Here is a 142,972-nt window from a genome sequence, read left to right on the forward strand (position 1 = left end):
GTCAAGGACTGTGAAGGAAAGGAAAGCTTTATATTTTGGAGCATTGAAGTGCACTGTTTTCCCGCTTTTTGAGGAAGGTCCCACATTTAACTTTTGCCATGGGTCCTGCAAATGAGGTAAGCTGGTCTTGTTTCAAAGGTCCAGCAGATTCAAAGCAGAATGTATGTTAAACTTACTGATTTTGGAACTTCAGAGGTAAAGGAGAATGTTCGAGGTTTCCAGAGAGAGAAAGAAGAGTTCATTTACAAGAAATGAGTGGCCACGACAGGTGGTGGCTGAGCTGGGTTAGGACTCTGTGGCTGATCAAGGTCGCACCACGTGGGACGTGGGCCTGGGGACCCCCACTCCAGGACTCCCCGCTCCTGTGTGGGCCAGGCCCACAGCCTCTGAACAGCCGGGAGGCCCAGCCTGCAACTTGCCGTCCTCTGGTCCAGAAAGCAGAGGAGGTGGGGAAACCAGCGTCCTGGGGCTGTGAGCGGGCTGGCTGTGAAGTCCCCGGGGCCGTCTCCTCACAGAGCCGGCAGGGCTGGCTCTAGATCCAGGCCGGGTCCTGGGATGTGCCGAGACGCAGCTTGGCTGGGCTGTCCCTGCGGGGCTGCAGGCGGCGGGCTGCAGATCGAGGACGTGCTGGAACAAAGCATCCTGCTGCTCGGGCACCCGGACACCACGGCCCAGCAGAAAGCCAGGGGGGACGGGGTGGTGGGGCAAGGCTGCGACACATGCGGCCAGGACTGGAGGGCACTCGGCCGCCTGGGAGACTCCCGTCTCCCGTGCCAGAGGCTGGACAGGACTAACTCTGAGTGCACACCCTGGGTTCACGTGCCATAGACCTCACACACACACACACGCACGCACACACAACTACAGATACACATATAGACACACACACACATCTACAGACAGACACCTAGAGACACACACAGCACAGACATAAAAACACATATGACACAGACACAAATATACACAGACACACATGGACACACGCAGACACACACACACACAGATGCGCACATATGCAGGCACACACATAGACACACACAGCGGCAGATACACAAACACACAGACACACGGACACACACAGCAATGGAGGTTCTCCTTTGGCTCCTCAAATACAGAAGCGAGCAGACAATTCACTTTGGCCAAGCAAACGGGGAGACGCGGTCCTGCGTTTTGCGCCTTCCCCTTCATCCCCTGGTGGAGGCTCCAATGAGCAAAGCCGGCCAAGCCATCGGGGCAAGGACGCGCAGTCACAAAGCCCTGGGGATGAGTCCCGCTGGGCGGGGGCTGGCCGTCCTCGCTAGCTCCTCACTCAGCTCCGTCTGCTGAGCTGGCCCAGGCTCAGGGAAGGGACGGAGCGCGACTCCAGCTTCCAAGGACTCACAGCCCAACGTCCGTAAAACACATGCCTCAGACTGGACGGCGCATCGTGTTCCAGGGACCGTGAGCGCTGAGGGAGTGTGAGGGAGTGGGCGGTCGGCAGGAAGGAGGGGAAGTTTTATGGGGAAGGAGGCGGGAGCCAATTTCTCCAGTTGGAAGAGCTCAGGCCAGAGAGCGAGGCCAGGCCGGGCAGCCGGGCGCCCTCGTGGAGCAGGCACGAAGGATGCTAAAGGCCCCGAGGACATACGGGATGCTGTGAGCAGGTTTCTGTGCTGCAGGAGTTCTGTGCATTTTACATGTCTTTCTGGATCTCCGACAGGGGACTGCAGTTGACACAGGTCTCCATAAAAATTCAACCACAGACGCTTCTCTGCTGAGCAGAACACAATCTGTAAACACTGACGGGAGCATATGGTAGAGGCTGTAAGGGTTACTGGAAGGTGACAGGTTGCAGCTGGGAGACGGGCCAAGAGGGTCCTGATTCTAAAGCACGGCAGAGTGGATCCGCCCTGCATGGCGCTGGAAAGCTGCTGTTGGCATAAAAGGACCGGCCCCATGGCAGGAGTGACCCCTCACCCGTTTGCTCACATATCTTGGTTGAATTTGCAGCCCACCTGCAGAGAAATGCAAAGTGTGGGATGTGTCCGCTCAGCCCACCTTCAGGATGAAATACAAAATGACCTCAGTAGGGGGTCCAGTACAGCTGGACTTCCAGGAGGGTCATTATCGACATGAAAAGGGAGAGACTGCATGTGGGGGACAGTGGCAGCCATCCACTTTGACTTAAAATGGACTTTGAACAATCCACGTGCTGAAGGTGGTAGCAGAAAATGACTTCTCCTGGTGATGCTTCTGTTTGGATGGTTAGGGGCTTGCCTTAGGGGATAAAGGGCTCTGAGGATTAAGGATGGAGTCAAGGGTTAAGGGGATGAGGGCGGGAGAGGGAGGGAGTCTCATTTAGCCGTCCTCTCTGTTTGGAAAGAGAATGTATGCAGTACAATCTCCAAGTCCAGTCATTCAAAAACAGAAATGAGTGTGTATTGACTGGCCGCTCTGGGAAGGCTGTTCTTTTCCTGCGGGAGACGGGGAAGCCGGTCAGGCAGCATCGAAGGGGCAGTGCGGGGCTCCGTGCTTGGCCTGAGGTCTGGGGACTCGTCCTGGACCATCTGAGAGTGCCAGACCCCTGCTTGGCTCGGGAATATAGCAGTGCCCACCCCCAGGCACATGGCAACCCCCCCAGCCTTGAGGTCCACACGGATGGAGAGCCCTTTGAACTTCCACCCTGGGAAATCTGGGCAAATGAGGATCACGTGGCAGATGCCCTCGCTCTTCCTCTCTTTGGAACCTGATCCCAGAGCGGCCGCCGGGGCCTGAGGACCACTTGGACTCCTGCACAGCCCGGCTCCGTCGGGGCCGGGGAGGCAAAGTTCGAAGAGGCTCCTCCCTCTGCCGTTAGAGCCCGCCCTTCCTTCTCCAGCACATCCTCAGCCCGAGTGTAAGTTCTGAGTCTAACCTTGCCCTCTCATGCTGCAGAAACATGGGATAAGGGGGGACCCGCTGCCCATAATATAGAAGCTTGCTTCCTGAGCCAGACGTCCCCGCGCGTGGACCAGAACGTCGCCTGGAGAAGCTGTCGTGAGAGGGCTGGCACTTGGCTCTCGAGCGGGCTGCTTGAAACGCTTCACAGCGACGTGCCGGAGAGCAGGGGACACCGGAGGGCAAAACACATTCGTTTAAGGCCTGAACTCCTGACCTCCGTGTGGTGTTATCCGCAGGCATAACCAGCGGGAAGTCAGAGAACGCGTGCAAAAAACATCTCTTTTGGCCAACCTAGAAATGTCACCTGCCACCCTTCTTGACAGTCCTCAGATCTCGGGGGGGGGGGCGTGTCAAGGAGGCGGCTCATCCTTGTCGTTGCTTTATGTCTGGGGATCAGGAGATGACAGCTCAGCCCTGCCGGGGGCTTCCTCCCCGCGCTAAGGCCCCGGGCCCCGGACGCAGGCACAGTGGGGTGGAGAGCGCTCCGAGCAAGTGGGTACGAGGCCACCGTTCCATCCACACCCCCTGGGGGCCTTACTGGCTTCCCCCGTACAACAGGGTGGGCTAGACCCGGGACCCGTTGTTACCTCCTTAGAACCCACATGCAAACCTTGCTGGCCAAGTAGTGAATCCGCTGTTCAGACTTTCTCTTATCAGAGGCCCGGACTATCTGAACCCCAGTGAACAAACCCACGTGCTTCTGCTGTCCGGGTGCCCTTCGTCGGGAATTCGTGATGCGTCCTTCGGTCCCCGAGGTCTGCGGGCTGGAGATAAACAGGCCTGGCGGGGGGGGCCCTTCCAGCACAAACGTTTGGCGTCCCACCTCGCAGTGAGCTCCCCCGGGGCGGGCTGGCAGGACCGAACACGCGCCAGGCAGAGCTTCAGTAAGGGGACGTCAAGGAACCTTTCGAACCCCCTCTACTGGCCAGTGCCCAACAGCAAAGATTAGAAATTGCTTCCCGGAATAGAGCAGCCAGCTGCCAGCCACTTACTTCGAAAGTAAACCACTTCCTACGTCTTTTCACACCTGCTGAGATGTGATCTCTAATGCTGCGTCCGGTCGGCGACCTTCAGGCTCGGGTGGAAGCGGGCAGAACTGAAATCACGCTCTCCAGGGCCGGTGAGCACGCGCCCCGGAGTCAGGCCACCACCTAGTGGGCACTCGGGGAATGGCCGCGCGCTGCCGGTCCGGGAGCCAGGGGCTCGGCTAAGGGTCCGATGTGTCCCTGGGAGGGGCACGGCCCGCCTGCTCCTCCTGCCGTGGTCAGGCCAGGCCGCCTGTGTTAGAGACGTGACGTGACAGTCACCGCTCCCATCTTTCCTTTCTTTTCCTCCCCTCGCATCTCCTAAAGGAGGCTCATCCCAGTGCAATGAACCCCCCTCGGAGGAAGGTCCTGCTGCACTTTGTCCCGAGCCCACGCTGGGCTGGGCACGGGGTCACAGAGGTGGGTGTGGGGCTCCCCTCCCACCCGTGACCTTGACTCTGACCCCTACAGGCTTGTGGGTTCTGTGGGGACAGTCATCTCGTCTCCTCGCTCTGGCCCCGGGAAGCCACCGAGGGCCAGAGGGAGCAGGAGGGGACAGGCCAGGCACCCTCACTGACCAGGGGTGTGGTCTTGGGGACAGTGGGGCAACCGCTCCCAGATCCCCCAACAGTGCCCACTCCTGCAACACGGGACACACAGGAGTGGAGTCCCGAGTGCACCGGGGTCTTTGGAAAGAACCCCGCAGAACCAGAGATGCTTCTGACCCCCACCTGCCCCGAATACCCAGGGAGCGTCCTCCTCCCGAAGGCTGCTCACCTGACTCCTCCAGGGCCTGAAACACCGTCCACGCCCAGGCCCCTGCCCAGGCCCTCAGCGGGCAAGCATGAAGGGCAGCGAATCGAGCATCCGAGCTGGGAACACTAGCTCCTCAGACCTGCGTTCGCCTCGCCCGGGGGCTGGGAGGAAAGAAGGCCCCGCCCCAGGCCCGCTGAGCCAGAATCCACTTTCCAACCAGATCCACGTAACCCTCGGGCACAGGAAGGCCGCGTGAGCCTCTCGGCCTCCCCTCCCATGGGTCCCTGCCACTAAGGGACAGAGGCGCCCTGGCAGAGGTGGCGGGGCTGCTGGGCCCCGGGTTTCCCTGCTGACACTTGCTTCCTGGACTTTCTGTATCAAAGGACCCCAGACGGGGTGGCTTGACAACAGAACTTTATCGCCTCCCAGTCCTGGAGGCTGGAAGTCTGAGATCGGATGGTCGGCGGGGCTGGCTCCTTCTGAAACTGTGAGGTAGGATCTGTCCCGGGATGCTCTCCTTGGCCTGTAAATGACTGTCTCCAGGGTCACATGGCATCTCCCCATGTGCGTGTCTCCGTGCCCAAGCTGAGCCTTTTTATAAGGACAAAGTCGTGCTGGATCAGGGCCCACCCTCAGGACCTCATCTCTCTGAAGTCCTGCGCGAAGACCCTGTTCTCTGAGTGAGGTCGTGCTTGAAGGACCTGTGCTAGGACCGCGACGTCTCGTTGGGGACACGACTCCGCAGCACTGTCCAGAGTGTCTGGAGGGGAGGCTGGTGTTCAGCACATCCCCTCCCCGACCCCGCCCCATCAATGTGCCAGAACCATCCGCGGCCAAGGGACATGCAGGAAGTTCTGACGGCTGCAGCCTGACTCCGCTGCCCCTGCCATCCTCAGAAGGCATCCTCGCCCACTCACAGCCCGGCCTGAGCGTCCAGCCCTGAAGGAACTGTTGGGTCCGTCAGCCAGAATCTCTCTGAGCTGGGAGCCAGGCCTCGGTTGGACCCTAGTGGGGACTCAGCCATTTCCAGGCTCTTGGGATGAACCAGTGAACAGAATGACAAACGGTCCATTTGCACAGTGTTTCAGGCTGAGTCACGTCCCCCAGATTCGCACTTTTCGTACCTCCCAGCACACTGGACTGAGTCTTAGCTCTGGGCATGCCTGCACCAGAGCCGGACGTGGTGCTTCCGAAGAAGTCTCTTTCTTAAAGTCGGCTCCACCACCCTGTGGGCGAGCTTCAAGCCCTCAGGCCTGACTCTGCCCTGGCCTCCGGGAGAGCCGTGAGGGAGACTCAGTCCCCCTGCCTGAGGGAGTCATTCCTCCGAGCCTCCAGGGTGTCTGCACCAGATGATGTGGCTCTCCACCGGGGCATTTGTAAGGGAATGGCTTCGGGCTGAAATTACCTTGGGTTTTGCTCATTGCTGGTCGTCCTGCAAGCCATGTGGGGACACAGGTGCTGGGTGTGGCCGCCAAGGCTGAGATTGCCCAGATTCTTCTCCTGAGCAAGGCTTGGAACCCACAGGGGCCTCTGAGTCATCCTGGGCTGACAACAGCTCCCGACACCTTCTCAGCCCCCCACTCCCCTGTGGGACACCCCATCCCCGTCTGTCAGACTCTGCAGACAGAGAGGGATGGGGGAGGTGGCTCAGTTCCCAGGCTGCTCCCCAGCTGGCTGAGCCAGCACGGACAGGCTGGCCACGACAGGGCTTCTCCAGCCTACAGGTTGCCCGCTTCTTCCATGAACAGTGGGAACACAAATCGCAGACAAGGGATGAGGTTTAACAGTGAGAACCGCGGGTCAGCTTTCTGTCAGCCAAGAGAATTCAAGGTCGTCCCTCATCACAAAGCCATTTTGGGGTGGCTGGCACCCCCTAGAGAACTTTACTGGCAGGCATTCAAGGACCCAGCATAGGAGACATCGCTCGAGGCCACTTGGCCTCCACTGGAGAAACGCAACCTGCTGGAACCCCAGGGGGGGCTCTTACCCTTGAATTCCTGCCCCAGGACCCCATAGGTTCCAGGTCCCCCAAGTCAGAGCCCTGACAGAGGGGGTACCAGTGAGCGGCCAGCATGGGGGATGGGTTATATGTCTCAAGATGCAATCAACGCCTGGCCCCCGGGGCCCCCCAGGTCGATGCAGCCGGGCTCTGGGGACAGAGTCTGGGCACCGGGCTTTCTGAGGCTCCAGCCGACCCCACTGTGCAGGGAGGCCTGAGAGCCAGAGCTGCCACACAGTCACCCGGGCTGGCCTGCGTGTCGGTGCCCTTTGCTGAGTCGCGGCCTCTTCACTTGTAAACTGAGTCAGTGATGACTGAGGCCTCAGAAGCTGGCTGCGTTTTGACTTCAGACAGAAAACATGCCTGAGATGGCTCTGCGAGCTGGGAAGCGTCAGCAGACGCGGCTGCCGCCACAGAGCGCTCCTGAGCAGCCTGCCCGCGGCCGGCCTGCAGGGGCAGGCGAGCCCGGCTGTGCGTGCGGGCCGCGCTCCAGGCGCTCGTGTGCTGCTCAAGTTTGGTTTTTCCCCTAACCCTAAGCCCTCTGCAGGCTGGTCTGCCCAGCGGCCAGGGGAGCCGCCCCTGGGCTGCTGGGGGCCTCCCAAAGGTGGCGTCTGCTCAACTGGGTGCCCTCCAAATGCTGAGGATGGGGAGAGAGAGACTCTGACACCTGCGATCCTCTCTCTCTCTCTCTTTTTTTTTTTTTTTGAGAAGGGAGGTAATCAGATTTTTCTTTATTTATTTAGTGGAGGGACTGAGGATTGAACCCAGGACCCTGTGCACGCTAAGCACGCGCTCTAACACTGAGCTATGCCCTCCCTGCAGATTCTAACGTCACCCTCAAGTGATGTGAATGCGTTATCTAACTTTGTTTTCGCTCCTGGGGAAGCCTCCAAGGATCACCAGTGGCCTGAGGTGTCCACTGAGGCCAAGGAAGTGTCCCCTCCCTGTCAGCCTTGCAGGGAGTTGGCTATGGGACAACCTGGGCCGTGGCTGGCCTCCCAGGGCGTGCACATGTGCGGCTCTGCTGGTTAGGCTGGTTCATCAGGGGCAGGAGGACAGGGAGCCACAGCAGATGTCCAAGTGCCACTGAGGACGTGCCTGCAGGTCTGGGAAGCATGCCCTCCCTGTTCTTGGTGGCTCTGCCTCTTGCCTGACTGGGGGCTTCCCTGCACCCACCCCACCTTCTCGCTCCAGCAGGGCCACAGCAGGAAGCCAGTCTCTGCACAGCATCAGAAAAGCAGATCTTTCCTTGTGCAATGCTTGGCTCTTATGAAGACGTCAGTGACAGGGCATCATCTCCCCAGGTCCACGTGGGTGAGTGGGGAAACCGGTTCTGCACACTGAGAACCGACATGGGCAGAGCAGTGATCAAGTTGGTTAATAACAGAGAATTACTTTCATGTTGAGAGGAGTATTAAAAATAGAGGAAGACCTGGGAAAAAGAAAAGACACAGATACCTTTGTGACTCAGAGTCTCTCACACACACACACACACACACACACACACACACACACACACACACACACACACACACACACAGAATCCCTGGGGAACATTACCATCCAGTGCAGGCCCCATGCGGCAACTTTGGACCCTGTGTTTTCAAATGACGACCTAAGACGTTGGGACTCGGCGAGAGCAGACTTACTGGCACTTCAGGGCAACCCCTCGCCCTCAGTCAGACAGCAGCCTTAGGGAGACTCTGACTCGGTGCCCGAGAATAAAGTGCTGGAATGAAACTGAGAGGAAAAAAATCTCATAGCAGAACATCCAGGAACGGACAACGCACTGACTTAAGAGAAGGGCGCCTCAGAATGAACAAATGGCTGCAGGCTTCGACTGCAGAGAGAAGACGACTGACACGGCCTCCGTGTCGGGCTAAGCTGTCAGTGGGTCAGGCTCTTCTCCGAAGCCACCTCCTCGGCTTAATTCTGTGCATAGAAGGCCGGCCTCTCTCTGAGTCGAGCGGAGTCTGCACGCGTCCGGACTGCTGACACCCCCTTGGGTGTCCAGAGCCCCTGTTTTCTGCCTGATTTTCCCACCGCGTACAGAGCTGCATGAGTCACAGCGCCGAGGGAGGCGGGGCTGGCTTCATCAAGCATCTTGTTTTCTTTCTTGAGCGTTGACAGAAGCAACAAGAGGTGAGGAGGGAAAGGGTGGGCTGGGGGCTTACCTGGCGGCTCGTGCCCCTCAGTTCTGACAGGTGCCAAGGATGAAAGCACACTGCTGTGGGGTTTTTTTAGGGGGGGGTAATTGGTTTGGTTTTAGATTTCAAAGCATTTAATGGCATAGCATATGTGTAACAGAGAGGGCAAACATTGAGAGATCCAGGCCATACGACTGAGCCCCGGGCCTGAGTGAGCGGCTCCCTGCTCAGGCCCGGCCCCCGGAGTCCGTTCCTGACTGCAGCAGGATGAGAACGTGTGGTGACAATCGTTACAGTGATGGAGAAATGCACACGATGTATCAAACAGCAAGGTAAGGAGGCAAATGAGAGCACAGTGCGGCAACCCGCGAGGGGGTAACCAGGAGGGTTGACGTCACTCTGTCCAGGAAATGCTTCAGTTCCACCTGGACACTTACCTCTGATCGAAAGAGTTGATTAGACATTCAGTTTTGTTATACTTGGTATTAGAATGATCTCAACCATGTTTCAGCAAAAAAAAAAAAAAAAGAAAGAAATTACAGATGCTTTAAAACAGTATCAGTTCTCTGTTCCTTCCTGTAGACCGACATTCTTTACCATTGTCACAGCTGATGCAGAAAAGTCACATGTCGTGTGTTAAGTAAGTGAAGCCGGAAGCAAACGGTTTGGTCTGTCGAGTTAACAACGGAGCCGCACGGGGGCTGTGGTGGGATTATAATGTACAGTCTGTGTGAGGCAGCTTAGACCCATCGTGGGTGCGTCTAATAGTCAAGACTCAAGGTGACCCCTGGAAGAAAATGGAAGAGGCTGGTGTCAGGAAACTGGTGCATTTGATCTGTGGTGAGCGCAGGAAATACGGTTTAAGCCTCACTGCCTTGCGTACCAACAGCACTGGAGGCGGGTCATTTCCAACACGGCTCACCCGGGCGCCGCCGGCAGCCAGGGCTCCCTGCCACCCCTGGGTCACATCCAGTGTCCGGAGGCCGTGCGTCACCAGCCCCTTCAGTGTAAGAGGGGACACCGCTCCCGATGGTCTCCAGGAACCTCCAGGTACATCGCGCACTTGAAGACTCACTTCCCGCACCGTGGGTGCCGGTGACTTGCCTACTTCTGCGGAAGTCACTTTCTTTCCGGCACAACCCACCTGATGGGGACGTGAACTTAGCAAAATGGTGTTCTTGATCAGCGATCGTGCCTGCCTTTCCTGACCCGTTCGCTCCCTGTGAGGCTGAAGCCGCTCTCCTGCCCCCATGTCAGGGAAGGCAGGCCTCGGAGCAGGTGTTCACAAGCCTTGAGGACACCCAGCACCGTCTTCGGAAGCGCTGCGACATCCTCAGCGGTTTACAGAAACACATGATGCCGTTTCACACGCGCCGTGGAGAATAAACAGCCCCAGACGCCGGCTCTTTACTTTTATGAATGAGAAAGCGTCGTCTGTGAACCACAGACATTTTCCACTCATTGTTCCACAGCCGAACGGCAGTCATGGAAAACTGAGTCATTCGAAGACTGCAAAGATTGCAAAGGCGTGAAGTCTTATGACTCACGGCTTTGGTAAAATAACGCCTGGCTGAAAAAATAGCTCCTGGAAACATCCTCAGCTGAGTGGCATGTGGGCTGAGAGCATCACTTGGTCAGCTAATGTCCCGTAAGAGGGCAGTGACCGGCAGTGACCGGCAGCGCCCAGCCAGGGAGACGACGGGCTCAAACAAGCACAGGGCGGGTGGAATCACAGCTCAGGCGGTGCCAGGCGTCCCGAGGTGGGTGCCCACCGGACTTGGTGGCGGTGGCGGTGGCTCTGCAAATGTGTTCTTTCCTCCTCTAGGGTACTTTTGTAAAACTGCAAAATAAGGAGCGACTTTAACAGACTCACAGACATAGAATACAGACTCGTGGTTGCCGGGGGTGGGAAGGGATAAACTGGCAGTTTGACATTTGCAAATACTGACTGGTATATACAAAATAGATAAACAAAGTCACACTGTACAGCACAGGGAAATATATTCAATGACTTGTAGTAGCTTATGGTGAAAAAGAATATGAAAATGAATATATGTATGTTCACATATGACTGAAGCATTGTGCTGTGCACCAGGAACTGACAACACTGTAAACTGACTACACCTCAATAAAAAAAAATACAAATCCTTACCGTTCAATAAGTATAATAAAAAAAGAAGCAACCTTAAGAAGAGTTCTCAATGTAATGAAGCATCACGTCATGTGCCCTGGGCCGTCCTTCTGTATCAAAATGTTGTCAAAGTGTTTCTTCTTCTTTGAAGGAAAGGTTGGTTATATGTGTCCTGATGTGTGTGTGCACGTGTGTGTGTGTGTTTGGGAGAGAGAGAGAGAGGATGAGGGAATACGATGTATTAATAACCCACATTTGAGAACAGGACAGGGCTGGATTTTCAGCGAATGAGAACACGTGTAGCTGCCTCCCTGGGTGATTTCAGGGATGGAATTGCCTTCCCACGAGCACACTGCAGAGGCCCCTCCCTCCTGCGTGGTGAGTGCGGTGTTCCCCGAAGTGTGTGAGGGACACAAGTTTCATCCTGCGAATAGGCACTGAGCACAAAAGTGGTTCTGTGGTCGAAGGAGTCGGGAAAACGATGAACTAGGAAAAAAATCTGTGAATAGGTCTTTGTTGCAATAGTCCTCGAGCTCCGAATGGCTAAGGGGCACGGGCCCTGACGTGGGAGTGCGCTCGGCAGTGTTTCCCAGCGTCATGTGACCAGGGAGCTGCGGGGCCACAGCACGGCTCTGTCTTCCAGACTCACACTCGTGGGAAGACATTTGTGAGATGCTCTCCGGGGGCCTCTCTGGGGGTGGACGGCAGGGAGAAGGGGTCGGGCGGGGGGACTTGACCACACTCTGCCTCTGCTGGGCTCACCTCGCCTGAGAAACGCCGTGATCCAGGAGGAGGTGTGGTCCCTGAAGCAGGGACGGACGCTGTCTCGAGTCCAAGAGACGGAAGCAGCGCTGCCTGGGGTGGGGAAAGCCAGCATCACTTGTCCCGAACTAAAACCTCATTCTGCTCACCCAGCTCTTTCAAAACGCTCCCTTTCTTCCCTGAAATAAGCTCGAGTTTATGGACAGAATCTGAAGTCCTCTTCTAACCTGGGAGAGGCAAGCACGGGCTTAGAATCTCTGGCCATGCTCACGTCAAGGCTTCCAGAGACCACGCACGTGTGAGCACGTGGGTTCTGCGCCCTCGCAGGGGCTGAGGGTTGAAGTCACCTCCTGAGCCATCACACAGCACCACCTGCCGGCCCGCACCATCCCCACGGGCCAGGCTGAGGGTTTTAGAGCGCAGCCCCCGCCTCTGTGCCCGGCACGCACGTGTGGCCACAGGGTTGGCAGGCAGCCCTCACCTGCGGCGGTGCTGCAGTGTGGATGGCTCGCTCAGGGTCAGTGATGGAGACCACCTGTTGATGCTGCTTCCAGGGCAGCGGGCCACGGGGCTGCTTGACAGTCTGTGTCATTCCCATCCTGGGGCTGTCCCAGTCTCAGGACCCACCTAGGGAGCATGAGGCCGGCCAGCCCAGGTCTCCTCCAACTGCCTGCCGGGAGCAGGAGGCCCTCTAGTGGGGCTGGGAGGGAGGCTGGGGGCTGGGCAAGTCTCTAGTACTGGACCCAGAACCAGAGAGGGTGGAGGAGAAGTGAATGGAGCCACCAGCTTATGTCCTGGGGCAGGATGTATGCCTCATCCTGGCAGTGAGCTGGCCATTTGGAATAAGGTTGAGTGTGTGTGTGTGTTTGTGTGGTGTGTGTGTATGGGGTGTTTGTACGTATATGCCCATGTATACGTGTGTCATCTCCTTTAAAAAGGGATGGGGGCTCCAGGCTTCTTTCCTTGACACCCCTATGTTTCCTAAGCTATCTGTATGGAGAACACTCGCAGCCCCCAAGCCTGCTCCGGCCCCTTTGCGGGTTCCCGTCTTCTCAGCCCACCTCCCGCTGGTGTTCCATGTGGGCTGTCAGGCCTTGGCTGGGCAGACCCCCTGCCCACGCACAGAGGATCCCAGCGGAGCAGGACCCGCAGCCACCGGCCTTCTCCCTCTGCGTGCAGCACAAGCCTCCAGACCCACTCCAACAGGCCTGCACACGTCCATCTTTCCAGGAGATGGCTGGAAACTTAATCTGTTTTTTTGTTTAAACATGCTGCACAGTTGACAATGCTGTTTGACGCAGCATGTTGGACAGTGTAACCTAGCCTCTGAACACCCATGAAAAATCATCCATGAAGATCATCACAAAGCTCATTTTAAATTTGTATTAAAAATCACAGTTGGAAAAAAAAAAAGTCCAGTGACCAAAGATTGCTCTTCTGAAACGGATGGAGAATATGATGCTCAGATTAACTGGTAAGTGTGCTCCTTGGGAGGCTGGGGTTGGGGGGGTGTGCCTGAAAATCTGGCGGTCACCCCAGGACGTGAAAACCCAGGTGGGGTGGCAGTCACTGGGCTGGCGTACGTGTGACACCACCACCCAACAGAATGGCAAGGCTGGTGCCAGCGAGCACAGGAAAGGACACGCTCAAAAAAAAACTTGTCATTTATTATCATCATCATCATCATCATCATCATCATCATCATCATCATTATTGTAATTATTTTAACTATGGAGTGGATTATGTTTCTCTCATGGAAACCTTTGGTCCCACTGAGGGGACAAGTGACTGTGGCATCAGCAGACAACTGGTGTTGCCAGGGCAGTGTGATGGGATGGTGGCGTCCTTTAGTTGTCGCTAAACAAGGATGGGAAGGTTGGAGGCACGTGGAGGGAACCCAGACCCAGGCAAAGACAGGGTGAAGACAGGGTGAGAGCCAGGAAGAGCGCGGCGTGCGGGGGAGCCCAGCCTGATGCCCGGCAAGAAGCCCTAACCCTCCGAATTTTGCTCATTTACGTCTTCCGTGAAGTCACCTTTTCTCGTGTGCCCTCCGCTGTGACCCCAGGGGAAAGGAGACTTACTCCTAACACAGGGGACATTTTGTTTTTACTAGGCAGGATATGCACACGGCCGCAGGCACTCCCTCTGCCGGGAGTGGGGAGGAGGCGGAGGACAGCGTGGAGGAGGTGGAGGACAGCGAGGAGGGGGCGCTGGCCGCCTCCCGGGCTGGGCTTCTCCTGTCCTCTCACATTCTAGGGCGGGGCAGGGGCTGCTGGACGGTGCGGGAAATCCCACCAGAAAGAAGGAAAGCGCTCTGCACGTGCCCCCTCGTTGCCGTGAGCGGGTGGCCTTTGTGACAGACACGCTCTGGGGGGACAGCGGGAGCTCAGCGGCATGCAGGGACGGCTTCCCTCTCAGGCCACGTTCTCCAGGCCTTCCTCTGAGGACTCTAAAGCTACGCCCAGCCTGACCACAGACGTTACGTTGCTCATCTTTTTAATTCCAGGGACACCAAGCGTGCGTGGCCACTGGTTTGAGCATCTGCTGAGCACACGGGGACCCTCTCTTTAACACGAGGTGGCACCATTCTACAAAGCACGGGCGGTTCCTAAACGTTCCTTAACGCAAGCTCTGAGAGTGGGCTCCCGTCCGGCGGAGCTGGGTGCTGAGTGCTGCCTGGCCCCCTGTTAGGAGTGCGGCTCCTCTCCCAGCCGGGGGCAGGACGCTACGACGTCCTGGGCGCCGCTGAAGACGAGACGGTCTGAGTCTGTGTCTCAGCTGACCTAAGAATGCGGGCTCATTAGCTCCGACCTCAAAGGCCACAGCAAAACTGGTACCAATGGGCTGATGACTTGTAGAAGGTCAAACATTAGCCAGGAGCAAGGGCCGAGGGGGCTGCAGAAGATTTCCTGGGTCCCCTATCCTTCCGTGGGTCTCACATCCTCAGCCCAAAGTCACACTCAGCGAGGCCTGCGTGAGGCAAGGTCACGATCTGCGGCTTTATGATGAATTCACACTTAGAAACCCATCTGCAGACGGCCCTGGCTACCAGGTTGCCCCCACTACGAATACAGGAAAAGGAAGGGAATTCCGGCCCGGCCGCCGTCCCCAGGGGAGAGGGAACGTGGACCACGGCAGGCGGGGACAGCCCGCAGCACCCGGGGTCTGCCCTGCGTCAGGTCTGACATGGCCACAGCCTCTCCCCGACTGCGTCTCCACAAAGAACTTTATTAATGCATCTCCAGCCAAGCACCGTCCTCAGGAGCCCGCAGGAGAGGGGCTCTGGGGCGACAAGCAAGCCAGTTCATCGCAGCAGGCCCCCAACCTCACGCAGACCGGAGCCCTCCGCCTCAGAACTCACAGAGCAGAAGCCGTACCGAGTTTTTTTCCCCTTAACTGGCTACCGGCTTGGACTCTGTAAAGATTCAGCTTGATTTTTTTTTTTTTTTTAAAGCCTCAAAGCACTTCTATGGGGAAAGCTTTCCGGTGGCAGGACTCGGTCTTGGGACCTGAGGGAGCCTCGTTCCGGTGGCCGCCACACCCCTTCTCCGCTTCCTTCCTCCCCCAGGGCAGGTGTCACCGGCCAGCGGCTGCCCCCGGCCGCGGCCGCTTAGAACGCAGAGCTGGGGGTGGGGGGACATTCAGCACCCCGGGTGGTGGTGATGCTGCGCGATTCAAACGCAGCCCAGGAGCCAGGGGGCTGCAGACGGAAAGGAGTTTGGAAACACACCCTGCAAATTAACCTGCCATGAAAACCCGCAGTCAAGAAACACGAACCCACGGGCCCTCTGATCCTGGGGTCTGTCCATCCCCCCACGGCTCTTCCGGGACGGGTTTGTCTGGCGGAGGGCGGGTTCCGTCCGGCACAGGCTTTGGGGAACAACAGTCAGCACGGCTCTCCCGACGGGCGGAGGGGGATGGAGACTCAAAATCAAGGCGCTTGGCACAGTCTTCCCGCGGCGGCGCATCTGCTCCAGGGCAGCCACCGGCGGGTGGGCCCGCCGTCATCAGTTAGTAATTGCGCAGGCGCAGTTCCACCGCCACGAAGGCTGGCCGGCTCTCCACGCTGCAAGGGAGGAGGGGCGGCATCGTTAGCGCGCTGCGGGGAGAGCGCCCCCTGCCGGCGTCCCCGCGGCCACGCGGCTCTCAGAGCGTCCCCGCCGCAGCCCCCGGCGACCAGAAGCCTGTGGGGAACGCGGCGTCAGGCCCACCCCAGACCCCCGGGGCCCAGTCTGCGCTCAGCGAGGTCGCCGGGTGGCTCGCGTGCACCTTAAAGATGGGGAGTCTTGCTTATCCCCATATGTCCCTTCAAGATGATACTGTGTAGCACAGGGAAGCGTATACAGGATCTGGTGGTGGCTCACAGCGAAAAAAACGTGACAATGAATATATGTATGTTCACGTGTAACTGAAAAATTGTGCTCTACACTGGAATTTGACACAACACTGTAAAATGACTATCACTCAATAAAAAAAGTTAAAAAAAAGATTTTTTTTGTGTGCATATATGTGTATATTGAAGTCAATTTGCAATGCTGTGTCAATTTCACAGTCACAATCTTTTAATCCCACGTTCAGAGACTGTCTCTTTATGATCTAGCAAAACAGAGTGTGTCTGAAAATGCTCAGCTGGTGAACGTGCTGCAGACATAAATGGAACATCTGACCAACAATCTTGTGAAAATTAAAATGTAGACACGATTCAAAGGTTCCCTCCTCACACCCTAGTCGGACAGCTCTGAATTTTCTGAAGACGTGCTGCTGTTATAAACCTTAACATAGCAAGGCCTTGCTTCTGTCACTGTTGGCCAGTGAGGTGATGATGTACGTAAACCACAGGTAAACGTTTTTAACAATGTGCAGCATCTAAACAAAACTGTTTTGGGCCTCTCTGCTTTCGCTAACACGGGCACACTGAAAGGATATAAGTTGGGAGCAAATATTTCTCAAAACTCTGAGACTCTATCTTCGCTTGGAAATTAATTTTATTTTGCAAGACTTGGGGCCACATGGCAAGTGGGTAAAACTGCCCAGTAAGTGAAACAGACGTTGAGGTTCGGTTGCAGGAAGTGTCCACACTCAACCTTTCCGACCTGCAACAGCTGCAGTTTCACGTGGCTCAGTCCAGCTACGAAAGAAGAGCCAGGGATCAAGAACCGCTCGCCACTATGAGAGCAGAGTGATGTCTGCAGGACCAAAATGGGTAGTTCCGTCAAATGGCATCAAAATAGATGGTTGGACCGAGAGCTTCCAAGAGCAAGCGAAAAGCGTGATAAAACTGTTTGCAAAAATCAGCCACCTGTGGTCCTGTCTGGAGACCAAAGCTTCCTCTGGCTTACTGCAGGAAGATGTGTCTCTGGCCACCAAATTTTGTGACAGGAGGGGAAGCGATGACCAAGCCTGGGATGCAGGATCATGTGCGGAAACCTGTATCCACACAGCGAGGAAGCCTCCCCCCTGTTACTAAACTTCTATAGCCAAACAGTGCAGCCTTATCATATTTGCAGGGCAGGGCGCTCTGCTCCAGCCACAGGGATGCCAATGCACAGCGTCCCTTTGAGTCTGGCCACGAGGGCTTCATCCACCCAGGAGCCTAGCACCAAGCAAACAAGCTAGTGTAGGTAAACAGGAATACGGACTGGCTCTCGGCAAAGACACCTGGTCAGTTTTCCAGGGAACCTCTCCTTTCCACCATGGGTTAGGCTGCCTCTAGGAAGCCAGGCCAATGCCGAGCTCCTGCAGAGGAGGGTGGCCAAGCGTCCTGCCTGTGTGCCATCTTGCCATCCACCCCTTGCCCGCCCACTTCTGTCCACCTGGAGCTGGGGTGCTTTTTCCTGCCTAGTGGCCCCCTTCCTCGTGTCTCATTTCTTGCATTCAAGCACCTCATCCTGCAGCTCTCAGCTGGAATGCCCCTTCCTTTAGGCTGATACGGACGCCCCAATGGAAAGATGCACACCCACCGGAATCCTTTACTGTCGTTCACAGCACCCATCAGAATACGTAATCACGTGTTTATATGAGGGTTAATTTGTTTCCCGTCTGCCTAGCAACGCCCAGCCCCCAGCCCAGCCCAGAACTGTAACCTCCATGAGGACAGTGTCAGCTAGTGCTTGTTCGCGGGGCTCAGTAGGTGCCGGGCCATCAACAGAGTGTGTCGGTGACAAATCTAAAACTGTTTATGTGTATGTTTGTCAAAATACCCGTCCACCCATCCATCCATCATGAATTGATCAATCTGTCTGCCTAATCCGTCTATCATCAGTCTAACCATTTATTCATCTACACATCCATGGGACGATCCATCACTTTGGCAAAAGGTGGCTGACTGTTTACAATGGAGGAAACCATGAAAAAAAAATGCTTTAAAACGGTTGGCTGGAAACTATATGGGGATCTTTTGTATTTACTTCTTTGAATCCACCAGGTTCTGGTAGCTCCATGTGCTTCTGTGCCCCAAGCAGCTGTTTCCTTTCCTTCTGCAGAGTAACAGCCACCACCCAGGAGGTCCTCACGCACACGTGCTGCTCCCTCCCAGGCCCGGGGTCCTCCTGGGCTCCGAGCTGCCCGTGGACTCGGCACCTTCTGAGAACACATCACAGATGCACTGGTTCTTGAGCTTCTCGGTCCCTGCCTGCCTGCCTGCCTGCCCCTCCCCTGGACTGCGGGCTCCTACAGGGGTGGGACCTGTGCCTTCTGTGAGGTTTGCCGACCACACGCCCGCTGGGGACAGCAGCATGGCCTGCATGCAGCTGGCTCGGGTGGTGAGTGTGGCCCCAGTGAATGCCCGCGGCTCTCAGACGATGAGGCGCACAGAGGCCAAGGACCTGGCGCCGGGGAAGAGCAGGGACACTGTGCCTTGGGCTTGCCAATCTCTAAACAACACCTTGGGCTCCACCTCGATCACTGCCAGCTCTCAGAGACTCCCGAACATCCCCAGCTTTTCTCCGTTAGGCAGAGGCCCTGTGTTTTCAGGATCAGGATCTCCATATTCTCGCAATCTGCAAGGGCTTTTCCCACAAGCATGTGGGAACAGACAGGATGTGAACTGACCCTGGGACACACTTATGAGTGACGCCCCCGCCCCCAGCGTGGGTTCTTGTTTTTCTTGGAGGTGGGGTGGGGGACTGTTTCCTTCCTGGCTTTGGCAACGCCACCCCCGCCACGGGCACTGCCAGGAGTGCCTTGTTCCCCTTTGTTCCTAGTTGGTCAAACTCTGTTATACCTTATTTGCATATGATGTTGCAAAGTGTAAACAGGCAGCCTATAAAGGCCTGTGTAGAGCTACAGACGGGGTCCAGAGCTTGGAGTGTTAGCTCCTGTGGGCCTGCTGGTGTAATAAACCCGAGTTCCCCAACTCTGAGTGCTGCTTGGTCTCTCGCCTGGATCCAGGTTGTTGTCACAACTGAGATATAACAGAGCTGTAACACATTTTTCCACAACAAGAGGGTGGGGGAGATGCCATGAGCTTGCCTCCCACCCTGGGGGGGGTCTCTGCTGCTCCCAGTGACTCCTCACAGACCACCGGGTCTCCAAATCCTGGGGGGAGGGTGTGCACGGTGCCTACTAAAAGCCAGGAAAAGCCTTCCCCGTTCCCAGTGGCTTTATAGGTCCTTCGGAATTGTGTGTCGAGGAAAAGCTTAACGGCCTGTCCTCGTTTATGGGATTCCTGGAACGTCTTGCAGATGCTTCCCGCCCCTGCCTGTCAGAGGCACCAAGAGGTGGGGCAGCAGGGACTGGACTCAGCACTGGCACACGGTGGCCCGACTGCAAGGTTTGTAACATCACCTTGGGGTAATTTATCTGTTTCCTGTATCTCTCCCCCACCTTGATTTCTAGCCCAGAACTTCCATGTCAATGTCATGCCCTGCCTGTCAGTGGTTCTCTGATTCCCGTTCGGGCGTGGGGAGGTGAGGTCAAGACTGCACGTGATGGACACCTAAGATCCATCAGCTGGATTTCGCTCTTGCTGACACCCTGACATCTCTTTGGCAACCTGGGCTAGAGAAGCTCCCTGGGGGCCTAGACGGGCACCTTGGGTACCGAAAGGCCCTTTCCCTGAACCGTGTCAGCAGCAGACAGGGAAATCTCCGCCCTCCCCCTTTGGGGCTCGTGCCAGGGTCACTTCTAGATAATAATGAGATTCTTCACTTCCACTCCCAGCTGTGGTGGCGGAAGACGCTCCCTGGGATGCGGAGAAACCCCAGGTGGCATCTGCAGGCACTTGGAACATCCCTCATCCTTAAACGCTCCTGCAGCCTGAGCTGCGGTGTCTGAGAACAAACCTCCTGGTTATATGAGCCGCATCACTTCCAACCTGCATGTTTCAGTGCCAGAGGGACAGAGACCATGGCTTAGGGTTTCCCCACGATGCATTTCCAGGTTGCCACACCCAGGCAAGGTCAAAGGCCACGTTCCTGATTCTCAGGTGCAGCGCATTTCCCTGGCCAGCTGAACTGCCCTGACATCACCTGCCCACAACATCACATGTGCTCCACCAGGCAGGCCACGTGAGGGCCCTCAGGGCAGAATCTGAGGGCCACTGTGCCAAGATCTGAGCCGCTTCTCGGGATGTGCTACCTTAGCCAATCCATCTGTGAGCTGGCCCACATCCGTGGTCATGCCTCACTAAGGAAGGTGATCGGGAATCAGAAATTAGCCAAGTATGGCACCCCCCTAAGTACCGCCACCATCCTCTCTCGCCAGAAATGGCACACACCCCCAGACCAGACGCTAAAGAATATTTTTTTCACTTTGACCACCCCTCCGACCCCTGGGCCAACATTACCGACATTTAAATTCCGGTGCCCTGAATTAGAGCAATTGTCTACACTCTTTAGACTGAAGAACACGAGCACCTGGTCCAGGAAGCAAGCCCCCTCCCCCATTGCTTGTTTAGAAGGGAGCCCACCCCGATTCATAAAGGACAGCATTTATGCTTTTGAGTGCCTGGCGATGCCACCTGCCTGCAGCGTGCTGGGCTGAGCGGCAGGGAGGGCTGGGTACTCACTCGTAGGTCCAGCACAGGGTCATCAGCTCGTACATCTCTCTTGGACACCCTGGCGGGCACCCCATCCTCTCTCCTTTCTCCAGCATGGCAGAAACTTTGCTGCCTTTCATTCCCTGAAACATGCAAAACACATCTGAGCTTTTAAAACACAGCATTCAGCGAAACACAACAGACACAACCCAGCCCCGAAAAGAAACAAGAGTGCACGCTGTGCGACTTCCATGACATCAAGTGCAAAACAGAAGCACCTAATCTGTGATGCTGGAAGTCAGACGGGGCTGCCCTCGGGGTAAGCCTTGTGCATGGAGCGGGTGTGGGGGGCTTCTGGGGTTCTGTTCTGTTTCTTCATCTGGGGCCAGTTCCATGGGCATGTCCCATTTGTCAAAATTCCTCAGTCTGTGTTCTAGAATTTGTGCACTTTTCAGTACGTATATTTTGATTTAAAAAAATCCAAAAAACGGTAACGGAGCTGCCAATTTGATAATGGGAGTAGTCACTATTTCTATTTCAATCCTATTAAATGTTGATTTGGGCATATATTTATGCATATTTAAATGTGTAAGACATAATAGAAAAGAAAAACACACACTGTCCAGGTAGCTTCAAATATTTCTTTCAGTTTTAGAAGAAACTGAGATCATACTAACTGCCCACTCTCAAAAGATAAAGACTCAGAATGGGGGCCCAGATTTGATGACCTTCAGGGTCTGGTGAAGCTAATCTGGTGCTTATCTGTTCTGATGGCCATGTAATCAGGAAGTGAAGCAGAGGTCGCTCACCCGATACGGCTTCTGCCCGTAGGAGAAGGCTCCCCACATCAGCACGCCGAAGCTCCACACGTCGCTCTTGCTGGAGAACTTGTAGTCGTTGATGCACTCGGGGGCGTACCACTTCACGGGCCACTTGCCGTGCGTCTGCGCCTGAAACGCACGGAGACGCTCCGTTAAGAAGATATGGACGCCGCGTCTGTTCACCACGCCAGGGGAGACGTTCCGTTAAGAATAACATTATGGTCACCGTGTTGGTTCACAGCAGCCGAAGGTGGAAGTCACCCATGTGACCGTGGACAGACGCATGGATACATGAGATGGGTATACTGATGCAGTGGACCACCATCCAGCCTTAGGAAGGGAGGGAATTCTGACGCATGCGAAGGCGTGGATGAGTCATGCAGTTACCTGTTACTACACTCAGTGAAATGAGCCAGTCAGGTCACTGAGGGACAAATACTGTGTGACTCCACTCACTGAGGCCCCTGGAGGAGTCCGATTCATAGAGACAGGAAGCAGAACACGGGGAGAGAGGGACGGGTGGGGCGTCGTTTAAGGCGTACAGAGTTTCAGTTTGGAAGATGAAAAGAGCTCTGCAGATGGGCTGCAGACAAGGCGCATGTACTTCACATCGCTGAACTCTACCCTTAAAATGGGTGAGGCGGTCAAATTTAGGTTGTGTGTATTTTACCACAATGAAAACAAATGAAATCATGACTCGCAAAATGCCTGTGTACGTATATTTGATTTGAGACTCAAAAATGCCATCACATTGTAAAATCTTAAGTTTTTAAGATTTAAATATGTATTTTTGAGATTCAGACCGAATTTTTTTTGTAGCTTTTAGCCTCTTTCCCTCACCTCTCGCAGCTCCTTGGAGTTTGGCGTGTTGAGCTTGAATATGGCTTCGTGGTTATGCTCCACGAAATACTGGACTGTTCACAAGCATGTTTCACTATTACTGTATATTAATAGATATTAACTATACTTAATTATATTAATTAATTATAATATAATTATATATTAATACTAATTATTTTGGGGTAGACTGCTAGTTGTCATTTAAAACAAAGTTTTAAACTTTCTAATTAAAAAAAAATAGTGAATGGCCATAAAGAGATGAAAATCTTGCTTGCCCAGCAAAACCCTTCCTTCGGGGCCGGGGGCTCAGCCTGGCATGAGCTACTCCTGCTCCCTTGGGTGGATTCACTTCACTTCTACACTATCTTCTACGTTTTCTTCTTCTTTTTTGGTTTCCAGAGATTAACTGGCTTACTTTTCAATGGTGTGCCATTTAATACCAGTGGCAGTGGGAAAAGCTGGCCCCCTGTTCGCTGTCATTCTTCCCCGCTCTCCTTAATAGGGTGGTCCTGGCTCTGCAATGGAAGCCCGGCAGCCCCCCCTTCCTGCCTCCTGAATAACCTGCTCTCAGGGCCCAGCCGCCAGGATGTGAGTGAGGAAGCCCAGGGCACACGGGGAGGCCGCGTGCAGATGCGTCGTTGTTTGTGAGCACAGCCCAGTGGAGGTCCCCGACCACGGTCCACGTCAAGTCAGTCATGAGCTGTGTGAGTGCACAGAGTGGGAGTAACCCTCGCGCCCCCTCAGGACCACTCCCCACTGGGACGCTGCGTGGAGCAGGGGGCGCGCCCCCACCAGGCCCTGCCCGCGCGGCAGGGGTGCGAGGGAACCCACGCCTGGCGTCGCCCTAAGGCACTAAGTTTTGGGGTGACTTGTTCTCTCACTTCTCCATCTCCTGTTTGGGTCTATGTTTTGGATGGTCTATGTTTTCTTCTCTCTCATTGTCGTGATGAGGTGCATGACCCAAAGCACGTCCAACCTTAAAATCTCCTTTTTTTTTTTTACTGCTGTGTATGTCTGGCTGTCATTCAAGGTGAGCTGTTCCCTTTGCTCCGTTTCCCAGCAGTCCCTGGATGGGGCTCACTGGATGCTTTTCTAGTGAAGGCTCATGTCTAAAGTGGCTTTGCTCGGGGGCCAGCTCCTCTATGAAGAATGCAGGGAGGAGCTCTGCTCCTATCGGTCGTCCTTTGTGCTGACTCTTAGCTGGACGAGATCTGCTATCTGTTGCCACCTGCCATTCCCCTGGCTGGCCTCTTGGAGAATCGTTGCAGTGGGGGGCAGTGTGGTCACTTAACCGTGCTTCCCCAGCCACTCAGGGCAACCCCACAGCGCCCCGTCCTGCCATTCTCTGGTTAGACCCTCAGGGTCTGTCCTCTGTTTCTGGACCACCGGACACTCCCAGGGAAGAGTTGGGAATCTGTCCTTGGCACCCTCTTCCACTGCCTGGGCTCAACCCCACAGCATTTTCCAATTGACCAACTTAGACTCTACATACGCCCTGTGTTTGAGTTCATATGAGGATGGGGCTTTCGTATTTTTTCCCCCTTGTTTTAGTTCTGATTAGTTCATTTGAGGGCTCAGAGAGGGGCTTCGAAAAACCCTGCAAGAGTCAACCTGTTCAACCTGTATATTCCAAAGTAATTCAATACAATAATTCTATTCTTGTTTTTTTTTTAAACAAATTATCATTAATACCCTGATTCCCTGTTGTTCTAAGGAATAGTTTGGAAGACATTATTCCGAGTAAGTCGCAAGTTGTGATATATTACAGTGTTCCCATTTTTTAAAACAAGAGAATCAAAGCTTATGAACATTTCTTACATAGTTATATTTACACAAGGAAATTGCCTCTTGAAACCCTACTGTAATAAAATAAAGAAGACACACATTTGCATTTCAGATTTTTGCTACCCGCTGCTCTGAACGTCAGCTGAGCTGTCCCTACCTTGTAGTAGCTTTCATCAGCACGAAGTGCTTTGGAAAGTCCAAAGTCACTGATCTTGGCGTAATGTTGAGTAACCAGCAATACATTCCTTGCAGCCAGATCTCTGTGCACAAAATTGCACTCCTCCAAATACTTCATCCCCATGGACACCTGATGCCTGATGCACCAGCTCTATGATGTTCTTGTCCCTGACGTGCCTGGAAGTCACAGAGGTGTCGTCAGTAAAAGTGAACGGTAGTTCATTTCAGAACAACCAACCACGCCCCTTGCACAGACGGAATGTGAATCCACTCATTTCCTTTTCTTCTCAAGCAAGAGTCACAAATGGTGACAAATAACCATGTTAACCTACAGGTGTTCAAGTGTGAACACCATTCTCCTGGTGTTTAACTGGTAGAATTTTCAAGGTGTGCTTTGAATTGCATGGAAAGCCGTGTAAGGGGGTGGTCAGACCTGTCTCACGGAGACCCAGGCGTCAGTGGGAATCCCAGTTCCAACATTGAACAGGTAACAAAACCAACCCTGAGTTTAGTAGGAACATAATGTAGCAAATGGGATGAAGTAATTAGTGGCTGTTAATATAACTTACTCCACGTGAGTCCCTACATCCCCACCGTGGCTGCAGGTGAGCACAGCATGGCTACTCCATTGACGGCTGTCCTCAATAAAGACCAACAGATATTTTCAGAAGTGATTTCTGAAAATATCACTGGTTTCCCTTGTGAAATGTTTATTTAAATGTTTATTTTACTCTAATTCAAAAAAGATACCTGCACCCCAATGTTCATAGCAGCACTATTTACAATAGCTAAGACATGGAAACAGCCTAAATGTCTACTGACAGATGACAGAATAAAGAAGCTGTGGTATATTTAAACAATGGAATACTACTCAGCCATAACAAAGAATAAAACAATGCCATTTGCAGCAACATGAATCGGACCTGGAGATTGTCATTCTAAGTGAAGTAAGCCAGAAAGGGAAAGAAAAATAAAGTGATATCACTTATATGTGGAATCTAAAAAAAAGTCACAAATGAACTTATTTTCAAAACAGAAACAGACTCACATAGAAAACAAACATGGTTACTGGGGGAAAGGAGGTGGGAAGGGATAAATTGGGAGTTCAGGAGTTGCAGATACTAACTACTATATATAAAATAATGAACAACAAGTTTCTACTGTATAACACAGGGAACTATATTCAATATCTTGTACTAACCTATAATGAAAAAGAATCTGAAAAGGAATATATGTATATATATGTATGACTGAAATGTTATACTGTACACTAGAAATTGACACAGCATTGTAAACTGACTATATGTGAATTAAAAATAATAAATCAATACAAAAACAAACAGGTAAATAAATATTTCTTTCAAAAGAGCACGCTCGTTCTGCCTGCTTGAACGAGGGGAGACTGCTTGCCAAGATAGTCTAAGAATGATTCTCTCCACAGGGCCATACAGAGTGAGCAAAGGAAAAGATAAAAAATTTGCACAACTAAGAGCACTTGATCCTAAGACCGCACCTCTCTTGCCTCCCCGTGCAAGAGCCCTGAGTGTGGACCATCACCGGGTAGGCATGGGAGGAGAGACGGCTTCTTGTAGACATCAGGCTACTGTGTGTGTTGGGCAGGTGGACTCTGCCCTTCAGAGAATAACCAGTGGGGGTGCCTAAAGGTACCTGTTCTGCTGTAAATATTTGTTGAGTGGACCGAGCTCCGCCATCTCCATGACCAGCATCCAGGACTCGGCCTCGCACATCCCGATCAAGCACACGATGTACGGGTTGTCGAGCTGCTGCATGACGTTGGCTTCTGCTAATAATTCATCTTTAAGGGCGGGGTCATTGGCCTCGTTTTTCAAGATTTTCACAGCCACTGTTTTCACGACTCTGCAAAAGAAGTCATAACACATAAGAAATTTTTCAAAGTGGCTACTCGTACATAATTATTTTCCATGAAGCATAACTCCTATGCTAGAAATGGTACCTGTCACGGAACAGAAAGTCATCTTGAGAAGCCATGCTGTAAACGACTAGTTTTCCAATCATGTTCTCTCATTTTATAGACAAAGAAAGTAACATCTAATTAGTTAAACATAATGGGAGAGCACTGAAGATTGCCCCAAGCAATTGGAAAGCCTACGTATTATGGAATATTCAAATAACTTTCAAATAAACTTTGCAACCTATGACATTCATGAATTCCAATAACACCTTGAGATTTACCATCTCAAGAGTATGTCTAATGTATGTAAATACAACATTCCTTTAATATATCTTACAATGAATTTCTAGATGCAGAATTAAAAAGCATACACTATTACAGTTCATAATTTACAAAACACTTAAAAAAATAAAGTTTGTTCATTTTAAGCTAGCTTTAACAAATTTGCAAAAAACAAATTATTTCTGTTTTCTAGTAAAAACATCATCCAGGTCATGTTTGAGCTCTTGAAACCATTCTGATATAGCAGGGCTTAAATAAAGGAATGGAACTCAACTAGGCATGATTTGAAAAACTGCATCTCTCTGGGATACAGTTCCCAGAAATGCTGGAAGTATTCCTCTTCTGTTGAACTCCGAAACGGGAGAATAAAAACAGAACTATCCAATGAAATAGGTAAAACAACAGAATAACAGAGTAAGTCGGACATAACATTCAGAAAAGCACATACAGCTTCAGCTTAGGACTCAAAGAGTATTTATATGCTTTGTGTCACTGGACAGAAGCTGTAGCTGCTACACAGATGGAGGTTTAGAACATCATCAGCATCCTGGGTCCGCCCCCTCCCCGTTCATTCTCCTCCTGAGACCAAGGAAACAGCCTCCTCTGCGACCTCTGGACAGTTTACTGTTTTACCTTTTACGTTTCTGTCTACCATCCACCTGGATGTGGTTTTGTGTATGGTGTGAGGTAAGGGTCTAAGTTAACAAGCAGACACCTCTTGATTCTCCCCAATGTTTAAGGAAGAAAGAACACCCACAGACTCTTCCAGAAAACAAAAGAGAAAGGGAACTCCCCAACCCATTTTATGAGGCCAGCATTAGCCTGATGCCAGGAACAGGCAGAGAAATTACAAGAAACTAATGTACTGACAACCACTCATGAACATAGATGTAAACATTCTAAGGGAAATGTTAATAAATTAAATGCAGTAATCTATGAAAAAGAAAGAATGATACATAATTCACAGACAAGGTGGGTTCATTCTGGGAATGCAAGGCAGGTTTAACATCTGGAAAGTCCATCAGTGTAATTCACCACATAAACACAACAAAAGAGAAAGAAAACCTGTGGTCATATCAGTAGAGGAAATAAAAGTCCACAGAAAATGTAAGACCATTTATGATTAAAAACAAATCTCTCAGAAAAGTAGAAACAGAAGGAAACTTTCATAATCTGATAAAGAGCAGCTATAAACCTGATGGTGAAATATTAAATGTTTTCCCTCTGAAATAAGGAATGAGGCTCCTGCCACTTAAATTTAACATCAAAACCACAGTTCCTAGTTAATGCAATAAGACAAGGAGGACATATAAGAAGAATAAGGATTGGACAGGATGAATATAATCAAATTGGCATCATTTACAGAGAATTTCTGGGTTAAAGAATACATAGATAAACTACTGGAAATAATAAGTGGAAAATAATAGGGGGCTTCAGCAAGACTGCTGGGCTTCAGGCTGACAGGCAAAACCAGTCCTAGAAGAAATAGCAAATAGCAATTTAAAAATTATACCGTACATGTTGACATCAAAAGTACTAACTCCCTGTGAATGAATCCAACAGGAAAGTTGTGCGAGACCTCTGTGCAGAAAACTAAACAACCATGCCAAGAGAAACCCGAGAGAAGTTAAAGATGACCCCAGGAAATGGAAGGGTGGGTCGTGTTTATTAATTGGAAAACTCAGTGTTGCAAAGACGTCATTTTGCCCCAAATTGACCTACACGGCCTCTCCTCTCCCTAAACCTCTAGCCAAAATAATGCATCCATGGTCACGCCTGCTAATTTACGTATTTAATTAAGCAAAGAATTTCAGCATCGCAAACTAGTTGAGAAAATTTATGCCTTAATACAGGGTAATTTATATTCATTTTTCAAAATAAGTGTAAGATTATATATGTGTATATATATACATATACATTTAAAAACAGGCATAGCTGTCATATGCACACACACATATACATTACACACACACATTACACACACACATATACACTACACACATACATATTACACACACATACACATTACACACACATATACATTACACACACACACATATACATTACACACACACACACACACACACACATATGGTGGAAGGGGCAGGATTAAAAGCCAAAGTTTCCGTCTATACTTTTGTCTATATTTTTGACCCTTGATTCATGTAGACCTCCTACTCAAGAAAAAAAAAATTATACAAATTCCTTAAATTCAGAATGGCATCAAAAAACCCAAACCCAGTTATATTTATCTCAGAAACATACTAACTCAAACATACACATGCAAAGAGAGAATTTGTTTCAAAGGACTTCAGAAACCAGTATTTTCCTGAACATTCCTTGTGGGGTGTCTTCTAAAGACCAAATGAAGTACGAAGAGATTTTTAGCAATGTCACAATTCCAATTGTTGTATCACATGTATTGCCATCTGAAATGATAGGATAAAGCAAATAAATAATCAGACGAATGATATTTGTCAACAGGAATTTTCTGGTTAAGAGGAATGAAACAATTTAAACAATCAAAAAAAACAGTGAAAGCACTGTGTTATCATTGAATGATTGCATTTTAATTCAACATAAAGATCCAAAAAAATTATATAGACATTCAGGCTCGTTAACAGGAGAAGTGTTTGGGTCACAAAATACGACGTTTTTATCTTCTTATGTTTTGTCTGTTTCAGTTTCCTAATTCTCTGTAAGGCACGCAACTAATATAATAACACAACCAATATAATAATATAAATAATACCACTGATATATATAATTATTATATACATAGCTAATATGCATAGTGGATGCATTGCTTGTAATTGTACCAGAAGTGAACAAAAATTACACTGCTGATGAAAAAGGATTCAGCAGTGCCGGGTTATAGTTCGTGTCTGGGATTAAATGAACACGATACGTGAAAACACTCAGGAGCTTCTGGAATGTGAGCGTGCACGAGCATGAGCTGTGATGTGAGGGCGCACAGCCGTGACTTACTTCTTCATCTGGTAGTAGCCCTTCTTCATGGTCCCGAAGTTGCCGGAGCCCAGCTCCTTGTCCTCCAGGGTCAGCAGCTTCCGGTCCAGGTAGACCTCCTTGGGCCTGATCTCCTCGGGGTCCGCATACGGGCTCTCGTAGACCTCGGTGTCCATGGGCAAGGCCTCGCGCTGGGCTTCTGCAACGCAGGCCAGAAACACAGCACCCTGGGGCTGGGTCCCACGAGACAGTGCCACCCTCCTGCATCCTGTGGGCACGCCTCCCCTTTCGAGCCCTGGGTCACCCGGGGCAGTTACGGGGCCTGTGGGCACTCAAGACGCGTTCTCCCACAGCTGGTAACGGTGGGGAAGGGAAAGCCTTCGTCCCTGTGGTACCTGACCCCTCTTCTTGCATCGGGAAGGGGCCTTTGTGCCAGAGGCAAAGTCAGACGGGGTCCTCCTAACGGGCCATGGTGGCTTTAAACCATGTCTGAAAGTTCTGACCCTCTTTCATCGAGAGGTGGAGTCTGTGTCATCTCCCCTTGGTGGCTTCTGTAACTGTGTCACCCCCGAGAGCACCGCAGGAGCGAGGCTGGTGGCACACTCAGGTGAGCTGCCAGAAGGCCGTGCACCTTCTGCCTGGCCTGCGGGAAACTGGCTATTGACGCTTCAGTGCCTTGCAGGTTGTCCGGCTGCCCCGAGCCCTGCTAGGCTGGGAGAGTGCCCAGCCGGGCCGGGCACAGGGACCCGGCTGGGAGGCCCCCGGGGCTCAGCGGAGGCAGGGAGACGCCTCGGTCGGCCTCAGCGCCCCTCCACCCGTGCTGGCCCGGCCCCGCCCGCCGTCTGACAGGGAGAGGCCCCGCCGGGCCCCGCCCGGGTTCCTGACCCGCGTGAGGGTTTGCACGACTACGGTGGTTTTAAGCTACTAAGCTGTGGGGCGGTTTGGGGGAGTAATAAACAGACCAAGTTCACCAATTAAAAAACCTCCTGGAAAACCTAAGAAGGTCACCCAGCGGCGATCATCCGGTAAGTCTAGCGGAGGCCTGCGGAGTCCGAGGGGCTGTCTTCCTGAACCCTACCCTCTCCAGGCCTCACAGAATCCGGATTCCCACAACTCGGACATTGCTCCAGTGTCCACCAGTCGCCCACTACCGCACCGCCTGCTGAGACCTCCTCGTGGACACAGACGCCCTGCCACGCACGCAATCTTAGAAAAGGAAGCTGTGAGGAATACTGGTGATCACTGCGAGAGAGGAGAGATTCCGAAGCAGCAGGACTGAAGACCATCGTCAGGGCAGCCGGTTTATTGGGAGGGAGGCTGTGCAGGCCATTTCCTCCGAAAGTCTCCCCTGTTCACAGGCACGTGGCACCTGCCACCGGCCGCCAGCCCACAGGGCCGCTCACTGCCAACCGCCGCCACGTCACAGCTGCCGGCAGCGGGGTGAATTACAGGCCGGCCTGCGGTCTGCAGTGAGCGCGGGGCGTGTCCCCGCGCTGCGAACGCCCAGGGGCTGCAGGAGCGGTTCTCACCTCTGTCGTTGGCCGGCCCTCGGTCTGGCTCATACGGGTTGAACGACACCGAACTCTCTGGCCGGTTCTCTTGGGATGAGGAGGTCTGAGGCACACAAAGGATAAGAGCTCAGTTTTCTTCGTTGGTAACACTGTTGAGTTGATGTGGGTAATTATTTTTGTTTTTAAATCATCACACTTCAACTTAAGCAGGGAAGACAAAGGAACGAGGAAAAGAGACAGGAAAACAGCAGACAACAACATGGCTTGTCTCATCCTTCGGGCAACTGCTGGGGTGCTCGGAGATTTAAATAGGACCCCTGCTCCTGCAGTGGGAGGGCCGGCAAGGTCACGGGGGTGCTGTGAGGGAACAAACCACGCCGTGGGGGTGAAGGTCCCTCCTACCAACACACCCTTTCAAAGCCTGTTTCCACCTGCTAGAAGGTGCTGGGGGGTCTTCATTACCCCTTGGATAATTTCCCTCCATTAACTCTTTCTCTTTAACTTTACTTTATAGGGAAATTACTTAAAAAGAGACATTAACTCTCCACCAGCTGCTTCCCAACTGCAAAGCATCCGTGCATTCTGAGTATCCTCCTGTATCTTTATCTTCCATGGCATTCAGGCAACATTTGGGGAGATGCCAGAGGGCAGCGCGGGCCGCTAAGCTAGGGGTCCCGAGAGGAAGCAGCTGCCCCCAGCCCAGGGCCCAGCGATGCTGCTAGCTGTCATCCTCGTCACCATCCTTGTCACCATCATCACGGATCCTGTAAGGCAGGGAAGACTCGTTTTGCTAACCCGGAGGAAGGTAATTCTTCCCTGTACCCAGAGCAGGTTAACTGAAGCATTAGCAGAACAAATATTTGCTGGCCATTCTTAATGGCAACCTGCTCTATTATTCACTTGATTTGCACCAATGTGCATACTGAAATAATGGGGTAAAAATCCACTGTTACATGTTATGTTCCTACAACCTTTCCCTTCTGCAACTCTCTGTCTCAAGTGTTCCTAATCCACCCTCACCCCCAACTTAAAACAAAGGCCTTGCTACTAAATTTGACTTTGCAGGGAAAGCACAGTTGAAACCATTTTGGGGGTGTGCACTGAGCGGACACTTCATATATCCGCTTTTGTCAGCAGTGCCCCAACGCTGGCCACGAAGAAATGAGATAATGCCAGATTTTGGAGAAATTTAAAGAAACAGAGGCATTAAGCTCAATTTGACACAGCCACTGAGTTTCCGCACACACTGAATCTTCGTCTGCCTTCCTGCCGGCCCAAGACAGGGGACCAAAAACACAGGGACAAAAGCCACAGTGCGTCACGGCTGCCACTTGACCGCTGGTCTCCTAAACCTTGACCTGTTTCTTCCTGCTGCCCACCGAGCTCTGCGGAACCACTGCTGGCTGTGGCAGAGGCCCTCCTGACGGGATAAAGGACATCACACACTGATGTGCTCTCAACGGGATGTCACCGGATCCGTTTTCGGACGGTTGTCTCAGCATTCTTCTCGAGCTGTTTCATAGAAGCAGCTACGACGTATCACGGGTGAAAACAGAATCTAAGTTCTGTGGGGTGAAGTCGTTTACTCCCCGCCTCAGAGCTCTGCCGCGCCCACCACTGGTGCTAGGTAGCGATGGGTTGAACAAACATATGGAGAATGAACGAATGAATGAATGAATGGAAACAACCTTAAAACTGGGAGATGTGAAGTGTAAGCTAATGTGATTGAAAAATGAGTTCTGGCTCCAGTTTTTATATTAACAGAAAGGATAGGTGAGAATAATTCCTAAAGACAATATATCTCTTTTAAAAACTGGCGTATAACTACGAGGCTATGGGATGTGCTGGGCCATCACTTCGCACGTATAGTCTAATTACCCCGTCTCGACAGAACTGTCCCGGGAGAGACTAGGTGATTCCCAAGGCTGGCTGTCTTCCCGCTCTGCTCAGGTCCCTCCGGCCATCAGACTCCAAGGTGGAGAGACTTTGCACATGAAGACCTTCAAGTTCACATTTTACTACCATTGCAGCTTCTCTGATTTTCCCTCTGGGCAGGAAAGTTTTGATGCAAAGACAAAACTTCAAGACATCAGGCCCAGCCGCCACAGACGAGGAGAGGGCACCAGCACCCCTGCTCTTGCCCGTAAGACCCACGGCCCTTTGCCCGCTTAGGCACGTTTCCCGGGGTGCAGCCTCTCCGCCCGGATGGAACGGTCTCCAGAGCAGGAAGGTTGCATAAAGGCTGTTGCAGTTAAGCCAGAATGCAATTACCTGACGTAGGAATCCTGTGGGGAAGGTTTTAAAAGCAGAGACGGAGGTGTAGAAAGTACTGCACAGGATACCTGGGGTACGAAGAATAAGAGTTAGCAGAGATGGACAGTCGGCCTGAAGCCCTGGACGAGTAATGTGTGCTCTGACTGGCTGCGTGGGGTTCGCCCCTAGTCTGTCTTCACTATGGATAAGCAAACGGGTTGGGGGTCTCCTTTAGAAGATCAGTTCCCATCTGTTAAGCCAAGGCGACTCAGGGATTCATTTCAAGCGCTGCCCACAGAGACCACCATGTGCTTACAAGCCTCCCCAGGCCCGGAGAGCCCCGAATTCCCCTCAGGAACCACGCCAGCTCCCCGCTCAGACCCCTTGGCCCTCCTCGCCCCCCGACTGGGGCGGAGGATGCAACTGCACTCGAGAGACTGTTCTTTGGGAGAAATGGGAGGTTTTCTCCCGTGTCTGTTAAAAGGGGTGGCTTTATATAAAGATGAAGCTACAAAATGCAAGGTTCATCCTTCCCAAAGAACTCGGTGAACGTGCCATCTAGCAAAAAGAACAACAAACAGCCTCGGGAATCGAATGCTCAGCTGAAAAGAAGAAATTGAGGACTTTGTAAAAAAGAGCTCTGAGGCAAAAATGGTCAACTATAAAAGTACGTTAGTACTTTGAACTTAAAAAAAATTTTTAATTTAAAGAAAAACAGGCTGCCAGTCCACTATGTAAGTCATCACTCTTCTTCCTGCTTTGTGTTGATCGTTTTTTTCTGTCCTAACCAATAGTATCACCTTTTCTGCATAGAACAAGGTATAAATGAAAGGCTGGCTTGTCTTTTTCCTGGTTTTTGGTGATATTCGGAACAGAAGTCACACCTGCAGGACACCACAAGATGGCACTAGCCACCTTCCCGTCCCATCTTCCAAAGAGCGATTTGTGATTGTTAAGTTTTACAAATTCAGGTAAAAACTGTTCACCCCACAATAATGAAAAGAAACTTTAGGTGATAAATCGTGATCTCTTATTTACCAGGCTTAACTGCAATGAGAAAATTTATTTGACAATTACTCTTTGAGTGCCTGTGTTTAAGAAGTATGAATTCAGAAGTGAACAAAAGAGAAAAAATATGTTAAGGTAGGGAGCCGGCAGGGTTGCTCACAGTTTCCTGATCTGGGAGCATCGCCACGTGCCCTGCTGTCCGTTTCTGGATCTTAATCTCTAGACTTCTTGAAAGACGTTTTCTAATCAGGCAACAGCAGTAATAAAGACGCCAACATACTTTTGCAGTAGTTAACGACAAGTATGTTTTGATCTGCAGGACATTAATTAATCAGAATATTAATTGTGGAGAATATTATTAAACAGGTAATTTGAAATTTCACGAAAACTTCACGAAAAAAATGGGCAAAAAGAGCCTGTAGGCTCAGCCACGGTTCTGTTCCCTGGTGGGATGATCGTGGTCCCAGCGGGGACCAAGGCTTCACTCAGAGCCGAAGGCAGACTCTCCTTGGCCAGGGCATGAGATAACACTAGGTTTGCTTCAGATCCATGAGAATAAACACTCGACCTTCATCATTCATCTTCCCTCACCTTTGAAGCAAAGATCTAAAATCCAGTGCTTTATACAGTGATGCGGAAACACCGTCCCAGAGGTCTGGGCCACTGCTTCCACATGACCAGGCAAACGGGTAGGACTTAAGAACTTTTTCTTTCTCTCTCTCAGCTGAACCCTCGTGAATCATGAAATATGTCTTAAAAAAAAGTCCCATCATCAATGCAAATGTTGGAAGAAAACACGAAACACGTTTTAATTTGAAATTCTGGGACCCTTTCCCACAACTGCTATGTTTCACCTTAGAGAATGTGCCTTTGAACTGTGGAACAGAAGCACGGCCTTTAAGAATGCTGTTGTTTAAACTCTGCCAACTGTCCTTAATAAAAGGATGGGTTTGCATCCTTAAAGTAGTGAAGAAATAGATTCCAATGCTAATAATAGGAGCAATTTTATTCACGTAAGGACTACCAGTCCTTAGAGCAAGCGATGGCAGGGGGCGAGGACAGCGTGGGTCAAATGCTCGTATTCTTCAGTCAAATTCATTTACATTTTTAAGCGTTAAAATGTACTAAAGAAGAGAAAAAATACACCTGCCGTTAAGTTTTCGTGAAATTTCAAATTACCGGTTTAATAATAGTCTGCACAATTAATATTCTGAATAATTAATGTCCTGCAGATCAAAACGTACTTGTTATTAACTACGTACTTGAGTTACTTCAAGTTCTAACATGCACTTGTTGTGCGTGAAGCATTAAAAAACAGCTATTTATGTTGAGCAAATTAACAAATTCACGCAAGTTATTTGCACCTTAGCTTAACAGATGAGCTATTTGACATAAATGCCCACAAGTTTTTTTCTCTGGTTAAATAATGGAAATTTCTCCTTCTATTTGTGAAAACATAAGGATTAGTTCTCCTAAAATATTTCTGATGAGCAATTAAGATATTTTTAATCCACTGCTTAAATCACACAATCCCTTTTTTCATCAATTAACTACTGATATTTCTGGCATCTATGAAAATTCAATGCATACTTCAAAGTTGTTATAAATTTAAATAGGCAACAGCCTTTTTTTTTGTTTGCCAGAGAAGTATTTTCACAGTATTAATCAGATTAATTAGTTTCTAATATTTAATTGTCTTTTAAAATTGGTTAAATAATTTTAGCAAGGGCAAATTTAAACAGGCACGGCAGGGTTTACGACATGGTTCTCCCTGACACCCCGTTTCCTACGCCCAAGGCAACTAGGGTTATCGGCATTTTCTGTATTCTTCTAGAACATTCTGTACTATATCAGCACATATCTGTGCATGAATTTGGGGTCTTCAGTTAACACTGTGTTTCGGAAACAATTCTAGATCCCAGCTACCCATCATAGTACGGATGTCATTGTGACTGACTGCATTATTTCCCATCGGCTGACTTTTAAATGATTTCCAGACTTTGTCCATTACACAATGTCAGAACAAACACTTCCGTATGAACGCGATTGCACATAATGTATGAAAAATACCCAGATAATAGAACTGCAGTGAAGAGGTTACGTGAGCTCTTAATTTTGATGGATGTGAAATTGCCTTTCTTAGAGATTGCACCATTTCACACTTCTCCAGTAAAGTGTGGCCAGGCTCACTCACCACATGGTTGCTGTACATTGTGACACCGAGCTTGTTTATCTGGGTCCATTTCACAGATGGACGTAAGAGAGCACCATAGTTTTAACTTGCATTTCTCTTACAATGAAACAGAACAGCTTTTCCTACGTTTAAGGGCTATTTATGTTTGCTTTACTATAAACTATCCTCTGCCCAGTAACCTGTTAGGTGGCTGAAACTTTGCTTATTGATTTATAAAGTCTCTTTATATATTAAAGAGATTAACCTTCCATCTGTATCATCATTACTAATACCTATTCCAAGTTTACTACATTCCTTTTGATGATATTGTGGTTATTATTCATGCACATGTTTTATTTTTAGCTAGTCTTACACTTCTTCAGACACATTCTTCTTTCACTTAAAGATCTACTAAAACGTATTTTCTGGCTACTTCCTAGAGTCACCATGGGTGGCCTGAGCTGGCTTCAGCCTGCCTGGAAAAAGGACATGGGTGGGAGTGGGCTTTGTCCCCTAAAACAGTGCTGGGTTACTGTTTCCTGGGGTGATGGCTTTCTGCTTTGTCGGCCTGGCTCGCCTGAACTATATTCCTGTGTTCGTGATACAAGTGATCCTGGCACTGCTGCGGAGAGATTTTGCAAGTACTTAAAATTCCTAATTAGTTGATTTAATTTAGGGAGATTTCCCTGGGTGGGCCTGCCTTAATCAGTTGAGAGTCCTCAGAAGAGAGTTGCAGCTTTCTTAAGAGGGAGAAAGGTGGGGGGTTTGGGGGAGAGGCTGTGAATGACAGCTTCAGCCTTGCCTGAGATAATTAAAAATAAAATACCCTGGTGTCCTCCCTTCCTGATGATCTGCCCTGTGGACAGTGAACTTGCCCCTACAGTTGTGTAAGGCAAGTCCTGGTAATATATCTGTATGTGTGTGTGTGTGTGTATGTGTACATGTAGGTAGATGTATGTATGTACAAATATGTAGGGGTGTGTGTCATCTATGTACTTACATGTGTGTACATGTATGTAGATGTGTGTGTATAAATATGTAGGTGTGTGTGTTATCTATGTACTTGTGTGTGTGTGCATGCACGTTTTATACATAAATCTCCAAATGGTCATGCCCCCCTGGCTGAACCCTGAACGACGCCCTTGGAAACCACAGACTTGCGATACCTGTGGAATGCGGCATCTACCCTGCAGGGAAACCGCTCATCTCTGGGACTGCACGTGGGCGGAGGGCTGTGCGGTGGCACACGTCCTAAAGGGAATGCTGGACAAACAAACTGTGGGATCCAGGGGTGTGTCCCGCACCTGCCAGGGCTCCTGGCCAAGGGAGCCAGGCGACAGAGGTGGTCCGGGTCTGCTGAAGGGGCACTGTGCCTGCCCGGGGTCCTGCCCTGGGGTGCTCCATGGAGCTGTGTCAGTGCAGCAGGTGACTAAGGACTCTTGAAAGGATGATTCACGACTGGAAAGCACCCTGAACCAGAACACATTTTGAATCCCCTTGGCTGATGGGGCACCAATTGGCCTACGTCTCCCTGGCCTATGGTCCCGTGAGATGGCACCCTGGCCACGGAGTGAGCCCTCTCCAAGGAGAAGGGGCGAATGCTCACCGGGGTCGAGGGCCATGTGGGCCAGAGGCGGCAGCTGTGGAGAGTTTCACCTTGGATCGTGGGCAGTGTTACTTGCTCAAGGCCAAAGCCTCTTGAAACAAGCACCAGGTCATGGGGCAGAAGGGACATGGACATAGAGCATGCTTTGCCTTGACAACCTGGCCCCCAGCCTCTAACATGCCACCCGTGCGTGGGCAGCCCTACTGTCACCTCCCAAAAGCGATGCCCTGTCATAGGTGATCCATGCTGCCTGGCAGCCATCAAAATAGACAGTCACTCCATCCGGGTTCATCACAGAACTTCCCATCAAACACCACGTTCAACTCACTTCTCTGTTCTATCGTCAGCAAGGCTGGGAACACTGAAACTAAGACTGCCCACCTGGAAATTAAATCTTAGGACTTACACGTCTTTTATTTCTGTTGTTTCTAACAAGTACTTTAGGCAATCTGCTTCATGAGCTGATGCTCAGTTATATGCTGAAATGTTTGGAAAACTACTAACTGATATGAACACGGGAAGAATGATTAATAAAGTAATTAATTCTATACCATAGTGAAAAACAAAAAGCAATCCATGCATGCTATATATATATATTTTCTTTTTGAGGGAGGTGATTCATTATAAGTAAAAGTCTTTAAAAAACAACATCTTTTTATTTCCCTCATAATCCTGTAGTACAGCCAAATGTCCACCTTACTGTCCCATAAATAAAAACGGTGTTTCTCATTCTCAAATTCCATCTCGTCTTCCTACACGTTATGCTGAAAGTTCTGTGTGGGAACTCTACAGCCACCATGAAGTTACCACGGCATGTGGCATTTATAAAAGGGATGGGTCCTGTGTTGTCACTGGGTGGGACCCACACAACCTCGGCGTTCCTTCCACCAACATGTAAGTTATCTAGTCAATGACCCTCACGCCGCAGCACATGCTTCCGGTGACTCAAAAGTGACTCAGCTCCCTCTGAAAAGACTTTCCCAGGTGAGAACTCCCTCCCACCCATCACCCTGAGCGAAGTGACTTTCCAGCGCACATGTTAGCAGACAGCTGCGCTCACCGTGATGGACACGGCAGCGAAGTGACTCGGACCCACACGGAAAGCACAGTGAGGGCCGGGGCGTGGGCCGCCCGGCAGGGCTACATGCGGCGGGGACAGGAGACCGCGGCAGCGGGAGCATCAGCAGCAGGGCACACGGAGGGGCAGCCAGAGAGCAGAGCGCGGGGCCGAGCGCGTGTCGGTCCTACCACTCGGGGACAGCGGGCGGGGACGTGTTAGCACCTTTCTGTGGCCAGGCTTTGGGAAGGAGTACGATTTGATTCTTGAGATTATTCCGCCCGCTGACCAAGTCTAGAAACCACAACGGCAAAGAGGAACAGTAAATGTTTCAGAAAACACAGGCTGCGTTCGTTACACGACAAGCTGTTTTAACCTGCTCTGTGATCACCCTGCCAGACTCTGCTGATGAGACGCACGGTGGGCGACACCTGATCATGGGGAGACTCCAGGAAAACCTGCCACTTGAGCAGCAGGAGCTGGAAACACATTTTGGCAATATTTTCCATGGGAGGCTATAAAACACGAGCTTTTGCATTAATTAGCCCACGTTTCATATAGAATTATTAAGTCCCAAACTCAAGACAAATTGTCCTAGGGAAACTAAAAGTAAACCTGAGTGCCCAATTTTGTTACTTCTTCCGTGTGCTGCTTCTATGACATTTGTGGAAATTCACCGAGTTGGACCCTTAAGGAACATGCATTTTTTTTTTCCTGGATGTATCTCACTGGTCAGTGAAAATTTTTTTCCAAAATGTCTAACTTCCTGAAGCCGTTAGGTGATGAATGACTGAGCAGAGGGCTTCCTGTTCTTTTAAGAGTTCTCAGCCCGAAGCCCTCATGCCGCTCAGAGGAAAACGGATCTGTCTCGTGGAGGGTACAGCCTTCAAGTTGGCTGGCCGGGCCCATGGGCCACGTAAAAGGTGAAATAAAACGATGACTCCATAAAGGTGCTATATTTTAGAGGCTGACCCCAAAGATCATGGGTATTTTAGCAAATTCTGGTTCCCCCAGTCTGGGGACAGGTGCCGTCCCTGGGAGGGCCTTCCTGTTTCAGTGCAGACACAGCTTCTGAGCAGTCAGCAGTCCCCACCATGGACAGGGTAGGCAGGATGCCATTCCTGCTTTAAATATAAATCTGTGTGTCAGCTCATAACAGTCTGGAGGGAGGAGAGAGCCAGGATCCTCTCAATTTCGGGGCATCAGGCACGTAGGAGGCAAACCCACGGGGAGAAGTGTGGCCAGGCCATAGTCTCCCCGCCCACTGACTAGGAGGGGAGGGGGGTTCTGGCCAAGCCCCCAGCTCCATCCTTCTCTAGGGCTGTCCCTCATGTCATGGCCCCGAGCGCCCCCCCATCCTGTGCCCTCCTCCACTGAGTTATTGCCGAAGCAGCTCTCCTGGAAAGGGTGAGCTCTCTGACAACAGTGTGTTGGGTGATTTAACCAAAAGAGTTGGGCAGTCAACCTCAGGGAGACATCTTTCTAAAAAAATTTTTTTTGGTCCACTATTTTATTATTATTATTTGTACTTTTAATTGATTTATTTTCATTTTTGGGGGGAGGAGGTAATTAGGTTTGTCTATGTTTGTTTTCATGGAGGTACTGGGGATTGACCCCAGGACCTCAGACATACCAAGCGCACCCTCTACCGCCATGCGATAACCTTACATCTTGTATACCAGGCTCACTGCTCCATCGCGCACGTGGCCATGTGGCTTGTGCACGCGGCTCCACATCGCTGGGTCAGGGCTGACCCTGAAGAGCATGTGGCCATTTCCCAAATCTGCCAGGAGGCGTACGTCTGACTTAACACTGGGGCGCATGGTCACTGTGTACACTTTTAGAAAGCGGAGGGAACTTAACCTTCTAGCCGACACTCATCAGCAATCCCAGTTTATCGAGGGTGATAAAAACCATCACTGCTTCCCCGCTATCTAAAACGCGCTTTCCACTGTGCTAGTTTACAACTGCCCCACCTTTGACGGCGCCGCTGAATGACACTTACAGCAGGATGGGAGCCTGGCAGCTGTGGACGGAAATTTACGTTGCCTGGTCAGAAAGAACGCGGACAATTAGCGCTGCGTCAGTGAGAACCCCCTATGTCCACCCCACCTCCACTGCAGATCCAGCACTGCGACTGTGCGCTGTGACCGCTGGAGAAGTAGGGACATTCTCTGCACACATTCCTTTTTATCCTCTTTCACTCACCTTTCTCACATAAGCAGTGAAAATGAATTAGTTTTTTTAAAGTTATTGGCTGTTTTTGATGAATGACACATATATATAAGATTGGAGCAATCCAGCATCATTTTAATCCAGCAGGACACAACCGCCTCATCCCACCTGGATTTGCAACAGACCAGACTGAAAACGAGGCCGGTTGTCAGCAGCATCTGAGAGAGTGAGACTCCCGTGTCTCGGCTACTCACCCGTTTGCCCAATTTTCTGACGTGGAACTGTAAGAACTCTCAACAAACCATCGGACTTATAAGAATAATGCTCCACTAGCTGGAAAAGAAAACAGTAAGGAAATACAATTAATGACCGAGGCAGGAAATGGAGCAACCCTGACCTGGACTCCTCTTTCAGACTTTAAAAATGGCTCGAGGACAGCCCTGAACAACAAAGGTACAAGGTCTTACTGTACAGCACAGGGAACTGTATTTAATATCTTGTAGCAACCGATGATGAAAAAGAATATGAAAACGAATATATGTATGTGTGTGTGTATAACTGAATCACCATGCTGTACACTGGAGATTAACACAATATTATAAAATCAACCAGACTTCAATTAAAAAAATGGTACTTCCTAGGTGGTCTTCCTGATCCCTCCCTGTGCCTCTCCCCTGCCGCCCTCAGACTTCTGGACAGAAGGCCACATGCCACCTTCCCACACAGACCCTACTGGTCTCAACTCACCCTCTTTCTCTTTCTTTCTTTGTTTACTTTCTTTTTTTTTTTTTTTTTTTGGTAAGTTGCATTGCATTTCTTTGTTTATATTCTCCTATATCCGTGTGATATTATGACAATGAATTCAGCAAGCTAACACTCCCTCATTTATTCAGTCATTCAACAAACACTTCTGCTGTGTGCTTAGGCCCGGAGATAGGACAAAAAATAAACTACGGTGAATGAGATGCATCTTTCCCGGTGGAGAGACAGACAAATGAGTCACAACGGAGAGTGATTAATGCTGAAAGAGTGCTGTGGGCAAAGGCTTTGGAGGGACCCGACAATTCAGCCGAAAAGTTTCAGAGAGAAGACATCCCAGCACAGGGGACACAGGAGCTGGGACCTGGGGAATGGTGACCTTGGAGAATGGCCTGATGTTGACAAAACACAGACTAACGGCTCCCAGAAAACTGGGCCACAGTGTCTGACTTCTACGTCGAAATATAAATTAATAGCAAGAAGATTTATTCATATCTAATCAAAATTATGCACTAGGAACACAGTCTCAGCGTTCACATTTTCTTTTCTCGTACTGATACTTCGTCTTCAGACAAGCTAAAATCTTCAGATCTGAATTCTCGTCCTTATCTGTTTATCGCTACCTTTTCCAGTTAAGGACTCCTTGCTCCTGACTCCTCTTTCCTCCCAAAACTTACCTATTCGGGTGAATGTTTGCTGAATGTGATACATGTTATCCTTCCAGGTGGCATCCTTTTTATAAAATGTTAGTTCATTGTGGTCAAGAACACAACATGAGATCCACCCTCTTAGCAAATGCTTCCACCTGGCCAGCTCCAACACGCTACTGAAGTGGACACGAAAGCTCCCCCTCTGCTCTGTTAAATGCGATAGTGTGTTCTCAGGCTAATAGTGCGGAGGTCCCTGAAACAGCTCCAACAGCCTGTCCATCTCTCCAGCGCCATTTAAGTATCTCTTCACACGCCAGTGTTTCCTACCACCTACTCTCCAAGGGTGGCTGGGAGGCGGGCATACCTGTGAGAGCGGGTTCCCCTCGTGGGCAGGGACCTGCAAACATTTTCTGTAAAGGGCCAGACAGTGATATTTTGGGCTTTTTCAGTCCACAGACCATCTCTGTCACGTAGTCCTGTATTTATTTTTTAAGAAAAGATACAAATTGCATTTACAAACCAGAAGTAGACTCATGGACACAAAAACCAAACTGTGGTTACCAGGGGAGAAAGGGCTGGGGGGAGGGACAGACTAGGAGTTTAGATACAGATTAGATACACATTATTGTACGTAAAATAGATAAACAACAACGACCCACTGTGTAGCACAGGGCACTATATTCAGCTTCTTCTAATGAGCTGTAATGCTGAAGAATCCAAAAATACATGGATGTATGTATATGGACGAGTGAATCCATATTTTTGCTGTACACATGAAACTCACATTGTAAATCGGCTACGCTTCAAAAAAAAAAAGAATTGAAAAAATTAAGTATAAAACCCATTTTCTTCGAGGACAACACAAAAACAAAAACAAAAAGGGCCAGATTTGGTCCACTGGTGTGTGGACGCTTGCTCTAAAGAAGGGAAGACCAGGGTGGTGTGGCAATTACCGACCGTCAGAAAAATGGCACCAGACTCCCGGGTGGAGGCAGGACACAGAGGTATCTGATGCCGCTGTCAAGGAAAACCAGTGAAACCCCTTTTGTAAAAGTGGGAGGCACTGCGGCATTTTCTGATGCTCTTTCTTCAATATATATACAATGGGGAAGATTTAATTAAGGCTGAATACTACGATTCGCTGGATGGATCAGAAAATACAGGAAAAAGTCTTAGGAAGGGACTTTCTGTCAATTAGAGACGTTTTACACACTGTGGTGAGCGTGCGGGCTTGGAGGCCGTGAGTGGACTCACGCAGGGAAGGCGGTCAACAGAAGCCAAGTGGCCGCATGCCAGCGACGGCGCCCCAGGCCTTCAAGCATCGGGCTGGCAGATGGACTCCAGCCGGTGCCTTTAAATGCACACCGTCAGCAATTCTTGTGGGAGGTGAGAGGCTCCACTGGGAAGTTAATCCCAGAAGGTGACATTCCCTGCTCACTGCTCTGACTCCTACTGGACACTAGCACCCAGAAGGCTAAATACTCTTACAAAGTGACACCATTGAAATAAAGCTAAGTCTGTGGTCCCTCATAAGCTATATACGAATGAGCCACAAACCAAAAGACAGTGTCGGTGTGATGGCTAATATGAATCAACGTTCTAATACCCAGCACTCCAAAAAGAAGTGTTTCTTTACAACTACAGCATTAGGAACCAAGATACACCATGCGGTGGCTGCGCTACGTGCTTTAAAGGTAATGCGGATCCTTGATTTTAATTTTTAAAAACATCAGGTTTTGAGTTGGGTCCTTTCCACACACGAGGTTCCTCGTGGGGCCTGGGTGTGGACATCTGAACACACCCCCTGCTGACGTCCCTCACCTACAAAAGCTCACTGCAGCTTTTGCTCTTGGGGTGGCAGGGTCCCTTGGTTGGCTCCATCTAGGCTGCTTTGCTAAAAGCGATGCATTCAGTACGGTGACTGCTGTTCCCTCGTGGAGCTGTGATTTCGAATGAAGCCAAGGTGTTCGTGCCCACGCTGGCCCGATGGAAGGAGGGACGGACCTCGGATCAGGGCCCATTAGTGCCTAAGGAGCTCCCCAGTGATGAGCTGTTTCTGGGTTTATTACAAGGTGGGTTAAGAATAACCCCGTTTCAGACCAGGGCTGAAAAAGACCAGGGCAGCCTGAAGCACAGGAAATGCTGGGTGCTTTCTACATTCCCTTAATTTTGCAACAAGATTCGTTCTGCAGTGAGAATGTGACCTTATATATTCCACTGGGCCTCTCACAACTCAAAGAGCAGTCCGATCAACTGCCCCTGGGCCTCCCTTCCCAGCCATCCACACCTGTTTTGTGGGTGTATTTGGTTCCAGGAGAACATCTCAGAAAGGAATGCCTCTAGCCCCCAGGGCGGGGTGTCCTGTTAAACAGAGCGCAGACCCGAGCGGGTTCCACCTCGTGGAGCCGAGACCCGAGGGGCCCCGGACAAGCTCTGTGAGCCTCCGTCACCTAAGGGACCTGGAGGTCGAAAAGCAGACCCTGATTGGGCCAGGTGTCCTCGGGGGCCCAGGTGAACGTTTCTAACAAGGTCCAGGGGCCGGGGCCCCTCGCTTCCGAGGAGGACGCCTACCTGCCAGAGCGTGTCAAAATTCTTCCCGCCAGGGATGGAGAGCTTCCCGGTTTTGTCCTTATCGATGCGGTAGTGCAGCACCTTCCCCTCGTGCAGCAGGCACAGGGCGTAAGAGCCGTTGTCCCTGGCCCTGATCCTGCAAGACAGGGACCGCGCATCAGCACCGCTCCCACCGCCCGGCAGGGAGAAGCACCCTGCCCTCGGGGTCAAGGGAGGCCCAGCCCACAGCTCAGTGACACCGTGACTCCAGACAAGGCAGTGCTACGGTTGCCCAGGGGGCCTGGGAGGCCCGGGTGGGCGTCAGGAGAGCCCGGCTCTGTGGGTGAGTCCTCTGTTCACCTGGAGCAGTAACACCGCTCCAGATCCCAGTGCAGGGACCCCAGCATCCTGGAGCCACAGGCCTCTGTGGAGCCTGCCTCTCTTCAGCGAGGTCTGCATCTGGGTCGGATTCCAGACGATGAAGCTCCACCACCCAGTCGAGGCTGCGGCATGGGCGGTGTTTGGTGGGCTTGTAAAGTAGGAACCTTCTGGAACCTTCTGGACCCCAGATGGAGGAGGGTGAAAGCTCCCACTTCCCAGGGCCCTCTTCCTTTTGCAGGCAGGAGAGGGCAGGACCAGAATTTAAACCGTTGTTTCATGTGATACAGGGCAGATGAAGTCACCAAGAGAAGAAAATGTCACCCACGGCAGGGTGGGGACCAGCGAGCAGAACCAGGGCTGCGCTGGTGGTGCCGGCCACCCCCGCTCAGCCTCCTTGTCCCAGCAGGTGCGCCTTGGTGCCACCCTTCCCTTACTCAGGGAATGAGACCTGTGAGTCCCAAGCAGAGAGACACCCACTGTGCTGCCCAAGGGAGGCTGCTGCCTCCAGGGAGGACAGAGACCTCCGGGGAAGGCCTGTGGGATGTGGGGAGGGTGCAGTCCAGGCCGAGGCGTACAGGCTGGGGATGGAGGTGAACCCCCTCCCTCAGAAGAACTCCTTAGTCATCACCATCCTCAGGCCATCCTCCCCCTCAGCCACTCAAGCCCTTCGGATCATGAAATCTGAGAGACGGTGAGTCACAGAGGTCTCAGAAGGTCCCAGAAGGTCCCAGAAAGCCTCTCTAGCCATGGCATTTTCTACAATGAGGACCCTGAGTTCCCCCAGATGTTAAGCAGTGTGGCCAATGTACTGTATTTTGGGAAGAGTTCAAATGTGCCAAGCTGGTGGGATTTCCACGTTTGGCGTACATTTCCAATGCCTCCTCTTGGTTGCACGAGGCCACACCTATGAGACAGGCTTTGGAAGCTGATGTGGTCACACTTTCCTTGACTTAGTAGACTGATAGCCAAAAGCTAACCCAGGACTTGAGAGCTAAGCTGTGTCACGTGGGGTTGGAACTTTGTTTCAAAAATACATTTCTGTTAAGTCGTGCTTGGCTGTGCACGAGGAATGGGTTCCCGCCATGCCCCAGTGCTCAGGGCAGCTGGTGTGGGTGACGGGGCACGCCCAGACCCTGCACTGTGAAAACAGCCTTTTCTCTCAACTCAACCAGATCACCCGCACCTCAAAGTGTAAGCTCTCTTTCACGGTCACACGGCGCAGGAAGGCCAGGCGGCTGCTGTCAAACTGAAAAACAGCCACACATAAAAGGTAAAACAGATTCTCATACGGGGGAGAAGTGAGTCAATCTAGCAGGGAAGCTATTTCATAACGTGGGACTATTCATGCCTGCTTTGCTTGTTTCTTAAGCGTTGGTGGCAAACAAATAAGATAGTTTGGAAGTATAAAGAATTATATACATTCTTAACAGGAAGCATTTATAAGCATATAAGCAGGTGGCCTTGGAATAACAATGTCCACAAGCCATTGTAAAATATCACCCTCCTTGACTTCGAGTCCTCTAAGTCTTGGACTTCGGGGTCCTGGAAACAATGAACTGGATCTGAGCTCTGGTTTTCTGGATTCACGACCAGTCGCTACCTCTCCATCTTGCTTTATGCCTTGATTGACCTTTTGTTGTTAAAACTCAGACGGAGGACTGCAGAACGCCCAGCGAGGTGGTGCCGTCACCTCACCAGAAATCGGGAAACACAAATGAACACTGCAATGGAAATACTGCTACATACCTTTCAGACTGGAAGAAATTTAATAAAAGACTGATGCCAGATACTGAACACTGCTGAGCAGGGGGGCACCAGGCACTCCCCTATGCGGCCAGCAGGAGCGTGAGTCGGTTCAACCAATCTGGGAAACAATTTTGAGTTCTCTGCTAAAGCTGAACCTGTCTGTCCCCTGTGAGTCAGCAACCTACTCGAAGATACGCCACCTGTGTGCGTCCTGCACCTGGATTGAGTGCAAGGATGCTGATAGCAGCTTTATCTGTGATTATCAAAAACTGTCAACAGCCTGAGTGTTCACTGACTGCGCGGTGAGCGAGTCTGCAGGGGGGGGATTCATACCACGCAGTGTCACAGGATAAAACACACAAGCAGCAGGGGTACAGAGGACAGGTGACTCTCACGATCGCAAAACGGACACCGTGATTCCACACACATGCAGTTCCCAGACAGGCAAAAGCAAACGGTTTTGTTGCGAGATGTACACATAGGTCAGTCTTAGGTGGCAAAAAAAAAAAAAAAAAAAAAGAGAGAGAGAGAGAGAGAAAAGAAGAAAAAAGCAAGAACAGGCTGGACACAAGGGTGCAGGAAGCGGTGTCCTCTAGGGGCTGGGGTGTGAGGGCGGGGCCCCCGGTGACACTGTCCGTGGTTTAGTTCTTGACTCCAGCGGCATTTGCTTCAGAGCCATCCAGTAAGCGGCGCATACGTGCGGGGCAGGCCCTGCGGGGCTTCCAGCGTCAGACCCCCTCCCATGTCCTCTGCTGGAGCTCCTCTCTGAAGCATCCAGATAATAGTATCTCATGCATATTTCCTGAGTTTGTCAGATGCTTAAAACCACCAACAAAGGGATGAAATGAACCACCTGATGATCCAGACCGTCTGGCGCCTGGGGGTTGACAGTGTTGACCCCCTGTTCCCTTAACATCAACCAGTCAGAGATTGTGCACGAGCTGATCAGGTGCCCTGCACACCACCCCCCCCCCTTACCCGGCCTTTAAATATGCTTTGCTGCCACCCTTCCAGGAGTTTGGGGTTTTCTTGGGCATGTGCCACCCCGTCCTCTTTGCTCAGCCCTGCAGTAAACCTTTCTCTGCTCCAAACTCGTGTTTCAGTTTGTTTGGCCTCGTGGTGCAGTGGGCACGTGAACTTGCCTTTGGTAACACATAGAGGGTAATGCACTCTTTTCTGCGTTTAATATTTCATAATTAAAATAGCCTTAAAAGAGGGCTTGTGCAAGGCAGAAAGGGAAGGTCTTGCTTTTGGACGGGGAGTTCTGCAAAAGCACGTGCTTCCATGAGTCCTGCAGGGAGCAGGTCCCAGAGAAGCCTCTCTCCCAGAGCCCCAGCCAGGCAGCCTGGGCCAGCTCCCGCGAGGCCAGCGGCGACAGCTCCCTGGTGAGCACACTTGAAGGACTGGCAGGCGCAGGGACAGGCGGCGGTCACGCAGCCTGAACAGCCCCCGAGGCAGCTGGCAGGAAACAAGGGCAGAGAAGGGAAACCCACAGGCCTGGCATCTGTGGGTGACAAAGACCAGAGGCTCGGTGACACTAACGGCCAGCAACCGTGAGACGCCTGCTGGCTGCAGGCAGATCCTGGGCTGGGCTATTTTTAGTCTAACCTACAGAAAATGCTGGTTTGGAAGCTGAAGTCGCTCCTCCTATTGGGCCCCTCCTGTTCCTCAGAAGCCCCCCTCGTCCCTGGGGCACTCACTAGGTTTGTCACATGGATGCCCAGCGAGGCACGAGCAAAGGCTAGCCTTCCAGCTTCTCTGGGGGCTGCCGGCCTCCGCCCTCCGGGCCAGCCGTCTTCAGCACGTTCCCAGAAGCACTAGAGTATTTTTTCCCGGCGAGTCTCTCACAAGAAGCGGGCTCACCACAGATTTGTGTTTTGCTGCTACAGAGTGTGGGGCTTCAGTGCCCTGAGCTGTGAAGCGTCCTCACCGGCCTTCAGACTGTCTCGAGGCCGCTGGTGAGCGGGCAGGAGTGCCACCTCCCCTCCGAGGTGGACGTCTCGGGCTCTGCGATGAGCAGGTCCTGCCCTCCCTGACACGAGGCGCTCGGCAAAGCCGAGGCAGGGAGGGTGTTCGTTCTGCCAGGCAGGGCCTGGAGGCCTGAGCCCCTCCTCCACCCTCCTGTGCTCTCCTGGATCAGAGATGTCCAGACACTGATGGGGAAGTGAGGACCCGGGAGGTGGTGGCACCCTTCAGGTGACCCTCACCAGCCAAAGTCTGGGGGCACTGCACTGTGTCTGCTGCAGACGGAATGGAATGGCTGGGCACGTCCCAGCCCATCAGGCATTCTCATTGTCTGGCGCGTCTTCTTTCCGTTCACAGCAGAGAGGAGCACGGCTGGTGGAGGGGAAGGCGGGCGTCTGTGTGGCTACGACTGGGAGGGGCTGTACGGAGAGACGGGGAGGGGCTCCCTTCCAGGGCTGATGCTGTATCGGGCGGGCAGACACTGCCGCTGGGTCCCCGACAGCGGCTTCTCTAGAGAGATGCTGGGGAGCGGGGACGGAGGGCTGCGGCAGAGCACGCACAGTCGTACGTCTGCCAGCGTGAGGCCGAGAGCTCCGCAGGCCCAGGAGGCACACCAGCCCTAATGATGCACAGAAGATGAGAGGAACAACAAAAACAAAAACCCAGCCCCAGTGAGTTAAAAACTCAGGGGAGGCGGCTGAAACCTGTGCCATATGAATCTGTGGAACAGTACGGAGGCTGTTTTCTCCAGCCTGCAGGTGGTCTGCACACGCACAGCAGGTTGAGGACCACAGCTTACATCAACCGCTCTGGACTTTGTCTCCGTCCTGTGGAATCCCAGTGAAGGCACTGCTTTCAGTCTTTCTCCCTTCTCCTAATTAACCTTTGTTCCTTGCTCGTAGGGAACACAAGTGTACACTGTTACAAGCTATCTCAAAGTCTCTGAAAAGTGTGCCACGTTGTAAACCCGTTTTTTTTAGGGCTCCCTTATACAGAGTTGCACGTGCACTGGAAAAGATTACTGACAGCTATTTCCAAAGAGAGGGATCCCTCTGCCAAGCAGTCTGCCTGATGGGATGGGGGAGCAGAGGGGAGGGCACTGGTGAAAGGTGTTGTTCTAATGGTCAAGGGTGTCAGGGCTGGCATCTGGTGTCCCCAAGTCAGGGCTGTCCTGGAAGAGGACCACATGGCTCTGACCTGCACATCCCTGATTCTGGGTAGACTCAACCTGCTGACCCCTGCTGACCCCTCCCATCCTGTCATTGGTCCCTTTTCCCCTCTCAGTGTGTCCCTAAGTGGACAATCCACTCCCTGGTCCACCCCTTAGGACCAGCAGGGACTTCGGGCAGGTCTGACCGCCTCCCCGTCACCACTAACTGTCACTCCTGCGCAGCCCCAGGCCAGGCCACACTCAGGTCACAGTGCTGACCCCGAAGACTCTGCACCAGCAGTCCCTCCTGCCCAGGACCCCCTTTCCCCTTCTCCATCAATCCTCTTCTCCTTATTGCTCAAAGCGAGGCTCAAGGGTCCATTTCCCTTGAAAGATTCCTGCCACTGAGACCCTGTTCTGAGCAGTGGGGCTCCACTCATGAAGACGGTGGCTGGCCCTGCGCTCGGACACTCAGAACAACTGGACTGACGGACAATAAACGAGTGAGTGGAAATAAAGATACTGCTCAATGGTCAGCAGTGTCATTAGCTGGATGGGATGACCGTGCTGGATGGAGCGGGAAACACTGTCACATGTCACACACTCTGCAGCATGTCTCTCTGAGTTTAATATCCTCCCCCTAGGCTGGAAGCACGGTGTGGGCAGGGAACAACGTCTGTCATGTTTGTCACAGTCCTACCACAATGCCTGGCATTTACCTGGTGGAATGCATTTACACTTTGTGGAATGAAAGCCTATTTTTGTAGCTTCCTTTTTTAAAGCAGCACACTTCTAAAGTCAGAAAGTAGGAACTAGAATGAAAAAGGCATTGGTGACTTCCTGGTTTAGTGACTCCCTTGACAAATCTGAAATCCTCCCTTTTCTTTGCAACGTTAATTCAGCCACTTGGAGAACCACGATCTGTGTATTTTAAAGGTCGCTTCCGACTCACTCTTGACTCTGCAAGACTTGCAAGGACTTTAAGCCAGAAACAACAAAACATTCACCAGGTACTAAACACAAAGAGGGTGCCAATTCCATTACTTTTCGCTTGCAGAACGTGGGCTTTTTACAGCGTTTTTGTTCTGAGACACTTGACATGATGACATGAAGGGCACAGCACATCACGTTTCAGCAGACGAGATGCGCACTGGGCACGCGCACGAGAACTCTTAGCTGCCCTGCACCAACCACAGCGTGAGATTTTTCTGCACGGGAGGGTGGGCGGCCTGCTGACCGTGGCCTGTCCCCACGGCCTCATCCGGCCCAAGCAATGTCACCACGCGGCCGGAGGGTTTTGTACGATCTGTAAAAGATACTTAATTACCCCCAGAGAAGACTACTCTTTCCTCCACTCTGACTGCCTATCTCAGCGTTGACAACGATCCTAAAGATGTACCTGCATTACTCACAGTGAGCTGTGAACCTACCAGAAGGACAGAGTTTTCTTTTTTGGGATACGCAGAAAGTAATATTACCAAGTTATTGCCCAGTGAAGAGGCAGTCAAACACTAAGCAGTCAAAAGATGTCAAAATCAAAGGCACTATAGAGATGTGTCAGGCACTTAAGTAGAAAATTATACTATTTTTTTCTAAATTTTGTATGTTTGTAGTATTTATCAGCTTTTAAAAAATGTAATTTATTGTGATTTTTTCCTTACTTCCCAAAATATTGTATTTTGTGCCAAATTTTGTGTTCTTTTTTTTAAAGGGTCTCCAAATTGCATATGCTTTGTATCCCACCAATCCTAGAGCCCTCCCTCGATGGAGAGGATGCAACATTTTTGGAAAGGAAGCTCTGTTTCCCTTGCCTAACAAATTCGTATTCAAACCACACCTGAGCCGTGACCAGTTTCTCAAACGGCAAACTGTGCTGTCAGGATGGGGCCTCGGAGAGCCGAGGACACGCACCCCCAAACCAGCCCGTCTGCTCTGCCTCTGTCCCTGGTGTCACCAACGGGGCAGAGCTCCGGTCCCACACCCACAGGACCCGGGCCGGGGGGTCCCCGTCTGACGTCCCCATCTGGCTGGAGGCCCAGACACGGACGGGTGTCTTCCTCAGAACACCGCAGCCTGAACAGACACTTAAGCTTAAACGGCAGGCATTTCATCCTTGTGGTCCTGGAGGAGGCTGGAGGTCTGAGACCAAGATGCTGGAAGGGCCGGTGTCCGCTGAGAGCCTGCTTCGCGGTTCACATGCCACCTTCCTAGCGCCTCCCCGTGGCGGAAGGGGGAAGGCTCTCTGAAGTCTCTTTAATGAGGACTCGAAACCCATTCATGAGGGATCCACCTTGAGTTATGGCATGAAACCCACTGGCAGTGACAGAACGCTTGTGCAGAAGGGACTTCACTGCTGATGCTGTGAATCCCTTGATTTCCAGACAAAGGCTTAGGCGCGGGGAGCCTGCCCAAGGCGAACCACCTCCCGTGTGCTCCCAGGGCCTCGCCTCGGTGCGGGCGTGGAGAGACGCTCCCGTCTCCTCCTGTCGTAGACAGTCCCATCACGGGGCCCCCTCTTCATGGCTCTGTCTACATCATCCCCCAAAGGCCCCACCTCCACCTGTCACGCTGGGGGCTGCGGCTCCACCAGGTGAAACTGTAAGGACACGAACACTGGGCCCGCAACGCCAGGCGATGCGAAACCGCCTCCAGAAACACCGCAGATGCCGAGAGAGACGGGCCGTAGGCGCGCACTGTGCATTTCGCCTGTAAAGAGCCTTCACACCTACGTTCTGTATCCCCAAGCACAGTGCGAAGTCCCTGACGGCTTCTCTTTGCAAAGCCGCTCCTGAACAGTCCCAGCTGAGTTCCCGGGGGAGTGGGCTGGGGCTGGTGGCCCTGGGGTCCCCCGGTGTAGGTTTTGCTGCCACCCATTCTCAGCCCAGACACATCAGGGACCCCCCCCCATGCCAACCCTCACCTCTCACTTGCCCAACAGCCTTGGGCAGGCTCCCCTGTGTCTAAGCCCTTGTCTGGAAATCAAGGGATTCAGAGCATCAACAGTAAGGTCCCTTCTGGCGCAGGTGTTTGGTCACCGCAAATGGATTTCACAGCACAATTCAAGAGGAGAGAAAACCGGAGTTGGCGGGCATCGCCGGGCACAGCCCGCCCTGACGGTGAGGCGTCTCTGGGACAGAGCCTCCGCACTTCAAACTGCGTTGGTGAGGGTTTATAACCTCATCGAGCTCTCAGACCTCGTGGAATGCGATGCCTCTCCATCCATGTTCTCTGGGGGCAGCAGGGGTACTGCCTTCCCAAGGTGGGAAGGGACCTTGCTACCCTGAGCTGTAACGCAGACCAGAGATTCTTGAATGAACTTTTGTATTTTTGCACTGGACTCTCCAAGTTCGTCCTTCCTGGGAAATGCAAGCATTCAGCACTAGCGTGCGTCCCCCGGCCCTTCCCCTCTGTCCGTTAACTACTCCTCTCGGTTAACCTTCCACGAAGCGCTCAACATTAGGCAGGATCCGTTCACAGGCAGTAACTTATTTTCAATCTAACAAAGATGACCAGCGTGAGGAATCACAAAGATCAGATTCTGTTTTTGAATCTGAAAGCCTCCTGGGTTCTTCGTGTTGGCCAGTCACTGCAGGGGGGTCCAAGGGAAGGCCCGTCGGGCCGGGCAAGGCTCAGACCGGGTCACGCAGGGGACAAGTACCTCTGAGTGTGCAGGGATGAGGGGAGCAGCGGGGGTGTGAGAAGCGTGGAGGGGCGGCCAGTGGGAGCCAAATCGAGTGTAGAAGGGCTGGGAATGGGCCAGTGGGGGAACTGCAAGCAAAAACATCAGCCCCAAGTGCATAAAATCAAGCAGCAAGACGAGGTTGAACAAGGAACTGTAAACATCAGGTAAAGGGGGTGGGGTGAGGTCCGCTCACCACGGACAGCACCCCGTGCCCTGAAATCTGCCTTCTTCCTCACTGCAGCTTGGCTGGGGACAATGGAGGGTGCAAGTAAACCCCAGCTCCCCACAATAAGGGCCTGCCTGCGCAGAAGAGACACCGGGCCTGCCCTGACCGCCGTGCAGAGCAGAGCCACCCAGCAGGGCTGCACACCGGCACCCACTCCACCCCTCCTGCCGACAAGCACGAAAGGCCGTGCCGGTGTCAGCAGGCACGAGACGGTAAAAGCCCTGAAATCACTGCAGAGAAATGAGCAGCACATTTTGGTTCAAGTGGATGTAGATGCGTGCAGTGTGGCTGGCGAACGGGCTCAGGCTCCCACCTCCGCACTGGCTCCTTTCTACACCAAGCCCGGCGGGTCCCACTGAACTTCAGTCGGATCTGCCCTAACACCTTCCTGAAGGCGGACATACTGATGCCTGAGAGCCCTCGGAGGCCTGGCCCTCACCCTCCACCCCTCCCCATCTCACTCTGCACCAGGCACGGTGGTGGCCTGACTCTCAACGTGCACTCCTGCCTCCAGGCACCCACACAAGCTGTTCCCCCATCAGGATGGCTCCCAGCTGCCCTTGGGTCTCTGCTCAAATGTCTCCTTCACAGCGAGGCCCTGCCTCACTACCCAGCATAAAACAGGACCTTGGTACCCCAACCACGGCTGCTCTACCCCCTTCCTTAAATGCTCCAACATGGTGAGGCTCCTGTCCAGTGGCTCAGCACCTACTTCCCTCACTGAGATGCAGCCTCCACCAGGAAGATGCCCCCCTCTTCACTGCCCAGGACGGTCCTGGCATCCAGTGCCTCCTGTGGACACAAGTGGACAAGCCCACAGATGGACAAGCCAGTTCACACAATCAGAAAGGAGGCAGGAGGCATGTTCTCTAGGGACACTTGGCTGAGGCCTGCCAAGACTCAGGAGGAAGGTGCCACAACTGTGGGGCTGGCTCAGGGCGGGGGGGGGGGTCCCGGCAGCACCCCACATCTCAGTGGGGGACAGGCGGCCTCCCTGAGCACAGCTGCCCCCCAGCCAGCCTGAGAGTGGGGTTCTGAATGGCGAGCAGGCAGGAGGCCTTGCTCTTTGGATTCTGCACGCCTTGGGGCTGACTTCACACGCCCAGACGCCACACACGCCGTCCTGTGACACCTGTGTTGGAGACTATTACTAAGAAGACGGTAAAAGTCCAAACCTCAGGGGGGATGAGCTGCCAGGTGCCACACTGAGGGAAAAGGACATCTGCCTGCCACAGGATTCCTGCCCCGGCCACTGCTGTACCCACGAAACCACCAGTCCAGGCACGCTGTGTGCCAGCCAGGGCTGCCCTGCATTTGTTTTTAGGATCACTTTTTATTATATTTTTTTAAAATAGTTTTTTAAATGGAGGTCCCAGGGGTTGAACCCAGGACCTCATGCATGCTAAGCAGGTGCTCTGCCACTGAGCTGTGCCCCGCCCCCTTTAGGATCACTTCTGGAGAAAGAGGGTTGGGCTTAAGATCATTTCTTTTTTTTTTTTTTTCATTTGAAAACCTTTTTAATGAAGCGTAACCCATGAAAAGTGCACAAGTCTAACGGCTCAATGCATTTTCTTATCACAAGAAACTGAAGAGAGTTCCCTGTGCTCTCCAGGAGGTCCTTGTTGCTTGTCTCTTTTATATACAGTAGTGTGTGTCTGGATTTCTTAAATAATAGATATTATGGTAAAGTATGAGGAACATTCTTTCACTAGATGGCTGATCAGAGAAACCACTTCTACTTCTAAGAAGAGCTCCTAAGGCCAGCAGGGCGTGGCTCCCCGTGCCTGACCATGGGGTTCCACTGCTGCGCGTGTCCAAGGCAAGGAAGGGACCCCCAGCCAGCACCTCTGGAGGGGCACGGAGCAGGGACAAAGACACAGGAGCGAGTGTGCCTCCACTGCCAATGCCCCTCTGTACCCTCGGCCACAGCACCGGGGGAATAAGGTCGACATGTGCCCAAGACAGCGCCTTGCCGTCTCCAGACCACCGACCCTGCCCCAAGGTGGTCTTCATCTCCAGCACCTCCAGGGAACAGAGCTCGGGATGCATGCCTCGTTGCTGAGTGGAAAAGGCTGGAGCCCACGCACCTGTTTGTGATCAAGCTTCTGCACTGACCTCTCATATGACCGACTCTCGGCAAATTTTCTTTCCCGTCCACCCTATCAGCATTTCTTTCCAAGGGAAGACAGAAGTCAAGTCTGAGATCTTGGGGCAAGATCTGAGCGGACACACCACGGTGTGACACCTTTCATGTTTGTCATTAAAAGCAGACTATGTGGCTGAATACGTTTTCTTTAAATGGCGTCCCTCAGGGTCCAAGGAGCGTATTTGCTTTGGGGTCAGACTGGACAAAACAAATGCCGAATTAAGTGGGACGGCTTCAATGTGAGACGTCGGTGTGGCCGACCAACACGCTCATTTCAGATGACAGCAGTGACTCCTTCCCCGGGGTCACGAGGAATCCAGGATCGGGGAGGCTGCGTTACCCCTAACTGTCTAGGCAGCCCTGGCGGTAGGGGGCGAAGGGAAAAGACACAATACTTACAAAAACTTTCCATTTGTCTTTGATCCTATCAGCACGATCTGCTCAGATTCATCCCGAGAGATTTTTCCATGGAACCAGGGCATTTTTTCGTGGGCCGTGGTGGCGATCAGCTTCTCCAGCTGGGGTTTCTGGCTGATGATGGCCTGCTCCAGAGCCTGACCCTGCCACGCGGAGAGGAGAGTGGGGACAAGCTGAGTGACAGCGACAAGGAAGATGCAGAAGGCATTTCCACTCTGTCCTAAGTCCTGATGCAGCAAAATGCAGTCACATTTATTTACCTGTTTGGCTATTCAAGAAATAAAGCCGATAGCTCGTATATATTACTTGAGTACCTTCGAGTGTATAAATAACAAAATGGATTTTAGAACGCAGAGGTTGGCCTTTTAAAAGCCACATCGGGCCTTAGAAGCCACTTGGCATAATCCATGAGGTCTAGAGAATGGCCCTCCCGCCCTCTCCCCACCATTGCCTCCTAGAACTGATTGTTCCGTATTAGACTCTGGTCATTTAATCACCCCCAGGAAGCCTTCAGACGCGTGCAGCAAAGGAGACGTGCTTTTTCCCGTCTCCCTCTACACGGCTGCACTCTGAACGCTCACAGGCACTGCCGCCTGTACCTGCAGGAGACGCGACCACAGCAAGAGGAGACGAACCTCGACAACACAGAAACGACAGCGCGGAAAACAAAAATGAGAAGGAGGCGGACAGCTGGCTGAATTCCCGTCCTCCTCGTCCTCAGCGGGAGAGACGCCGCTGTCCCCCGCAGCAGTGAATGAGGAATCCAAGGTGCTTACTCAAGGTTACAGGAAGAACCAGAAGGAGGGAAAAGAAAACCACAACCCCCCCAGACTAGGAGATGGAGGGGGTGGGGGGGCGACGGAAGGGAAGGGGAACATGGAAGGGTTTCCTCATGGATGGAATGAAAAGCCAAAGCCGCAGCAGTGACATACCAGAAAGGCGCCCGACTCAAAGAGAGCAAAGGGCAGAAGCAATACGGGTGCGGGATTCTGTTGTAACAGAGAGCGGCCACTGACACGCGGCTGACTCGCCAGGACTTCATGCTGCGTGAAAGCGGCCAGTCTGAAAAGGCTGCGTGCCGGGTGGCCCTTCTGTCTGACATTCTGGAAAAGGCACAGCTACAGGGCCAGAAAGCAGATGAGGGGCCGCCAGGGGCTGGGCCGGGGCCGGGCATGAGTGCCTAACGGGTGATGGAATTGCCGTGCACCCTGACTACACGGGGGGCTACGTGATGTCACGCATTTGTCAAAAATCACAGTCCTGTACACCAAAAGAGGGTGTAAACTACACCTCAATAAATCTGATTTACCTGACTTAAAAAACGTAGAAGGATGGTCTGAGACTTATTCGAGAAACACTAATAAAAATACTGAAAATGTAGGATCTGTCTGCAAGGCTGAATTCAGTGCAGGACACACTAAAGGAGTAGAGGATGTGCAGACTCCTCAGAAAGCCTGCACTGTGCCGTCACACATCCACACGGACCGGACAGCACAGGAGGACACGTGAAGCAGACACCCGGGGGATGCGAGGAAATCGGACACGTAAGTCAGAGCAGGAGACCGTCCACCAGCCTGCTGGCTCCTGACAGTAAGAGTGTGGCAGGAATGCAAGTTGTCACAACCCCGGGGCCTTCCTGGAAGACAATATGTCAATACGTCTGAATCCCACACACCCCCCTTCGCTGTGGCGAATCCAGCCTGTTCAGGGTTGTCCTGCTGATGCTGCATAGAAGTTGAGAAGGATGTTAGCAGCATCATTATTTGTAAATAGTGAGGGTATCCGTCAATAGTTAAATAAACTAGGGTTCACGGGAGGAAGTATCAGGTAGCCAATAACAGGCTGACGCAGCCGTGTGTCGGCTGATCTGGAAAGTTTTGCAAGAGGCAATTTGAGGCTGTGAAATCCAGTGCTGGGCAACGTGCACAGTATGACCTTCTAGGGTAAATTTAAAAAGACAAAAACCAGTATGTGCCTGGGACGCCCGTCCGAAAGGGCCAGTGTGAACTGGGTGGCAGTGGTTTCCTGCGGTGGAGAAACCCCATCGCTGGCGCCTCGGGGCCCAGCCTCTCAGGCGTGACCGCAAAGGAGGAGAGGCAGTCCCCCTGGAGGGGGGCAGGCTGGTGGCTGAGGGGAAAGGGGCTCACGCGAGGCCCTGGGAGGCGCGGCCCACCTGCAGGTTCCACGTCTGCTTCATGTAGTCGCGGATGAGGTTCTCCTTCAGGTCCTCGAAGGGGCCGCTCCTGGGCTGCACGCCCGGCGGCCGGTGCACGGGCTTGGTGAGGACGCAGACGAGGCCGTCCAGCTCCTGGGAGTGGCAGGCGCAGAGCTCGGCCGGGCTGCTGTGGGCCCTGCCGCCCGAGATGGCGTACGAGCCGTTGAGCTCGCGCTCGATGGTGTGGCGATGCGCCTTGCGGTCGTGCGCCGCCGACAGCGCGAAGCCGCCCAGGTAGGTGAGGCTCTGGCGCAGCAGGTAGAGCCCGTCACTCGTGCCGCCCTGGACCAGGCAGTCCTCCGCCTCCTCCCGGGTGATGTTGCCGAAGAAAAAGGGCAGGTGGTTGGCGCTGTCGGCCATGCCTGCGGCGTCTCCTGGGGCCGAGGGCACGCGCGGGAGTCCCCCTGGCGAAACAAAGGCGGGACAGCTGTCAGGACCCGAGCAGCAGGAAGCGGTTTGAGCGCCTGCGTCCTTCCTGCCCACATTACCATCAGCTTCGCAAACACATCCCTGCAATGTTGGACCAAAAAACAGCACATTGGACCAATATGGCCAAATTATTATTATTATGATGATGATGATGATGATGATGATGATGATTATGATTATTATTAGTGGAGGCAGAGAATTCTGGGACTAACTAAAATGAGATATCCCCTTGCACAACAGGGCTTAGGAGCTCACCTGACCGTCAGCAGGGCACAGGGGCAGGACCTGGGCAACCCACTGTTCTCTTGAGATGGAGAGAGCTGTAAACACTCACACTGGCCAGCCACCTGCAGTGAGGATGTTACCGGACCCCCACCCGAACACTCAGGGTCTACTGCGTCGTATGCTGTAACTGGACACCAGACACCAGAGAGCTGAGTACGGGCCACATTTTTGTACCACGTAAGACCTTTGGCCGGGAGGTAGGATGGGCAAGCGGCTGCCTGGAGGCATGAAAAGTGACACCCGCCCAGAGCCCCAGGCCTCAGCAACATGCCGGCTGCTCCCTGTCCTCCCCCAGACCACTTCCTGGCCCCCGCCTTGCACCGTCCGAAGGGCCGATTTTGAAGACACAGGGCAGGTTCCACATTTGGTGGGGACACTGTCACAGAAAGAGATGCTTCTTGCACCATACAGACGCACACTCCAGAGGGGAAGTGCGAAGGCAGTGGATGCACCTTTGAGGGGAAGACTGACCAGCTGCAGTTGTAGATAAGAAGGACCGATACTGCCCATCCCAGAAGTACCCAAAGTGGTGCACATCTTAACCCGAAGGGGCTTGTCATGCATGGGCAGAGAAGTATTCAGATAACTGCACCTGTGTGTCTAGGAGCGAGGCACCTGCCCCTTTGTGTTACACACACAGAGACATGTGCACACACACTGCAACACACAGACCCTGCCCACATACAGAGACACAGAGACACAAACACACATGCACACACGATTACATGAAAAAGCCTCTTCCCAATATGAATAACCGTACAAAGGGCTGCAGAATGTAACACCCCCCTGGCGGGGGCAACAGAATTTTCTCCAGGCAACATCGCCAAATCAGTCTTCCTGAGCGAGCCCCTAAAAAGACACGGCTTGTATAATAATTTTCTCATTTGCGTCTCTTAAGATTTGACTGTCGATGATTGATTTTTCTTTGTTGAGGTTTCTAACCATTCATCTCTCAACAAGCTTTTGTTTTCTCTTAAAAGTACGGTCCACGTTGGCTTTTAAACAAGAGACATCCACAAGACACCGAGAGCATCTCTGGGGAGACAGGGAGCTGATGTGTCTTTTGGAAGCAATGCTTCTCCTCTGCTTCTGTCTCCATCTCAGGCCAAGCCCTCTGTGTTGGTGGCATTGTAGGTTTGGCCCCTCCGTACCCTTCCCCCCACCGTGTCATATCGGAGGCTGACGTATTACCCGACTGCCTTCCCCAGCCCAGGCACCGCCCCGGCCAGGAGCCCAGAGTCCTTTGAGGGTCCCTGCTTTCTCTCCAGCTTCCTTCCCAAAGGGCGTGTCTCTCTGTGTACCCATCATCACTGTTGGTTCTGACGCATCAACTCCGCTACACGGCTGTAAGCACCGCTCGCCTGCCGGCCCCATCCCTGGCAGGCCCAGTCCACGGGCTCCTGCCCCCTTGCTCACACACTCCCTCTGCTTGGGGGACACGCCGTCTTGTACGCCTGCCCCAGACGCACCCTTCTCGCAGCTGTCCCTACTGCTCGGGACCCCATGCAGAGCTGCCACCCACCACTGGCCTCAACTAAAATCTTGGGTCTTCAAAAACAATATTTTAAGTGTTTACAGACATTTTTTAAAAATTTACATGAATCTGAACAACGATCGTTTTTAAGGTTCATTGGTTTGCCACTAATATTTGCATCGGCGCGGGCCCTCTGCTGGGAATCCCACGGCGGGGTGAGTCAGCGTGACATGACGGGCCGTGATGAGGCAGCCCCGTGCTCCAGGCCCGGGTGGACCCTCAGACTCGCCCCTGAGCAGGCGGCACCTTTCCGGCCTCCCTGGGAGGGCGCAGGCCTGGCTGCTCCTGGAGACACAGTGTCTGGCCAAGCAGCCCTCCCCTTCTGATGGTGCGACTTCCTGTGCTGGAGGTGACGCTGGGCGTGGGCCTGAGAATGATGCCCTGGGCCCTTGCTGCTGGCGGTGGTTTTGATAATAGAAATGCTTTATTGCGAGGACAGCTTAGGGCACGCACTCTTGGCTATTTAACTTGGGGGGTGAACACCAGGTGTGAGGCCCTGCTCGCGTCTCCTAAGGACCAGCTCCTGCCAGCAGACGGCTGGGGCCCTGTCCACGACACGGGCCACGGTGACAGGAGACGGCCCCCTTTGCTGCAGCCACCGTCCACAGACGCTGTGTGGCCACACTGCTGTCCTCAGCCCTGCTCCTCAGACACCATCCCTTGCTCCGTGTGATAAATCGGCACAGACTGCAGCTTCCCCGACGTGTGATGTGCCGTGCGCTTCCCTCCACCCGCCCATCGACTCGGCCCCGCCCTGGGTCCCAGGCATGGATTACATCTTCCTTCTCCTTGGACTCCAGGGAAAGCCCGTAGCTCAGACTCCATTTCACAGCCATTGGGATAATGTTCTCAGCAGTGCCTAGAGCTTGCTGCCTACTTTGCGTGTGTCCATTTCAACATTCTGTTCTCTCTCTCCACGTGTGAATTCACTTCGCAGTCCCCACGGACCAGGCCCCTCAACTCACCCCAAACTCCACCAGCACCTTGGTTGCGCACGTCTGCCCAGGTCACCTCCCAGTGGAGCTCCTCCACCCCCCGTCTCTGCCTGGTCTCTAGCCTGCACTCCATGAACCTGCTCCTACCATTGTCACCAACCTCTAAATGGCCAACCTCAAGGTCACTCCTCAGGCCCCATCTTGCTTGACCTCCCAGCAGCGCCGGACGCGGCCCGGCGCCCCCACATCAGGGGGTCAGCCTCTCGCTCGGCTGACCCCTCTCCCCTCCGTGGCTCCTTCCTTCACGTGCTCTGCGGCCCAGCGGCAGCGCCCCCGCCCGCGGCCCCAACTGCCGCGGACGTGCCTGCGGGTCCCACCCGCACCTCTCTCGCCTGAGCTCCCGGCCTGAACGCTGCTTACCTGGCGTTTCCACCTCAACGTCCAACAGGCCACTCAGCCTCCAGGAGCCCCCAACGGGGCTCCCAGTCGCTCACGCACGGCCCTCCCTCGGCCCCTCCTAACTGAGGAAATGCCACCGACTGCACCCAGTTAACGGGGACGAGACCCTCGGTGCTCTCGGGGCCCCTCGCTCCCCCTCACCGCGCACATCTCAGCTAATCCACTGGGTCAGAAAAGAACACGTTTTCTTTCAGATGGGTCTGTCCCGCCTGCAACGGGCCCCCTCAGGAAGCAGGGAGCTCCCTGCAGGGACCGAGGGGCTCCGTCAGGTGCTGGGGAGTCTCCAAGGAGGCTGGGCCAGCTGCTCTCCAGGGAGCCTCACCAGTCTTCCTCGGAGATGCACCCCAGAGCCACGGCTCCTCCCTGCTTCCTCCTGCGCCGCCTGGGGGCGGGCCCATCTCCTCACTCTCCCGTGGACGGAAGGCTTGCCTGCCTCCCGCCCGGCCCTCCTCGCGGTCCGCTCCCCACACAGCAGGCAGAGTGACAGTGACAGGCCGTCCCCCTCTCCCCCTCGTGCCCCAAACACCCATCCCCTGGCCCTGGAGCCCTGCTTGGTTTGGCCTGGGCTCCACCCCTGCCCCCCACATCTTGCCCCCGTCTGCCAGAGCTCGCCCCGTCCAGCCATACCACTGTCTTCCAGCCCTGCTCACTGCCCTTGCTCCCGGCTGGCTCCCTCCTTCCCAGGCCTGTGGTCTCAAGCCTATGTCACCTCCTCAGAAGGGGGTGTGTGTGGACAGGTGGCTTCGTGCCCCTGTCCACCTTTCTCTCATCACATCTCCTTCATCACAGTCACCACGAGCCCGTGATCCCCCCTCTAACACGTAAGCACCAAGGTCTGGAAGTGTCGACCTGCACCCAGCAGTCAGGGGCGCCCCAGATGCTCACAAAACACCTGCTACAGGGAAATACGCCGAGCATTCCTTTTTAGAGCTTCCACACATACATGCTTTACATTCTAACTATAAACGCTCACTGTGTGGCTGTGTTTTGCCCCGGGGGAGATTACGGTGCCAGAGTCAAGAGCCTCGGAGAATAGGCAGCCAGCCTCCTTCGAGAGTTCCCGGTCCCCAGTGGAGCCCCGGGTCCCTGCACGGAGCTCGTGGCTTCCTGAGGGGACCCGTCCCGGGTGGGACGGGTGTGACTGGTAGGAAAGACTTTCTCAGCGAACTCACCTCCTCCAGCCCCACCCTCTGTTTGCCCACAGGACACACAGAATTCTTCCAGTTCCTATTCCCCGAAACAACCTTCAAGCAACCTGCTGGCCGCTCTGCTCCAAGTTCCCGCATCTTCCCTCATCCGACGCTGTCCGCAGAGCATGCACTCAGCTGGTCCCCTGGACCCGCACAATCCCATTTTCCCCAAGACCCTCTTAAAACCGTAGCTGGCTTTGATGCTGCCACTGCCAAGATCTAAACACGCAAGTGCACAGGGCCCTCCTGGGCTGCACCGGTGGCCCCCAGACATGGCCCCGGGTGGCCCCAGCTCCCGGCATCCACTTGGGCTTCTGGTTAATGAAAAGGCGCCCTTCCATATGCTGTCAAAGCGTGTTCCCCAGCCTTGATTTACACACTGACGGCTGCCTTTGCCCCTCACACTTCTTGTGTTGGTCTCACCCATTTCCATCTGTCACCTTTCATTACATCAGCACAGGGCGTAGCGGCTTTCTCGACCTCGGCACTCCTGACACCGGGACTGGATCAGTCTCTGCTGTGGGGGCTGTCCTGTCCGTTTCAGGCCGGGTCGCTGCAAGCCTGGTCTCCACCCACGACTGCCAGCGGCCTCCCCGGCTCCCCAGTCATGCCAGCTGTCTCCAGACACTGCCAATGTTCCCTGGGGCAGCGTCCCCAGGGGTCCCCTGGCTGGAAGCCACTGTGTTCCCGGTTTGGGCTGCTCACAAATCGAATGTGTTCTTTCCGTTGCTCTAGCATCTTCAGTGATAAATTGGATAAATTTATGAATATCCCCTTATCTGATTCATTACCATTGTCACTCTGAGCGCAGGACAGGGAGGGCTGGAAAGGGACAGCGCCCTGGGGGGGCGAGTATGCACTGGACCCAGAGGCAGCAGAGCGGGGGGCAAAGCAGAGGCTGAGAGTTGGACAGGGTGGCACCTCGTCCCAGCTCGCGTGACCCGGGCACATTAGCCCCATAGTCCTGTGCCTGTAACTAACTGCAGTTGTGATGGAGAGTGTTGAGGGGTACCCATGGCAACTGGTAACCCGCGAGCAAGGGCTCTGAATGGAAAAGAGAAGGATTGGTTCATCACGGGATGGTGAAAGGAAAGGCATGGGGAGCACCTGACAGGGGAGAGGGAGAGACTGCGCCTGTGTGCACCCCACAAACAGACTCAGAACTGAGCCGGAGACAACGCTTTCCCGCTTGAAAACCCTGCCTAGTCAGCTCAGGCTTCATCCTGCACTCGGTGTGCTCTGAAGGGTTACATCTACAAAAGAGTCTTTGCCTTCCTGGGGCTTTGATTTTGGCGGCCCCAGCCCCGAGGAGCCCCGCCAGCAGCCTACAAAGACGAATTATTGTGACAGTTGAAACCAACAAGCATCCTCATGTCTTCCACCTTTTACTTCAGCAACACCGTGTCCTTTGGCTCTTCCTGATGTGTTATGGGTCCCCCTTTCAAGCAGGCTCTTGCCATCCAACGTCGCCCATCCCGGGACCAAGGCTCCCTGCACAACCGTTGCCCTGTAAAATGCCTTTAGCTGGAAAACATCACTTGTGTGGTTCTATCTTATCAGACGGCAGTTTTGTAGATTAAGACGCATAGCCCAAGCTCCCCATCATAAACACAATTTTTCAGATAAGATTTGAGCTAATTTTTTGGGGGGGAAAAAAAAAAGTCATGTTTCTGGGGGCCGCCTGAGTGGAAGATTCGATACAGCTGCTCACACCCAGGCTTAGCAGATGAAAAAAGCTGTCTCAAACCCATGACTCTGGTGGAAGGAAATTTCATCCCCTGCAGAAGAATGACCAGCGCGAAGTCAACGTGATGAACGGGGCTGGGCTCTGCATCTCCCCCCACCCCCGCTCCTCAGCCCACCCCAGCTTTATAACCTCCCTTTCCCTCGTTTGCCTCCCCAGAGACATTAGAATAGACAGATACTCCACGAGGACCAGTGTTTTAGCCCATCATTCCCTGCTGCTACCCTTGTGGTTGGGAGGAACAAACCTGACTCCACGTCAGACCTGTTCCTTTGACTCTAACCCTGGGCTCTGTCTCCTGGGCTCAGTCCTGCTGGTTCCGCACCTTTTGTAAAAGACTGTTGCCTCTAGCCTGAAATAGACAGGAGAGCGCATTCTCAAGGCTCTGGCCTGTAAGGGTGTAACATTTTCCCATTCACATAAAGATAGAAAGTTGCAGAACAGAAAATATTTGTCTTGCTGGCGGTTTACAGGGACACCATGACCTGATCCACAGGGATGGCTGCAAGAACAAAGGATTCTGACACCAAGAAGTTTGCAACAACCAACCACACCCTGTCCCCTTTTTAGTATAAAAGGAGCCTGAATTTTGACCTGGGGAAGATGGTTCTCTAGGACATTAGCCCCACATCTTTTCAGTCTGCCCGCTTTCTGAATAAAGCCTTTTTTCCTAGCCCCAAGACCTCATGTCCCGCTGCACTGGCCTGTCTGTGTGGCGAGCAGAACGAGTTTGGACTCAGGAACACCCTAAGAATGGACCTCCACCTTGCAAAGCTCGGTGGAGACTTAAAATGTACACCCAGCAGGGAGCCTCCAAGATGGCTGCACTGATGATCGCCTCCGGGTATCCAGGCCCCCGTGCGGCCTCTCCTGCGCAAACAAGGACTGACCACGCAGTGACACTGTGGGATGCTTGACGCTAGCCTGTCAAGGCTCTTACAGCCTTTCCCTGGTCTCCGGATTGCTCACCCTGGGGAGAGCCAGACGCCAACTCACGAGGGTGCTTGTGAAGCTCTTTAGGGAAACGGAGGCATCCAGCCAACAGCCAGGACGGACGGGGCATCTCGGAAGAGGGTCCTCCAGGCCCTGATGGGACCTCAGGTGATGCAGCCTCATGGGAGACCCCGACCCAAACCGGACCACCTCAAATTGCTGGCCCATAGACACTATGAGGGGTAATCAATCAGTGCTGTTGTAAGCCACTAAACTTAGGGTAATCCATTACAGAGCAAGAGGTAACTAAGACCGCACGTGGACTAGGGCCGGGAGAGAGAAACACTGGCACTTCATAAATATTTGAATCGTCTGATGACAAGCAAGGCCCCCCAGGCCGGGGAGTGAGTGAGGCTGGGTTCTGGTGGAGTCACAGTAGAACTTTCTGGTACTAAGGAGGGAGGAGGAGGAGATAAGCCTCGAAGGTCAGGAGGGAGAGGCCCAGTGGATGCCCCTAGGAGCTGCCGCCTCAGTCTGCTTTCCTCCATCCCCATGGAAGATGGTCAGAGGCACCGACCCCAAATGCTGCAAAGGCCACGATACCGGAGCCTGGGACGTTGCAGAGCTCAACTGTCAGATGAGTTACTGCCACTGACCACGTCGTAACTCACCCATCTTCAGTTTCCTCTCCTTCCCATCTTCCCTCCCTCCCCACCGTGTCGGCATGGCTACTCTGGGCTCTGTTCTCTCTCCATCCTACGCAGGAGACAAAGCGCGCAGTCGGCCCTCACTGTTTGCAGTCATTACATTCTATAAAGTCACTGGGAAATAATGGATTGTCAAATACTGAACCAACGATCCGGGGAAAAGACACTGCGAGCTTCCCGCGAGCCTCCGATCTGTGACATTTTTGTCAATAGATCAGTACACAACCTTGTTATATGTGTGTTCCTGTTTAAAGAAACTTCGCTCGTATATATTGCTGACTTACAAACTCTGCACTCACAGCCGCATTATAACTCAGGCTGGAAGGAAGCTTACCTTGCGCATGTTTCTCCATAAGGGACATCACAGCCTTCGTGCACTTAGAGACATCAGACAGCACTTCCACAGGATGACTGGGGCCACCCAAGATCACTAGCAAAAAGCACCCCCAAAATGCAAAAACCATGGCACTAAGTAGACCATGAAAATGCGCCTGTTTGCAGAAGGACCTGAGAGATACGAGGGCAGGACGTCTCCTGGTTCAGCCTCAGCTGGGAACGCGCATCCTGGGAGACTCATGTTTCTCGCTGGCCTGTGCACGTCCACACATGAGCACACAAGTGCAGTTAGGGATCGATGCAGGGGTGGCAAATATAGTTCAGCGAGGAGGTGACTTCACAAATCTGGAATCCGTGAATAAGGAACCGACTTCCCTCCACTCTCCCCCACCTGCCCAGAAAAGCCCCCACCTTGTGGGCAGATGCACAGCGATGCCTGAATACAAGACTATGTTCTTACATGTCTTATTCTTGTCCACTAAACCTGTGTTCATTTCAGGGCTTTTCAACTCGTCATGGAACAGTACTTATGTTTGTTTGTTTTTTTTAAAATTCTGTCTGCCCTGGTTATCGCCAGCCCAGAACTGCGCTCTAAGGCATCTGCTTTTCTTAAGATCCATCAAACCATGGCTCCTGCAGGTGCTGCCACGTCCACAACAGGGCGCAGCCGTTTCTGCTTCCTGCAGAGAACATTTTTAACAGCACTTCGCACACTAAAGCTGGCAGATTTCTCACCGCTGGGCCATGGTTTCCCCACCTAATATGGAGTGAGGGGACAGCAGCAGGAGTAAATGGTACTCTGGGGACACGACACCTGGGGACAGTCTCAGCCAGCACCCCACCATGCAGGGGAACAAAATCAGGACGTTGCTAAAAGGCATCTTGGCTTATCGCGCTCAAAGCCACCCAGCCATCCGTCAGTGCACAGAAGCCCTGATACAGTTTGCCTGGGAACTTCCTGGCATCTAGAAGCCAAGAAATGAAGCATTAGGATTTGGGTAAAAGGACAAATTTCTCCTGCGGTTTTGATTAATTTTCCTAAGAAAGAGGAAAGAGCCGGCCTAGTGGGAAAAGAGATCTTGCAGGCTGATTAGCTGTGAGGAAGGACCAGGCAAACGGGGATGCGGTGGGACCAGCCCAAACAGCACCAGCAGACTCACCCTCCACTGGTCTGCAGAGGGCCCCGGGCGCTGCCTTCTGCAGCAGGATCTCACCGCCCAAGAGAAAACCCATGAGCAGACCCATGGCCACAACATGGAGACACAGAACCCCCAGCACACAGCCCGAGCCGGCCCCATGTCCACCTGGCATCCTGCGTGATACCAGCTTGCCCTCTGGGAGGCCACCTGCAGGGCTGTCCCCAGGTCCCCTGCAGCCTGCTGGCCGGTCAGACCTGGCTTCCCGAGGCAGACCCAGTCACCACGATTTCTCAAGAGTGGCCCCCGTTCTGCATTTGTGGTAAAAAGCAACAGAGCTTCTCAGATAATGAGACACACATTTCAGAAACAGAATGTAAATCTAAGGCTGAAGAAGATGACGCTTTACTAATATTTAGACACAGAGGGGATGTTTCAATACGTGAAAACGTTATCCAAACCTTTCAAAATTGAGTTCTTTGGCCTTGCCGTCAAAGCATGAAGGTCCTGAAAACATACCCAGGAGAGACGGGTGTGTCTCAGCCAACATCTGGATTCTCCAGCTCCACAAGGGATGTTAAGGAACTTTTCTGTGCCAACCCAGTGTTTCTCCCTCAACATAGTTAGCACAAATCACAGATATCATGCCTGCATAAATGTTACCTCTCAATGTAAACATTAACTCATGACATATTTGGTTACAGATAAGCAAGTGGCCCACCATAGGTGAATTTCACTTGAAAATACGAGTCATTGATTCACTCAGTATGCTTGCTGAGACCTACTGTGGGTAAGTCATTTTTGGGGTGCCATGCGGAATAGAAAGGGGGCCGCTCTGCCTCCAGACAGCAAGCCAGCAGAGGTGGATCACAGGCGGCAGGACCTGCTCCAGGGGCCCCGCTCCCCTCCTGTGAGGATCCGGGAGCTCCACTCTCCACGCCTCCCCTGGCCTCCCAGCACGACTGGCCAGAGCAGACTCGGCTTCCTGGCAGGAGCCCTTGCTCACCATGCCGTGCGTGCACCTCCTGAGTGTGGCCCTCAGGGCCCCACCGCAGGCTCAGCCTTGGGAATGGGGGTCCCCTCCCAGCTCGGGTGCGCAGGTACGGCATAGAGATGGCAAGCCTGGGCTTTAAACAACTTCCTGTTGATTTTCAAGCACCCTCCCGTTGGAGAACTTCTGCCGTCATCCGCTATTTCACTCCTCCAGTGGGGCTGGCAGAGAGAAAAATGAGTTGATGACGTCTGCCTCCAGGATGTCGGGGTGGGGGGGAGGAGTCAGGGGACGGGACAGAACTGGGCTGCCACCTGCCGCAGCAGGGAAGGGTCCCGAGCTGTGCCTGCTGACCCCTGGGCAAGGAAATCCCGTTCCAACCCCATCGGGGCGGGAAGGTTACCCCTGCACGACCCCTGCACCAGGCTGGATTTATGCGCGAGTCATCCGAAGTGAGCTAGACTTAGCGCAGACTCAGTGAGCGGGGGCTCGCGTCCGAGGTGTCCCTGGGTGACGCCCCCCCCGTGCTCTCCTGAGCAGAAAAGTAAGGGGGGGTGTTGCAGCCACTGGGTTGAGGCTTATTGTCCCTTCCCGGGCAGAGGGATGGCCCCCGAAGGGCCTCACTTCCAAACATCCTCACATTGGGAAGCAGAGGTTTAATTTTGAGGGCATACAAACATTGAGTTCCTATCAGTTTCCATACGCCAGTTCCCTTATGCCCTTGCCCTGTGCACCACAGATCATGTCATTTGCAGGAGGCTGTTATCAGTCATCTTTTGCTACAATGAGGTTGTGACACACAGAACCTTAAAATTTCAGAGGCTTATGTGGACTGTAATTGCATAACGTGAGAGCTGTGAGTAACATTTCATTTGGGGCCAAATGAGGGCTACGGCCTGAGATAGTTCTGAGAAACTGCTCTGAATAGGTAGAGAGGGAGGTGAGTATACATGTGATCTTGGTGAAGGGGGTATACGTGCAATCAAGCATGCATTTTGGCAGAGAGTTGCTGCTCGTCTCCAGGAGCAGATGTCTCTGTTCTCTGTTAATTATTTCAGTGCTTTTCTAGAAATGAGAAAGTGCAAGAAATTAGGCTCACAGGATCTCCTAAAAATATCTCACTACCTGAAGGCCTGTTCTGCCAGCTTTCCCAGAGTGCCCTACACTCCTTTCAGGGTGTGCTGAAGGTCCAAGACTGCAGTGGCTGGTGACTTCATCCTTGCAGAAGCAGACGACAAGCAACAACTTTTAGCTGGCGCTTACAATGAGTTGTGTATTTCTTGAGTTGTATGTTACTGGCTGTGGTCATGTGTTGTGGCTGTGTCCCATGTCTCTTCATTCTAGGACCCAGACTTCAGGGCACCCCCATAATCAGAATATAATGTTCTTAAGGTAGAAAATCTTCTCGCTAAGATTCAGTGGCTTTACACGATATCAGCATTTTAAGAGCCTTGAGAATTGCCTGAGACAGAAATTCTGGTTCTGGGACCACATGTACTCACTGACGGCGTACTCCTCCTCATCCAAATCCATGTTCATGGCCTGGTTCCTGTGGGTTCCGGGTCCAAGCCCATATACTGTGAGCTTGGAGTCAGAAGAACCAGGTTCCAGTCTCGCTTGGCTGGTCCATTACCAGCCCCAGAATACCGGTCAGTCAGTTCACCCTGAACTGTTTCCTCATCTGTAAAATGGGTGTAATTCTGACACTGGGCCCACCTTGTTCCCAGCATCACAGTGCGCAGGGAAGTACTAGTTGAATGTTAGTTCATTACTGTGAAAAATATTAGACCTCAGGGTCTGGAGCGACCCTGGTGTGGTGGAGGGAGCGCTGGGAGGGGCAGGACCTCCTTGGGGAAGGAGGGCCAGGCCTGCTTTCTGGAGGAGGGCCACTGCCCCACTTTGCTGTTTGACTACTGCCTTTCTGGTCACTGATACTCATGACAGAAAGACACACAGAGCCATTAAACTGCCTTCCCCAGGTCACCAGCTGATGAAGAGCAAATACCCGTGGCCTTACACCAGCGCGTCCTCACTGCTGCTTCAGGGCTGAGGTCCTCTGCCCAGAGCCCCTGGTGGTGAGGGGAGAGAAGGCCGGGGCTCTCCCCGGGGCCCCAGTCTGGCCTCTCCTCTCCCCACCGCTCACAGCTCTGAGCCCAGCCTGCGAGGGCCCTGAGCTGGTGTCTGTGGGCCACTGTGCTGCCGCACTGAGAGGAGCATGCGGTCAGAGAAATGGGCTGGGGAGGGCTGGGGCAGAGAGAGAACACGGCGGGGTGTGACGAGCAAGGGCCTGGCACAATATGAGCCTTGGAGCAGGACCAAAGACAAAAAACGAGGGAGAGAGAGAAGCCCGGAGGGCACCATTGTTTTTTCTCCTCCCTTTTCTCAAGTGTAAGAGTGAAACCATGAAGGGGGCAAAAAAGAGGGCAAATGGTGATTAGTGTCGTTTTTACTGCTGGAGCGGGTGACAGTACGTGCCAGCTGCCATCAGGACACCCACCACGCTAAGTGATGCTGCATGGCGGCCACCCCAGGTCGCAGGCGGCAGCTCCCTGCCTCACACCCAGGCCTCCTGCCCCGCTCAGGCCCCCTGCCACCAGCCAAGTAGTCATTTGTCACCTGCCCTGTGCTGGTTCACTCTCTCCTTCATGAGTGACCTTAGCCCCGGTGAAGACTGAATGGTTCACTACACTTGTAAGGTGCGTCTTCCTTCCCGAGGGCTTTATACCCGCATCCAAGAGCTCGTACATCTGAACAGCCCTTCAGGCTTAAAAGCACCTGTGTACAGACGGACTCTGAACTGGAAGGTTCTGATATGCCCCAGTGCAGTCATTATCTGATATCAGCTGAGGCCCCCATCTCCCTCCTCAGCGATCTGGTTCAACTTGGCCTGCACCCCAATTCCAGGGCCCGTGGGCAGGGCTGGTTTCAGACCATAATAGCCCCAGGACCTTTTAATCATCGAGCCCACATTCGGCATCATATCAAAATTAGAATATACTTTTATTTCACATTAAATGTAACATTCTTGCTGTGGGAAAAAAAATCAAAAGGGTTTTCTTAATTTTGCTTTTGAAACTATTTAGCTGCCCAGTCATCCGCTGACTATGTGATTGGCTCTGCTTTCCAGGCTGTCATCATACAGACACAGGAAATTTTATAGAGTGAGAAAAATCAAAACATAGCTTTCTTTTCAACTATAAAGAACTTATAAATACTAAATTGAAAAGTGAAGTTGACATAATTATGTCCTACAGATGTCTCATTAAATGTATTACTCTCAATTTTATACTTTTCTCTTTGTATTTTAGATCCATTAATTTTTTTTTTCTTGTCTCACATATTTTCAGAAGCTTTTGAAAAAAGCTGACCTGCCAGAGGCCCTGTGCCTGTGGGGCCTGCTCACCAGATGGCCCTGACTGTGGCTGCCCGAAGCCCTTGCCAAGATCATTGGCCTGTGCCTCACCTCCCTTCTGGCATCTTCTGATTCCTTGCTCTCGCATATCTGCACTTTTCGGTTTCAGCTAATGTCAAAACTGGTCGCAAAGCTCAGCTCCTTCATTGTTTCCTACAAAATATTCAACCACGTTTCATGAAGTTGGTGACCTGACAAATTCCGCGGGCCGTGGAGAGAGGTCACTCATGTACCTCGTGGCTTTCTGCCATCTGGTCGGCGCTACCCTTTCCACCCGCTGCCCACCCTCCCTCACCCCACATCCGCAAAGCTGCCTGTGCCAGCAGGGCGGCCACCCGCCCGGGGCTGCTCTGCAGGGAGCCTGTGCCCACGTGGCTCCCTTCCCTTGTCTGGCTGCTTCTCTCTCAAACAGCATACCTGCCCGGAAGGCCCGCACCCCCGAGGCCCCTTGGATTGTCTGTTTATCTGGGGCCTCCATCTCCTGAGAGCACCTGGGCAGGAGCCCCTCTGGACACTCCCCGGGGTGTCCCCGGGGTGGGGACCTCACCGTCTCTCAGGTCAGGGCTTTTGCTTGCCTTTGGCTTATTTTCCCCATCAGAGTCATGAGATCAATCTGAGTTCTGGCTTCATTAAAACTTCACTCCCGCTCCTGGCCCTGCCTCTGGCTCCTTTGACCTTCAACATAACCCCCAAACAATGTACCCTTGTTTCCACAGGACAACTGAGGAGTCAGGTAGCAAAGTCCCAACAAAGACCGAGGCCTCTGACACCCAGGCCTGGGCTTTCTAGGGTCTCTCCTCCTGACTGTCTTTTATTACTTGACTCTCTTCAGTGAAGAGATGCTCTACACTGTGAATTTCCTTCAGCAAATGCAACAGGCTCTTTGCTTGTTTCATCAAACAGGGCCGTGGGGTGGGTGGGGAGCAGGACCAACTTCTCCTCCATTCATCAGGCGAGGCGCAGTGTCCGGGGCCCAGGATGCTTTAGGAGGCCCGTGAAAACGTTTTAATTTCTTCTAAAATAGGAAGAAAATAAAAGAATTTTTAGGATGAAGAAATTATTTTGGTATATAATATTAATATATTTGTCTTCATACCAATGCAGACATAAAATAAAACTTTTACATTTTTTTAGGGAGGAAGGGGCCCACAAAAGCCAGAGTATCCAGGGTCCACAACAGTTATTACGTGGCCCTGGTGGGCAGGGGTTCCCCCCCCCCGCCACTGAACTGCACAATGTGAAAGTCCGTTTAAAAGGATGGTTGTGCTCCTGGGGGAAGAAAATTGATTCCTCTGGAACTGAAGGACCATCACGCCCACCAGGTGAGTCAGATGAACTAACTTAGAGGCTGGTTCTGTCACATGGGTCAGCATGTGTTGGGTCCATCTGCCCCATGCTCTGAGGGAATTTTTCATAAGAGGGGGTACCATACAGAGCATGTAGGTGTTGATTTTCCTTCTGACAAAGGAAGATGGCATAAAACTTAGCCCTGGTTTAGGATCAGATAGGTTCTTTATCTCCTGTCAAACGAGCGGGTATGGGTCCCCTGCTTTGCCCAAAGCATCGGAGAGCAGTAAGGCCATCGGGCCACGCTCGGGGGCAAGCGGGCGCCGCTTTCTCTGGCTGGGGGAAGCCTGTCTTCTCCCTCCGACTCTCACTCCAGTTACAGCTGAACCCAGGGCTCCCTGCAGGACAGACGGGCAGCCCAGCAGAAGGCCCAGAAGGCTGGGGAGCCTTGCCTGGCTCATCCTCCAACCAGCCGCCCCCACTAGGCCCCTCCTCTTCTCCCTGAAGCTCATTAGCATTCTCAGCAGGGAAGCAGCAGAAAATGGTAAAAAAAAAAAAAAAAAAAAGAACTTGAACTTTGCACACAGCCAGCTCCGTGTTCCAGGCCCAGCTCTACCACTTACCAGCTCACTGTGCTTTCTGAGCCTCAGTTTTGTTTTCAGTTACAATGGGGATATTACCTGTTCGGATAGTTATTGCAAGTTATTGCTGCCTAAGAGGATCCGTGTGAAGTCCATGGCACCAGTAGGACTTAGAGCTGGCAGTCTGAGAAGAGTCTAGGGCACGGGTCTTGAAGCTGTGTTTTCATCCTTTCTGTAATATAAAGACATATGGTAGCTGTATCAGAGATGGAGGTGTGCAGCCCTGGGTGCTTCCTCTGTCTGGCATTTAGTGGTTCCTCTCACCTTTTTTTTTTTAATTGAAGTATAGTCAGTTTACAATGTTGTGTCAATTTCCGGTGTACAGCATAATGTTTCAGTCATATGTATACATACATATATTCCTTTTCATACTCTCTTTCGTTATAGGTTACTGCAAGATATTGAATATAGTTCCCTGTGCTGTACAGTGTAAACTTGTTTATTTGATACGTAGTAGTATCTGCAAATCTCAAACTCCCGATTTATCCCTTCTGTCCCCCGTTCCCCACTGGTAACCGTAAGTTTGTTTTCTATGTCTGTGAGTCTGTTTCTGTTTTGTAAATAAGTTCATTAGTGTCTTTTTTTATTTTAAGATTCCACATATGAGTGATATCATATGGTATTTATTCACCTCTGTTTAATGACCTGGTCCCATCCATTTACTAATCTGCCTTCCTGGTTCCACCTGCCGCCCTGCCTCCACTAGTCAAAGGAAGACAGTGTGTGTAATGGGAAATGCTCTGGATAAGAGGTCAGGGACCCTAAATTTTAATGTGAACCCTGCTGCCCCTTTGCTGCAGGATGTTGGGCAACTTGCTTCGTCAATCTGGTCTTCAGCTCCCTATCTGTAAAATTGGGTCTCCTTTTGTGAAATAAGAAATACATATGTCGATTTCTGCCCCTGGTTCCTGACACAGAGCTCCAAAAACCCTTGTAAATAGGGGTGCTAGGAGAATCTTCTAATATTTAGTCTTTGACCCCAGTTCCTAACACAGAGCTCCAAAGACCTCTCTAAATTCCTATGCGGTAGGAGCGCCTTTTGTTCTAATGAGGGGACCTGTGGTGAAATCCTGGACGGGGGCTCGTCACCAGAAACACCAAGCCATGATCAGAAGCCTGGAACTTTCAGTGCAGGACGCTTCTGGACCTTGTCCTATGTATCTCTTCATCTGGCTGTTCATTCAAATCTTTATTATATTCTTTACAATAAACCAGTAAACAAAAGCAAGCATTTTCCTGAATTCTGTGAGCCACTCTAGCAAATTTTTTAACCCAAGGAGGAGGGAACGGGAACTCTGATTTACAGCCAGCGGACACTCGAAAGTACGGGCGACAGCCTGGGACTCGTGATTGGCACCCGAGGTAGGAGCAGTCTTGTGGGATTGAGCCCTTAACCTGTGGGATCTGATGCTAACTCCAAGCAGACAGTGTCAGAACCAAACTGAATTGTAGGACCCTTGGCTGGTGTCAGAGAATGGACTGATGTGTGGAAAACCCATGCATCTGGTGTCAGAAATGTTGTGAGTATGGCAGGACTGATTCTATGACTCTGGGCAGATGCAAAGTTTCTTCACATCAGGAAAAGACTGGGGATTCCTTGCTTGAAGATATTTCATGCCATATACCGCATTACACTATGAACCTGGGAGATGGGAAAATTCACCTGTGCAGGCAGAGTGAAAAGCCTGTGGCCTTCTGTTAACTCTCCCCAGTTCACATCCTGAAGGTGGAGCTGATCTTTAAATTGCTCACCAGCAATCTGAAGCACGGCTAGAAGGCTCCCATGCTGCTAGGGGCCTGTGAATTCTCATATGGCACCTGCTGCGACACCGACGAAGGTGAGAAAGGGAAACGGAGCTCCAAGACTCACAGTGGTGACACCATCAAAATCCCTCTAGGAAAACCGAGAATTCCAGAGAGCCAGGGGGAATCACAACTTACAGACTGGGATCCGACTTGACCAACTTCCCCGACTGGGAGGTGACGTCTCACTTGAAAATCTCCACGCTGCCAGCTCAGCCCAAGTTCACATTCCTTCAAGTCGACCAGCTGCAAAACCGAAAGTTTGTGGAGAGAGTGAGTCCATGTGGGGATACGGGGCCAAAATGACAACCTCACACTTACCGATAAGCTGCAGGGTGGGATAGGGGACAAGACGAGAAATACCAATTCTGGAATTCCTATTCTTGCCCGTTCTTGCCCGCCCCTGCTCCTTGCAGTATGGAAACCATTCACTGTAGATGATTTACCAGGCATCTTGCTGGGAGTGCCTGGAGTAAATCACTTCCTTCTCCACCGCTGAGAAGTCTCTCTCTGGCTAGAAGCATAATTCAAAGCAGTCTGCCTCCAATGAGCCGAGACTGAGGTTACGTGTGGAGTGCACCTGTCCTGATGGCCTGTGCCCCAAGAATTCTGAGCAGTGAGGAGACAGGTTAAAGAGGACGTGCCTCTGGGATAATGGGGCACCTGCTTCAGACAAACTCAGAGAGAGAATATTTGCATTTCTCTAAACCTAAATAATTATTTTAAGTAGAAATTATAAAAAATATTTAAGCCATGATTTCATTCATAGGATTTCTACTTACATATAGCTTTCTGGGAATCTACATAGCTTCTAAAATGAGGGCTTTTTTTTTTTTTTTTTTCACTGAAATTAGATTCTATCTAATGGTTTGGTAAACAATCCTGGAACAAGCTGATAGGATAATTGTAGAAGTACAAACAGCCTCCTTTTAGAGTCGGGAGTCAACAATTTTTTTCTGTACAGAGTCAGATAGTGAATATTTCAGACTTTGTGGACCATAAGACTCATGGCAACTCACCTCCATCACTGGAGCACAAAAAAGCCACAGACATCACATAACTGGACGGCTGTGGCTGTGTTCCAATAAACCTTTATTTATAAACGCTGACATTTGAGTTTTATATACTTTTCACATATCATGAACTATTATTTTTCTTTTGAGTTTTTTTTCAACCATGTAAAAATATAAAAGCCGTTCCTAGCTCTCAGGCTGTACAAAAACAGGCGATGCCTTGAATACGGTCCCCAGGCGAGTGTTTGCCTGGTTTATAAAATTCCAAGGCACAAATGCAATAAAGGCAGAGTTTTGTTTTTTGGTTAATGTAGTCCTTTCTCTACAGCTCTGCTGTTTTAAAATAAGACAAGTCGGTAAGGAAAAGGAACATCAAAGGAATAAGTTATCAACACTGGAATTTCAAGAGGAGTAAGGGAAGTATTTTGAAGAGGGTCCCTCATTTGCCACCTTGTTACAACTAATGACTTAACCTTCGTGGGGAGTGAGTTTCACTTCTATCAAATTCAAGACTTTTGTTGCCTGCTGTTATATTCCAGGAACACACTAAGTGCAAAGATGATGAGAAACCGGCTCCTGCCCTCTGATAGGGAGGAACTGCAATTAGATAATGAAAGCTCCTTTCCAGCGAGCGATAGGAGTCAATCACTCAGGCACAAGACATTTACTGAGCGCCGACGACATGCCAGGTCCTGGGTTAGGTGCCAGATGTTCCAGGATAGATTCTGAAGCTGTTCATGGTAAGCCACCGCCAAACTCGCTTTCACTGTGTTATCATATTTTCCTGAGGGACAAATGGAGGCACAGAGGGTCAAGCTGGCTGTCCCAGAAGGAACAGAACACGAAAGAGGGGAAAGCACAGAGTGACTGGTCTCTTCCTTAGCAGGCCTGGACCAGGGTGAGGGGAGTGAGGCCTCCAGGGTGCAGAAGTCAGGGAGGTGTCCATGCATGCATGCCTGCGTGACTGCGAGGTGGGAACCTCCCTAATTTTGCACCCTAGTGTCCCACTCGCCTGGCCGTAGCCCTGGCAGGTGCCTTAGCTCCCTCAGTGTCTGCTGTGGGCCTGGGAGGGCTGGAGCCGGCATTTGTGGGTGTGGGCTACCTAAGATGCCCCGATTCCCTGGTGAGGGATTGCTTCTTTCCCACTGTATCCAGTCTCAAGGCCCTCACTTCCCCGCCCCAGGACCCAGGCTGCTGTGAGCACCACACGCTCCCTTCCGGGCTGTGGCTCCTGGGCAGGGTGAGTTGGTTTCTGTCTCTTCCCACCACCTACAGTCTCTCTGAGTAATGCCAACATTACAGTCCAAGCCACCCCTCAGAGCTCCGCTACTCCAGGTGTGGTCCCGGGACCGGCTGCCCTGGCGCCGGTGAGAAAGGCAGACCCTCAGGCCTGCCTCACACCACAGTCGGAATCTGCATTTTGACTGGGTCCCCAGGTGAGTCCCACGTGCATCAACCCCCGCCCGCCCGGCCCCGAGCAGGGCCGGTGCTGCTGGCCTGGACTCCGCAACCCAGCGGCCGGGAGACGGGCCTTGCCTGGAAATGCACCACTTGCTGAAACTCACGGAGGCTCAGGACTGGCCCTGCCCTTCCCAGCTGGGCCTCGCTCCCTGAGGAGCCCTCAGACACACTCTCCTGCTGTTTTGTTAATGGCTGACTCTAAAATAAAAGAAAAAAATTAAGCATTAGTTTCAGAAAACGATGCCGGCATCACCCTTTGAACCAGCCTCTCTCTGGAGACGCCCCTCCGCTTTAAAAGCTTGGGCAGTGGAGGCAGGAGACTCATGGGGCTATTTCGAAGCGCCAAGTTTCCATGCAAGACCCTTCAGGCTAACGTGAGGCGGCAGGGGTTCTTTTTAAGGGACAGACAGGACCTGCTCAGTCTTCCTTTTACAATGGACCAGGCGTGAAGAAAGGGCATTGACAACCCTAGTATTTGCTGATAGTCTGCCTCGTACCAGGCCCTGGACATATTTTATCTTTTATTCTTTAATGCAACCATAAAGGACAGGCTTAGAGGAGGAAGCAGCTTTGGAGAGGCCAAAATGACTGGCCTCAAACCATCCAGCTGCTACCCGGGAAGAACCAGGGACTGAACCCGAGTGTTTTCAGTGTTGCAGACTCACAAAAACACATAGCACATAACTGTGGTCGGCATTTGCCCCGTGTGAGAGTGGTGGCGGGGTGAAGAATGCTCTGGGTTGGGGGACGGCAGGGTGGGGTCCTCAGGAGAGTCAAGGGCAAGTGTGCAAGTGAGAAGCTTGCAGAGGGCCCTAGCTCTTCGTGGTGGCGCTCCACGGCATCAAAGAGATATACAGTCAGCTTAAGACTTCCCACGTTTGTAACTCAAGGTAAAACATCGCTGTAAAGTAAGTGGAAGGAAGACCAAGGATATTCAGATTTTTCCAATAAAGACTTCATTAATGGTTTTGGAGGGGGGAAATGTAAAATATTAAATTCTATCTTTTTTCCTCATTCTTTTGGGTCTCCCGCTCTTGCTGATGCACTCAGTGCTCACCCCGGTAGGACCCACCCTCACACCAGTTCTGAGGCCAGAGGACGCTGGCCCAGCTTGTGGAGGTGCTGATGCCCTCCCCCTGGAGGACCAGACGTGTGCGGCACGGTTAGCAGGGTGGGGAGGCTGAAAACTCAAGTGAGTCACTGCTCTAAGAATTTCTGGAGTGTCTGCTATCCCCATTGCTGGGCTCTGAGTCAGGAATGTAATTGAAGCCACAAGACAATGGAGTGTGAAAGGAAAGATGTTCCCTGGTGTCAGACACCCTGGCCAACCAGATTCAAAAGCACAGAGCAGGTGTTTGGCTTTTGTTCCTGGTGCTGGCTGGGTCCCTGCACCCTGCCCCACACCCCAAAGCTGCTCTAGATAAGAGCCACAGCCAGGAAGCTAGGCTGCTGCCTTCTCTGCATATCCAGGATCTGCTCCGACTGAGAAGAGCCTGCTTCCTCCTGCTGACCCTTGTTTCGAGGCTAGAGATACAACCACATCTCGACAGAGGAAACCATGAAGCAGGACCTCAGACGATAAGGATTTCACCAGAGGAGGACAAGGATTTCATTACTGTCCAAAGAAAACTTTCAAGTGCCCTAGGTAACCTTCCAGTGTCTGGAAATAAGATCAACAACCAGGTGAGCTGAGTTTTCATAGTGTCATTGTGAATCCCCAAGAAACCGAACCCCGGAGGCAAACCCCATCACGCCTCGGAGGAGACACAGGACCTAGGCGCTCTCTTCCGGATGGCACGGGGGAGGTGGCTCCCCGAGAGCTGGCCGTGGTTGGTTGCTCCGTCGTGCTGGGTCTACTCAAGCCCTGCCCTCCCCACTGGAGAGGGGCTGTTCTTGCTGTTCGTCGATACTGGATTTTAGTCCTGAAGGGCGATGGAGCCTTGCCTCCTTGTGACTTCAGGAGGAAGATCCAACTGGGCCATCTGGCTCTGAACCATCCTGATGAAATAAACATCAGAGGCAGCTTTGAAGGAGCAAAGACAGCACCAAATAGCAGCCTCACAGGTGAGAACGGAAGAGACAAGGGGCAGCCTTTTCTTTGTAGCCAGGGGAGGCTGATTGCAGACACAAGACTCAGGTGTGTTTAAATAACACAAAGGAAGTCGTGCATCACTGAGAGCTTGCTGTGTCAGGCACCGTACTAAACACTTCCCATGTACTGTCCGAGCCATGCCCTGGGGGCAGGTACGGTTATTATCATCCCTACCTTGCGGACAGAGGAGTTACACAGCTCACTCAAACCCACACAACCAGTAGGTGGCTGAGCGACTTTCAAATACTGGTCTTGCTTCAAAGCCTGGGTTTTTATTTTCTGCTTTTGTAGTTGTATTTATTTTTTGTAACACAACAAGGGAGAGAGGAGGTGAAGGGCCAGAGCCCGGTGATGTCCCCGGAACAGCTTCTGAGGCAGACTTTCATCCGGATTTGTATAGAAAAGGCAATTTTGGAGTCCATACTTCAGGGAACTCCAGGCTGTCAATCTCAGTACAAACAACTTAAGATAAAAAACCTCCCGCCCGTTCACCTCCATGGGGATCCAATACAAAATGCAAAACAAACCTCTTTGGAAAACACCTGCCCTTGAAACAAGAGTGAGCAAAGCCTGGGGTTTAACGTCTATGGTGGACTGCATCTTCGCAATGCACTTTAAGTTTCTTTTATCACTGCTGCTTCCCTCTATCACTGTTTGTTACCAGTAGTCCAGGGTCTTCCCAAAACGGAAGAAAGAGTGACCCTGGGCAGTGCCTTGGAGCCCACACACCTGCTGTTCACTTGTATCAGTGCTTGGTCTAGACTCGGGGTACAGGAGAGAGTGGGTGGCCGCTGCGAGAGCATCTCTTCAAGTTCAGGTTTGTTTCTGCTGGTGGGAGGAGGAGGGGGGGAGATACAGAGGTAACGTGTGGAGCTAGATTGCTTAAACGCCTCTGTTTCAACGAATTTGGGGAAAGTTTTGCTTTGTTTCTTTCTTACGGACTCAAAGGCTGGAAATCAAATGGGCTGTCCAGTCCAGGCTGGAGCAGGAATCATATTTTGGGTATGCCCACACTGAAAAGAAATAGCTTTTTTTTTTTTTTTAAAAAAAAGTGTATGTTTTCATTTCCTATGAGTCAGAAAATATCCAAATTACAAAGAACCTCATATCAGTTACAGTGATGAGAGCAAAAAAAAAAAAAAAAAAAAAAAAAAAAAAATCAGAAAGAAGCCGAATGTTCAAAAATAGGAGAATAACAAGTTACAGTGGATTAGCCAGTATCTTCATGATACCATGAAGGTTAGGTTAGCAGCCTAGGAAGGTGCTTACAGAAATTTTTTTGAATAAAAAATAAGGTTTTAGATAAAAAGCTCTATATATACACACAGGTAAAACACAAGGAAAATAATTTTTTTAAGTGGTGGTGAGATTATGAATGACATTCTTTTTCTTTATATATTTCCCCTATCATTTTATAACAAATAACCTGGGAATGCATACAATTACATGGTGCCTTATATCTTATGTGCACATTTTGGCTTATTTACCTTGCAGTCCTGTATCCAAATTTGGCAAATAGATTTTCATTTGAACTTGCAAATTGCTGCATGAAATTTACATATTCCTTTAAATACATAGCACATGTCTATTGCTGTTATATGCAAGTCAGACCCTTTTTCATCCAAATTCATTACCCCATGTTTATCAGTAATGCTTTCTCTTTCTTGGGTAGGAACCAAAAGGAGAAAAGTACAAGGGAGTTGCCACCCCCCCCACCTCAGTTCCTATCAATACAGGAGCGAAACCTAATTCTCTCTGGCACACCAGCTCGCTTTCCATCTTTCCTGGAAGGCTGGAAAAAGGATTATCTGCAGACCCCCAGGGCTCCCAACCCATTAAGAAGACTGGAGTCTGGCAACCCCAGCAGGTCAGGTGACTCTTCTCCAAGGACCAAAGGAAGTCTTTCCATGGAAGAAGTGAGTGTTCATGGTGACTTATCCACCTGCTTTCCCAGAAAGCAAAAGCTCCCTGCAGATCCCTCTCGTGGAGTAAAAAGCTGATCCTGTAGTCCATGAGAGTCTATGTAATTATTTATTTATGCTCTATTTCTTTGCTCTGAAGATTTACGGATGCTCTAGGATAAAAGCGAAGATATAGTAAGACCAAAAAAAATTTTTTTTGAAGTTAAATGACATAAAACGAGAAATGGGACATGGGTAAGAGGGGAGAATTTTTAAATTAAGTCCTGCAGAAGAAACCGACAATACAGAACAAAAATCTTGCTGGCCAGAGTAAATAGCAAAACCAAGGCACTTACAAACCAGCAGAGCTCTTGCTTCTAAGGTCTGAGAGGTAAGGCGGGTCGCGCATGCCTGAGGCTGGAGTACTGGAGAAAATTACACAGCGTGCCCGAGAGAGCCTTTCCCACTGGTTTTCAGTGGTTAAAAATCTTCCAGGAAGGGAGCATGATGTCTATTTTCAATGCACTCCTGTATCATTTGCTCTCATTTTGCCAGGCAATCAGATCCTATTATTATTATTTTTAATACGCATGCTTTGCTTCCTCCAGATTATAGACTCCCCAAGTCTGTTTTATACTCACTCTATATTGTCCGACAGCCTCCAACCTATAATCCCTAAAATAAATGCTTAAGTGGAAATGGAAATTCCTGGTCCTGTAGGCCAATTTACTTATCATCTTAAGCTCCATATGTTCCCTAGTGACTAGAAGGCACTATGGAAGCTCTTTCTATGTTTAAGAGAGAGTGAGCAGGAGAGATTAATGAAAAACTGTCGCTGGAGGGGAAAGAGAGAACACAAGTCAGAAACGGGAGGCCTTCCAGATAGGCGTTCTCCAGTGGAGGGCTGGGGATTGAAGAGATGTCAACAGTCCTGCCAGGATTTGAGACTAGAAACACTTTGCTGAGTCACACTGTCTTTACATTGATTACACTCCTATTCCTAGGAAAACTATCGGCCTGTTCCTTTTTTATTTCTTAAGAAGGTGCTAAGGCAGACAGTCCTGGAGTTTCCTGGAAAGGAGTACACTGTGAGAACAGAGCAGGGATGGCGGTCACTGAGCACCAGAAAGCCAGGGAGTCACTTCCCGACGGACTCCCAGGATGCAGCTACGCCAGCCATCCCTGTGAAGCCATCACTCACCTTAAAAACAAAAAGGAAAAACCCTATTGCCTGAGCGCTGGGTCACATTTCTAACATGCTGATCACTGGGTTTCTAGCAACAGTGCTTTCCTCATTTGAGACAGTGACGGGGCTCACTTCAGATGATGGTGTCCATGACCACAGCATGACTCCAGCAGCTAATTGGCAAACTGTTTTATTGTGAAATGTGGTTTTCATAGAGGACGTGGGCTTGGGATGGGGTGGGGTGGGGTGGGGTCCTGATGCAGGATGTGGTCAGCCCAGCTCATCAAAGACCACAGGGCTGTATTATTCCACTGCATGTACCTGGGAATTTAATATCTGATTTATGAGTCCAACAAGTTTCACTGGAAAGACAGCATTCCAAATCCTGAGTATCTCCTGAATTAATAACAGATTAGGATTCACCACCATTAAGTGTCCTCCACTCTCACCCCCATCCCTAAGGAGCATCCACGGACCCGGGGAGAGAGGAAGGAGAATCGTTCCTCTGCCCCACACACACCCACATAAAGGGCTTTTCCCTTTCCTGTCATTAGCTGTCCTCTGCAGATAGCAGACAGACTCGGCAGTGGTCCTGTCTCGCAGCCCCTCCAAGGATGAATGAGGGCTGAACTGCCTTCACTTACATCTGCCGCAAGGCCTACCAGCAGGCTTCCCCCCAGCAACACATCCAAGTGCAGCCCCGGAAGGGAGCAACAGAAACTTCTTTTCAAGGGCCAGTGTTTTGCTCAAAAATGAAATGTGAACCTATCACTTTGAAAACATTCTTCCTGTCCTGTGCATAGGTGATTAAGGACGCCAGAATTGTGACAGGAGCATATGCGTCTGGGCCAATCCACAAACGGATTTGGAATGTCTTTTATGTGTGGGGTACACTGGGAAGCCACCACCGGGGGACTGGTGCAGGGGATGTGCAGTGGGGGAGCGGGGGGGGGGCTTTCATTTCAAAATGAAAGTTACTTTCAGTTTCCTTAGGAATCCAACCCAGGGGAGGAAGAGTCAGGGCAGAGGATCAGAATGGGGACCGGAGGAAGAGGAAGTGTACAGGCACGCCAAGAGCCAACGATCTCCTTCAAGGACGAAGAAATGGCTGCACAAACCTGAGGTCACACAGTGAGTGGCGGGGAATGGGAAGCGGCCCCTCTGGTTTCCAAGCCCTCTACTCTGCTGCCTGCCCTGCAGGAGAGCTGGGGTTGAAGGCAACCGGATGAGCGACCTTGAGCAAGCCACTGAGTCTCAGGCCTTGATGATAAGCCTCCTCCGGCTTGCTCCCTATCAGCGTTTCAGTTAGGGCATCGGCCTTGGCGGGCCCTGATAAGGCCTTGACTCACCTCTTTGTTTGCCTCGGCCTTGGGAACAGATGGAAAGAAAACTCACAGGCAGCGGGAACCAGTCTCATCCTCTAGGTTGATGCCTGTGTGTCCAAAATTTGGCAAAAGTTGCATTCGTATGAGTCAGCCCTCAACATAGCTTCATTCACTGTTTGACACAAAATTTACGACATCTGTCACAGGAATGTGGCTCTGAAAACCCTCAATGTCAAAACGTGTATATAACGGAAGGAATGCTTCCCGCACTGCCGCCATTTCTCATTTCTTTCCAAACCCCTGCCTGCCTTCCTGGAAATGATGGCTCCCTGAGCACCCCAGGGTTCTGTTTTGATTGGTGAATTCAGATTCTTTTTTTTTCTGTATGTACATCTGACTACAGATTTTTTTTTAAATTACATATACAAATCGTGGTAATCAGGTGAAAATAGTTAACATAGACTCAAATATTTGTTCAAGTTAAAAAAATACATTTTTTTTCCTCCTGGAGAAAAAAAAAATCAGGCCCAAAGTATTAAACTCTGGAGGATACATGACAGCATACACAAAAATTAGGTTTCGTTTCTGCTGATGGTTCTCTAGGAGCAGTGAACAGCGGTCCTCTTCAACGCCAGCTTCAGAGTTCACGATGTATCCACAAAGCGCTGTTCTTTCCTCATTAATAGGACATCATAGAACTCTGATCATAAATTTAAATACTCCTGGAAGATGTTTACATTATTACCCTGTATCCTTTCTCTGTGGAGTCCCACAGTGTTTTACTCTGAAAAAGGCAACTTCCCCAGCTGTTCACTAGGAAATCTGGGCCTGCCAAGTCTCGGCAATGGAATTGAGTACGAATCTTGTATTTTTTCTCTGTACAGTTTTCTAAGTGGTGACATCAGCGTCCAGCCTCGGCGTTTACACACTGAAGGGCTATGCCTCAAGCACTCTTCCCCGATCTCACAGAGCAGCATGTTGAGAGGGCGCAAGGTGTGTGCCCCTTGGGGACAAGGGCGTTCTCGCTTTTGTAGTTATCAGAAAGATCAGGGAGTAATAATTCTTCGAATTGGCATGAATCGGCAGTAATTCATTGATTTCACCTGATGCCGGGAAGCCCGGGAGGAAGTCAGGCCTTACACCGCTCACTCGTGGTCGTGCCAGCCCTCCTCCATCCTCCCAGCCTCGCCCTCTCCCCACTGTACCTGCTGCCGCACCTGTTTCCACCTGTGTCTAGGCACTCCTTCTCTTCTGCTGTAAAACACCTGAAACAAGCAGAAGAATCCAAACAGGGCTTTGGAGTCCACAGGCCTGAGTCTGACGCCCTCCCCACTACTTGTGAGCTCTGGCCCTGTAAGCACGTTTGCTCAGCCTCCCTGAGCCTGTTCCTGTAGTGAGTAAAACGGGACGGAGGTGAAACCGAAATAACACTCGTAAGGTGCTTATGATGGTTCTGGCACAGGGTACCTGAGAACAGTGCTGATAACCAGCATCACCACGTGGGGCAGGCTAGTGTTGTCCCAGCTTCCCGGGCCAGTTGTTAAACGCCCTCCGTGGTGGTCCCTGCAGCGCTGGCGGTGAGGGAGGGCAGCCACAGGCACTGTTGCGAGCGTGCCCGAGGTGCTCTGCACGTCATCACCTGCGCCACACACTCGAGTCCCACGACAGCACCCTGCAAGCGACGTGCCCATTTCAGAGACGGAGAATCTCAGATTTAGGGAGACAAGCTACGAAAGGCGAAGCCAGATCTGGCTCCCAAAGTGAAAAACTGCCTAGTGTAGGAAAACCTCTTATGATCTGAGGCAGGAGACATTCTGGCTAGCGGAGGGTGGGCAGGGGCGAGCCCAGGTGAAGAGGTGGGAGGGCCGAGACTCAGAGCCGTTATTTGTCTTGAGCAAAGGGACAGATTTTTGGAGGTGGGAACTGGAAGCCTGGCTGCCAGGCTTTTATTTGGGTTTACAGGGAGAAAATTCCCGATCAAAGGGCGTGGAGAACAGCTACAGGGATGATGAACACTTTTCCAATGAAAATATTATCTGTGCATCCAAGTGAATCTGTGTATTTCCATTTTACTGTGTTCGCTTTTTGTGGAGATGTCCTTTTCCCCTCGCAGCACAAGTTTAGCCAACTAATATAGTCTGCAATCTGTTTTTGTTTGCTTAAAGTCTTGAAGAGTGACTTGTGATATTTTCAGTTTCCAAGTCCAAGAAAAAGAAGATGTATTGGAATTTAGAACTCAGCACGAGTTAGAATGCAGACACCAAGACTCTTTCCACTTTTAAGGAGAATCACACTGCTGGGAGACAACAGATTTAGCGCGTTAACTCACAATTTGCTGATGTGTGTGACTGCCACTGCCAAAGACTTAACTAAGAATTGAGGAAAACATCCCCAAACCAGTAGAGCCACTGGTGCAGATATGTGCAGATATAACCTGTAGCCTGGAGAAAGGCTTGGACTTGGAAAGGGTCCCTTCCTGCTTGGTTGTAACTTTCACAGACTACAGGGCTGCTGCCTTGAGTGCTTCTGGGAGGAGAACACACAAGACTGTTTCCCCCAGAACCCTGGGTACGACGTTGCTCTAAGAAACACGTGTAAGGGAAGGAGGTTGATCACATGATCTCAAGTTCACAAAGTAAAAACATACAAACGACAGGACCACCACATTTAGAAAATGTCCTACAATGTGCATTTTATTCCATATCATTATACAAGGTTTACATACAGTTATAACTCTTAAAGAAAAGGGTTTTTTCTTTACCAATCGTATGTAGCGCCTAAGTCTTTCAGTTTAACATGGTGGAAATCCACATCGCATGCTAACCTACGAGCTGTAATGAGCTGCAAACGTGCCAATGAGAAGGGAACAGAAGCCTTAGAGGGGCATCGTGGCTTACACGCCCATGGCTTCAGCGAATTCTGGCAGACAGGATCCACAGTCTCACCTCATAGTAAAGCTCAAGACAAAATAAATTAGTGTTGGACAGGATTCTAAGTTGTACAATATTGAACGAAAGACCACAGGGGGACCTTTTGTTTAAAGTAGCACCAATCCACACCTGACTGTGTTTCTGACATTCACTGTCCTGCTCAAACATCATTGGCACTTCGAGGGGCAATCTTTCTGCTTTGGTGAGGATTCCTGGACTGACTAAGCACACAGTGTTGCTAAACTCTCTACCAAGTGTGGCAACGTCGACCTAAGACATGGCACATTGAAATCATCGTCGCCTTGACACCGGCTCTCCTGTGTGTGTGTGTGTTTTCCCCACCCCCGATCTAGCTGGTATTTTGTGGCTGTTTCTGTGACAGTGGTAAAAGTAAGTAAAAATGCATTGAAGGGGTTTCATGGTAAGCATGGTGTTTAAAAACAAAACAAAACAAAACAACAAAAACATGAAAGAATGTGGTCGCGGCTAAGGAGGTTTTCACATGTTGTTTAACTCCAGTAAAGTCTGATCCAGCATCTGATGCATACTAAGGTTTTCTTCTTTGGCATGAGCCACTTTCTCTGTGGTGGGATTAGAAAATTAAATCATGAATAGCTGCACTTTGGACACAGTGGTAGCTCGTACATTTAGGCAGGCAAACATCAATCACAAACACAGGATGAGATGATTAGGACTTGGCATGCTTGTAAGACATGACTCATTCCCAGACAAGGACCTACAAAGGGGAGGCCGTCTTGGACCCGAAGGAACTACGGACACAGCGGGTTCTCACAGAGCGGCCAGGCAGACCTTCACCAACAAGCCACCGTGAGGACGAAACGCCGGTGGGGTGTGGTGCAGGCTCGCAGGTCCCGCGCTGCGGGGACAGGGGGAGGAGCCCGTGGCGCTGACGTTAATAACAGCAGACATTTCTGAGTTAACGGGCAGTTAAAGGTCTGGGAGTTGTGTTGCTGAAACACAATCTCACAGAAAACAAAGATGACGTAAATAGGTTTCTGACAACGTTGTAAATGATTTATTTCTATTGCTCATTAAAAAACATTATCAACACGTTTCATGCACATTTCAGGAGGACATTCTCTGATTATTCTCACAGTGCTCTAGTTTAAATTAGCACGACATCCTCACCAGATTCCAATAGCGCCATGAGACTGGATAAAAGCATACCTTTCAGACAATCAGGAACTTCTGACAAGAACTCCTGTTTTCAAAAGCTATTTTGCCCAAGCATAGGTACATTTAATCGTATTTCAAACACTATACCAGATACTCAGAAGTTAGGAATATGAATATGCGATAGGAATATATATTATATATATCACGCCCTATATATAATATATATATGGTTGTACACATACACACCCCTCTGCTTTGGCTTTCTAACTTAAAGCAGGACTCAGTTCTCTGTAGGAAATAGAAAACAGTATTTTGGTCCTCATTATGCATCAGTTCAAACAAGAGGACCTGCTATGGCAAAGACAAGTGCTGAATTGAGTATAAACATTTATCCATATACATATGTGTCATTTTACCATAGAAGTCGTTTTGGGATTAAAGAGAACTTAATTATTCCAGATATAAGAAGAAAATGCAGGCAAGGCCAGCCTTTCAACTGATTCCTTTCATGTTCAATTCTGCAGAAAGCAACTGTTTTCAATCCTCTTAAGTTCGACAGTTAGAACTCCTGCCCGTGGGCTCCATTCCTAGAATTCAGCCCCAGTCCTCTCCCACTTAAGTTTAGTCCTCATTCAGGGCCAGCTTTAGTTGGTTAGTGAGGCGGCGGTTTTGCTCAAGTTGCTGGTAGAGTTGGTCTGTACAGGTCAGCAAGCATGTTAGCAGAAGAGAGGAGGCAGAAGGGAGAGAGGTTAGCTAGAGCCAGTGAGAGCGAGTTACCAGACAGGACACAGAGGTACCTCGGGCACCAGGGGCGCGTGGGCCAGTTTACCCTCACCCCGTGGTCGGCGGTCCCGCGCCCGGGTGGGCGGACAGTAGGAGGCCCGACAGACTTAGGAAGAGCCGAGGTTCCTCTCTCGGCAGGAGAGAAGGGAAGGAGAGCGGGAGGGCCCGAGGCGGAGAGAGAGAGTGTTCCTCCTGCATCTCACTAAACGCGCCGTGTGAGCGGGAGCGGGCGCAGCCTCTGCCCACCGCCCCCGGAGCTGAGGCAGGGCTGGGGCGCGGCACGCTGCCCGCTCCTCGCTCGGCCCAGCGGGGCGCTCACGGCCAGACCGCACCCTGCCCGGTTCTGCTCACCTCTTCCCGGAACCCTTCCATCTCCGCTCCCAGGGCTGGCTTTCCTTGCAGGTAGAACCAAGAGAGGCCACTGCTGTATGAACAGTCTTTGAAATGCAGAACTAAGCGCCCTGTCCCACCCCACTGCCGTAACTCGGTGCAAACTCTGAACTCTCATCCAGCTTAGGTACAGGGGGTGTGTTACCTACTCAAACAGCAAAGGAACAAGCACGTATCTCCACTCGAAACGGATTTAAAATTTAACTGCTGACTTCCTGAGGAGGACGGCATTCTCTGGTGCTAGATGGACGTATACAAAATGAACAAAACCCCACCCCCAGATGGAGACCACCCCAATGGGGACCACGGTGACATACATGTTACACACTGGCATGTAAGCTGCCCACTTGGCAGGAAGGCAGCGTGACAGTCAGTCTGCCTCTGGCGGGCCGGGGCTGTGCCCCAACAATGACAAGAACCTGGCACTTACAAACTCGTGACTGTTTCAAATGACAGTGACAACCTGGACCCACAAACTCTACTTACTGATCTTAGAGGGCTGACAGTCCTGCCCCCAGGGGAAAATAAAAGTGTCTGGTTCCTAGCCCCGACTCTGCCAGGAAATCGACCAGCTCTTATTTTTAACTCTCTCTCATACGTGGTAGGAGATGGGAAAACGCTCTATTCATCGTGCTTTCTAGCTTAGAGTATCTGCTGCCTTGTTTTCTTTGCTGATCCACACTTCCTGACTATTCAAAAGCCCAGTCAAATGTCACCTCCTCCAGGAAGCTCCCAGGCAGAATTATCCTCTCATCCCATTGACTCTAAAATACACAACTTCTGTTAGCTCAGACTCGCCTCTCTCATCTGTCTTCCTACAAGACGCAATGAGGACAGAGAACGCTTCCGGTTCACCTCGCCACCACACCCTCCCTCCCTCTCACTGGCCCGCATGTTTGGAGGCTGCACAGTGTAAACGCCACTAGCACACGCACACCATCATGGGGGGCACTTCAGTTTGCTGAGCCAATGCCCAGGCCAATTTTGGAGAAATCCTAGAGAACCCAGAGGATCAATGTGAATGCAGCTTAAATGCCAGCTGTCCCGCCTGCATCCTCCTCTGGACCTGCTCCATTTCAGCTGCATGGTGGAGTTGGTGTGCTGGGGTGGCCCGGGGACAGGGACCGGTAACGGTTATCCGTCTTCTCCCCTCCTATTCTACCTCCCCGATGTCAGGGGACTCTAGGGCCCAGATTTGGCAGTGCTTTTGGTTTGTTGCCAACTAAGCCTCTTGCAGCAGCTGCCTCTATGTACTGCCTGGCCCTCTGAGCTAAAAGCTTGGGCTCTGACAATTCCTTGATAAAATCAACTAGCTACTTATCCTCTTGTGCGCCCATACCCTCTTGGGCTATTCCAGATCTGCCTTCCCAGCCCATCAGTTTCCCATTTCTCCTTGTAGAAAATGCTTAGAGAAAGTGTGAGAGTCCCCGGAAGGGTTTCCAAGAAACCGTGAGCCTGCAGAATTAACTGAACATCTGCCCAGCAGAACTTTCAGGCGTGTCATTTTGTCTATGGTGGGAAGCAGGGTTATTCAGAGAAGGCCCCACTTCTATTACTCTGAATCCAAAACACAAGGCAGGAGTCATAGTCAAAGGCAGCCCCAAAGAGCCTTAGGAAAAGAAAAACAAGAAATCACAGAAGTCTTTATAGTCTCAAGGGAGAGGCATAGTCTAGATTATAGATTTTTAAAAGTCCACTCTACTTGGATATAAATCTCCACTTGAACATAATCGTATGTTTCTAAAACCTAAAGTCATTTCATGATCAAAATGAAGGTGGCTGAGGAATGAATATACTTTTAAAAAGCTTTTACTGCTCTTTGGGCTGTAAAAGGATGATCAACAATCATCTTAGTTTACAGTGTTTGGAGCCGTGTTCTTTTTCACCTTCTCCAACGGGTAAATTCCTAGCAACGCAGGATGGCTATGGAGACTTCATCATGACTTTCATCCGTTAGCCACCCTCTCCCAGCAGGGCTACCTGATCATCAGCACAGAGGGCTCACTGCATCCCAAACCAAACATCTGGCAGAGGAAGACACTGCTCAAGGCAGGCCTCCCGACCGCAACAAGGAAACGTCCCCTGTACAGAGGTTCTCAGCCCGCACTGCGTTCCAGGACCACCTCAGTCCCTAAAAAAAAAAAACCACTCAGGTGCCCGGGCCTCACTTTAACCTTTGGAAGCCAAAACTCTGAGAGGGACCCAGGCCTGGGTATTTTTAAGACGTTCCACAAGGAACCACTGTTTTAGAAATTCTTGCTATCCATGTCTAATGTTCAGAATGGGGAGAAAAAAAAAAAAAAGCAAACCAGCAGCCAAAAATTAACCCTCATATGTGTGAAGCAGACCTGTAGCTTTATTCAATGTTGAAACTAAAATGTCAATAAATAAGAAGTAAAAAGAATAGCAAACAGAAATAGCTTACACAGTGTTTATTTTACACTGAAATGAAGAGCTTCTGTACAATAGAAAGCACAGTGTGCGCCTGGCCCTAAGGCAGGATGCGAAAAGAAAGAACCAGGGTCAGCTGGAGAACAGACACACTGCAGAGCTCAGAGAGGTGGGACATCCAGCTTGATGAAGGGGTCTTGGGAGAAGTGAAGCAAAGAAACTTATCTGCATGAAGAGAAAAGATGGGAGAGAAAGAAAAAAAAAAAGTGGCACAATGGAAAACAGGGAAGCTAAACAGAGGAGAGCAGCATCCGAAACACAGGTGAGAAGCAGACATGCGAAACCCGCTGCCAGCTGCCCCTGCGGGAGGATGTCCGTCTCTGCCCGCCAGAGTCTGGGCCCGAGGCCAGCGCCTGCCCCTGCTGGGGGGGATCCATTTCCAGACCCATGGACAGGCCTTAACCAATTTGAAGCTCAACCCACCTTTCAGAACACTTAATCATACTTGATGCTAAGAGTTTCCCCCACAGAATCATCACATTTTAGCACCTGGAGACAGATGATCTGACCCATGCCCTCATTTACAAAAGAGGGGCGAGAGGATGGAATGCTCTCTAGCTTCCATGGTGACAGTCATGTCTCCAAGGGTACTGTGGCGGATCTGTAATCTGCACGGCAGCAGGCACACGCCAATGCTCTTCAAGCTACCATGCCTCTGCAGGAGTAAAGGAATGGCAGTTGGGCCTGGAAAATGAACTTTCCAGCTTGTAAGGAATTCAGTGCCACATCATGACAATGAAGGGAAGCCTCTGTGCAACACTCCAGGTTAGAATTTAGAGGGGCAGAGCCAGTTTAATGTTGGGGTTTGGTTAGCACCATGTCAGTCAGTCGTGTATGCTCCAGGTTCTTGTGAGGTTAAGACCGTCTCCTCCACTCTCCCGGCCTCGCGGTAGTAAAAGCTGGGCCATTGACTCCCAAACGTGTATTAGACAATCTGTGTTTTATGTCCTACTTCTTTGACACAGGTTGTGGTGTTTATAATTATTTAAATTCTTTTTCAGATAAAACACAGAAAAATTAAAGGCTTGGCTACTCAGCAGAGGGTTCACATCTGTCTAGAATTCTTGAAAGTGAGGCAGATGTGACTTTTTAGGCTTTATCGGATCCTTTAGGCTCTATCAGATCAATTTCCTTTCCCTCCGCGCCTCTGTAATCTGACACTATAGAGTTCCTTACATTTGAAATTCTCTTATGAAAAATGATCACATTGTATTTAACTGAATCTCAGGAAACCAACTTTTGATAGTTCTTAGGAAATTCCTGCACCATTGCATGGCCTACTAATTTTCCTTGAGCCTAGTTATAATTTCCTAAAAGGAGGGTGCCCAAGTCACTCATACTCCAGTTCACTGCTTGGTGGGAACAGGCTAGTTGAGACAATGGGAAATGAATGGATTCTGAAAGGAAAATGGTTTGTCTACAGAGGCAACCTACTTGGCCTTTATGTTAGTAGCATGTGAAAAAACAATGCCTGTCCCAGGTTATGCAAATAGAGTGAGCAGAAAGGTGTAGAGACGGAGACACTGGAGATGCAGAAGGGAGTGGTGGTGAGTCTGTCATATTAGCCTGAGGGCACGGGTGTGAGCAGACAGGGTGGATGAACATTTACATGGAAGTCATATCGTTGAGAGCGTGGTCCAGCTCCTCGCTGATGGCTTTGTACTTCAGTTTCTGAGCGTACAGCTCGTCTATGACCAGGAAGTGGAAGGCAGAGGTGCAAGGAGATGAAGAGTGATCAAGAGATGGAGGGTGAGCGGGGGTGGCACGGATGCCATCCCGACACAGCAGCAAGGAAAGGGCAATGCATGAAGGAATTGGTGCCGCAGCAGGTGGCCAATGCAGGAGGCGTGCGTTTTGTTTTTAATAAAGTCGAAACAAAAACAAAAAGAACAAAACCCATTAGAAAATAAAACAAGAACAACTCAATATGAAAATCATAACATATGGTAGGTCTATCAGTAAACCACATTAAATCCTAAACGAAACCAGAGGCTGTCTCCTGGGGCCGGGGGTGGGGGACGGTTAACAGAACATCTTTCTTTTTACAGAGCTATAATTTAATTACACTGGCGCAGTCAGCCCCTGCGACTATAAACAGTAGGGAAAACATCCAAGGGCATTGTTTTGGAAGAACAATTTGTGACTACAGTCTGTAACCCTTATCTGCCTCCACCTTTAAACCATTGACTTCCTGACCAAACTAGACCACTGGGACATAGATTTCTTGGTGCCATCTAGACTACTCCTGTGGTCTTCCCACTCAAGCGGCCCTCACTGCTCCGAGAGGCTTAGAGAGCGAGAGCCACATTTTTTATGGGGTGGTTGTGCCAATTCTGCACTTTAGCTTCTGTCATGATGACGGTTTCAGACTTCGCTGCACTTTGGCAGATTGTTTTGCAGCCATTTGTCACTCTCTTCTCCGCCAGCTTGGCCATCGTCCTCACCAACCTCCAGTCCCTTCTCTAGCCCCTTCCACCTTTGATGTATGTATTTAATGCATTTTTTTCCCTTACTTTCTCACAGCCTCAGAGCTCAACGTTTGGGATTTCTGAGAGACAGAAGGGGTGTTACTAAAATAAAACCTAAATATCTTAGGGGAGAAATGCTTAAGTGTAACGACAAAGTGCACTGTCCTTTTACTCCACTCTCACCCCCTGTCAGGACATAGAGCATTGGCCAAGATGATCAGCAACTTAAAAGAAAAAAATTCCAAACCCTTACAGTGAATTCATACTTGGAGGAAGACTGGTTGTGCCTAAAAACAAGTCCATACCATTGTGACAATACGGAGATATTACCAAAGATAAAACATACACCATCATTCTCACCTACAACCGACTCACTCACAATGGAAAATGAACCTGCCACACTTCTGAAGAGTGTGCAGGAAAGCCACTCGGCATCTGCTGTTACAGAAAGAGATGTGCCCCAGCTGGTGGCTGATGGTGAGCAGAGAACTCAGGTCCCAGAGTTTAAGAGCCACAGAATAGAAACCCCAAAGGGCAGACAGAAAGAATGCACGGAGCAAGGAAGTGTACCAAGGAGATGCCCGTGGACTGGAAAATCATTTTGCCGGGTCAGGATTCAGCCTTAATAATCAAGTTTACAACAGAATGTCAGCTCTTACCTTCTAAGTCATCAATGCTTTTCTCCAGCTTAGTTACTGACCTCTCTGCAAACTCGGCCCGAGTCTCGGCCTGCAATGATTCAATTTATTTCAATCAAAACCAGGAAGTTTTAGATTTCTGGTGGCTGCAAAGACAGGGAAACTAGAGAATGAAAATCAAGCATGGCACCCACGAGCCGGGTCCATGGCCACCCGTCACTACAGAGAGTGGCGGCAGCTGGCACAGCTCGCTCACCCCCAGACCACCCCTGAATATTTGGGACTTGGATCATCGTAACTTCCAAATGAAAAAAAAATCACGACCGGCTCCATAAAAACAAACTCATTTGAAATCCAGTTGGCTCATCCCAAACACCCCGAATGTTACCTCCTTCAGCTTGTCAGAAAGGACCTTGATCTCCTCCTCATATTTGTCTTCCTTCTGCGAGTACTGTAATTAGAAAGAACGTTCCAGATGTCAGGCCACGGCTCACCCTACACTCGTGTCTTCTCACACAAAGAAAAGCGCCAGCCCAGCCAACAGACGCTGAGGATCTCCTGGGCGGTAATGGAGCCTCTGATATCAAATGGCATACGACAATGCGTTCTCTGTTTTCTCGCCTATTGTTTCACATGGGATGAGAACAAGATAACTTAGCCATTTGGCACTTGGCTTAAATTAAATTGTTACAGATGACTCACGTGCTCAACATACAATATATTCTCTATTAAAAAAGAAGAGAATCTGTTATTGATAACCATTAGGAGACGATCGCAAAATAATGCCATTTGCTGAAGTGCCTAATGGACTACTGGGTTCACTGGCAGGGCCTCAGAAGAGAAAAAGCGGGTGTCTTCTGAGCAGCTCTTAAAAGAGGCCTCTCCCCCACGCCGTGCTCCTGGCCTACCTTCTCAGCCTGAGCCTCCAGTGACTTCAGGTTGTTCGTCACAGTTTTCAACTCTTCTTCGAGCTCGGCACATTTGCTAATGTTTTCGATCAGAGGCAGAGAGGGTGGGAGACAAGCCAAAGGAAGGAGGAGAGAAAAAGGAGAGGGATGGGAAAAAATGAAAACCAAGTCCTAGAGAACAAAGGGCTGCCTTAAAGGAGCCAAATCGCCGGGTACCAAAATGCTTCGTGTTGCCATGGACACTGCCCTCCGACCTTCCAGCAGCAGGGGGGCAGGGTGACAAAACCCAACCACTCTTGGAGGCTGATGATTTGGCTTCTTTTCAGGCTGCACCAAAGAGCATTTATGAAGGAAAAACAAAGGAGTATAAAGGACCCAAAGAAAGCACTTAAAGCGAGATATAAGACAGCAGAGGGTGTGGTGGAGGCGCAGGCGTTACGAAACGAAGCAGGAGGCACCGGAAGCTGAAAGGCACCTGGGTTGCAGTTAAACCTAAAACCCACACACGAGCCGTCAGTACCTTATCCTCTGCTGCCATTAGTGCTTTCAAGGTCTGATCCATTATTCTTAACTGTTCTTCCAGCTGTCGAACTTGGCTGTTAGTGGACACAGGAAATGCACAAGGCCATTCTCAAAATCAAGTGTGCAGGTAAGGCATGCAGTGATACACGCATTCACACAGACACCCCACACAGGTCCTCCGTGTTCCATACTCGTGGCTCATCCACGTCAAATGAGCACATAAGGAGCCCGGAGCCGAAACAGGTCAATGTGCAGCTGCCAGAAGGTCATGCTGTTTAGTCACTGCTCTGCAGCACCCCACACACGGCCTCCTGGCGCCGGGTCCGCTTACCCTTCCGAGAGCTCAGCCCGCTCCTCTGCACGTTCCAGGTCACTCTCAATGATGACCAGCTTACGGGCCACCTGCAGCAGGACAAACAGAACATACACACCATGGCGCTTACGAGCTCTGAGCAGGGGGGCTGGGGCTGGGGCTGGATCCATCAGCACCCCCACCACCCCTCGCCGGAGTTCTCGTCTACAAACAGGAGTATCCTCTTTCCTGTGGGCTGGAGAGAAGCAAGTCTCCACCAGGAGTGCCAGTGGAGAGGAGACCAGAGGCTTCTGCTCACCAAAGCCCAGAGCGGTCACTTATGAGTGGGCTGGCTCATTTTAAGTCCGACCCAGGTGAAGCCCATATAATTACACAGCAGTCAGACCAGCGTGAGGAAGGAGGGAGAGAGATGAAATCCACAATCTCAAAAATAGCAGTATGATGAGACATGCTGCCTTTTATGCTGCAGAGGTGGGGGCTGCAAGACAAGGCTGAAAATAACCCTAAGAACTCCATCAATTTAGAGCTCTGTACCTCAACTTCCTTTTTGTGGAGGAGGTTAAAAATGCCAACAGAAATAGCATGCGAAGCTGGCGAGATGACTAATGAGGTAAAATCTGTATTCAGTGGAAGAAAGGACCAGAGAGAAGGGATCCTCTGAAGCGTTTTAAAACTAGTGGGCACAGTGTAACCCGGAGATGATGCTGATGATGAAAATGGTAACAAAGGAGGGTCAATGCCGTTTCAGGACAGCCATGTTACATTAAAAGAAAAACTAAAACCTTAATAGTCGTGTCAGCTTTGTTACCATAAGAGGTTGTTTTATGGGGACATGACCAGGAGTGATTCATATGTGAAGCTCAGGAGAGAGGAGGACAGACTGAGAGGGGCCTCCGTGAATCCAGGCAGCCAGGGCACGGTCTGTGCCTCTGTCTGCCTGAACTGGGCTGCACTAGGTGAGTCACACTAGCAGGGACTGTTTGCACGGTGACAGCATGACAGGCCCTTCCACAAGACACCAGAGGTCCAACTCTCCCTTCTCCTGGCCAACCCAGTCTTTGGGGCAGGGGCCGGTGGGACAGAAGCTTTTGTCTTTCCCAGTGTGACTGATCGGCTTTAAAGCCTGGGATCCCCTAGCAGGGTCAAAATTAAGAGCCATTTTCTGGAGACAAAGGGACTCTGCTTCTCAAAACCATCCATTTCAGCTAAGGAAACAGATGGTTTCACTGAAGAACGCAAGGCTGCACAACGCACACCCCGCCCCCACCCCACTCCCCCCGCCCCCTCAAGGCCGCGGCGCGGAGTCCGCGAGGCTGTGGGCCCCAGGAGCTGACCTCTTCATACTTGCGGTCGGCATCTTCAGCAATGTGCTTGGCCTCTTTCAGCTGGATCTCCTGAATTTCCATTTTCTCCTCATCCTTTTGGGCTCGGCTTTCAATGACTTTCATGCCTCTGAAAAGGAAGATGAGCGGGAAGACCCCAGCATTAGAGCAGGCTTCCAAGAGCCCACACTGTTCCGCACAGGTCTGAGAGGCTCACGGTAACCGGCAGACGGAAACAGAACATAGAGCCAGTTTCTATTTTCCAAACCATGAAGCGAGACTTCCCAGAGCTGAAGGTGAAAAAAGACATGCACTTCTCTATCTGCTTATTGTGAATGAAACCTCGCACTTCTGGTACAGCTGAAACTGTCCAGGCAGCTAATGGTAAATGAAAAGTACCATATCAGGATCCTGTTTGAATCTGGGAGGCGTGGAATCAGGAAAAGCCAGCCTGGTTTACTTGCTATATAAATAATGGGATGTCTTTCCCTTTTCTGGTGGGAAGCTTCAGCTTGAAAATGGACCAAAGTTAGAACAAAAGCAAATCTATCTTCATGTACTTCCTTCCTACAATGAAAGGAGCTGTTCTTATCCCATTAGCCACAAACGTAAATGTTAGTTTGAACCATACGAAATGGCTGGTATCTGACCACGTCAGACCTATAAAAATAGCAATTTCACATGGGTAACCTAAACACTTCAGATGAGAAACTGAGTTCTGCCTATAATGGAACGCTCTCATTACAGAGGTGTCGAGAGACAGGACCAAAACCATCTTCTATGCTGATGCATATGTTTGAATCCTTCAGCATGGTGGTAAGTTTTGGAAAATGTTAATTGACCTATGATCTATTACAGATGTAAGGAATAACAAGCTATGTTAAAACGGGATTCATTTACCAAAGCCTAAGTAGGCAGTAAGATAAACAAATTACTATTTTTTGAGGAAGCACTACAATATGTTTTAGGACACCTGCGTCTTGGCTGGGCCGTAAATTCTCCGAGGCTTTGGGCAGGCCACACCAGTCTCTGAACCCTAGTTTTCTCATCTGTAAAACCACGGGACTGGACTAGATGTCTCTAATACCTTTTTACTCCCAAGTCTAACTTTGCCAGATTGCCCTTTAAGTCCACTAGCAAGTGTCTTTCCGAAGAAGAGAGCCACAAAGCCGCTGGTTATGTGTACACTGTAAGAGATGATGACTCATCTTAAAGATTCCAAAACTCTTGGCCAGAAAAGAAACAGTAAGCAACAGTGAATAATGAGCTGAAAACTTCAGCTAAAGACCTTCTTTAATCCTAAGGCCTGAAGTCACTCTTTATGCATGGTGGAGGGGCAGACACGCACCTCCAAGATGGAGAGGTGGACACGATGACTGACTGCATGCAGCTGCCCAGGTCACGGCACAGATACACACTTTCTAGTGTCTGAGACACCACACTACGTTGTCATCCCTCAAGTGGCAGAGCTCTCTCTAGTCTTGAGGAGTCTTTCTTGGAGTGCTTCCAAGCGATATGAGTACATTAACTTGAGCGGTCGAGCATGAGAGACAATACCTCCTGGAATACACGATGCTGAGCTGGCTGATATGGCCCTGGGGTTCCTTTACTACCATAAGCCTGAATCTTGGGGTTATGAGTCAGGTAGAGCCAGGTCACAGGGGGAGCAGGCTCAGAAAACATGTGTATCTGACTATTTATCTGTGCACGTGTGTCTTACTGGCTTTACTAAGTCCAGAACAATGTACTCTTGTGGACCATATTTCTGCTTTATCTGTGCTTTCCCTTCTCCTCACTTGTCGGGCTATTCTACAATCGATGGCCTACACTTTACCTAAGTCTAAGCCGCCCTGGTGTATTTTAAAATAAAGTTACCTTTTTAAAAAACGCACAACTACTCCGGATCAGCAGGAATGAAAGAACCAACAAGCATCCCCAGAACCTCCTGTTTACACGTCCAACTCCCTCACTGGGTGGTGAGCTCTCGGAGGGCAGGAATAGGGTCTTTTTCTGCTTAAGAACCTTGGAGTTTAAAACAGTGCTTTGCACAAAGGTGTCCCGCTAATGTTTAATGAACAAAACCAGTAGCTACGCCTGGATCAAGTGAGGAAATGATCCCATCAAGGTACTGGAACCTTCTTCAACGCCCAAGATCAGAGAAGCCCTCCTGTACCACCAGGAGGAAAGGCTATGCTAACAGGTGGGCTGGACCAGGGGTCCTCACCTCTCACTCTCGTCTGCTGCCTTCTCGGCCTCCTCCAGCTTCTGCAAGGCTGTTGCCAGACGCTCCTGGGCACGATCCAACTCTTCCTCAACCAGCTGGATGCGTCTATTCAGAGACGCTACGTCGGCTTCAGCCTGGGCAGAGAGAGAGAAAGGTGTTTGAGTGCTGGAGGGAGAGAGAGGGCAATGCCCTCAGGAGAGGCTGAGAATGAAGCCCTGGTGCCAGACAGCAAGCCTGGGCCTCATGCTGAGCTACCTTCAAGTGGGTTACAAGCCCTGGTCGACTCTGGAGTTGCTGGACAAGTCCATCCTGTGATTTCCGCAGTGAACATCCACCCTGGGCTACACACAGACCCCCACACACCATCCTCATCAAGCAGGCGGACCAAACGCTCTCTCACGTGGTTCCTTTCTTCTATGGGTTTCTCCACGCTGGCTTTACCTGCCTGTTAAAGGAGAGTTTTCACTACAGCCACTGCACTTGGTGGGCCTGAGGTGCGGACGGAGGGACGAAACGGACCTAGCCAGGCTCAGCCACACCACACAAGAGCGCTCAGTGACAGTGAGACCCGGTCTCAGGAGTCTCAGTTCTCCTTTCTCCTGGCCACTTTCTCAAAGGGGCTTTATAAAGGAACTACAATATCTTTAAATTCAGTGGTTCTAAAATATACACCATACAGACACAACAAAACCCAGCAGGCCCCCTCCCCTTCAGCGACCCCTTTAGAATAACTGGTCACGCTGGAACAGGGCCGACACAAATTTCTCAAGTGTTTTTTAACCTAAGCCTACTGGAATTTCTCACAAGTCAAGGTTACTACAAGAAGAGTTTCAGGCTCCTTAGGAGAAAAGCACTGTAGATACTCTTTCTACTTGGTATCTGTCTCTGAAGTAAGATGTTTTTTTCTTGGGGATGCAGAAGTTACCATTTGTTACTATGCACCTCGGAATACTTGTATGACTGGATGGTCCATTATATACACTTGCATTGGTGGCTGTTTAAATATAATGCATGGAAGTGAAAGATGGAGTCTGCTAATCTGGTCCCCTTTCCTTGTCCACTCTGAATGTGCGTTGGGGTGATGGGGTTTTCAGGACACTTGAGAGTTTCCTAAAAATCACAACATGCACTTAGGGACCTATGCTAGCTCCATCTACATTCCTGTTTTCCTTACTCAGCATCTTATGTGCAAGGAATTACGATTCTCTGGACAGAGTATGGGCTCAGTAAATGTCTACCGAATAAAATGAGTAAAACCAACCTAATTTAAACAAAAGCAACTTTCTTAGCTCCTGGACGCATGATGTACAGTTGGAAATGCACGTATAGTTAGAGGCTGTGATTATGGCCTTGAACTAAAGGAACATGAGAACATTCTGCTCTTTGCTCATCTAGATTTGTGAGATTCTAAAAGCCAAGTTCTGTCTGGGAAATTCTGTCTGGGTGATTAGGGCATCTCCAACCACGGTGAAGGGCTCTCTATAAAAACATTCAAATACACTTTTATCTTGTCAAAAATTAACTATGTAGTAACAATGGGTTGATAGAGGCTGGGAGCAGGAGGAAATGTGAAATGAAGCCAAGGTCAGTTTACAATTGTACTGGCTCACAGAGTAAATCATTACAGGTGCACAGCCAGTCAGGGCCCCACCAGGCCTGACTGGCAGATGAATGTTGGGTTTTTCTGGAGAAGGGTTGAAGGTAATAGGGGTAACACATATCTTATTTAAAAGATTTTAGCCCCATTTTAAAAAAAAACTGGAAGGAGGTATACATTAAGGGTATACTTTTTGGGTCAGGTCAGATTTCTTTTCTGTATTTTCCATTTCCAGTAAAATTCTATTTCTTTTATGAACAGGGGGAGAACAAGCCACTCTGAAAGCTGAAACTAAAAGGAAGAGTAAAACAAAAACCACTCTCCAAAACACCACCACCAACAAAAAACTCAGTAGAACGTCTAGGTCATGTACTCAAGAGTATTTCCCCCCACCCGACTTTCTTAAATATCTCTCTTGCAGGTGTTGTGGCTGGAGAAATGTCAACAAGATTTTTAAAACGATTTTCACAGCAACCACACTCTAAGTTCCCTGCTGTTTTCTCACTGGGCCCCAACCTTGAGGACTTTGTACTCATAGAAAGGAGACCATTTATGCTCTGGGGAAAGAAACTTCCAGGTGACAGGCCAGGCTAGGTCCCCAGCCTCCCACACAGCTAGGGCGTCGGAGTAAGGAGACGGCTCCCTGTGTTCCATCCTCCTCTGCACAAATGATCTTCCCCCAAGAGAGGCCCCCCCATCAATATGCATCTCCCCTCTTACTGTTCTTTCCTTTAGCTCAGACACTTTTATAAACGTCACTAACTCTTTCCCTCCTGGGGCATTCTGCAGACTGTACAGGAGGTTGTGTCCTAGAGAAAACCAGTCAACAGGCCTCATACAGGGCACCCCAAAGACTGGGAGTGGGAACCTGTTCCAGGAGCCAGGCTCAGGCAACACAGAGAACAGACCTGTGGGTGGTCTGCAAAACGGGGTCACAGTGGTTTAGCTGGAAGGCCTCGTCCAGCAGTTCCCACAACGGGCTGGGTGTCAGAATTCACTAGGAGCTGCATATTAAAAATACAAATTTCCAGGCCGGATCCCTAGAGATGATGACTCAAGAGGCCAGAGAGAAGGGCAGGAATCTGCACTATAAAGAAGCAACCAGTCCCACCCCTCTACCCCACCCACCACCCAGAGAAGCTGGCAAGTCCTGTGGGAACCACTCATCTAGCTCTAGGTTAAAGAGAAAATAGAAAAAGGGAGGAAACTTTGACGCCAGGGGCTGAAGCGTGCTCAGGTCACACAGCCATTAGCGGGAGAGGAGAGTAACACTCAAGCCCCCTGCTTCTCCTGTGCTGGCTCACCTCGCTTCTCCAGGCCTCCTGGCACCTTGCGGAAGCCCTGGGGTTGGTGGTTCTCACCTACAGGGTCCTTCTGCCTTCTGATGTCAGAGTGGCAGGGTCTCTACAGCAACCCCCCACCCAGCCCACAAGGAAGGTCTTCAGCGAGAGCCAGAAGCCAAGGCCTGCTGCCCCACGGGTTTCAGACCAGACGGGCAGAGGTGCTTGTAGGCTACAGCCCAGGTCTGAGGGCAGTGTCTGGGGTCCATCTATCTCCACGTAAGCTTCCTCTGGGAAAAATCTGGCTTCTCAGACCTGACCTGGCTGGTGTGACTGCAATTTGGTTTGGTTCCCTAAAATTCAAGATACACTTAATTCGATAAGTTGATTAAGGGCACTTATCTTTATAGTTTTGTTTTTTTTTGGGGGGGGGGATTATGCTCTGTATTCAAAAGGCCCCCATCTCTCACCTTCACCAGCTTTTATTTCTGGTATATATTCTCTGAGTTCTGAGGTTTATTTAGGTATTTTCTAAGGTTCTCTTTAATACAGCACATGGGCAGTCTACTTGACTTAACCTAGATAAACAAGATTATACCATATAGCACAGGGAAATAAATACAAGATCTTGCGGCAGCTCACAACGAAAAAAAAAAGTGACAATGAATATATGTATGTTCATGTATAACTGAAAAATTGTGCTCTACACTGGAATTTGACACAACATTGTAAAATGACTATAACTCAATAAAAAAATGTTAAAAAGAAAAAAAAAAGACTTAACCTGCTGTTGCCTCTGCCAGTACAAACCCCACAGCCACATGACCATCTGTTATTTAAAAAGCAGATATAAATAACAAGGCGTTTGGGAAGGGTCAAGACCCCAGAAGCAAATTACTTCCAGGCATGGAAATCACCCTCAGTGCACTGGGTTAGCTTCTAACAACAGTGCATGTACCGACACTGCTGGCGAAGTCTCTCAGCCTGGAATGATGGTTTCTTTTATTTCAAAAGTGCTATTGTGTCCCAACTTGTAATGAGCTACTCAGAAAAAGAGACTGCTATATTAGTAAGGGCTACCAATTGTCTTCCTGCAGATTTGCTGTTAAACCACCACCAGGCGCTCTGCGTTTGTTCTTCGATCTGCGTATGTCTCCCCCCATCCTCTGGCAAGGTACCAGCTACCTATACAGAAAACAAGGGCAGGTGTACCCCAGTCCCGTCCCAACAAGACACTACACAGAATCAAGGGCATGCCCACACAATAAAGCAAGATATTACTCCAAATCATATTTAAACAAAAACTTTAACATGGCCTAGACTTTCATGAAATCCAGATGTTACAGCCAATACAATTAAAGACAATTTAAAAATAGCAATGCTTTTTACTTCTTCAAAAAAGTTTTCCAGTTAAGATTATTAAGGAAAAAAACTGGAGGAGAATAATACTATATCCTAAAAATAAATCCTCTGGAACATATTTTCAAAGTCCTGCCTGAACTGGAGTGCAGCGTGGGATGATGAAGGTCAAGCCTTTTTACTGCATGCAAACTGTTGTTGTACAGAGACGGTTGCACCCAGCTTACTGTGTAAGACCAAGTCACTACAGCCAAGTTAAACTTCTGCCCTTATATGGTAAGGAAAGGGGGGAAAACACGGATGACATTAAGGGACACTCCCATGGATAAGAGATAAAAACCATCTCCTCAATCTGCACTGAAGCCTGTAATCCACAAGGCATATTTGTATAATGAGCGAGAGGGATGTGAACGGGGCAGTGCCTTCGCCTTGCCTGTGCGTGAAAGCAGAAAGCCAGAGGAGACACTCTCATTACTGCCACCCCACGTGAGCACAAAATGCACTCTTAGATTCCTGGTCTTGGAAATAGTTACTAACTTAAAGAGGAAAGGGCTGGGAATTTTTATAAATTGGTTATTTTCCATGATTTAATAAAGTTGCCAGTTAAGAACCTACAGGCTGCAACTTTAAGTCCCCTCATTTGCTGGGTACCATCCAGAAAGGAGGAATGAGAACTGGCTTTTTCTTGCTCCCTTTTTCCCTTTGATAAGGACAAAAGACAAACAAAACCCTAGTGGGTCATAAGACCTAGAGTCAACCATTACATCAAGCAAAGTAGCCTCATTCCAACATTTTGAAGGGCCCACACACCTTGGAAAAACAAACTGAGAGGGAAAAAAAGGGATGGCTGCTTTTTCCAAGGTAAGTGCTGGTGTAATAGGGCCAATTAACTACAGCCTGACTGAACCTTTGAGAAACTGAATTCAGGGCCAACTCACCACGTATTTTTTGCAGGGGCTTGTGACTTTGTCTCTAAACTTTCATCTTTGCTACCAAGAAAAACTGACTGCTAGTTTAACTCACAGTTTTGTCTAACAGCTACCAAGAAACCACCTTAAGTCAGTCACCTTTAAGTTCCTAACAACTTCCAGAAGTTAGGAACAGCTCTCAATTGGACATTCGCTCTTCAATGGTCTGACCCAGTCCTCAAACTGCTGTCCTAAAAAGTTCCGTAACCGTCCAATCACTTGGATAGACTATTTTCAAAACATACTTTAAAAAAATTGAACCTATTTAAACCACTTTTAATATAAAGCTTTGAAAAGAATGAAAACACCATCTTTAGCCAACAGACCCAGGAAGAGTGTGGTTATAAAAACTAAGCCCAAAAGAGAAGGTGAGCGTAGTAGTAACAACGTGCTCTTCATAAAATTTATCTTCTGTGTCTAACATCGATCACCAGGCCAGGAGTCGATAGAAGGCTCTCCTGTACAGGACCACATACTCCCTTTCTGAGCAGGGGGAGGAGAGTTCCACAGACTTTCACCACTAATACCTCTTCGACCTCACCAAATATTCCTTCCACCCAGCCGGCATCCTCTCTCCATTCAAGGTGCAAAAAGAAAAAAAAAAAAAAAAAAAAAAAAAAAAGATTGATCAGAAGCATTTAAATGGAGAGTTTTAGGTTAGAGTGCAATGAGCAGGCCATTTTTAAGACCCTTCGACAGCTGGTGAATTGTAAGCAAAGGAGTAATGAGGGATGAGGAGGGTGCTACAGTTTTAACACCTACTGACAGAGCACTTAGCCTAGTGTGCTAAGCTGCACTGCAACTTCTCTACACGTGCTTCTTTTCACCTTCACAACAGGCAGGTACTGTCACTACCCACACTGTACAGTCAGGGAACTGAGGGACTGAGAAGTTAAAGGATTCAAATCCTGGCAGCCTGGGTCCAGAGTTCTTTCTCCTATCCATTACGTTCTATTGGTTCTAATGGTTCAAGGACAGCTGCGAGCCAGTCGGAGAGGGAGCTGGAATTCATTCATCGCCCGGCCAGATTCAGAGACATCCATGGGACCTTTGCTGTCCTGTCCTCTACAGAAATCGATCTTTTGCCTATTGATTTCCTGGTTCCTGTCTATTTCATCTGAAACTTCACCTAGTGAGGTGTTCCTCTTAAGAGGTCCTGTTTGCTTCTTTGTATTTTACGCAAAATAGGTCTTATAGTTTCTGTGGCCAACCATAATGCCATTGCATACACTTAAACATTATGATTTACTCAGAATAGGCTGCTATTAAGCACAGCAGGACCCCATATTACCGCTTGTCATAAAATTCCCTAGGGTGTTTGAGAATCTTGATTGAAAACACACACTCAAAATCAACAAACAGCAAATGCTTAAACCACCCCTGAAATCCTGTTCCTGTTTGCGGGATACTTTGCTTTAGGAGAAAGGAAGGCAGGTATTACACTCAACGTGGGGGAGGGGAAGCTGGCAAGAGAAAACACTCAATGATCGTAGCCATTTAGCCAACTTTTTTCAAGACTCGGTAACAAAGGAATATCTATCTGTGTAAGAGAACTTGGGAGGAGGGAAGGTTAAGAAAGGGAAGGGCAAAGGTCCGCATATTAAGCCAGAACACGCGCTGTCACTGTCTCAACCACCCCAGAGAAACAGGCTTTCATGAAATCAAGGGTGAACAGGGATGGGGGAGTTTAGCATCCCCAGGCCCCAAAGTCCGGCAATGCCTCAGACTTGACCTGTGAGCGCCCTTCCCAAACGAACGGATTTCCAAGAGGAGGGACCTCTTCCGTCCCCACCCTCCTAGTAAATAATGCCAGCGGCGCAAAGTGCACGTCCCAGGGAACCCGAGACACGGGGCCGAACGCAACCCCCCCCCCACCGCCTCCACCTATAGCCCCTTCTGCGAAAGAAAGTGCTGCTTCCAGAAGCTTCTCAGCATCACTCCTGCTTCCCACCTCGGTTCTTTGACTTTAGACCAGAGAGATGAAAAGGAAGGGCTGCTGAGAACAGGCAGGGCCCCTCCCCAGAGCCCGACGCCTGCTGGCCCAGGTGCTCCAGGTGCGGCCCGAGGCGGGGGGAGGGGTGGCGGGGAAGGTGGGCTCCGCCGGCCGCAGTGGGGCGGACGGCGGGGGAGGCGCCCCCGGGGGTGGGTGATGGGTGGGTCCCTTACGGTCTCCCTCAGCTTCCTCTCGTAGTCCAGCTCGCGCTGCAGGCTGCCCGCGCGCTCCTCCGCGGTGTCCGCCTGCTCCTGCAGGCTCCGGATCTTCCTCCGCACCGCCTCCAGCGAGCTGCTCCCCGCCATCGCACCGGGCGGCGGCGGCGGGCCGGCAGGCAGGCGGGCTGCGCTCGGAGAGGCCGGCTGCTGCGCTCCTGCCGCCGCTGCCGTTGCCGCACTCGGACCGCCCGGCCGCCCCGCCCAGGCCGCGGTGCGAGACGGCGGCGCCCCCTGCTGCCGAGGCACAGCCCGGAAGTCTCAGCCTCCCGGGCGGCGCAGGCGAACCGCAGGCGAGTGCGCGAGCGCCGGGGGCGGGCCCAGCGGGCGGGGCGGGGCGCGGGCCGCGGACCCCGGGAATTCGCCCAGCGCGGGAGGCACTGCGCATGCTCACGGCCATGGGGCTGACGGGCGAGGTGCGCGCGCTGCGGGGGCACCTGGCGGGCGGGAGGGCAGCTGCCATGTCAGGAGTTTTACTTCGACTCCCAGCGCCCTTTCCCGGCGCCGTGGGGACCCTGGGGTAACGGACTTCGCTGCTAAGGGCGATGGTGCCGCCTACTGGCGGCTGGAGGGCTCCGCTCCGGACTCTCGGATTCCCATGCTCAGGAAGAGGGAAGCCGAGCGAGAGAGGTTTGGGGCCTTAATGTGCCCCCCAAAGGGACTGTTCTCGATGTAAAGAACTCCAGGACGCAAGATCGTACCCACAGCAACTCTCCTCCGCCTCATGGAACTCATGAAGTGAAAATCACTATCATACTGTAGATAGGTTAAACCTCCTAATCTAAATGCAGTCTTCCTAGGTTAGAATCTGGCTTTTAGTTCTCTCCTGGCTATTCCTTTCGACAAATGATTTGACTTCATTTGTAAAAGCGGGGTTCATAGGCGTCCGTTCCTCATAGGGCTGCTGTGAAAATTATGAAATAAATAGAAAATGCTAAACACAAAACCTTGTATATATTAACTCAAATGGTAGCCTTAGTATTTAATAAATACACAGGTACTGTCTTTTAAGACTCAGACTGGGGTTCATAACCAGCTGTGGGATCTCAGGCCCGCCAGCCTCTCTGGGGCTTACTTTCCTTTCCATAAAAACAATCATCTCAAGAGTCCCTTCTGACTTACTTCACTTAGCATAATGCCCTCCAAGTCTATCCATGCTGTACTATGCTAAGTGAAGTAAGTCAGACAGAGAAAGACAAATACTGTAAGATATCACTTACATGTGGAATCTAAAAAAATACAATGAACTAGTGAATGTAACAGAAAAGAAACAGACTCACAAATGTAGACAAGGAACTAGTGGTTACCAGTGGGGAGAGGGAAGCGGGGGAAGGGGCAAGATGGAGGTGGAGGATTAAGAGGTAAAAACTATCAGTTATAAAATAAGCTACAAAGAAGTATTGTATAACATGGGGAATATAGCCAATATTTTATAACTATAAATGGAGTATAGCTTTTAAAAATTGTGAGTCACTATACTGTATATCTGTAACATATAATATTGAACATCAACTATACTTTTATTTAAAAAAATGATATTGTAAAATAAATACGTAAGTTAAAAAATAGTTAAGATTAAATAAAAAGAGTCCTTTCTGGTTACAACCTTCTCTGATTTTAGATCAGCCTTTGAGAATCTTCTGGAATCTGACCAATTCTGGGCTGGACTGAGATGCCTTTAAAAGGCATGCCAAAGAGGGCTACAGAAACCTAGGAGAGCCTCTAGCTACAGCTGGATGAAAACCAAAGTGGACAAAATCTCTGGGAACTGGCCTCTGCCAATTCTCCCCTTGGGCTACATTTTAAAATGCCTTCTAAGTCTCAGGGCTCCCCTTCCTCATCTTTAACACAGAAGGCCCTTTAAGTAAATTCCTGTGTTTAAGTGTGGGAATAATAATGAAAAAGAAAACACACTTGGCAACCCCTCCTCCTCCAAAGCCCTAAGAGCAAAGCTCCTTTGCTTTTCTGACTCATTTGCTTTGGACTTTCTCACAGCCTCTGCTGAAACACTCACAAACCCCAGCACCGACCCTCACATCCTGTAGGTGGAGCCTCTTGCTTTGTTTCCACACAGTTCATCTAGTCAGCAAGGAGGTCACAACTCCTTCCTTAAGAGTATAGACTGTGGACCTAACTTTGAGAGTGGGAGAAGGGGGCATCTGGGAGCCTCCAGGAGGAGCCCCAGAAACTGCTGGACACGTGCAAATGCTCTAAGCGGCCAACTAGTGACGTAATGTCCTGCTTTTCAAACACCTGGGAAAGTCAGTTTCAGGTGAGTTCATTTTCATGCTGATGTCATTATACAAGAGTTTAGGACAGTTGTTCTCAGCCTTAGCTGCACATTGGAATCACCTGGGTATTTTAAAAATACTAACACCTGAGTTCCACTCCCAGAGATTCTAATTGGCCTCGGGTGCAGCCTGGATTTTAAGTTTTCAAACCATCATAGGTGGTTGTTTAGCTAAGGTTGAGAAGCACTGATTTAGGAAGCAAAGACCTGCAGGGACTAAAGACTCACATACTGCAGATGTCAGATACATCATAGTTATTGGGGAAGGGGTTGGGGCCAGAGAGAAAAATGGAGCCCTTGATCCCAAAAAGCCTCACTTAGGTGGGGTGAGAACAAAAAATTCAAAACAAAACCGTCAGAGATCTGACCTTGGGAATTACATGTTTTTAAGCTAGGAAGAGCCCATTTCTGGAATAGGATTTGTAAAGTATGTTGGTAAATTAGTAGAAAAATGTGAAAATGTTTTACACTGGTGAGTAATAACAGTGCAGTGTCCTAATCCCAAATGTAATATGATTCTGCCTCAGGAAGCTGACCTCGCTCCTACCTCCTTTCTCTAATGACATCTGTCTCTTCCTCCTTAAGTCTTGACTATTTTTACTAGTTAGGAATCACTCTAAATATAGCATTTCTTCATAAACTCCTTCCACATTCCTACAGGTTCCAAACAACTTAAGATGTCTTAAAGGGGAAGATGATCAATATACTTACTACCGTCCCCCCAACCCCGCCAAAAAAAATGTGTACTATATTAGGGACAGTTTTCCAGTGAGGGGAAAAAAAACAAAACGTAGTTTCAAAAACCTCCCTCTACTCCTGGCTCCGCCCCCCAAGGTGGCTTTAAATATCCTCTTTTCCACTTCTGCCCTGCCTCATTAGAATGCTCCCTTAAACAAGGGTTTTCAATAAAGACATGATAGCACCGCGTAGTTATAATAATCATGATTTTTTTTTTCTGTTAAGAATTGTAGTAGCTTTTTTTCTCCTTCTCTTGCTTTTGGTCTTACTGGGCTGTTTTCAAATTCTCTGCATTCTTTTCCTTATAAGGAATATCTCTCCTTGATCTATCAGCGGCTCTTTTGAAAAAGCTAAATAAACGTCCTGCTAGAGAATTTGGGGGAGACAGACATCCTCCATTTAACCATATAAAGAGCAGGCATCTGATCTACATTATAGAAAACAGGCGCAGAGTTATATGTGTTCTTTGGCTTTTTTTTCTAAAGCCAAGTAGTTTGTAACTTAAATGTTTTAGCTAAATCAGTGCTTCCCTGAACCGCCTTTCCAGGAACCTTGCTTTTCACTGAAGCTTTCTTTTTGTCAGATTCTAAATGTCCTTTGTCTGGATCTCTCATTTACAAAGCACACTTGAAGATTACGTTTCAAGCCTTTCATGTCACAGAAAACTTTTACTGATTTCAAGACCCAGACACTCCTGCAGCCTGCACTTTACTCTCAGAAAATTCTGCTGTTGGACTTGGTAGTTCAATTTCTGGGCATAGCTTTCCCCAGTGCTCATACATTCTTGGAATTGTTACTAACTTCCCAAAGAATTCTTTCCTAATTGGGCATCTAGGCTTAATTAGCTTCTAGAATGGAATCCAACGGTGTGAAAAGAAGCCAGGCCTTTGGAAATCTAATGCTTGTCTTGACTTAGCAGAAGAGGCAAGCTCTTCAGTTAAAAAGATTCCAGAGGGCAGCGGACAAAATGCTGGTAGAGCTTTTGCGGTGCGTGCATCACCCCTGAAACTATGTGGTGGTTGTCAGAGGCTGACAGGTGGGGGTGGGGCGAGCAGGAGAGTCGGGGGCAGCTAGCTCACTATGCCATATAAAGCACTGAGCTATATATAACTCCCAGCTTACTTTTTGGATCTAGTGCCCTCAGACTGCAGACTCAAGCAAGTATCATCTTCCCAGGCAGATCTTAAGGACTGGATTAAGGCTTCCCTATTGAGAAGGGAGGCCTCAAGGATCTCTGTGGTCCACTACCAAGCTCAGCCTTCTAAGTAGCACCATGCCATCTTTTCAGTTTAGAGGTCCTCTGTACTCTGACTGGACCCACCACCGAAAACCAGGCCTTCCCACCCACCAGAAATGGCAAATGGAAAGTCAAGAAAACTAGGTACTCTGTTTGGACCAACCTTGGTGATGACACCTTAGAGGTTTTCTGCCAGCAGGGAGGCAAGGTTCACCTCCAGAGTCCCAACTTCAGTTGCTCTATTCTCCCAGCTTCTCACCCACCCCCTCTCCACCCCCAAGGGTGGGGGAAAGAAGGAGAAAAAAAAAAGAGAAGAATGGATGAAATAAAAATGAATGTGTGCAGTAGCAGTTGGAGGCAGCATCCAGTGCGCTGGGCCATGGCAGGCTGTGTGCAGGTGTCCAGCAGGAGGAGGTGACCCTCCTCCAATGCTCTCTGGCCCCTGTGGTGACCCCAGAGCAGCCTCAAGGTCAAAAGGTGAGGGAGGCAGTGTGTGGGGGCACTTACGTCGGTGGCCTTTTTCTCTGCCAGCTCCAGCTTCTCCTGGGCATCTTTAAGAGCCTCGGAGTATTTGTCCAGTTCATCTTCGGTGGCCTTGAGTTTCTTTTGCAGCGACACCAGCTCGTCTTCCAGCTGGGAGTTGGCCGTGGTGGGGGGACGGGGACGGGGATGGGAGGGTGGGGGTGCAGCAGGCAGCGTGATCCCGCAGGAGAGGGGTGTGGGTGCACAGAACCAGAAGGACAGGGACAGCGGGAAAGAGAAAGGGAAAGACAGGGAGGGAGAGAGAGAGAGAGAGACAGAGTTAGCTATTCGTGTGTCGCGCCGCGCGCCCTGGGTACCTTGGCGGCGGTCTCATCGGCGGCCAGGAGGCTGTCCTCGGCCTTGTGCAGCTCCTCCAGCACCCGGTCCCGCTCGTCCTCCGACGCCCGCAGCAGCTTCTCATTCGCCGCTATGTCCTCCTCCAGCTGGGGGGCAGCGGTGAGCGGGCGCGGGCGGCCGGCACGGACCGGGTGGGTGTTAGACACACGCACACACACACACACACAGACACACACACATACAACACAGGGCACCGGGTTGGCTGGGGCCCTTCGGGTTTGGGGCGCCGCGAGTTGGGGTTCAAGGCTCCCTAGGTAACCCACTTACTCTGTGCTCACTCCGCACCCGCTTCCCACCCCCACCCCGCGCCCCAGGACGAGACTCCTGCCGAGGTCAAGACTCAGCGGGCTCAAGTCCACAATTTGGGGGTGCGGAAAACGTCCCCGTCTCCCCGGCCTTCGGGTCGTGCTCTCTATTCCGCCCCATCTTTGTTTTTAGGAAAACTCTGTGACTGACCCTCCTCCCTCCATCGCCCCCCGTTTAAAGTTTTAGTGTCCCCAGTCAAAAGTCCAGAAGAACTTCTAACACTTTCTGGACTTGGTTCCCTTCAGCCCACCCGCACCCCAAGTTCCGGATCCAAAACTGATTTCTGATTCTGAGAATCAAGTGCCTCTAGGTCTTGAATGGACTTCGCGGGCTCTGGGAACCAGAGAAGGGAAATAAGTGTCCCCAGACAAGAGAAAAAGTTAGAATAAGCCTGCGTCTCGCTCTTTCCCCTTCCCCATTTCGGACGCCCAGGAGTCAGGGTGGCTCCCCAAGTCCTCGGGGTGAGGCGCCGGGAAGGGGTGCCCGGCCCGGGTCTCAGGACTCGGGGACCCCGGCGCGGGGAGCGCGGGCGACTGGTGGGCGCAGGACCCGGGAGGAGCAGACCTGCTTGCTCCTGTCCTCCGCCGCCTTCTTATCGGCCTCCGCCTGCTCCGCTCGATCCAAGGCGTTCTCCTTGTCGAGCTTGAGCATCTGCATCTTCTTCTTGATGGCGTCCATGGCGGCGGCGGCGAGGGGCCCTGGGGCTGCGACGGGAGCGGGGAGGCGAGCGCGCGCTGGGGTGGCCGAGCCGGAGTGCGAGCGCAGAGCCGCCTGCTGCTCCCAGATATGTACTTTCCCAAGGGGGCGACCGCATTCCTCAAGACAGCCAATACTTTTTTGGAAAAGCTTTTTTCTCCTGCCCCCTTTCCCCCTCTCCTCCCTCCGCCTCCTGCGCCCTCCCCGCTGCTCCCGCGGGGGCCGCTCGCCCATTCGCTGCCGCCTGCCGGCCTCCCAGTTGACGGTGGATATGACTATATATGGGGACCCGAGCAGCCGAGGCGGCGGCCGGGCGAGGCCTCCCGCTTTCCAAACCTGCACGCCAGGGAGCGGGCAGCCGGACCTCGCGGGGGCCGTGCCGGAGCGGACGCGCTAACCTCTGTTCTGTGCGCCCCCTCCTCTCAGGGTCTACGCCCTGCCTTTAGGGTCCCCGGCCGAGCCCATCCTGAGTCGCAGGTGGCCGGAGAAGCAAGGCAGGTAGTGGGTGCGTGTCGCCCCGCTGAGCCGCCAGACCCCGGAGCGCTTGGCATCAGGCCCCGGAGTCCCCGGCAGCCACAGCATCGGCCGCCCACTACGGTGCGCTCCCGGCACCAGCCCCGCGCTTCTTCCCGCCGCTCACAGCTGGCCCGGCATCAGCCCTGGCTCTCAAGTTCTGGAAACTCATCTGGAGCAGAGAAGGGGAGTACTGGGAGGAAGGCCTAGGAGATGTTCTTGAGGTTCTCAGCTGATGGGGGTCAGAACGCCTGGGAATCTGTTTTACTCAGTGCCCTGTACCCCAGCATAGGGGCAGTCATATACTTTTGGGACATAGGACCCAGTTGGCTCAGTTCTGTGTGTGCCTGCATGTGGTACTTCCGGAAAGGGTGGGGTGTGTTTGTTGCTGTGTAGGTGGGTGGATGTGAGTTTAAGGGGGAAAGGCCATTGAGTTGAGACTCAGGCAACTTGGACTTTGGTCTCTATCACCAGCAGCTCTGTGACCTTGACAAGTAACTTAGCATCTGTGCTGCAGTTTGCTCATCTTTAAATCCAGGGGGTAGATGATCCCTGAGGTGCCTGCAGATCTAACTTGTTATCATTTTTCTTGCACTGATTTTACAGAGTTGGTCTCTTTCCATGTTAGGCACTCAGGTACTAGGTTGCCAAAACATTGGATAAGTTCTATCCCAGCCAAGTCATTGTATATCCATAGCTTAGGTCTGAGGAGGGAACAGGCCCAGCTCTGTACAGTGAGCTCTGCTTGGAGGCAGGAGGATTTCCCCTACACCTCTTAGTCCTCCCAGCCCTCACTGGGGAAAAGCCTGCTCTTTTCAGAGCTTTGGTGGGAGGGGAAAAAGCCCCAAGGCCCTGCTTGAGACTGGCTGAGGCAAGAGTTGGTGAGGGTCTTGTTAACAGTCCCCACAGAATAATTCACAACCTGTACTACATGGATACTGAATATTCCCAGACTGTATCTGAGCAGATTAGGCAGGCCAACAACTTGTAAGTCCTTCAGAGAATGATTAAGTTCCTCTCCAGGATTTTATCAGGTTTCTTCCGCTAACTCAACTGCCCAGGAGGGAAAAAATACCCTGACCTAATGGTCAGAATGTTAGATCTGTGTACATAGGCACTGCATGGCCCAGAAATTCACCAGGACCCTTTAAACACCAGATGTCAACCCATGCACTGGAGCACTGACAAAGTTCAAGGCCTATGGGCAATATACAGGTGTGTGGACTGCAGGGAGCCAACTCCCCAGCTTGGAGCTCAACATAGGGGGCACGAGTAAGACCCCAGAGTTAGATCCTGGGATCCAAACCTGGCCTGGCCACCTCCTTGCAGTCTAGCCTTAGCCATGTCACAACCTCTTAAAGTCTCAGTTTTCTCTTCTGTTAAGTAGGTACAAAAATTCTTCCCTTAGGGTTGTTACAGGGATGAAAATGAGATAAAGAATAGAAAGCATTTTGTCTGGCACATAGCAAAGTACTCAATAAATTGTGGCTGCTTAGGTGGCAGAGGAAAAGTCATTTCTCCTTTCTGGGCCTCAGTTTTGTCATCTATAAAATGGGGCAACTGAACTAGAGAAGCTCCTGGAGGGACCATATATTACTGACTGTTCTCCACTGTGCCAAACATAGCAGAGGAACTTGCTAAAGTTTCCTTAAATGAACTGGTGTTACAGACACTCATTCAGACACACCAATAATGGTCACCTGCAGGCAGACACAAGGCTCTGGGATCCCCAAATCGGTAAGACCCATCCATGCTCTCCAGGCATTCAGAATGAGCAGGGGTAGGTGTGAAAATTCAGAGGAGGAAGAAACAGAAATGACCAAGTCCAACAAGACAGATAAAAACTCTGAAAACTGGTGGTTTTTAAACTGATTTTAGCGGAAGGGTAGCCATTGGGTAGAGAGGAGGATATTGTATGACCAAAGGGAAGAAAAGGGAATGTTTGATGGTGGTTGAACAGTAGGTTCACTTGGGGGTGAATTGGGACATGAGCCTGGAAAGGTAGATGGGAGGCATGTGGTGAAGGGGCTTGAATTCCAGGTTCAGATGTTCAAGTCTCATTGTGTAAGTTGAAGCCATACATTTCTCTTCCCCACCCTGCCCCTCTCACCTAGAGCTATGGTCAGAGGTCAAAGACTGTGCTCTCCAAATGTGGAAATGGAGCTGTACAAAGCCAGTTTTAAAAACCCCTTGGTACCATATCCTTGATCCCTAGACTGATGGGTTAACATAGCAGGTCCCTGGACTCAGTCATTTCTACTTCACCTCTGTTGAGATTCTGCCCCATGAATAGCCTGACCATTGGGCAGACTGAACCCAGCTTCATGGACTGCACTATCCAGACCTTTCTGTCATCAAGGGCTAGGACCAGCAAAATACCATGACTTAAACAACAGTTTATTCTGTACAGGACAGGTCTCCTGGTCCCTGGATAGCATCAAGAGGCGTGGGCTGGACAGCTGTGGGATACAGCGTATACACAGCCGTGGGATACAGTGTATATCCTTGCTCCCCACCTGACTGGCGGTGACTCAAGGACAGATCCAGAGGCTAACCAGGGCCCTGCTGTTGTGGCCTGTCAGGCAGAGATGGTCTGTGCCCCTCAGCTTCTCTCTCACTGCAGTTTGAACTAAAGAGCATGGAAAATACGAATCATTAGCTGAGGCTGCTGAAACAAAAAGGAGTTGCAATCTTGGGCTGGAGATGCCGCGTGTGACGGTGATGAAGGCTACTCACAAATATTTGTGCCTTCTCTGCAGTCAGGTCTTGGTGAAACTGTACATTCCCACCCAATTAAGTTAGGTGTGGTCATTTGACTTGCTTTAACCAAGGAAATGTGAGCCAAAGTGACTTAGGTGGACACTGTCAAAGTTGGCATATGATTCATTATGTTCATTTTTCAAGGCTGTTGCTGTTCTGGGCTCCCAAGTGGCTCTGGTCAGCAGAACTCCCCCTCTCCCTTCAACTAACCCTCGGTGGACACGTATGTAGTACGAGCCAGATATAAACCTTTGCTGTTTCAGGCCGTTGAGATCTGGGGTTGTTTGTTACTGAAGCATAACTAGCTTCTCCTGACTAGCATACCACAATAGGCTATGTTATCATTTCAGGTATGAGGAGGCAGAGAAGTCTGGTTATAGAGAAAGAGAATGGAGTAGACACAGCAAGATAAAGAGAAGCACCACTGAGAGAAAAAAACTGGGAGATGATAACCAAATCTCAGTTCCAGAGGTCTTCTTAATCACCCCCTTTCTTTCTTGAGGTTACACAAGAGGGTCTGTGTTCACTGAAAGTAAAAAACTGACCAAATCATGGTGGTGTGGGAACCCGCACAGCATCCTTGGTCCAGAGGTTTTGTGTTCTCGCCAAGAATGCCCTTGGAATTTCCAGGAGATTTCTCCAGTACTTGGTATTCAGTCATTTCTCCATAAATGTTTGTTGAATGGCTGTTTCTTGGCTGTTAACGAAACAAGCCAGTAAGAGAAAGAGTATGTGGGAAGGAAGGTAAGAACATTAGGCTTAAAAGACTTATTTCCATTCCAAATATGGAGTCCATATATACAATGGAATACTAATCAGCCATAAAAAAGAATGAAATAATGCCATTTGCAGCCACATGGATGGACCTAGAGATTATCATACTAAGTGAAGTAAATCAAAGACAAATATTATATGAGATTTATATGTGGGATCTAAAAAAAATCACACAGATAAACTTATTTACAAAACAGAAACAGACTCACAGACATAGAAAACAAACTCATGGTTACCAAAGGGGAAAGGATAGGGATGGATGAATTAGGAGTTTGGGATTAGCAGATACACACTACTATATACAGAATAGATAAACAACAAGGTCCTACTGTATAGCACAAGGAACTATATTCAATTGCTTCTAATAACTTAAAATGAAAAAGAACATGTATATATGTGTAACTGAGTCACTATGCTATACACCAGAAACTAACACAACATAGTAAACCAACTATACTTCAATAAAACAATTAAAAAATAAAAAAAGGACTCTTTTATTTTCTGAAGAATGACTATAATTATTGTGATCAGGAAGGACAAATGTCCCACAAATATTTATTGAACACCTTTTATGTGCAAGGCATTTAACTAAAGTTTTCTGGGATCAAGGAATGTGGGTAAGAGACATGGATCTTTTCCTCCAGGAAAAGTATCTACGTATGTTGCAGGGTAAAACCCTCTTTCTGTGTGTCATTTGATGTGTTTTTCCAACTGTGTTACCATTGTCCCAAATGCTACCTGGGCCCCCTATAGCTGCGACAAACACATGGCAGGTTTTCTAGGAGAGCTTTAATATTAAACTCACTGTCCCTCCCCCACCCCCATAGGAGCACCCATACTTACCAGACTACATTCCCCAATATTTGGCTACAAGAGAGTGTCAACATGAGCACAGCTTACTAATGTGGCACCTTTAACAGGAACACTCCCTTGAATATGGACATCAGGGTCTGTTTGTTTAAAAAACAAAACAAAACAAAACAAAAACCTCATTACTTGATCGTCCCATCTTGTTTAACAGCACTGCCTCTCTACTTGTGTACCAAGACTCCCCCCGGAGTCCGCAGTCCTGACTCAAAGCAATTAAGGGAAAGTGAAGAATCTATAATTAAAGCGAGAGACAATTGCTTCTTGCACTGGGTTTTGGAATGCAGCGTGTCACGTCCCACGGAACAAGATACAGCGTGCTTTCCCCATACACAAGAGTGCTTTCTTTCTTGAGGATTTGTGATACTACCATCAAGAACCCAAGGAAGGGTTCCAGGGAGGGTATGGAGCTTTGAGAAAGGTCTTAAGGCCACTGTGGATGTCTTCCTTCAGTGTTCGGTGACATAGAGCTGGTCCTGATTCTGCTGTGCGCCCCCCGAGTACTCTTGCTCCCTGGAGGGTTTGCACAGGCAAAATGGTTCTAGGACAGAAAAAGGCTGTGAGTTTTCCTGTCTTACATCTTACCTTCTGCCTTTCAACAGCAGCAATTATGCATAGGTTGAATCAAGCCGACTTGTGGTGAGTGTTGTCTCAAGAACAGCCATATTCCCTATGTATGTCAAGTTGAAAAAGCATCTTCAAGTTAATTAGCTCTTCCTCACAACCTCTTACACGACAGCATCAGAGGGATTGCCATCACCCCCGCTCTACAGAGTAGCAAATCAAAGGCACCGAGGACGCAAGATCATCCAGCTGGGAGGTGGTTGAGCAGGAACAAGAATGTGGATGCCTGGCTTCCAGCAACGGTGCTCTTTTCATGAACCACGCACAACCTGGTTTTATATTAATATTTAATTCCCTGTTTAAAAGCAACACATGATAAGGTGAAGAGGAGAGGAGAAGGCAGCACCAAAGGTCTTTTCTACACATGAACATAAAAGGTGACAGTAATGAGGTTGGGACTGAAGGAGTGTCTCACTCGACATGGGCCAGCACAGCACTGCAGCCCAGACTCCTAAATGGCTGATGGGAGAGCTTGGTGTTTATAGCCCAAGATGGGACACAAAGGACATCTTCACGAAGACAGAAAGGCAAGTACGTTCATTTTGTTCCCAGCACCTTCAAGGAAGTTGGAGGTAATCATTAGAAATCTGCATTTTCTTCCCTCAAAACTTTTGGGTCAGCAAAGGAATGAGCCACCAGTCAACCCAGGCAGCATGTTTGGGGGAAAACAAAGACAAAATATGTGGTCAGGACTGCATCTAGGGTTTCCTTAAGCCAGAGCCTGTGCAGAAATGACAAAGTCCACAAGCTTCGCGGTCCCGAGCCCTGAGCCAGCCTCAGGGGCCACATCGGAGCTGTGGAATGGTTTTAATCACGGCTTCCTGGCAATTCCCGCATTCTGTCGTATTGAATGCCGCCTATTCATTTTTATATTTTTATACTAGGTTCTCGAGTTTCCACTGATGTTCTTAACAGGAACATATGTGAAAGTGACCTCTGCAGCCTCCCGAGAGGTGAGCAGGGCTCCCCTCTTATGCTGCTGACCGTGAAACCTGATGCAAACATGCCCGTGGACGCGGACGGCCCCAGTGCCTCCTGCTCCAGCTGACGTCAGGCTCCCACTCATCCAGGCCCTAGGAGGGCCGCTGTCTTCGGTCAGTTCAGAATGAGGAATTCTAAAATTTTGTTCCTGTGCTGTGCACTGCCAACAGCTTAATTTTCAGTTGAGATGATTCGGTTTGGAGGCCTATGGGTGGGCTAGGGTACTGAAAACAGGCAGTGAACATCCTTATTTTTGTAACGACTCTTTCTTGGATGACGAGCAAATCCCTTCTCTCCAAGTACTTTTTTTTTCTTTTCTTTTTTTTTAGTGGAGGTACTGGGGCTTGAACCCAGGACCTCATGCCTGCTAAGCACGCACTGCCACTGAGCTATCATTTCTTCCCCCTCCGGGTACTTTCTGTTGGGACCCTGGCTTCTCCTTAAGCGAACCTGCTTTCTTCATTTAGTAGAAATTGCTTTTGCTCGGTAGAAATGCTTCTTTGAGTTTGTTCTCTCCGGAGGACCATTTCCACCTCAGCTAGTTCAGTGGAGGAGGGAGCCAGACCTTCCTTAGTGCTGGAGGTGAAGGAAACTCTCTGTTCTTTTTCTGAGGTCTTGGCGCTGGAGGAGGGAGCTCAGGCTGCCGGCCGAGTTCCAGAAGAGGCTGGGTATTTTTAGCACGGCCTTCTTTACTTCTCCGCACCTGCCATGATCTGTAACCCAAGGGCTACTTAAATGCCAGCGAGATGACTGAGGACAAGGCCGCCTGAGCTAATGCCCTGAAATACCATCCGAGGGAGGCTTTTCTTGCGGGAGACATTGCATTACCAGCTCTGTGCCTCTTCTTGTTCCTCCCCAGACTGTGGGGCTGCTACGGGTCCTGGCTGAGGTGTGTGACGTCTGGCCTGGGAAGAAGTTGGAGAAAACCACCGGATCTGTGTACCTCGATGCCAACCACTTTAGTTCTGATGATTTTACTCATGGCTCCCAACTGCAGTCTTTCCCTCTCCTGTTCATGCCAGATGGAAGCAACCAGAGAATGTCTCCACATACTTCCCTGAAGCAAAATCCTTTTTTGATATGGGAAGATCAAAATAATCAACTATGTGACGATGGGGGACAAAATCCAGCTAATGTTCTAGGCCAGATGATGATGTGGGGGGGTGCAAACATCCTTCTCATAGAGGGTACAACTCACTGAACTCATTACTCCCTAAAGATGAGGCAAGCTGAGAATAGAAATACGTTCTCAAGACACCTGCTACGTTTGTGGAGGACAGTTTCATCATGGGCCATGAAGGACAATGAGTGTGTCTTAGGATGTCTCCAATCCTGGAGTGTGACCTCAGCCCATACTGCCCACCGCATTCCCTGGTGCCACTGTCAGACATACAATAATGGGCTGAAAAATCCTAGGGCCAGCCTTCTAGAGGTGGGTGTTCTTAGGTGCCTCTGCTGATTTCTCTGGCTACTCTAAATTCTCCCCAATGCCATGGAAGACCTGGTTATAAAGGGAAGAACTTATTTCAAAAGGAAGTGAACCAGAACTTAAATATCCGAATGAGTTTTGTCCCCTTTAAGGTGGTCAGTTTTCATTTAGTTGAGTGAAACTTGCAAGCAGTGAATCACACAACCCATGATACAGTTTAGTTAAAAATGACATGTATGATATACATAATATAGATGTGTATACACACAAACAAAACAATTTGGAAATTTGCACATTGATCATGTAACTGAATTTACTTCCTCTGGGGAGGGGGAGGGGTCTAGGATTGGATATGGTGGTCAAAGAGGAGTGTAGCCATATCTTTAAGGTTTAATTTATATAAGTAGAATATTTTTACAAATTATATAAAGTGTTAACGGTTTCTTATTTTTCTTTACTGTTATTTTAAAATACGTTCGTGAAAGTATCATAGAAAATTTGAGAAATCTTCTCGTTGCATGTTTTATAATTTGGCGTGTACACAAACTAAAGCCACACAGCAATTAAAAATCAATTAAAAAATAAAGTGGTCCATCTCCTTCAGGGCACCCAACTGTTTTTAAGTAAGTACCTGTTATTTGCCAGGCAAAACACTGGACACCAGAAATTTTAAAACAATCAACTCAGAATTCCGGCCTTTCTAAGTTGCTGCTTGTGGCAAACTCAGATTTCAGGCTGCCCACTAGAGCTGTCATTAGTGCTATTTTACAAGCCACCTAATAAAATTAGTTTCATTACCTTACCATCTTGTGTTTGGACCAAAAGCAACACACCTCCAGCTCAGTCACTTACCAAATGTGCCATACCTGGCTCCGGGCACCTTAAGGCTGTTCCAAAATGCCAACCTACCCTCGAAGGATAAGGATTTGCCTCATGAGCCAAAGTCAAAAGACTGTGCTACACCGTGAAAAAAAGAATGAAATAATGCCATTTGCAGCCACATGGATGGACCTAGAGATTATTATGTTAAATGAAGGCGAAGACAAATATCATGCTATCACTTATATGTGGAATCTGAAAAAAATGATACAAATGAACTTATTTACAAACAAGAAATAGACTCACGGACATAGAAAACAAACTGTGGTTACCAAAGGGGTAAGGGCTTGGGGGGAGGGATAAATTAGAAGTTCAGGATTAGCAGATACAAACTACTATATATAAAATAGATAAACGACAAGGCCCTCCTACAGGAGGGTTATTCAGTATCTTGTAATAACCTATAATGGAAGAGAATCTGAAAAAAAAATATACCTGAATCACTTTGCTGTACACCTGAAACTAACACAGCACTGTAAATCAACTATACTTCAGTTAAAAAAAAAAAAAAAAAGAATGTGTTACAGAGTCTAAGGAAACAGAGGCTCCAAATGTGGCGCTCCAAATATTTTTGGAAAAAATACAAGTAAAAGAACATACAGCCAAATTTTGACTATGGTTTCTTAGTTGATGGAACGAAGAGAAACATCTGAAATACTTTCTGATCTTTACAAAGTTTCAAAGATGAACACGTTTTACTTTTACAATGGTAATAAAAAGTCGATACATGTTCCCAAACTCCTTTAACCATCAGCAACAATGCTTTCCATGTAAATACGAGCCCTCTCAAAAGGACAGTTTTGAAAGGGGCAGTGCTGCTCACTCTGAATCGCCTGTGCGGTTCCTCGCCAAATTCTGCGTGTTTCCTATTTCACAGCCACAGGCTATTCGTGTGCTTGCCTTCGTGCCCCTCGTGGCAGGAACACTCCTTGCGGACCACCCCTCTCCCCTGCAGCACCCAGCTCCGGACGTCCACTGGGCAATAACACAAGCCATGAGAGCAGCAGACTCTCCCCAGACTAGGCTGGACAGGGCAGGACTTGAACCCAGTTCAGACAGGCACCAGAGTTCACCTTCTTAACACCAGACTGCATCGCCCCTCCAGGTGCTCAGTGAGAGGAGACCCATGACACATGTTTACTGAGTGAACAAACGTTGCACATGTGCTGTTGCAATTTGCGGTTACACGTCATTAACAGCAATAGGAAAGCCGGCAGCCAGTGTCTTCCCAACTATGAGAAGAGAAGAAACAAAGGTCACTCTGGCCTGTGTTCACCTCCGCTCACTCTCCATCAGCCTTGCCGTCTGAGTATGATGTGCTTCCCCCAGCTGTGTGGTCAGTGGGGAAGCCGGGACTCATGTCCTTCTTTCCTCCAGGGAAGCTGGCATAGCTTGTGACTTCTCAGTCATCAGCCACATTCCTCCCAGGCACAGATGCTGGTGCTTGCTCTCTGGGTTTCTGGGTTCCTCCATTACAGGGAATGCATTGGGGGTTCAATGTCATTGTTTCTTGGGATGTGCTGAGCTGGTGGACCTGAGGGCCCTGGGATTGCCAAAGACAAACAGAAGCCCCGGGAAGTAACAACACTGTCACCGAGCACACCCGGTCCAGGGCAAGGCCAGGCCATGTACGAGCCCTTCTGTGCAACTCCAGAGCCATTTCAGAAATCACCATGAGGAGATAGACTGACTTGTTTAGGGGTGAAAATGCCCTTTTGGGCTTTAGAGTTACCCAGGCTGGAGTCTGAATAGGGATGAAGGCCCTTTAATCTCTCCTAGCCTCCAGGAGAAGGTTTCTCCTTCTGCAAACTACAGGCAAGAGTACCCACCTCATAAAATTTTTAGGAGGATGAAGTGTGATGACAGAACCACCATGTCTACCACTTCCTCTCCAACATTCACACATGGGAAAATGACCAGCAAATTAATTACTCCTATTTACCCCTCGAAATAAACAAGCTCACTTGTCTTGCTACCAGATGTGTCTTCAGTATAAACTATTGATGAATGAAAGTGAACATTTCTTGTCTTATATTTCACATAGAGAAGTCAAGGGTACACACTTCTTTTTTTAAAAAAAATTTTGATTAAAGTGTAGTTAATTTACAATGTTAGTTTCAGGTATACAGCAAAGCCATTCAGTTATATATATATATAAATATAAATATATACACACACACACACACATATACATTTTCCTTTTCAGATTCTTTTCCATTATATGTTATTACAAGAAATTGAATATAGTTCTCTGTGCTATACAGTAGGTCCTTGTTGTTTATCTGTTTTATATATAGTAATGTGTGTCTATTAATCTCCACCCCCTGATTTATCCCTCCCTGAAGATTACACACTTCTATTTGCACATTTTTAGGGAATTGGGAAGTACTATTTAAAAAGCATAGGCTTTGGAATTAGCACAGCCCGATTTTGCCATTTATTAGCTGTGTGATATTAGCCAAGTCACTAAACCTCTCTGTGCCTCAGTTTCTTCACCTGAAAAACAAGGATAAATAATAGTACCCACTTCATCAGGTTGTTGGGATAATTGAGCTAATTAATGAATGTAAATCACAGTGCCTGCCATGTCAAATGTTCTAATAAATATTACTTTTATAATTATTAGGAACTTATAGAAGGTCCAAGGTGTGTGGACACGTGCACCCACACATCTGTGTCTCTGCGGGTCTGTGTCTAAAACATTAGCCCAAACACATTAGTATCATGCCGTTTGGAGTTGTCTTCAGGACAATGAGCTCTTTTCACCCCAGACTCTTCTCAGAATGAGGCTGCTCTTCCATGACTTGGAGTGTGATTTCTGTTCTCTTCTAGGCCACTTCGCTTATTTCTTTTAACCAGATCTGTTGCATGAAAACGCTGGGGAGGTGGGACCTTGAAGCCCTGTCAGAAGTGTATCGGGTGGGCTCCAGGGGCAAGTCAAGACCTGATCCCTTTCTGTTTTATTTTAAAACTTTTTATTGATGTGCACCATACATACAGAGATGCACACACATCTTATAAATATGACTCAAAGGAGTTTTCACAGACTCAACAGCACCTAGACTGGAAATTGGAACATTCCAAAAGCCCTTTTTTTTTTCACCTTCCACATACTATCTCCCTAAAGGTAACACTACCTTGATTGTCTGTTTTTGAACTTCATATAAATCTGGCTTCTAATTTTAAGCAACTCAGTGCCTATGTGTTTCTCCCCCAAAATTTATACTGTGATTTGGTCTCCACCTGTATTTGATGACTAATTCAAGCATCAACGAAATTTTCAGCAGCAGCTATGTGCAAGGCACTGGGTTATATGTTAATTAACTAAAGCAATGAGGCAAAAGAAGTTTAGTATCTTGGTGAGTGTTTTTTGCAATCTTCCTCATGTGGGACCACCTTCTTGAGCTGTTTCTCTCTGGAATGAGGTCCCAGTTTCCCAAACTCTTCTCTCTTGCCTGGTTTCCACTCTGTATCCCATGCAGGAAAGTGAATTTTCTTGGGTAAAGATCCCAACAGCAACTGACCACTGTATCCTATTTCCAATTCCAGAATTCCATGGGAGAGTATCTGACTGGCCTGGCTTGGTCCATGCTTGGTCGTGGCAACCACAGCTGGAGGGTTAGGGACACATGATGCTAACAATCTGTGGCTCCCCCCTAAAAAGAGGGAGCGCTGCTGAGGAAGGGGAGGGTGTGGCTTGAGGTTCTCAGCCAGGACCGTGGTCCACACTGGCCTCTCCCAGCCCCGATAGGCTCTGGTTTCTCTTTCCTCTCAGATGCAGATCCTTGGACCCTAAACTGACGTATTCCCCTCCTGCACCAAAGTTGAACTGAAGCGGTTAGATAACATGGCCCCTGGAGGGCTAGGACCAACGCTCCCCAAACTGCCGTTCGAGGCGATTTCGGACTCTCGCACAGTGTCCTGCAACTCAGGATGGAGGCTCTTTCATCCGGTTCTGAGAATCAGCTGTGGCCTTATGGACACACATGCTCTGCAGTCCCTCCCTCTGCACAGGGGCTGTTCCATCCCAGCACAGACCTGCGCCCCCAAAATTAATTTCCTGGATGCAGGGACCACCAACTGTTTATGATGATGATGATGACTGCAGAGCATTGGAATCCCTGCCCAGATTCCAAAAGTCAGCCACGGGGAGGAGTGTTTGCAACGGTACCTTGAATCCCGCTTAATCTTGCGGTTAGAATGAAGAGCATAATGCTGGGTCTGTGGTCCCAGCTCTGCTTGTATCATGCGTGTGGGGCAGAGACAGAAGCAGGGAACTGTGCTCAGTGTGCTTTACATACATGAGCCCATTTAATCCTTGCTGCAGAGCCAAGGGGGAGACGCTATTATTCCTCATTTTTATGGATGAGCAAACTGAAGCCGAGAGTAGTGGTTAAGCACAACACGAGTAACGCCCATGATCATTTATCAAGCGCTTTCCTCCTTGCTATCCCATTTCATCCTCAAGAAACCCCACTTTACAGATGCGCTGCTTATGGCTCAGTTTCCCAATTTTGCACAAGTCATAAGTGGCAGAGGTTGGACACAGACTCAGAACTCTGATTCCCAGTCCCTAAGCAAATCTGCAAATAACTGAAATAAGAAGCAGATGGACAAGAATGCTTTAGATGCTCCAGGTGAAATTCTGTGGTGTTACAGGGACTGGTGAGCTCACAGACAGATGGAAGAAATTGAGGAAGGAGTGAAGGAGAAGGCGATATTTAGACCTAGTTCTCACAGGCGGGTGGGAGTGGACAAGCATAATTGGAGGGAAGAAAACTCCAGGAGGGCTCGACATGAGCCAAAGCCTGGGGACGTGGAGCATTCAGGAAATAGTGGCAAGTCTTCTGTTGTACGGCGGAGACTGATGGGCAGAGTGGGCGGTGAGACTGGAAAACCAGGGTGCCTCTCACTTGGGCCGTGGAAATTGTCTCTTGACAGGTTGGGCCGGATGGGATGGTGGGTCGACAACTAACAGGTGTGACCCCAGAATCCCCTGACAGAGTTTCCTCAGCTTCACTGGGTGCCCGCGGCTAGGGACAGAGTCGGGCAGCGGTTGGAGTGCCATTTTATTGGCAAGTACTGGGGAGATTCAGCAACTTCCTGAAAGCAGGAACAATAAAACTTAGAGACTGTTACAGAGGCAGTTGCCCTTGTAAGGTAGAGTCAGACTGCGGGTGTGTGTGCTGGGAAGCCTGCAGGTCAGGGAGGGGAGGGAGCCAGCTAGCGAGGGGTACCAGCTGGGCGTGGTCTCCTCTGCTCTCAGGTTAGTTTCCACCTCCAGAGGCACAGCTTATGGGAGGATAGCATCTCTCGTCTGAACCTCAGTGTCCTCAACTACGAAATGGGAGGTCATAACACCTACCACTCAGGATTGCTGCAGGAGTCCAGTGAGATGTACCAATGTGTCTGGGGACATGACTTTCATTGTTCTTTCATACTCTTATTAACCCTCCTCATGGGTGCAGAACTTTTCAACTAGAAAATAAGTCTTTAGGAGTAGGGGCCATGTCATCTATGTATTTATTTTTTAATCTTGTTGAGGGGAGGTAATTAGGTTTATTTATTTATGTATTTTAATGGAGGTGCTGGGGATTGAACCCAGGACCTTATGCATGCTAAGCACGCGCTCGACCACTGAGCTATTCCCTCCTCCTTTCTTTCCATCTCTGACGGTGCCAGACAAACCCGCAACAGTTTCAACACACAAAATAGACAAATGCTTGGGAAGGTATATCTGTCCCTGGCATGAGCCAGTCCCTGAGTCTAGTTTTTTTAAAAGTCTTATCTCTGTTCCTGAAATCGTACTGTGCCAGATCTCACGGGGCTGAAAGAAGCTAAGGCAGGCTTCACACACTCCTTCGATCCATGTAAACCAGGCTGCGCTGAGCCCCTGTTTTGTGAGTTCTATCCCGTGGACCTTCTGCTGTAAAAGTGTAGGCTATTTTAGAGCCAAGAACGTGGAAAGGTGATCACCAATTAACAATCAAGTTATTGAAAACCGAGGGTCTGCTGCAGGCAAGAAGTAATTCTCCCTCAAGCCTCACCAAGAGGGCGCCCAGCCATCCTGGTGTCAGGTCCTGCACATCTGGCCCCGGGAGATGGGGCGGGGGTGGAGGGACGATAAGGAACAGCTTCATTTTGCGTGCGTGCGTGCGTGCGTGTGTGTGTGTGTGATTCCAGGGGCAAGAGGAAAAGCACCTGGGCTTTTTTGAAGAAAAAGGAGAAAGGCTTGGTTGTCCTAGAGGGAAAAGGGGTCAGGGGCTTGGGGCTTGGGTTGGGGAGAGGATGGGAGACCTTCATGTCTGAGGGTGGCAGGGCCCAGCGTGGATGACTGCTCGGATGCTCAAGGACCACGGTCCAAACACCACACTCATGCAACTTTGGCTTCTGTCCCGTGCCTCAGCCTGGCCTGGTGCTCGTGGATATGTGTGTGGAGAAGCCCACCTTTGAAGGGACCCCACAGGCTTGTACGAAGGACTCCCACAGGGACCATGAGGGATCACAGCTAGAGGACTTGCTCATATTGTCTCCTGGGTCATGAAAGCCCCGGGGAGAGGGCAGATGAACCACCCAAAAACGACCAACGTGGGACTTTTCACTGAGCTTGGTCTGTGAGGGCTCAGAGCCCAACATGATTTAGTTCAGAAACATTTCCAGTAGAAACAGTTCTTACAGCTCAAGATTTGTGCCAGTTCAGTTTACAATGGTGAACACTGTATAGGGAAACTGCTATAGAAAAACTGCTAGGACCTGAACCCTCTGTATTAAGAGTGGAAAAGAGAGGGCCGAGGCTGAACTCAGGTCCAACCTGCACAATACTTGGGTGATACACTTTTTTTTGGGGGGGGGGGATTTGCTTTTGGGAAGAATGCCTGGAAAATGTGTGTCTTTAATAAATTTGAAAAAAGTAAAAGATGCCACCAAGCCACAGGAAGTGGTCTCTCTTAGAGTCTCGGAAGGGGAATTTGGACTTGAGCTTGATACTCACATTGTGTTATCCTTTTTGTGGTTCGAGTATCAAACTCTAGAAGGCAAAGGTATTTTGGAAAGTGAGGGCTTTATAACGCCGTATTTTGTTTCCACTTGATTATCTCCAGAGCTCCTGGACTAAGTTCTTTTTTTGTCAATAAAGGTTCTCGCCTTGACACTTCACTGGAGTCTCACAATCTAGTGTCATCACCAGATTGTCACTGTCATCAGTTTTGGGGACACTGTCTGTTGCCCCAGAAGCCCATGGGCCACAGAAGGGAAAACTGTGAAGGTATGGTTAAGGAGAGACAGCGTCCCCTGGGGTACTGACACGGGAGGACTGTGTTAAAGGCCCTTCATCGCGAATCAAGGTGAATTCAGACTTAGGAACCAGAAAACTTTACGGTGAGTGTAGTGACAGCTCAACCAGTGCGAGGGGTGCCTGGCTAAGAAGGTCCGACCGCCTGCCGGGTGAGCAGAGAAGGGTGTTACTTAGGGCAGCAGCTCCGGGATGCTTTGCCAGGCGGAAGATGAGGAATCGAAGTGGAGAGGAGGTCAAAGCCAAGCCCAAGGGGGCCATAGCAGGTGTCAAACCCAAAAGGTAGCTGAGGTGGAAGGGAGAGGGGGCAGAGAGGTGAGGGTGGAGTTGGGAGAAGAGACTGGGCTACCAGGCTCAAGAGTCGGGACATTCTGTGAAGGGAATCGCGCGCGAGAGCGCCCCTGACAGCCGGGGGCTGCGTCGCTCTCCAGCGGAGAGTACTGATCCGAAACACTCACCCGGCGGCCCCGAGAGCATCATGCCCGTCTGCTTTTCTTCACCCTCTGGCTGCCTAGATTCTGCTGCCTGTCTGAATCTATCTACCTGACCCTCCGTCCCAAAGTGGCCAGGGAGATGGAAGCACAGAGAAACCGCAAGAATCCGCTTGGCCACCAACCAGTAACAATAACAAAAGAACAGTTTTGATGGAGGATCAGAGGTTGAAATAAGCAAATGTTTCAGCTCATGATTTGGTTTATGTCTCCTTGCCTGTCTCTACATTGAGGAAAGAGATGTAACAGTTTATACCAGCTGGATCCCTCTCTCAAACTGCAGATGGATCTGATTTCTGCTCACACCTCCCTCCACTTCACGGGATGGGGCTGCCTTAACCGTCTCCTCTGCACACTGTGCTTTTTTTCTGGGCTCCTGGAGCAATCTAGGTCTTAGGCCAGGGTAACGGCAGGACCTGGAGCTGCCATTCTGTAGACACCCGCTGAGCCAGCTTCGCCACTGGTCCTTCTGTGTCCTTGCTGCACTCCTCAGCTCCACGGGGCCTGAGCTCCAGGTCTGGGCTTCCGACTTGTTTACCATTTCTACCTTGATTCCCTAAGCCTCTGAGACTGGGTTCCTTTATCTTGCCCCCTAGGATCCACCTTGCAATCATCTCTTAGTCTGAAGTCTTGCCTTTGAGTCCCTGCACCTCTCCTTTACTTTTCCCTCCACTTGCACTTGTCTACTACTTTCCTCCTTAAAATACAGAACTTCAAACCTGGATCTGCCTGACTAGCCACGGGGATGCCCAATGGTTACCCCTAAACTTCCCTTAAGCCAGCCCATCTCTCTGGACTTCTAGGATCACCTGTTGCAGAGACCACCATCGATCTGCCTTGGTGGGTCTCCCTGTGTCTTGGCTAACCTTGTGTGACCTATCCCTTGCCCTCTAAGCCACTGTTGAATTCAGTGGCTCTAAAATCATTACTCCAATAGCCGACAAGTGCTTATTTATGTAGCACCATCTACATGGTTGGGAGCAACATTGCTCAGCCAAATGACAATTGAGAGGCAACAAACATTAGTTTGTAGTGATATGCAACCAAATGTGGTGTTATCTTCATTTACCCTTTTGGAGGAACATTTGACCAAGTGTATAAGTTATCTATTGCTGTGTAACAAATTACCTCAAAGTGTAGTGGCTTAAAACAAGAACAAATATTTATTATCCCTCACATCATCTATGGGTCAGGTATTAAGAAGTGGTTTAGCTGGGCAACTGTGGTTTGGGGCTTCTCATGAGGTTGTAGTCAAGATGTTGGCGGGCTGAAGTTATCTGAAGGCTCATCTGGTGCAGAAGAATTTACTCCCAAAGGAATGCAGGCAATATGGTGCTGGGTGCTGGGAGGATGCCACATTCTGTACATGGCTTCTACGTGGCTTTGTAAGTGTCCCCACAATATGGTGGTTACCTTCCTCCAGAGTGAGTAAATCAAGAGACCAAGGATGAAGCAGCAATCTCTTTTATGACCTAACCTTGGAAGCCACAGACTGTCACTTCTACCATATTCTATTGGTCACACAGACCAGGTTCAGTGTGGTAGGGGCAACATAGAGCACATGTAAGAGGAGTTGAGGATCACTGCGGGCCATCTTGGGAGACTGATCACCATGCCGAAGAACCATTCAGCTTAAAGGCCAGGAAGATAATCAACTTTATCAATTAAAAAGACAATTTGTTTAATGTTTTATCTCCAATGCTGAACAGCGCCTAGCATATAGTAGGTACTCAATAAACATTTAGTGAATACATGATTGAGGAGGGAGGGATGATAGGTTAGTGTAGAGTGTGTGCTTAGCATGCATAAGGTCATGGGTTCAATCCCTAGCACTGCCATTAAAAAAAAAAAGCTAATAATAAATACATAAATAGAACTAATTATCTCCCCCCAAAACAAACAAACATGACATTATTTTTAGGAAGTACTTTGCAGTTTATAAAGCACTTTTTCAGCTCTTATACAATTTAATTATCACCTCTGTGAGTCAGATCGGGCCAGTATCATTAATCTTATTTATAGCAGTATTAATATGTAGTATTATTAACACTATTTTATTTCAGATATATGTAAAGCATTGCCCAAAGTCACACGGCCTGAATCTGATAGATGCCCTTTCTCCCCTGGTCTAGTCCCATCGCATGATCACACTGTAACCCCAGTGCACTGGGCTTTGTCCAGCTCATTGGCTGTGAGGTGGGTATCTTGAAGTGTAGCTGAAGTGACCCTTGGGAGGCTGTGCCTCACTTTTATGGTTTACAGGGCAGATTTACTGTGAAGCTAGGGGCACTTCAGGCTCCTTCTTTGCACTGGCCCTTCAAGGGCAATTCCAAACATCCTGGCAAGTAAAAACCGTCTATCTGTGACTTCATTCAACAAACGGAAACACATTCCAGAAGATGGTGCCGTGCTGTTGAACAGCATTCACACTCATGGCGATGCAGCTGCAAGCGTCTGTGAAAACATCAGTGGGTTTTCAGAACAGGTGTCACGCCCCACTGACCTCCTTAACCTCACAGGAGAAACCTCTCCCCCATTCTACCTGAAGTTGCTGACATCTTCAGTGTTTCCAACAGTTAGGTTTTTTCCTTTCAGGTTTGCCTCATTTGTGGAATCTTTTAACTAAAGATACTAACTTAAGATTTTTCCTTAAAGAAACTCATTCTTCTTTAGCTAAATAACCGAGAACATTTGGATTAAAAATGAATCGATTATGAAATCAATGAAATGAACATAAATGATTCTGATACCAAGAAGCAAATTGTATGAATGCTAATTAGCTTGACTGTGATGGTCACTTCACAATGCATATTTATATGAAACCATCACATTGTACATTATATATACACTTTGTCAATTATGCCTCAATAAAGCAGAAAAACCATTGAATTGAGCATCTTTAAATGGTAAATTTTATGATATGTGATTTGTATCCCAATAAAAATATTAAAAACCAAAAACCAAACCAAACCAAACCAAAAAGAAGCAAATTGTAACAAGAGAAATGTCAGTGGCAAAAGCAGTAGTTCATTAGGAAGAAGTACACTTTGAAGATAGGTAATATATTAAGTGTCAGATTGCTAACGATTCCATCTCGAGGGAGGAGCTCTTCTGGGTGGGTCTCCCCCGGAAGAGTCATCCCGTCCTCAGCTCAGGGACTGGGCTGCAGCTCCCGACAGCCGTGGCCGGGCAGGGGAGCCCAGTGGCTGGCTTCTCCTGCAGCCTCACGACCACCCAGCTCCTCCCTATGACCTGGGCGACCCAGCCTCTCTCTAACCAGCCAGTTAGGAGTTCTTAGGTACTACCAAATAGAAAGCAAGCCAGAAGAAACATTCAGCATTTATATAAAGTAAATATTTACTTCCCCTGACTTCTTTATCCTCCTTTGGTTTCAGAAGAACCTTTGTCTCCAGATTAGTCCAGCTGAAGTTATTTTTCTTAGCAACTGGAAGGGTGATTTTCCATTTTTTCAACAAGAAAATAACCCCTGGGCCAAAGGAACTGTGAAAATGTTTAGTCTCCAGAAAGGCATGCAGGCTCTCAGGGCAGCAGAATCCCTGCAGCTCCATTTCGGAGAATGCCATTGTGTCATTTATGAAATAGCCCCTCTTGCTTTTCCTCTGCACACTCAGCGTCAAATTTCCAGCCCGCAATTCACGATAACCGTTCTTTAGGACGTCAGGGAGACATGTACTGGGGTGGGGTGCTGCTGGAATGCACAATTAGCCAACCAGGTGGTGTGGAGCAAGAGAATGGTTGCTGGGCTTGGAGCTTGGAGGGCTGGCTCTGGTCTGAGTTTTCTGGTTGTGTGACCACAGGCAAGTCGTCTCCTCTCCTCGGGCCACCGTTGACCCAGTTGTGAAAAGAGTGCCGCAAACTGGCGGATCTCCTTTCTAGGTTTAATGATTTATGAGTTAGTCTGAAAGAGCGCATAGTGAGGCCAGGATCAGACTGGTTGGTACAATGATTTACATGAAATGAGTGATGAAGGAGACCATTTTCTGCGTATTCTTGAAAAGAGCAGTTTTAAAGCATACGTGTGTGAGTGAACTGCATCACACGAGGCGAACGGATGTGAGGGGATACTTGCTGGGGAGGAAGCAGGGACTGTGATCATCAAAGCAAAGTTGACAAAGACCTGGTTCAGGAGGACAGCGCTAAAACGATCAGTCAAGGTATTCAGGAAGCCAGGGGAAGAGTTAGGTACCAGGAGACAGAAAGCCAAGGGCAAAGCAAGGCAGAGTGAGCAACTGAACACTATACGTGGCAGCAGCTGATACAGCTTGTATGTGAGGCCCCTCCTGCCCCAGTCAGGGAGCCTTTTACATGCTTCCTGTGGAGTCAGGTGCCGACTGCGGGGCTCTACACCTCGCCAGTCTGCTGTTTGCCAGCTCAGGAGGGCTTGTGGGGCGATGAGTGAATGTGGTTGGTGTGGAGAGTGAACCCATCGAATGTTTTTCCATGTAACTGAATATTTATGCAAATCAATATGCAAAACAATCTATTGTTTGAGAATTGAATTGAAAGAGAAAATATAAATTATCATAAATTTATGTCAACCTGAAAAATCAACATTACTTAGATAAAATTGCCATTTAATCTTTTGAAAATGTAATCTTTAAAAATGTTTTTGTAAAAATGAAACTATGTAGTGGGGTGGGCGTAGCTCAGTGATAGACCACGTGCTTAGCATGCACGAGGTGCTGGGTTCAATCCCCAGTACCTCCATTAAAAAAAAAACAAAACTACGTACAGTTCTAGCTTTCAATGTCTACCTGCCGTCAACATAAAGAATTACTATGATACAAACTGAAGTAAGTCAGAAAGAGAAAGAAAAATATCATGTGATATCACATATGTGGAATCTTAAAAAATGATGCAAACGAACTTGCTTACAAAACAGAAACAGACTCACAGACATAGAAAACAAACTTATGGTTACCAAAGGGGAAAGGGTTGGGGAGGAATAAATTAGGAGTTTGGGCTTAGCAGATAGAAATTACTACCTATAAAGTAGATAAACAAGTTCCTACTGTATAGGGAACTATAGTCAATAGCCTATAATAACCTATAATGAAAAATAATATATATACATATATATATATACACACACATATGTGTATAACTCAATCACTATGCTGTATACTGGAAACTAACACAACATTGTAAATCAGCTATACTTCAATTAAAAAAAAGAATTAATATGATGAGGCCCCTTTTGTCTGGGTCTTGCCCAGATGATGGATGACTCAGCCACGAGATGTCAGTGTGGATGGATGATAGTTAAAGATTACACACTCAAAGTAGAAAAGAAAGTACACCATAAGGAAAGGAAGTTCCATTTTTTTGTGTGTGGGGGGGGTGGAGTATAGCTCAGTGGTAGAATGCTGTGCTCAGCATGCATGAGGCCCTGGGTTCAATCCCCAGTACCTCTGTTAAAATAAATAAATAAACTTAATTCCCCCCTCAAAAATAAATTTTTTTTAAAGTTCATTTTTTTGAGCATTCCTTTGTGCAGCTTTCCCTAATCTCTTTTCCTCCTTATATATAGAATTAATCACCATCTTTGAATCACTCCTATACATATCTTTTATTATTATGAATATCACCTTATGATATATAATTTTAAAAACATGTTAAATTAGTTTCCCTCGCTGGGTTGAAAACTTGAGAGTCAAAGTTGGTATCTTAAGTGCCCCTATGTTTCCTGCATGTAGTATAGTGTTGATAGCAGCACAGGCATGTGGGCAGAAGGGGACCGTGAGTGTTAAGAGATTGTGCTTTGCAGAGGAAAGGAAGCCATCAACAAAATGAAAAGACAACCTACTGAATGGAAGAAAATATTTGCAAATGATATGACCAATAAGGGGTTAATATCCAAAATATATGAACAGCTCATACAACTCAACACCAAAAAGCCCCAAACAACCTGATTGAAAAATGAGCAGAAGATGTGAATAGACATTTTCTCAAAGAGGACATGTAGATGGCCAACAGGCACATGAAAAGATGCTCAACATCACTAATGATCAAGGAAATGCAAATCAAACCACAATGAGGTATCACCTCACACTTGTTAGAATGGCTATCATCAATAAGAACACAAATAGGAAATGCTGGTGAGGATATGGAGAAAAGGAAACACTTAGACACTGTTGGTGGGAATGTAAATTGGTACGGCACTGTGGAAAACAGTACGGAGGTTTATCAAAAAACCAAAAATAGAACTACCATATGACCTAGCAATTCCACTCCTGGGTATAGATCTGAGTAAAACAAAAACACTTATTTGAAAAGATACATGCACCCCAATTTTCACAGCAGCATTATTTACAATTGGCAAAATATGGAGGCAACCTAAGTGTCCATCAACAGGTGAACAGAGAAAAAAGACGTCATACACACACACACACACACACGCATGCACATGCACAATGGAATACTACTCAGCCATAAAAAGAATGCCATTTTGCCATTTGCAACATGTATGGACTTGGAGGGTGTTATGCAAAGTGAAGTAAGTCAGACAGAGAAAGACAAATACTGTATGTTATCACTTACATGTGGAATCTGGAAAATACAACAAACTAGAGAATATAACAAAAAAGAAACAGATTTACGGATAATAGATAACACATTAGTGGTTACCAGGGTGGAGAGGGAAGAGGGGAGGGGCAATATAGGGGTAGGAGTATAAACTATTACGTATAAAATAAACTACAAGGATATATTGCACAACACAGGGAATATAGCCAATATTTTATAATAACTATAAATGAAGTATAACTTTTAAAACTTGTGAATCACTACATTGTACACCTGTGATATGTAATATTGTAGAGCAACTATACTTTAATTCAAAAAAGAGAGAGAGAGACAGTTTGTGCTTTGGAGCCAGACTCTCCTGAATTTGAATCTTGGTCTCACTACTTCCCAGATGGGTGACTCTGGAAGTTTCTTAAAACCCCTAAGCCTCAGTTTATTCATCTGAAAACGGGGACAGAGATATTCCCACCTCAGATGGTTGTTCAGAGGCTTACGTATGATAGTATTTGTGAAACTTTCAGCACAGTGTTAGTTGTCTGTGGTTATTCCATTATTTATCAGAGCCGAAACATCTCGTCCTGCCTCACGGCGTTGACGTGCAGATACATCCGGTGGTGCACACTGGGACACTTGCAAGGACGCTGCAAGGAGGTGTTACCGCGAGGTCAATTTTTAAACTTAAAAAGGACACAGTGTGTGGACAGCCTGCAGGTCCCTGAGCCGCCTGGGAGGGAGGAAGGATTAAGGAACGCATCTAAGCTAAAAGGGTCCTGGAACCAGGAAACGGAGATCTTCAGTTGTCATTCTCCTCCTGGAGGGTGACGCTCTCTGGCAAATATTTCCTGCACAAATGGGGTGGTGGTGACGGCCCTGTCCCAAAGCAGCTCCTGTCAAAAGCTGAGGGGCCTAGGAGGGGGGTGTAACCCGAGACCTCACTCCCACAGGCCTGGAATCTCAGCGGAGACAGCACCAGCTCTCCAGGCAGCAGGCGCTGGGGCTCGGCTCCGCCTCTGGGATGGACGACAGGACAGGTCCTGCCTCCGCAGCCTGAAGGAAAGGCTCAGGCTGTCAGGGGCCGGTGCGGTCCTGTCTGTCAGTTGACTTCCTTAATCATCTGCACTGGCTCCGAGAGAGACTCGCCTTTCCACTGTCCCACTGACCACGATATTTGCTCTTTTGGGCCCTGGGAGGCAGGGTCTGCAGCCTGTGTTCCACGCCATCCATGGGGCAGCCACTCCACTAACATTTGTAAGCTCTGATTCATCGCCAGGCACTGGGCCAGGTGTGTGGAGGACGGGAAGTCTAAGAGGGCTCCCTGTCCTCCAGCTTATGCTCCAGCTGGGAAAAGATATGGATGCAACTCATCTGTGAATGTAATCAATGCAGGTCCTAAGTGTCAGATTACTGCTTTGGAGGGCAAAGCGGAGGCCCGGAGAATTGACTGGGGTGATTAAGGAGGGAGTCTCGGAGCAAGCGAGGTTTCTTTCTACGTTAGGATAATCCCCAAGGCTTGCAGTTGCCCATTTATCTGCTGGGGCAGGAGATGGAGGAGGGGGTCCTCCTCTTGCCCAGACTGGCATGAGAGTGTAATTTTTTGTGCAGTCTGGGATGAGGTTTGCAGGTCACTTCTCAGGAACATCCTCGGTTTGGGAGAAACCCTTGGAAAAGGCGAAGCACCACGGAACACCTTCCCTACCTCAAAGAAGAAACAGGAGAAAACAGAGGTCCTGCTGGGATGGGCGGGACCCCTGCCCACACCCAGCTGTGACCTGACAGCCATGTGAAATGAAATCACATCCTGATTGATTGAAATCGCATTTTATAGCCCCAGTCAAGCCTTCAGGTGACTGCAGCCCCAGCCAACATCTTGATCTTGTGAAAGACCCAAACCAGAACCAGCAACCTAAGCCACGCCTAGATCCCTGACCCACAGGAACTGTGCAAGATAATAACTGTTTATTGTTTGAAGGCACCAAGTTTTGGGGTAAGCTGCCGTACAGCAATAGGTAACTAATGCAGGAGGATGGACATCTGTTGGCACATGTGTCAGGATCGGTGAGATTCCCCTGACGTGTCTACTCTTCATCTTGTTGGGAAGTCCTTCACCTTGAGAGAGAAAGACAGAAGCAGAGCTAGGAACGGAGTAGACAGCCCGTGCTGCCTCTCTGGCTCTCAGCTGCGCTAGCCAGCGATCCTCCGACCGTTTCTACCGGGAGTCAGCAAACTTCTCCTTAGGAGGTCAGCTAGTAAGTATTTCAGGCTTTGCAGGATGTATGTATTTCTGTTACAACTGCTCAGATCTGCCCTTGTGGCACAAAAACAGCCTTAGACAATATACAAACAAACAGGCATGGCTGAGTTCTCATCAAGCTTTGTCTGTTTACAAAGACAGGTGAGTGCTTCACAGGCTGTTCATTCATGGGTGTTCTAATCCCAGGTTTACACAAAGGGAAAACACAGCCCAGGGAGGTCTGTGGCCAGACGGGCTTAGAGGGCCAGGAGGACACTGCCCATAGAGGGGAGGCTGTTCATGAACTGCCTTACCCTGGGCCCCACCACTGCCTGACCCTTGCCCCCGGAGGCCAAGATATTTAGCATCTCTTGCAAACATAACCACACATGAGGGACATGTGAGGGACCAGGCTGACCGACAGCCTGGGCATCTGTTAGCTATGTTCCTGAGGAGCTGGCCACACCTGCTGGAAGGTCCCTTGGAGCCCCCGGAGGGGCAATGTGCCAGACACTACTCCACTGTTCTTGCTTCCATACACGTTACTTCCCTTTTTTCTCATCTCCAATTACTGTTGTGTAGCAAATTACCCCCAAACTCAGTGGCTCACTCATGTGGCTGCAAGTTGGTTCCCCTCCACACCAACCTCTCCATGAAGCTGCTTGAGGGTCCTTCCAACGTGGCGACTGGCTTCCCCCATAGTCATCTATTGAGAAGACCAAGGAAGGAGCTATAATGCCTCTGTGACCTCGTCCTGGAAGTCACACATCGCCATGTCCATTGTATTCCATTGTTCACCTATCTCAGCCCTGATCAATGAGAAAGGGACTATACAAGAACAAGAATAATGAGAGATAAGGACCACTGGGGGCCATCTTGGAGGCTGGTAGAATGAGAGGGTCCTGAGATGACTGTCACACTGACAGAGGTCACTACAAAAGCTTGCCCACTTAAGTTTGGCTGCTGTGTGAGGAGGGGCAAATGGAACCTCCTCTGGTCCCTGATCTGGCCACTCTCCAGCCAGTGGAGCCATCATCCCTCCTCACAAGCCCTGTGTGAACAGCTGTCTGAAGGTCCACTGCTTGAGATCCATGGAAGCAGCCCTTAGACGATGGCCCGCTCAAGCCCCGCCTGCCCGAACCTAACTGTGGCCAAGCCACCGTGTGAAGGCGTCAGCTCCAAGTCCTCACCCCCTCCTACAGACCACAGGGACAACATCCATCATATCCAAATCCATTCTCCTCATGCTCAGCTTGGAGCCCAGGTCTCCCCAGGTACCTTCCGGCTCCCAGTGTGGCTCCATCCCCACTCTGCTCTGTTCATTTGCTCAGCCGGCCTGCTCTGCCCCCCACATCCCTCCCATCCCCTCGTCTTCGAGGCAGCGAACTCCTCTGTACCCTCAGCCTTTTCCTGGAACCCTCCCTTCCCTCTGCCTGCTGTCCTTTCAGGTGGGGGCTGCTATTCTCACACCCCCTCCTCAGGGTCAGAGGATCAGTCTGTATCCTCCTGGCTCCCCAGGCCGCCCCTACACTCCCCTTCATCTTGTCAAAGCCTCTGCTCCTTCAGACTCACACTAGTCACTCCCTCCCCGTCCCTGATGCCCCCTGGGCCTTCTGGTCAACCATTCGCTCCCTGCCCACCTTCACTCCTGGGCTGCTGGAATCCTTCCCGCCCCAACTCCCTCATAATTCCTCAGCCTCTCTTCAATCACGAGGATAATTTTTCCAGGATCCCAATCTTGACCTCATTGCCAGGAACACTTTCATAGCTCGCTACCCATTCCCTTCCCATCACCAAAAGGGCAAACCTCCCAAAACCAAAACCCAAACGTCTCTTTCTCTGGCCGTCAATGCCTATCCCTCCAGCTTACTTCCTCAAGGCCTCCTGTAACAATTCTTTGACCACATGAACCCAGACCTACTTGGCCCAATTCTTCCTCACTACCCATCAGTGTC

General features: G+C 49.9%; 2 protein-coding genes and 1 long non-coding RNA gene across 32 annotated transcripts; all 3 read right to left on the reverse strand.

Moving 5' to 3' along the window:
• Positions 1–13,428: 13,428 nt before the first annotated feature.
• On the reverse strand, positions 13,429–63,171 carry LOC105105766 (tyrosine-protein kinase SYK). Its single transcript, XM_064485522.1, is given in 15 exon segments — positions 13,429–15,802; positions 20,744–20,856; positions 21,523–21,663; positions 24,317–24,472; positions 24,474–24,513; positions 26,005–26,214; positions 29,540–29,717; positions 31,048–31,132; positions 39,352–39,420; positions 41,132–41,175; positions 41,556–41,634; positions 45,282–45,417; positions 56,956–57,116; positions 59,147–59,592; positions 62,792–63,171. Coding segments are annotated over 14 exon segments (1,869 nt in total). The 5' UTR covers positions 59,549–59,592; positions 62,792–63,171; the 3' UTR covers positions 13,429–15,747.
• Positions 63,172–72,850: 9,679 nt separating this feature from the next.
• On the reverse strand, positions 72,851–87,255 carry LOC105095824 (uncharacterized). Of its 5 annotated transcripts, none has more exons than XR_010380832.1 (7): positions 87,194–87,255; positions 86,013–86,160; positions 79,589–81,482; positions 78,692–78,807; positions 77,149–77,256; positions 75,247–75,379; positions 72,851–74,294 (listed from the first exon to the last, which is right to left on the reverse strand). It is a non-coding gene; the product is annotated as an uncharacterized LOC105095824 (long non-coding RNA). The 5 variants fall into 5 exon arrangements; XR_010380833.1 differs by lacking the exon at positions 87,194–87,255 and adding an exon at positions 77,457–77,524 and having other exon boundaries at positions 86,013–86,503; XR_010380835.1 differs by lacking the exon at positions 87,194–87,255 and having other exon boundaries at positions 79,589–79,682; positions 80,150–81,482; positions 86,013–86,502.
• A 1,399-nt stretch (positions 87,256–88,654) lies between these two features.
• TPM1 (tropomyosin 1) lies at positions 88,655–115,789 on the reverse strand. Of its 26 annotated transcripts, none has more exons than XM_010988017.3 (10): positions 115,501–115,673; positions 114,591–114,716; positions 114,259–114,384; positions 102,075–102,208; positions 99,863–99,980; positions 98,547–98,617; positions 97,694–97,769; positions 97,174–97,236; positions 96,807–96,876; positions 88,655–89,499 (listed from the first exon to the last, which is right to left on the reverse strand). In XM_010988017.3, exons 1-10 carry the CDS (start codon positions 115,612–115,614, stop codon positions 89,417–89,419), a joined length of 981 nt encoding a protein of 326 aa, XP_010986319.1. In that variant the 5' UTR covers positions 115,615–115,673; the 3' UTR covers positions 88,655–89,416. The 26 variants fall into 26 exon arrangements, with proteins under 26 accessions (XP_010986319.1, XP_031308797.1, XP_031308800.1 ...); XM_031452935.1 differs by lacking the exons at positions 88,655–89,499; positions 114,591–114,716 and adding exons at positions 93,646–93,844; positions 95,289–95,367 and having other exon boundaries at positions 115,501–115,789; XM_064485524.1 differs by lacking the exons at positions 88,655–89,499; positions 114,259–114,384 and adding exons at positions 93,646–93,844; positions 95,289–95,367 and having other exon boundaries at positions 115,501–115,671.
• Positions 115,790–142,972: the final 27,183 nt, after the last annotated feature.

The sequence above is a fragment of the Camelus dromedarius genome, chromosome 5, assembly GCF_036321535.1.
Source record: "Camelus dromedarius isolate mCamDro1 chromosome 5, mCamDro1.pat, whole genome shotgun sequence".
NCBI classification, from domain to species: domain Eukaryota; kingdom Metazoa; phylum Chordata; class Mammalia; order Artiodactyla; family Camelidae; genus Camelus; species Camelus dromedarius.

Excerpts from the sequence above, each read along its gene's own strand:
- TPM1 (XM_010988017.3), bottom strand. The coding sequence starts at position 115,614 with ATGGACGCCATCAAGAAGAAGATGCAGATGCTCAAGCTCGACAAGGAG. Across the intron at positions 114,717-115,500 it reads CGGAGGACAGGAGCAAGCAG|CTGGAGGAGGACATAGCGGC; the intron begins GTCTGCTCCTCC and ends GCTGCCCCCCAG. Across the intron at positions 114,385-114,590 it reads CCGATGAGACCGCCGCCAAG|CTGGAAGACGAGCTGGTGTC; the intron begins GTACCCAGGGCG and ends GCCAACTCCCAG.